Source organism: Carassius gibelio, chromosome A15 (genome assembly GCF_023724105.1).
Source record: "Carassius gibelio isolate Cgi1373 ecotype wild population from Czech Republic chromosome A15, carGib1.2-hapl.c, whole genome shotgun sequence".
NCBI lineage: Eukaryota > Metazoa > Chordata > Actinopteri > Cypriniformes > Cyprinidae > Carassius > Carassius gibelio.
The window spans coordinates 13726268-13832680 of record NC_068385.1 but is presented as its reverse complement, the minus strand read 5'-3'; the positions used below and the strand labels follow the sequence as shown (position 1 = coordinate 13832680).

Genomic DNA, 106413 nt, shown 5'->3' with positions numbered 1-106413 from the left:
CAGCAAAGGTGTATTAAATGAGGGAAATGATATGTGTACATGCACAATAGAGCACTGTTCTAATTTTTTCATGCTGAGGCCAACATGATGAGTTCTGATGTAGATGAGTTTGTTTCTTTATCTGACCGGATCTGGAGAATTTTAGCATTACATCACTTGTTCAACAATGGATCCTCTGCAGTGAATGGGTGCCGTCAGTATGAGAGTTCAGACAGCTGATAAAAACATTTCAATAATCCACAAGTAAAAGTCTACTGCATGATGGACTCCAGTCCATCAATTAATGTTTTGTGAAGCAAAAAAAAGCATAAGAAACAAAGACATAATTAATTCATTTAAATTGTCAATTTTGGCCAAAATGTGAATCCATAATAAATAATGCTTCCTCCAGTGATAAAGTCCATCCCCTGTCATCCTCTCACATCACCAACATATTTCTATAGAACTTTTTTGGACATTTTTTGCTTATAAATGATATTTGATCTGTGCATATTTCTTTCCTGATTCAAATGACACAAGTTTTATATTATGGATATAGGACTTGTTTCAAGTTAATAATGTCTTGATGGATTTATTACAAACATGCAGCTTTTTTGTGTCACAAGACATTAATTGATGGATCGAAGTTGTGTGGAATACTTGTGGATTCATGGGTTTTTATCAGCTGTTTATGATGCTACATTTCTACAATTCTCTAAATCTTTTCCAATAAGAAAACAAACTCATACATCTTCAATGGCCTGAGAGTAACAATAGTTTTAGCACATTTACATTTTGTTGTGAACTATTGAAGCTACAATGCATAAATAGAACAGCATTTTTTTCTGTGCTTTTGATTTATTGTTTTCTCGTCTACATGTTCAGATTTAGATGTACATTATGTCCAATGTAAAATCTGGGAACCTGATGGACAGCCTGTTAAGTAGCAACTGCAATTTCTGGGATGTCAAAGGTCAGTTGAACTTGTTTGATAATAAATACAAGATTTTACATTTAGGGCTAGTCGATTGGTTATATGGTTCCCAACAATCTGTTGCCGGAGATAAGAAAGCAAACACAGAGGGTAAAAGTGTATGAGAATGGAAAAAAAGCATGCATGGAGTAGGAGGAGCGGTCACTTAGTGCTCACATTCATAGCCACCTTACATGCCAAGGTTAGGGGTTAATGTGTTTCCATAGAAACTGAAACACTGGAGCCTTGAGATTGAGGAGAGATTTGCCTTCAATTTCTTTCTTTCTTTCTTTTTTACACAGACTAGATGAGAGGACAGATGACAGAAAGTGATACAGATCCAGAGGGACACATGATTGCTGAAACATAGCGACTAGATGAGGATTTTACATTGGAAAGCATGCAGTTATGATATTAATTTAAAATAAAATAATGTATTCATGCTGGTCTAGTTACAGTATCATTTGTGTGTTTTTCCTTATTCACGTATACACTATCATTCAAAAGTTTAGGATTGATTTTTTTATGTTTTTAAAGAAACTTCCTCTGCTCACCAAAGCTGCATTTATTTGCTCAAAAAAATAGTAAAAACGGCAATATCCAGAACTACCACAGTTTCAAATAACTGTTTTCTATTTTAATATGTTATAAAATATCATTTATTCCTGTGCTAGCAAAGCTGAATTTTCAGCATCATTACTGCAGTCTTTAGTGTCACATGATCCTTCAGAAATCATTCTGATATGATGATTTGAAACATCTGAAACATTAATAATGTTGAAAATAGGGGAAACCATTATACAATATTTTACACGATTCTTTGATAAATGGAAAGTTGAATTAACACTGGCTTCATGTTCAAGCTTCTTAAAAAACCTTTAGTGATGCAAGTTGAAGTTTATGTGAATGTGCAGTTATGAGACAAAGTGACTCCCAATGAGCACGCACACATATCACTGGATAGAGCAGTCAGGCAGGAATGCATACTAGCAACAGTACAGCGAGTTGATGACCTCTAACAATTCAATGGCTGTCTGTGTGAACGCCCCTTCAGCAAGTAATGCATGGAATCTATCATGGAATGTGGTGAACCCTGCTAAAAACTGTAGACCCTACTGTCAAACTATTATAATTTCAGTAGCATTTAGTTAATCTTTACATTCATAAACAGCAATAATAGTTTTATTAACTGAGAAATACTAATTTCTGTCAGTTAGGAGAAGTTATCATGATATATCAACATTTTGCCTGACTAGTGTATTGAGCTTGAGGAATATGTGTTGGCTTTTTGACAGACAGATGCCTGGAAAGATATGTCACATCAAACACAATATTGTGTTAAAATACTAATACAATTAAACTAGTTTTAGCTAATTCCTTCAACAACAACAACAAAAAAAGATTTTACATAGAAAGTGTAATAAACTTTATTGGCTGAGGAAGGGGGTTTGACATTTCGCCACAGCGAATAGGTTTATTATGATTATATTTAAGGTACAGTATTAGGTTTTGAGCAGGACTAATAATCACTAATAATAACATTTTATTTTATTGATTTAACTAAGCCAACATCTTACTGATGAAGGTGCAGACATCCAGAGTTTATAAGAGATGTAAAATTATAAGAGAGCTCCATCTGCTGGATATTGAAGGCAGTTGTAGATATGAATTTAAAACGGAATCAAAATGTATCAGGATATTGTAATATCAACGATAATTTTGAAACTGATACCTATAAAATTAAATCCAAAATTATTTACATTATTTTAATATAAAATAAATAAATACATTATTTAATATAAAAAATTGTGCTTTTGTGGCTGCTGTGTGTCACATGATGATATATCATTTTATATATTCATTTAAGAGCTGGATATTCTAATATACATATAGAGTTTAATATATATAAAATGAAATATATCATCTTATTTAATTTTAATGAGACATTCATTTGGATGTATATAACATTATTACGGCATCCTGATTAATTTGAAGTGATTTCTAATAATATTTGTGTAATAGTTTCTAATTTAAAAGTTGAAAAGGTGCAAATTCATCATTACCATTACTTGTCCTGAGTGTCTTTATCTCTTATTTGTTGGCTTACCTACACCTCCAAAAGGTAAGGTATCGATAGTGTAATGCATCAAGACATCATTAACAGTCACTCCTCCACTGCTGGTTTCAGTTAACATTAGCCTAAAAAGAAGAAGAAGAAAAAAACTTAACTTGGACACTGAAACTTAAATCTTTCTTTTATTTTGCCTTCCAAAAATCGTTAATAATAATAATACAAAGTTTTAACAGAGGAAAAAACAGAGCCAATAGGTTTCCTTGCCACGCTGCTCCCAGTGTAGAAGATTTGGTCGAAATGCTTCTTCAGCAGCTCCTGGGTCTCTGAAACCCTTCCTGACACCACTTGATACATCTCCTAAACACATGAACGGAGATGAAACAAATAAAAAAATTAGTTAAGCAGGTAAAATGAAAATTATATTTTAAGAATGACAATGTCCCAAGACATTCAGTCTAGACTGTGAGTCTAAAAGTTGAGCAGGTTATACAAACTAAGGAGAACAACTGTAAAAATGCCATTTTAATTCAGTGCAGCAGGCATATTTATAAACATGTACTACCTTCTGAAATATCTGTACGTTTATGACATTAGGCATTCTTATGAAATTTCTCTTTTGAAACCCTCCCCCAGCATATTCTAGGGATGCTGGTTTATGCTGGTCATGTGCTGGCAAAGGACCAGCATAAATCAGCATCACAGTGTCAAAACATTCCTAACCAGCATATGCTGTTATTTTCAGCAGGGTTACCTGAAAGATTTGCCTAGTCTCTTTTGATAGCTGAAGTCCAGGGGTGTAAAGTACTAGAGTAATTGCACATCATTTGTAAGTTTGGGAAAGATTTACTTTACTGGAATACAATTTTTCTAAAGTACATAGTTTGTAGGAAACTGTATTTACAACTCAAGTAAACCCACATGCTTTTAGGGGAATATGAATTGGCAAGATTGTGATGGTGCAAAGCTGCTGAATAAAAGACAGCTTTCGAATGTATGAAACAGACAGATTACAGTTCTGAAATCAAAGACTTAAACATAACTTCACACGATCAATCTGCGTCGGTGTCATTCATTGGTCTTCTTCTTTTGTGTTCAATGGCGGAGAACCGGAGATACTACATTGATGTACTACATTGCCACCTACTGGACTAAGTGTAATCAGCAGGTAGAAATATCAAATATCTTTTAAAACCGATTTGTTGCATTTCTACATATATCCTTTTTCAGCACTTAAAAAAATGTCTGATGCTGATGATCTCGAAGAATAAAAATAAATATTTTAATTGATTTATTATAAATTGAAGCCAAAGCTCTACATATTCCAATATATAATATTTACTAATATTAGTTAGACCTTCACTTTCCTTGTTATGTTTGAATCGTTGTTTCCATCAATCCATTGATGACTTCCACATATATCATCAGTTTGAACTCAAGCTGCTGTTACTGACATAGAATGTTGAGGCTCATTGTAAACAACAATTGATATCAGCAGTAAATCAGTTAGATATTTTTATTAATATTATAACATAATTGCACTAGAAACAGAGGAACCTGCTTATGCTGGATTATGTAGCGACGAAATGGCTATATTAACTACAAAAAAAAAAAGTAAAATTGTTTTTAGACATGGCATAAGTAACATCATGTTTATTATTTGGTTATTACCTTTATGTATTCACGTCTCAAGATACTTACCTGTACCATATTTTGATCTCAACTCAGTTTATTGAATCTTTAGACAAAATATGCAAACTTTTGTTTTTAGACATTTGTTGAGAATCATATTAGATCAGGCTTTGTGGCTCATATAGTACGATAGGAGAATTTGGATATCATTCATAGGAGTTAAAAAAAAAAAAACACGTCTATTTAATTGAGAGCCCCAAACAGTGCAAAAATATGGGATTTGTGGCAATTGCTGATGTTTACATTGAACTGGCAAAAAAGTTACATTAAATTCTGATAGCTTGTATTGTAAATCAGTGAGATTTTAATATCAGTATCATACTACTTACATAAAATGCATATAAATATAAGTTTCCCAGTCACTCTGTATCTCCAAAAAATATACTTAGTAAGATGATATTTAAATGTTTAGTTTTATTATGAAGTCTCTGCTGTTTTTATGGCAGGGGCAAAACAGAGAGATAAACTAAACAAATAAACCTTTCTCAAAGCCTGATTGTATTTGATATTCATAACATGATCTCTCTAAAATGAAAATGATGTGTGAATAATCAAGTAAACGGTGCTTCAGTACAATGTGGTTATCTAGAAATATTACTAAAATTATTTAAGTTATTCTTATCTTTACTTAATAAAAATAAGTAAAGATTTCATGGCAAAAATATGCATGCACACAACCTAAAGGAAGACATTTGATAGGCCTGTTACTTGATCAAAAAGTATAAATTATCAGTCAGACAACACAAGGCATGTAGATTGGGTAGAAAAGGTTTTTCAGCAAAGCTTTGATTTTGTTAGTAATTTATTTGGACTATGAAATGTGAGAATCAAATATGATACAGTACAGCCTTTATAGTATCAACGAGAGACTTGTTTATGAATTATTGCATTTAAGAGGTAGGCCAGAATTCCCATTAAATCACAAAAGGAATTCTTGACCACAACAGCCAATGGAAACTGACAGCCACAATCATGCTGTTCTCCAACACTGAGTGACCATAAAGTGACACTAGAAAAGGACCCACTCGTGTCACAAACCTCACCCCATTAATATTTTAGTTTGATGCCTCTCGTGCATATGTGAAAGGCATGTTGAGACATGAGTCACTCAGTATGTGGCATTTTAGCAATAACAGCAGTCATGTATGCTATTATTTACAGCATTGTCCTATACGGTATATATCTTGCAATCAAAACTTCTGAGGATGCTGCTCTACCAAAATTATTTACTCTGTATTTATGTCTTGTTTTCATATACAAATGACCTAATATCTTTTAAATGTATCTCGATTGAAGAATGTTTAGATATTTGAAATGAAAAACGACCAAAATACTAAAGATGCGTTTGCAAATACATCTTTGCAGTTTGTTTTACCACCAGAGGATGCCAGTGAGGCATTATTATTGACAAGAGTAAACAATCTCGTTTCTGTTTGCGTGTTCATACAGGCACCCGCCGCCAGGGGACGCACCAAGAGCTGTCATATTGTTTTTGTGCTATTAAAACTAAATTATGTAATCAATTATGTAATTGTCTTTATTTCTTTCGTAATTGCTTATTGAAACGGCATTGTGGTGGAAAATGTTAAATGGTCATTTTTGTAACGTTTTGCAGAGCTTATAAGGTTTGTGTTGTGAGCGGGACTATCTTTCGCGGAAGAGGGCGACGCACTCGCCCGCGCGGAGGAACACGTTATGATGCGCTTCTCCTGTGAGAGGTCTGTCATTGTAATGCAGCAAGCTGCGATAATGGTCAACTTCTCCGAACTAACTGAAGATAAACGTTAAATCCCCTTCACATAACGGATCGTACTTTTAACGTCTTTTCCTGCGTTTCTTAAAAGTGATCCACTGATGTTTTGCTGCAATGTCCCGCGAGATCGAAAGCAGGACAGAGGGCTGAACTGAAGAAATGGTGTACCCAGCCATCATATGGGCTTGAAGGAGAGTACCATATTTTTGCAGAAGGACAGATGACTATTGCATTAAACGCATCGGAACGGTGCTGGATCGCGTTCTTATTTTTTATGAGCCAACCTGCCATTAGATAAGCAGCACCGCGTGTCTATATAACACAGATGTAACGTAGAACACTTCTAGATATTATTTATTACGATTTACCTGCTGTGTTGTAATTGTAAATACTGCTGGGTCTTCTCTGGCTGTCGTTTTAGCCAAGCTCGCGATGGGAGACTCAATGACCCACCGCGCCGTTATTGAGTTAACGAGAAACAGTAGGAGAGAGGGTGTTTGCAACCTCTTTCTTTCCTTTCAGACTGAACTGACATCATGTGGCTTGGGAACGATATATGTTTGAGTTTGATTACTTGCTATTTCATCTAGCAATTTTGCGAAATGCCTTGTTAACTGAGCCTGAGAGCGACAGCGGAACTAGTTAGGTGCATCCTGCGCATCTAACGTTAGCTAATAAACTTCACACTTAGCCATTCCTTTGTTTTGATTCTGACTCCGCCTTGGTTTTAAGTCAAGCAGCTGTTAGAAAACTCTCAAGTGTGTTAAATCGCCTGATAATTTGGCGATGACAGGGTTTTCGGACAGACTGTCGTCTGGATTCACGAGAGTTTGATGAACTTGTCCCTGACAGCCTCTCCATCACAAGCTGTTGTGTATCACCGGACACCTGCCAAAAAATGGAGACCGTGGGAGACTTTGAATACAGCCGAAAAGACCTCGTCGGACACGGAGCCTTTGCGGTCGTTTTCAAGGGAAGACATAAAAAGGTAAATAATCACATGACTGGCTCGAGCCCCTGCGGCTGAGCATCATTATTCACTGCTAATCTGCGCCATGCATGTTAAATGCATCTAGTTTATCCTATTTGCATCCCAGTTAAACTAATTTACATGGATTAAACACATATTAATATGTCGATTTGTGTAGTGCATGCATTGTGCTTTTGCACATCTTACTTGAGATCTCTCGATCATAAATGTTCTTGATTAGAAAGCGTGGGTTGTTTTTATGTAACGTGTGGTAGAATAGGTCACATACTGCTGGAGTCATTCATTCATAAAACAGCCTCCGTGTATAAGCCGTCTGACGTCAATAGGACTGACCGGTCTACTTCTAGCTTTGGGTGGAGTTTTTTTTTTTAATTTATTATTATTATTATTATGACAAAAAACATATAGACAAAAGTCACAGTTTTATGTTAAATCTTATATTATTACTTGGTAAGTTTTACATACATAAATGCAAATGGTCTGAAAGGATACCCAACATCTACCATGAACATGAAGATTTACTATAACACAGAAAGGACTTTAAAACCGCAAAGCAAGAAGAACTATGGACATCGTCAAAGAATTAGATTTCTCTTCTTTATTTTAATTATACATGTATACCCCTTTCTGTTATGTATTTTTTTTCCTTTAATGTGTGATTCAAATGTTCTTTAATTTCATTGATATGAATGTAACCTTTAATGTTCTTCGTGTCTCGTGATGCTTTGGAATGATTTAGAATAGTATTTGTAATAGTATACTTTATCATTCTGAAAAAAAAAAGAAAAGAAAAAAAGATTTGGGTGGAGGGACAGGACAAACATTTTATTCTGGATGTTTGTGCATGATTTAGACACTTCCTAAATGCACAAAACACACTGGCTGGATGCTATTAATAAAAGGCAAGCTTCTTAAACATTATTGCATTAAACTAACTAGTATATTGATGTGAGTGTTAATTAAATTACTAGTCCAATAGTGATTAGAATCTTTTAATAATTTTAATTATCCTATCTAGCAAGTATTTTAATAGTAAAATGAACTCAAAACTATTGGGATGAGTGCTATGTCTTGTAAACAAGTGTCTTGAAATCACAAGCTGGAGTAGATACTGTTAACTGTGGGGATTTGATTCAGAGTCTTTGGTTTTAGAGAAGTCCAACAGATGTCAACAGAGAGAAGCTCTGTACAGTTTAAAAAAAAGGCTAACTGTTCAGTTCTGTTGAAACATAGTCTAATCAGATCAATGGCTAATATTGACCCATACCTCTATGGTCAATGATTTATTGTGCATCTGTAGATCATTACAGTTGGTTATCTCTGCATGCTGCATATACTGTTTTTTTTGTGTGTGGAAATGCTCAGTGTATGCACACAGTATGTAGTACAATATGTAGCAGGAGTAATCTGATACATATTTATGCTCACCTACCTCATCCAAAGGAGGTGACTCAATAATCCCACTTATTTTCAACCTACAAACATATTACTGTGTTCATCATCACACATGCTTATGATCGCTGATTGATGCATTTTATGATGTCAAACATGCAGAATGACACAAGACATACAAAGGGTATATATAGAAAAGAACCCCCCCCCCCTAAAAATAATCACATTTTGATGCTTTTCAGCCAGAAATGAAGACGTACACAGTTTTTAATTCAGCTGTAAATTAGCTGCATATATAGGACATTTTATGTTGTGCTTTCAGTCTCTCATTCCTTGATTAGATGTGATATTAAAAGCAGAGACTCTGAATGGTCATATTTAATAGCGTCAGTATAGAAGCCAACAATATTTTCTCTGGGTTGCCTTCACCACGCTTGGCTGAGTTGGTTTTCAGCGAGGCGAGATGAACGCAGCCGCTCTTGCATGCTGCTGCACTTGGTCACGGCACAGTGTGCCGCAGGAACATCTCCTATTAACCTACATTTGCATGAAAAGCATCGTTCTATTCATGGATTTCCACTTTGCGTTGGGGACTCAGTTTCTTTAAACTGGTGTGTGGCCCTAAGGAATCCCACCTTATACAAGTGCCTCTCCCAAAGGCTAAAATCCCCATTATACTCCAGGTCACAACTTCACAAATAGATGCAGAATGAATGCAGCATGCTTAAAAGAATGGCCTTTTGAAACATGTTAGTATGTCTTCAACCTACAGTAAGACTCCCACATACAGGGATAAACAGTCAGATATTTCAACTCAAATGCGCACCCCTCTGCCATCCCACCTAATGGTAATTGCTCTCTTTGTCTAATATTTGCAGAAGACTGATTGGGAGATCGCCATCAAGAGTATTAACAAAAAGAATCTCTCCAAATCTCAGATTCTGCTTGGCAAAGAAATCAAAATTTTAAAGGTGAGTTGTTACTTTTACGATTATTATTGAATATATTTGCAATATTTAAAGTTTTTATATTATGTATATTCATATTTATTTTATTATTATACTACTTGTTATAATGCCACAATATTTCTAGACAGCGTTTATGTTTTTGCTTTCAGGAACTCCAACATGAGAACATTGTGGCGCTCTATGATGTCCAGGTAATGGCGCTTTTACTCATCTATTGCTATATATATCTCTGAATGCTTGGTCCCCACTAACTCTGAGCAGAGATCCCTAGAGCTGTTAGTGCTGTGCTACTATCCACTAAGAGCTGTGAGGGCCGGCGGGACTGGCCCAGTTCTTACATAACACCACCACTCACATGACTAGTCACACGACCTATCCTAGACGAAGCCTCGCTGTACATTGCATGAGCCCAATTTGAGAATATCACACACATTTTTCTCTAATGCTTTAATGTTATTAGAGCGGATGTTAATTGTAATTATATAAATATTAATGCAAGCATAAATGCACATTAGAGGACAATGTCACTGGCCAGAAAGAAATAAGATCGTTTCTCAGCATCCTTAGGGCTGGACGTTGCATACTATGCGGGAAATGTCAGAAGTCAGCCCGTTTTGTTAGAAAGCTAATTAATCCATCAATACCCAGCCTTCCTACTTTTTGCATCCCACCAGCTGGCTAATATAGAGGGGAGGGTTTGCCTCCTCTGGAGTAGTGTGGGCTGTTTAAGCGCCATTTCATTGGCCCAACCCCTCGGCTGACAGAGCAGGCACTGTTCTGAAAGGACGTTGACGTCTATGGCAGGATCAAGGGCGAAAAGCTGTGGGTTTAATTGTAGCTGTTATGATTCAGTCACCTATACATCTTTGACATGTAATGCTTCCCAGTATAGTGAAGAGAGTCGTTAAATATCTTGCTCTTCCCACGTGTCCATCCCGACACAGACCTGCAGGACCCCTCATCTTTCGGTAAAGCATCAGTTTTTGTGCTGAACACTGCAAGATTTTTGGTCCACTCCAGGAAGACACTCGAGTAGAAGAGTGTTTTCATGTGTAATCTATCTCTTCTGCAATGGCAGATAGGTCTGAGTGCACTACAATCTGTTTACCTTCTCCTCACTGATCTTTTGTGGAGATACACTGTTTATCTCCATAGTAAGACTTTTTATATTTGTAGTGAGAAGTTCTAGCATTTTGTCTCAGCTGTGACAACACCAATGGCTGCCCCACTTGGCCCGAGGTGTGTTTTTCCTCCCTGTTTTGAAATGGAGAAGTAGGGGTCAGTGTTGACGTACTGTAGCTGTTTATCAGCTGTTTTTGGAAACTCACATGCAGTGTCGCTCATTCATTTAGGCGACCATAAATACATTTGTGCAGCACTGAGATCTGCTTCCTGCTCTCTCCTGCTTTCTAAATCATGCGGTCGGTTCATCTTCATTTACCCTGGAAGATTCAAGTCATTCCACCCCACCATATTTCAGCTGTTACTCTGCCAGGAAATGACACAGATATCTGAATCAAAAACTCACATGGGAGAGAGGCATTTAAATAGTTTTTAGATCAGAAATGATATGCGGCCAAGAGAACTACATACTCATATTGTTCTGAAATGCGTATACAATCCATATGGCAATGCAAGCACACATAGGAGCTTAAATAAATGCTGCAAGAATTCTGCTGCACGATCACAATTAAAAGTTGTATTTAATTATCAGTGTTTTTAAATGTTAAGTGAGCATTATATGATGCAATGATTTAAATCTCAGTATAAATATGCAATAATCATTATTTTACCTATATACACGTAGATGCATTTTAGGGCTGAAACGATATTGGGAAAAAATGATTGCGATATTTTATTTTTCTGTGATATATGTTGCGATATGAAATCTAATCTAATTTATTCTTAAAAACAAAAATGGGGTGAGCACACTTACATTCTCATTTTAAATGATTTAAACATCAGAGTATTATTTAAATTAGAGTAAATTATTTGTTTGTAACTTTAGGATATGGTTTGAATTGTTAATAGGGCTGTGCAAAAAAATCGAATGCGATTTTCATGCACCTCTCATCAGTAAAGACGCTCCTGTAATTAGAAGTATATCCCCAGCCTGTGCGTTCAGATCAGGGTTGCCAGGTTTTCACAACAAATCCTGCCCAGTTGCTTCTTAAAACTAGTCCAAAACTAGCCCAATCGCGTTTCCGGGAGGTTCCCGATAGAAATTGCTTCCCGGGGTTAAAATAAAAATTTTTGGGAAGGGTTTCCCTGGTAAAATTAGCATTTTAGGGGATAAATATCACGTTATTGGTATTGGGATTGCATCAAACCGCGGACATGAAAAACAACCGCAGACTTGGCAACACTGGTTCAGGTGGAGCGGCAGGTGGTGCGATTTGAACATCGATTTTGTGTAGATTGTCAGTGAATTACGGCTCTGTGTAGTAAATGCCAACCAGTGTTGCCAAGTCTGTGGTGGTTGTTTTTCATGTCCGCGGGTCACAGCGACCCCAATACAAATAACGTGATATTTAGCCCCTAAAATGCGAATTTTACCAAGGCAACCCTGCTAAAAAACTTATATTTTAACCCCGGGAAGCAATGTTTTATCAGGGAACCTTCTGGAAGCGGGATTGGGCTAGTTTTGAGAAGCAACTGGGCAGGATTTGTTGTGAAAACCTGGCAACCCTGATCTGAACACACGTGCTGGAGATATACTCCTAATTACAGGAGCGTCTTTACTGATGAGATGTACATGAAAATTGCTTTCGATTTTTTGCACAGCCCTAATTGTTAACATATTAACTAACATGAGCTTACCACGAGCAATACTTTTGTTACTATATTTATTAACCTTTGTTTATCTTAGTTTATAAAAACACAGCTGCTCTTTGTTTGGTAATGTTACTTTACAGTGCATTAACTATTTTAACAAATACTGTACAACTTTTGATTTCAACAATGATGGCTATATGTCTAAAAGTTGAAATGAAAAATGTTGTAGAGGTGCAGTTTAGTAATAGTAAATGTTAAATAATGTAGTTAAATAGTTTAATAAATAGAAAATTATTGTAAAGTGTTAAAGATTTTTTTATACACCAATTCATACGTCTCGTGAGTTCGGTGTTAGACAGGTCAGTTCTTTAAACCATTCATTAAATTGAATCAGTTTTAAGGAATCATTAGTTCGCGAATCAAACGTGTACGGCACGCGTTGTGTAATTATCTCTGCAGTTTAGGATATCGCACAAGATTTGACAACACAGAAAACATTTCATCACTGGATAGTGTTTTTTTTTTTGACACCATCGTGTCAATTGATTTTGATTAATATACCCGAGGGAGAGAGAGCAAGACAACGCTCGTGTTGTTTGAAGACGGTGAAGGTGAACGTGCGCGCACGGCCGAGGCTCTCTCGCTCTCTCTCTCTCTTTCTCTGCTCGTTCTTATATGCGCCTTGTTTAACTGACAGGACCTAAAAACACATGCAAATGATAAACTTTCACTCTATGATGGTTAAGCTGTGCAATTAATCTGCGAATCACATTCGTCAAGGACCGGGTAGCAGCTGGCCCATACAGTTAATGAATAACGGATCAAATATGACAGCCTACATCGCACATCCTGCGTTGTTACTATCGTGGATTCATACATCGCGATATCGATGCTTAATCAACACATCGTGCAGCCCTATTATCGACAATGTCGACAATAAAAAATTGTCGAGTAGTCATTTGATTTAATTTGACTAAATTTAGAGCCTGCAATAATGTAATTCAGCCCTCCTCGATGCAATTCAAGAGAAGAAGAGAAACAACGGTCAGCGCTGCTTCAGTGAAATGCACCCGAGCCGAACAACTTCTTCTAATACTTCTTAAACAATGTTACTGTTCAAACATATTTGACTGCTAGTGTATATTGTTAATAAGAAGGTAAATAAGAAGGTTTCTCTGTCATTTCGTTTTGTGTGTCAAATATATTTTTTTGTATAAATTAATTGAATAATAATTATAATTACATAATATTATTTCCCGAAGCTGAAGTGATTAGACTATCTTTTATTTATGTGTCATGTATAACAGTATTTTAAATAATTGCAAGAGCTGAATAATTAATCAAATTATATTGATTAATCAGTGAAATAATCGACTATTAGTTGATTAATCGTTCCGATAATTGTTAGATTAATCGATTATCAAAATAATTGTTTATTGCAGCCCTGATGCATCCATAGATAGATAGATACATGGTACTGATAGAGATATATAATGTAATGTTATTTATATATATATATATATATATATATATATATATATATATATATATATATATATATATATATATGTATATATAAAATTATCATTTCATAATATAATTCATTATGTGGGATGATGTGGGATTCATCATGTGGGAAAACAGAATAATTTTTTAGTTTATACTTTGTTATTATAACATTTTTGTATAATAGCTCCACTTATACTAAATACATTTCCAATTATACCAAAGTACTTAATTCCCCAGCGGCAGTTGCCGTTTACCTCAACGGGCACAGAGAGCAGTATACTACAGAAGAGCGTGACCTTTCTCCAGCACACTTCTCCTGATGGCAGCACGGAGCCCTGGGGAATACCAGTGGTGCTCCCTTCTGAGCCCAATTGCGCTACTGTGGACTGTTTACAATCCACTGTCATTAAAGATGTTAGGAGGAAATATATTGCTTTTTTTACCCAGCCAGTGGTGTCTAGTTAAAGCATAGCAACAGGGATCACTTCATATTTAAGCTGTGCTGAGAGATTTGACCCTCAGATCCCACTACACCAGATGGAGCATATGCAGTTCAGTAACGCACCAGGCCAGACCTGCAGGTCCGATAATGATTTCATCCCACATGATGAAGAAGTGTGAATGGAGGATGCTTGTGATTAATGCCAATGTCTGTGCCTACACATGATGCTAAAGTGTTGTTGAGCTTTTCCTCAATGGGGAACTGTACTGATGGAGCAGAGGATATCTCTGCAGCCATTTTAATTACAGGCTTGCAGCGAGAGCTGAGCAGCTCCAGTCAACCGCTATTCAGTGATGTCCCTGCTCTGACAGAGGGAGGCTGGAGACCTGCTGTAATAACAGGGTGGTGATTCTTCTTCTGCCTGACACGGGTGCGCTTGGGCTTGGCCTTTAAAGATGGGTGCCCGTGTGAAGGGCTGCACAGTTAATTAAAACAAAACCAAAATTGCGATATGACATTCTGCTATTATGAATCCCAAAGGCTACAATTTAAAGAAATATATGTTCTGCATGTTCCGGTGTTTTTAGTGCTTCAGAGCAGATCAGTTTGTAGTAAATGCTGCTCCACATGAGTTTATCTCTAAATGTGCTATAAGTGTATATTGCACTGCGGAATGCAACATACACCAACCAGTACTTTTAAACTGGTTGTTGTCAACAAAAGAGAAACTTTAAGGGCTGCATTTATTTTGTTAGACCAACATTTAAAAATGAATAAAAACAGCTATAAATGTTATTGTTATTATAATATTACACACAATTTATATTTAATATAATAACATATTATATAATAATGTACAGTTGTGCTGCAAAATATTTTTTCTTATTAAAGAGTTTTTCTTAAATATTCTGTGTTTTATTTTTTTTCAATAGTTTTTTTAAATTTTACTACAGTAATATTTCTTACATAGTTTTTTATTTTTTATGTTTTTTAGCTAAAGGTTTGCTGTGCTTATTTGTAGGGCTGCACATTTGAGCTAAATTAGTTTTAATATATATTAACATGACTATAAAATAAAAACAACAAGAACAACAACAGAAATTATTATTGTTATTATTTTATAGTCATATTGATAGAAAAAAAATTATTTAGGAAAATGTTAATATTAACTTTAAAAGTGCTGTTCAGATGTGCAAAAAGCATATGAATTTTAGGGAAAGGAAATTGATAACGAAATAAAAGGAATGTTTCTGGCTATTTGGAAACATAAAGTGGGAGGGGGCAGTGGGTGGAGTTATGAAGTTGGGTGGGAGGAGTCAGACTTGTTTATGAGTCACATATGTATGAGACAGTTGAATATGTCAAAACAAGTCTTGAACTTCCTGTTAGAGGACAGCGTGTCCCAGTGGAGGACGGATTGACTTGTTGTCTTCATTTTCTGAGAACGAGGGGAGGGATGAATTCAAATGAAGACAATGAGCAGTGAGTGTTGTGTGCAAGGAAAGAAAGAAATACAGCCTGGGAACATCTGGAACCTGTTAATGTTTTCCTCGAGAGCTCCTTACAGGAACTAATAACTGTTCAGCTCATAAGTTGTGTTCACAATGCAGAATAATCCTTTTTTTTCATTTAGTGATTAATCCATTAATTCATCTTATAGTGTAGTAGTGCGCTCTAAATGTCACCAACCCACCACATGTCAACAGGTGTAGGTGGTCTGTTTATTTACCAGCTCTTCATGGGCTGTAGACCCTAGAAAATATGTTTATTTGTGTCATTATCTCTTTCTTTATCTTAAAACAGTAAGGTTCATGACCTTGATAGTACGTTGTGCTGTTGTTCTTCAATGCCTGCTCCTTCTGATAAACATCCTCTAGTGTGTCATTCAGAGCTTCAGGGACATTGCTTTAAAAACATTCATCTAAAAATACAATCTATAGACACCTCAAGTATTCATTGCAGCCCTAGAATGTTGTGTTCCCTCATCATGTAGATTACTAGTAGAAACTGGTTGAGTTTCTACAAAAAACACATCAATCTCTCACAGTTGGTCGCACATGTGGCTTCTCAAATATTCCTAGAATTTAAAGCCATGCTTTGGCTGGTTTCCAACTTATGTAAGCCAGCATGTCTAGTTATGATGCAATATTCTCACTGCCTGGCTGGACCGTGCTGCCTTTTGACTTCATGTCATGTCTGTATTTTCCAGTGTTTTGAAGCTTGCGTTCGCTCTGGAGATTTGAATGGACCGCAGCTCTGGAATTTCATAGTTTGAGTTTGTTTTTCAGTGGTGCTTTGTTGTAGGGTTGACCTCAATCTGAAATTTGACTTTCATACGATTTCTGATTTAGTGTAAAAAAAAAAAAAAAAAAAAGGGGTTTGGTTAATAAATCAGATTAAATGTCACTGTCATTGGTTTGAGGTATTCAATACTGTTTAGTCTGAAACCAAATAATTTGTTGTTGTTGGTCACCCAATGATTTCAGTCTGTTGTCAGCTAAAGTTTTTCAGCATTGCTGAGAGTGGCTGGTTACTTCTCCATGGCTGATTATTCCCTCCATTTATGTATCCAGTTATGCTTCCCAGCTGCCTAATATGCTAACTAGCTCTAAATGATGGCCGTTCGGTAGGGATGCACGATAATATCGGCACAACATCGGTATCGGCCGATAAAAGCTTAAAATGACAATTATCGGTATCGGCCGATATTAATATTTCTGCCGATGAGCCAAACCGATATTCTCCAAGTGAAATAATTGACCTGTTTTTCAGATGTGGATGTCTGTCTACATTTGTAAAATAATAAATTGATGGTAGAATCAGTACAGAAGAGATACATGGATTTCTCTTCAGTAAAATTAAAGTTTAAATATATCAGTATATATTTGTATATATATCGATATCGGTATCGGCATCGGCCAAAATTATTTAGAAAATATCGGCATATCGAATATCGGCCAAAATCCAATATCGTGCATCCCTACCGTTCGGGTATTGTCCAGAGTTCAGTGTTTGTTTACTGACCCTTTTTATTTTTTTATCCTTGTTTACATGATAAATATAAATGATATTATTACCACTGCTTTGAAATCATGATATGCATATTGTTATGCAAGGGGCCAAGTTGAATCTCATTTCTTGCCAAGAAGCAAGGAAAAAATTGGCAGGAGATCAGGGCAACACTTGTTTTTCTTTTCCTGCCCACACTTGGTCAGCGGTTCCTTTTGCACCTCTCATCAAATGGCCCGTGTGTTTGTTTGTGCATATCATGCTCAGGGCCATTTGGCTTCAGATGAAGTCACAGATGAAGAGGTCAAGTTTAAGAAATGACTGATATGTGATGGCGAAGTTAATGATGTCCTTGAGTTGATCAACCCCTCCACCCTAGCCGGAGCTGCTCTATTTCCTTTCTCCTTCCCATCCCCCATCACTGCCAGCTCAAATCAACCCGTTATGCAAATAGACTGACATCCAGTGGCAGTGCCCCTAGTAGCCCCCGTACTACATTGATCTCAGAACCCATAAACGGATCTACAGTGGAACTGGGGAGATGGGGTTTCCTGGGATCAGATTACAAAGAAAAAGGAGGTATCTGTTTGCAGATTGCAGATCCAGCCAAGTCATGAGCCCGTGAGCAGCAAATAAATTTAGATTCAAGTTTACACAGACAAACACTTCTTTGTTTTCTTTGGAGTACCATGGATTAGGGATGCACCAATATTAAAATTGTGGCTGATACTGATAAGCCAATAATGATTTTTGCTATGTTAAACTTGAAAATGGATATTAATTTTGAGATTTGCAAGATTATGCTTATTTGTTGAAAATTATTAGTGTTATTATTAATAGTGATGCACCAAAATATTGTTTTACCAAAACCAAAAAGTTTCTGTAATTCAATTTGGGTAACTGAGCTGGTATTGTTCAGTGTGTCATGTTCTCAGGTGATATTTTAAACCAATAGAAGCGTAATAAAATGAGCCACCTCTCGTTATTTCAGCCAAGCCAATTTTTTTCCCATATTGCTACTCTAACAAAATGTTTAGTCACAGATGTTATGATGGCATATCTGTGTTGTGTGTAGGAAATAGACACTGATTTGTCTTTGCAGAAGAGCTGATTAAATGTCAGTAATTTTGGCTCTCCAAAAGTATTGCAAGATTTTTTATTTTGCTTTGCTGTTTTAGTCAAATATTTGTGAAATTAAGTGTATCACTAGAATAAGTTTAAGTGAGTTTTACATGATAGCAAAGGTAACCTAAATGTAAAAACAAGGGGAATTAGCAAAACAAAACAACAACAACAAAAAGATTAAAATGTACAATATAGACCAATAATAGATATGCTACTATCGTATTTTACGCACTATAAGTCGCACCTGAGTATAAGTCGCATCAGTCCAAAAATACGTCACGACGAAAAAAACATATATAAGTCGCACTGGACTATAAGTCGCATTTATTTAGAACCAAGAGAAAACATTACTTATGTGTTCTCTTGGTTAATTTCTCTCGGCTCATGTCAAATTAATTTTGATAAATAAGTCGCACCTAACTTTAAGTCGCAGGACCAGCCAAACTGAAAAAAAGTGTGACTTATAGTCCTGAAAATACGGCAATATACTGCCCATCCCTAACATAGTTCACAAGAAATGTGGACTACTAAAATAAAGTCAATTTTGATTTAATTTTATCTTTAAGAATCCTGTCATTTTTAAAACGTGTAAATGAGTAGTAGAGATATTGAATATTCAGTCATTTTGAATCAGTGGGTGAGGTAATGAGATATAGTGAGGATAAACGAGAGGTAATGTGGGCAAATGGAGGGTTGACCGCTATGACCAACTCTTCCCACACACACTCTCCACAGGCAACCACTTATGAGGAGCACATAAAATCGAGCAGTCCATCACAACTGCATTAATGGGCTGCCAACGTCAATTCACTGAAAGAATCATAAAACTTTCAGAGACGGTTGAAGGAAGCTCTTAAGATCGGTGGCTTGTCTTGTTTACTGTAAAAACCAACTTCCTCGAAAAAACCAAGGGCCTCGTGTTTTTTATTTGGCCAGTATTCAGAGTCTAATTCCTTAAGTATTGACACAGTAGCCCTAATAGCTGTTATGAGGCTAGTGTGTCTGAATGGTTTCAACAACATGAGGTTTGCATTCCGGGATTTGAAACGTGAGTCGTCTTCACTTATGCACGTGCCTGGATTTCCACATCCACCTGCTTGCTGGAGGATATGGCCGTTGATGGATGTTTGCTGTTATGGGCTGTTTCTGAGTAAAAGTATGTGTCTTGTCTTGTCTTTTTTTTTCAGGAAACGCCAAGTTCTGTATTTCTGGTTATGGAGGTGAGTATAAAAGCATGTACCCCCCCCCCCCCCAACTCTCTCTCTCTCTTGCTACCCGTTTTCACGTGCTCTTGTTTTTGTCATGAGGCCACAGTGCGCCTAATGTTTCATGGCTATTCTTTCTAGTATTGCCCAACACTGCTGGCTCTGAAGGAGAAACAAACACATGAAGAAGCCAAACTAAAAATATCCATTCAGGGAAAGCTGCTCTCAAAAACATTTCAAGAGCTTTAGTATTAACTATCTTTAGTGTGTAATATCAATCCAGCACTTCTGATGAATGTACCTTTTGATAATGTAGCCTGCTGGTTTTCTGAGTATTGTTTATTAGCACCTGTCTGTGTGGGTGAGGGTGTTTGCAGCTAGAGTTTGGCACAAACAGACCCTCAACACCGGAGCTAGTCACACTTAGTACACACTGATGTAATTTACTCTTGGTACATGCTCATATATCCAAGTTCTTAGAATTCCTGTAGATTAAACAGTAAAGCATGATGCTAGCAAGCTCATGGGTTCAGTTCCCAGGGAGTGAATGAACTGTATGCAATGTTAGTAGCTTTGGATAAGAGCATTTCCCAAATATATGTTAAAACTTAAAAACTTGCACTTATTTTTTTTTTTTTTTTTTTACAAGGCAACATTTCTCATTTCTATTTGGTTTAACATTATATACTAAAATAACTAAAGTTTAAATAATTTATTAAAGACTTCCTAGATATGCTTTGTGTGACTACACCACCCCGTCCTCCTCCTGCAGCCCAAATTTTTTTTTTTTTTCCCATATTGATTTTAAGGTTGAGTTTAATTTTCCTTGTTTGTTGGGGTTTTTCTTCTCTTCAAGTACTGCAATGGAGGAGACCTGGCAGACTATTTGCAAGGTAAGCAGCTTTTGAGGTAAACACATCATTTGGTCAGGAGTCTCAAGTTAAAAGCACATTTTAGGGAAGTCCGCCTATACATGGGTTCCTTTGCATATTAAATGGCGATAGTAGACAGTTTTTATGTCTTTGTCAGCGAGCCAGAGTTGAAGTGTTTGTCTCCAGGGCTCAATCTTAAAGCTCACTTCCCTCCAACACTCTCAGAGAGCCACTACTGCCTCTATTATCATATATATTTAAAGTTTTGCCCACATTACCATTGTGAATAAATGGTGAAGTCTGTTGTTTGGTCTTTACGAACAGTCTTTGTTCTGCCAAAGGAAACCATGTTTTCACTGAATGTGTAGAGGGCATAATAGAGATGACTCAGGTGCCGTTTACTTAGTGCATGTGATGTTGGCTGGACTGTTACCCCTTGTTATGTTCAGGTGGATTGTTATCTTTGTTTAACCATGATGGATGACACAGTACAGCACGTCTCGGCCTCTCACACTTCTTCTCCCTCTTTATAATTATGCAACCGTTTCCTTAGTTATGCAACCTCTCCACTAAGCCAGTCACTGTGTTTTGGGATCCGTACAAGATTCATTGTGATCATAATTGCTTTGTTTACAGAGCAGATTGGGTGAGATTGATCTTAACAGCTCAGTGGATTACACCAGTTTTGGGGGACCTGGAGCGACTTCACTCCATGTAAAACCCCTGAGAAGCTTCTGATTTGAACATGACTGTGATGGTCTTGGATTAGCTCAGTGTAGTGGACGTTCTTATCTAAAAGGAGAGTTCATCCAAAATTAATTCTGATATTGTTACTCACCCTCAAAGTGCTCAACAATAAGGATGGCCTGTTGGCCGGGGAAAGAATCTGTAAGAATAAGTTGAAAATGAATCCGTAATGTGTTGATGTGTATGTCGGTGTTTACTGTGTGGTTATAATTACTGTATGATTCATAGGTTTTATTGTAAATATTTTCTTTGTTAAGAAATTTTCTTTGTTATTGTTCATATTTTCTTTGTTAAGAAAACTACATTTGATGGAAATTTGTGTGTGGAGAATGTTTTGTATCTTTGTAAATGAATATCAAAATAAAGGTTTAAAAAAAGCTAAATTTAAAGAGGATCTGAATATGATATAATTAATTTAAATACATTAAATATTAAATTTATAAGTGTTTTGTTGGGCCACTGGAAATGTTGGCTGGAACTACTGGCCTAGCTGGATGTGGTGAAAAATCATGGAAATGATTACAAAATACAAGGTCAAGACTTTTCAATAGTCAATATTTCTTTGGTTTTAAGTGACTCGTTGCTGTAATTGGCTATAATGACTCATCTTATCCCTTTAAAGGTGTGGTCCCCTTAGCAAAATCTCAGCCATTTTAGCAGAAAAAGATCCCTTGCATGTAGTCAGTAGTCTAGTGATGTATGAAGCACAGCTGACAAAGAAATCACTTTCAATTCAAGCTGCTTTCTGTTGGTCTTTGCAGTAAATTTGTGACCATCTTACAAAAGATAGATTGGGAAATCTTTCATCCTCACACAAAATTTCCAATCAGGAAGAGAAAACTTGCCAAACAAAAAAGAAAAAGTGAAAATGTTTTGCTCTTCAAAACTAATGAATCTGAGGTTTCTCGCCAATTTAGCCTAACCTGTTTAGAAGCATTATGTTATGTAAGCAGTCATACCATTTGCACGAGTAAATTAAGTTTTTATACATTGTTTTAATGGATTTTATATCCATGTTACTCAGCAGTACAATGTCTTTGCTCTTCAGCCAAGGGCACTTTGCGAGAGGACACACTGAGGATCTTTCTACAGCAGATAGCAGCAGCCATGCGCATCCTCAACAGCAAGGGGATCATTCACAGAGACCTCAAACCTCAGAACATCCTGCTGTCCTACACGGGCCGCAAGAAGTCCAGCATCACCGGCATACGCATCAAGATAGGTAACACTCTCCCCAATGATTTATTGCTGATATCATGTGCTATGCATTATAATATATCTACATTAAAATTGAAATGGCAGTGCAAAAGACCACATTACAAATGGAAATATTAAATATCTCAGGGCGTTTGTAGTCCACTGTATATGTATCCAATCGTTCATATGTAATGGTCTATTTAATACCTTCATAAACGTTCCACCCTCTGATCTCTCACACAGCCGGTTCTTTGTTTTCATTGTCTCAGTCTGTGCAGAAATTATAAGTCATGAGTCTCGGACAGCAGAATGATGCTATTAATAACACCGGTGCTCTTTTTGTTCAACAGCTGATTTTGGTTTTGCAAGATATCTCCAGAGCAACATGATGGCGGCCACTTTATGTGGATCCCCAATGTACATGGTCAGTAGCCACAGGCTGAATTCTGTCTCACAGTCTCAGATTTGGGATATATAGCAGCCACGTGATAAGTTTCACAGCATAATGTCCTTATAATGTGTCATCTCCCACCACAGGCTCCAGAGGTGATCATGTCGCAGAACTATGATGCCAGAGCTGACATGTGGAGCATTGGGACTGTCATATATCAGTGCCTTGTGGGAAAGCCCCCTTTCCAGGTGAGGTTCATGACGTTGATGTTAAAGTCATTTAGCTTATGCTCTGATTTATGTAGTTACTGTAAGTTTTGATGATGTTTTTAAATGTCGTTATGTGACCAGGCTAACAGTCCACAGGACTTGAGGATGTTCTATGAGAAGAACAAGGCTTTGGTGCCAAAGTAAGAGCACAGACTAAATTCGTTTTTTTCATTATGTGTCATAATTCTCAAGACTTTCTGATAAAACCACAGTTGTCCCATAATGTGATTGAGGTGTTTTAGATACTGATACCTAAATAACAGTGCTGGCCAATATAATGCTCATGCAAACACTACTGTTCAAAAGTTTGGGGTCATTTGTTTGAAAGAAAATAATTCTTGTATTTGTGGAGGATGCATTAAATGGATTTACGGTTTCAAATAAATGCTGCTCCTTTCATTGAAGAGTCCTGAAAAAAATTATCTCAGTTTCCACAAAAATCAAGCAACACAGGCAGTTTCAATATTGATAATAATAATAAATCAGCATATCAGAATGATTTCTGAAGGATCGTGTGACACTGAAGACTGGAGTAATGATGCTGAAAATTTGGCTTTGCATCACAAGAATAAATTACATTTAAAAAAATATATATGTAATATATAATTTCTCAACATTACTGTTTTCACTGTATTTTTGATCAAATAAATGCAGCCTTGATGAGCATAAGAGATATATTTAAAAACTTTAAAAAAGTCTTAGCAGTAAATAGCTTAAATGGAATGAACAATTTCCATAAAAGTACATATTATTTTCTCAAAATGTACTGAAAAATTACTATAATATTGTCATATTTTATTATTAAGCCATTAATCTCGAAATGGCCAGTCACTGGGTGCTGTTTACTAAATAACTAATGCTTTCTGTTCACAGCATCCCGCGAGAGACGTCTCCTCAGCTGGCAGACCTGCTGCTGGGGCTGCTTCAGAGGAACCAGAAGGATCGTATGGATTTTGGTCAGTGTATTTCTGTAATGCATAATGGAAGGATTAGCACCTTGTTGTTGTATTTCCCTTATTGTAAACTCCTCTGTTTGCAGCCACTTTTTTCAGTCACCCTTTCTTGGAACCGACATCAACTATTAAAAAATGTAAGTAAGAGCATTTGATGAGCAAATTTGATGAGTAAGGTGTGGCTTGACACTGAAAAAGCTTTGGTTTTACCCAGCATGCCCTGTGCCAGTGCCTACATGCTCTGGTTTGGTCACAGACAGCACGTGTGGCAGCTCTCCTTCCTGTCGTTACGTCTCTCCGCCGGTAAGCCCCTTACATTGTCAATGCTGAATCCACAGTCACTTTCTGACCTGGGTGTGGTATGAGATGATTACGGTATTCAGAAGGGTAACGGTACTGACTCAGCTAAAGGTAATCCAGCGTTTACCTCACCTTTGTGTTCCAGTCCCTGCCAGACATGCAGACTCTCCCCGAGGATGTGTTGTCCTCTCCACCTCTCGGTCCACCCAACTACCTGCAGCTGTCCAAAGAGTCGGGCGGCAGCACCAGCAGCAAGAACTCTTCCTGTGACACTGACGACTTTGTGCTGGTGCCCCATCTCTCTGGAGAACAGTCATGTGAGTCATGATGTCACCAAACACATGCCACATGCCTAGGCAGACCACAGCTGATGTCTAAACTGACATCTAAAAATCAGTTAATAATCAGTGTCATTTTTGGTTTTTCTGTTAAAATATTAAAACATCCTTAGAATTAGATATACTTATTTGATACACAAAACAAAAAAAGTGTAATAAGCTGTTTTCATCTCTCTTTTTTTTTACTCTTTTAACCAGCTAATGTAATTAAAGATATTTTTTATGATTCACACTTTTTTTCTTTCATAAGTAAAGCAATATAATCCTTTTTACATGTGTGGGCATGGTTAATGTAAAATAATTGTAAACGTTTTTAAGCTGAAACAAAAAAACTATATTGTTTTAAAAACACCTAATTAAATGTATATTCTTTGAAATTTTTTTTTTTTTTTTTACAAATTTGAAATTTGTAAACATTTTTAAATAATAATATTTTAATATTAAGTATGATATTTTAAGAATGGTGTTGTATGCTTGCATATTTTACATTTATTAGAGAATATATTACTTTTAATGAATAAATTAATTTATTTTATCCCTATTTTAATCCCTTTTTTTAAATCTAGCAACATATAAAAATATTGAACAATACATGTAATTCAAGAAATATCCTTTTAATTTTGTAAAACTGTTTAGATATGTTTTTCTGGAGAACATGATTTCAGGGAATAAATCTTGAAATAGCTTTATTTTCCTTAATAAAATGGCTAATAATTCAAGCTTGTAATTTAAGATAATTTAATTTTGAGCCTTTTTATAAAAATGTTACACAATATAAAAATATAGAAACTATTGTATACAATTCAGTATACAAGATTCTCGTAGGTTTGTAAGATATTAAGTTTAGATCTTTTTACTGGAAGCCAAGCCAAAAAACACGAGTAAGAAACTGACAATTTGCGGTGTACCATTTTTACACGTCATAGCATGCTAAGCACTATAATTGAGCAGCTGTTGGAGCTGTTTGTGTTTGTTTTTTAGAGAGGCGTCAGCCGAGTCAGCATGACGAAAGCCTTCCAGCGCTGATTGCGCTCTCACGCACTGTGATTTGTTGGTCTATGTGTATTTATGTAGTTCTCACGGCTTTCTTTCTTTCTTTCTCTTCCCTTCAGATGACCTTCCAATGGGAGCAGCGGGCCGCAGGGCGTCCAGTGAATTCCTTCTCTGTGGAGGGTGAGTGTGACGTCGCTCAAGATAAAAACCTCAAGCTTTCAACCATGCATGTTTACTTGCATCGAGCTGTGCAAATGTTAGACAAGGATTTGACATTTATCAATCCAGAGATACACAGTTTACAGTCAAGTCTGAAATGCAGACAGAAATATTAACTCTGAGTAAATCATCTCGATCCAGTTCTGTCTGTTTGCAGCATGCAAATATGGAATTACAGATTAGTACACTGATCCGTTGGCTTAGATGGGATATTTTTGGTGGCTTCCACTGGCAAACTGTTTAATCATGGAGGTGAAGGCCAGGGTGGAATCGCCGTATGTCTGAGCGAGGGGTGAATCACACGACTGGCGAATGAGTCCTGTGGGAGCAAATGTGTGTGTTTGTGCTTCTACCCCTGAGAATAAACACCCTGACATCTGAATCTGTTTCCATACCCTTTATTTGTGAACCGACCTCTAATTTCATAAAGAGGTGTAGAATTCAATGTCCATTAGGTGTTTTAGGACTAGACGGTGTGAGGTTACAGTGACAGTTAAACATTTATATCATGTGCATCTTTTGTCTGTTACTCATGTAAAACGGAGGATGTTTTGTTTTTGTGAGAGTCGGTGCACTTCCTTCTGCTTTGTGGCTTTTCTGTTTCCCTCTTTTGTACAAGCAGAACTTGCTCCACCTTTTCTGTCTCCTCTTTCGTCTATTTATTCTTTTTCACACATACACTAAAAGACCAGAAGGTTGGACACACTTGACTAATTTGCAGAAAATAAAAGTATTATAAAAGTGTTATTAAATTATCGAATGATGAACTTCAAGTGAGCATTAATCTAAATGTAAAAAATAGGAGAAATTAATATGATGAATTTTATTTTATGAACTGTAATATTAACAATTAAACATTTTTTGATGGTCAATAAATACATATTTTTATATTTTTTTGCATAGTGTGCGGGATTTGTTTTTTTCTTTATGAAATTTAATTAAAAATATATGAATAGATCTCTGTTCAAAAGTTTTGGGTCAGTAATGTTTTGAAAATGCTCACCAAGGCTGCATGCCTTTGATAAAAAATACAGTAAAACTATTTTTACTATTCTTTTTTTATTACTGTGAAATATTACAATTTTAAATAACCATTTTCTACTCAAGAAACTTTTTTATTATCATTGCTGAAAACTATTTAATTCAATTAATTAAATTAATATTTATTATTTGATCAGTAAAAAGTTCAAAAACAACATTTATTTGAAATAGAAATCTTTTGTACAACATTATAATACATTATACAGTACACTTAAACCAACATTATAAAGGTCTTTAATTCAGTAAGGACAGACCAGGAGCAACAGTGAAACATTAAAAAAAGAAAAATAAATCTTGTAGCCTCGTCCATTATGTCCTGTTTGTTTTGTTGTGCCATGCTGAACTGACTCGGGGTCAAACAAAGACTCTCTCTTTGTGTGCAGTTGTCGTGCAGCCTGGTTAACCGCTCACGTGTCGCCCTCACTCACACTCCTCCCTCTCTCATTACAGAAACCAGGACTTTGGAGCTCACACCACAATGTGCGGCTTCCTTTTTTCACTTCATATCAGCCATTTGCCCCCCTCCCCATACATGACCCAGTCATGACATCTGTTAAAAAACATTGTGTCCCTGATAGAATAAGAATAAGCTGTTTGGTTTCCTTTGTCTGCGACTGGTGAAAGTAGGTGGACCCTGCACGTGCCACTGCCTGAAAGCACCGCCCATTTCTCCTCCCTGCCCCTTACTGATAGGTCAGGACTTTGTGTTTACGCTGTAGCTCCGCCCCATGTGGTTCAGCCATGCCCCTTTGAGCAGAAACAGCTTTTGCTAAACTTATCCGACAAAGCTAGAAGCTTCTCGCACTTTACATTTAGTGTTCGCATGTTGAACAAGACTTGATTTTTTTAACGGTTTTATAACACAAAAGGGCTTGGAAAAGCATTCTGACCTTATTTTTCGGGTTTCTCAGACCACCGCAGCCATCCTCTGGACAGACTCCAATGGTATCACCACGAAGCGAGACCAAGCCGATACCTGTGCCCACACAGGTACGAAACTACCAGCGTATCAAACAGAACCTGTCCAGCAGCCCAACAACAACACTTTATGGCTCTCCCAGGTAAGACATTCAACAACAGGAATAAATAACTCTGCCAACTGCTTTTAGACTGTGACGTGATTGCATCAGTTTTGTAAAATCATTTCACTTGTACATCTAACTAGAGAGAGTTGGCTAAGTGAATCGGTGGATTGTCTTTGGGAACAGGTGGGTTTAGGGTCTTCAGGCAGGTGGCTAGCAGACTCTGTTGTTAGCTCGGTCACTGTGCTGGTCAGGTAGCCCTGATTTATGACTAAAGATTGTCTTTCAGGTGACATTCGCTGAATTATTTAACATTTCTGAGCTTATCAAGCTTCGAGCTGTCAGTAAGATTATTTATGTGTTGTTTTGAAAGGTAGGAATATTGAGAATCTCCAGGAACTCCTTCCCTTAGAACTGTACATTCTACAAATAGTTTCACACACTGTACAGTGGTGTAAAAGTATCTGGACATTTAAAATATACATTTGAAAGTTTGGGGTTGGTGTTTTTAAAAAGAAGTCTCACCGTTTATTGGATCAAAATATGGTAAACACTGTAATATTGTGAGATATTCTTACAATTTAGAATGAGTTTTCTTATTAATATATTTAATAAAAAAAAGTGTTGCATAGTGCTTCACAGAAATCATTTTTATTTGATGCTCAAGAACCAATGTGTGTGCCCGTGAATAATTTTGTGGAAACCTTGATCATTTTTTTTCAGGATTCTTTAGTGAATAGATATTCAAAAGGAACAGAATTTATTTGAACTACAAATCTTTTGTAACAACATAAGTCTGCTGTCCATTGCAACCCATCCTTGCTGAATAAAATATTAATTAAAAAAACTTACTGTCCCCAACATTTTGAATATAATTGTATCATGCTAAATGGCATTTATTTTAAAGAAAGATAATACTGTTTAAAAAGAAAATTAAAAGTATACCTGCGGGGTCACGGTGTTGGGACACCAGTGTGAACACCCACTAAAATGACATCAAGACCAGATGAATGCATAACTGCTGGTTAAGAAAAGTGATGTTCATACTGAGGAAATCTTAAGGTTGTCCAAATACTATAGTTACATTTTTGGTTGTTTTCAATGGTCACAGGTCAGGCACAGTGCGGCGCTCCAACACAAGCCCCATGGGCTTCCCTAAAATGCTGTCTGGGTCACCTAGCCCTGCAGACACAGTTCAAACGGTGGGGCGACGTCTCTCTACAGGAAGTTCCCGGCCCTACTCCCCCTCTCCACTAGGTAAGAGTCTTTTTTTAAGTTTACTGAGAAACTGTATTTTCAAAGACTGACATGCCCATTTTATGTGCGTCTGTTTATTTCTGTATTTGTTCCCCAGTGGGCACTATTCCTGAGCAGCTCGGCCACTGCTGCTGTGGACATCCCCAGAGCCACGAGGCACGCAGTCGCAGCTCCTCAGGCGGTGAGTTAATACGGGAGAAATCGACAGCACTACTGTTTCCCCTTCAAAGTGGCACCATTATCATTCACACGAGCCGTGGCCACAGTCATTTCCTCCTGGTGGGTCACAGCATGTCTGCCTTATTTAACGCTCCAAGGTTACAGCTGCAGGTTATGGCTGAGAACTCAACAAGCGATCAGGGATAACAAACTGCGACCTGGGAGCCTCGTGCAAAACCTCTTCAAATCTATGAACTCTCAAACCTGGGAACTCAATGATCACGTCTAAACAGGAGACAAACTCATTGACCCTGCTGTTTTAGACTTGCAGTTCAATTAAGTTTTATGGTACAGATCTTACATACTGCAGTGTCACCTAGTGGTTGAATAATGAAGCGTGTGGTGTGCCATATCAATAATATGTTATGTTAAAGGGATAGTTCACCCCCCAAAAAAGTTTTGTCATCATCTACTGACCCTCGTGTAGATCTAAACCCATATTACTTAATGGTTAATCTTCAAAACACAAATCAAATTCTGTGAGTTTGTACTAAATGTGATGTGCTCTATGTACTGGATGTGCGCTGATTATTGTTTAGATCATTGTAAATAAAAGCCTGAATTAGATTTGTTTTTCATATAAAGTGATCATATCTCTTCACAAGATTAACAATTTGATTCATTTGGATTCGTTTTTTGGATAATTTCAAGGAATAGTTCACCCCAAAATTAAAATTTACTAAAAATATAGGTCATTTAAAATGTAGATGAGTTTCTTTCTTCGTTGGAGCAGATTTTGAGAAATTGAGGGTTAGTAATTTTCAGTTTTTGGGTGAACTATTGTTTTAAAGTTTTGTTAACTGGAATTTCATTGGGGGAACTGAAACCTCTTAGCTTTCATTAAGTCGATAAAATGTGTGTTTCAAAGATTAACCAACGGCTTATGTTTTTGGAACAACATCAGGGTGAGTCAATGAGAACCAAATTTTTTTTTAACTAAATGGACATTTTTATGTTATAGGTTCCCCTGTGCCATCCTCTCAATTACTGGGCACTCGTCTTCAGAGTGCGCCCACACTGACTGACATCTACCAGAACAAACAGAAGCTACACAAGCAGCTGTCTGACCCGGTTTACCCCACCGCCTCAGCCTACCCCTGCAGCCACTCCCCTCAGCTTGGTCGCCCCGGCAACCTAGGCACCTCCCCAACCAAGCACCTTGGCTCCTCCCCTCGCACCTCTGACTGGTTATCAAAGTCACCGTTGCCCACCATCATTGGCTCACCTACTAAGGTAAGCTGTAGGAGTTGTCAGGTAAAAAGTGTTTCTAGAGCTTTTGGCATTAATAATATAATTTCTTCTCATTTAGGTAACCGCTCCATTCAAAATCCCTAAAACTCAAGCCTCATGCAACCTTATGGCCCTGGCCTCTCAGCAGAGTATAGCTGACAGTCCCGCCCCAGTCAGGACGCTGATGGATGGGCGTGACCTGTGTGCACATCACTGCTCTGCGTATCCCAGCAGCCGACAGTCTGCACCAGAAGCCAGCAAGACTCCCTTTGGCAGGTTGGCAAACCTTTGTGCAGACAGTGCTTGATATAAGCAACAAAGTTTTAAATATTGTATATATAGTAATATGGATACACTACTGTTCAAAAGTTTTTTATAAACAATTAAAACTTGTATTCAGTAAGGATGCATTAAATTGATGCAGAAATAAGTTTATTTATATTGTTAGAAAATATTTCTGTTACAAATAAATGCTTCAGTTTCAACATTCATATAAAATGTTTCTCGAGCATCAAATCAAGTGTATTAGAATAATTTTTGAAGGATCACGTGACACTTAAGACTGAAGAGTGATGATTGTGAAAATTCAGCTCTGGCCTCACACGAATCAGTTAAAATATAATCAAATAGAAAACAGTTCCAATTAAGAACATTTAGTAGGAATAATAACATTCACAATCTTACTATTTTTTAATGCATTTTTGATCAGATAAACAGCTTTGTTGAGCATAAGAGAATTCTTTCAAAAACATTAAAAAATCTGTTGGACTTCTGAAAACTTCTGAACTGTGGTGTATAAAAGTAGTATCTTTGATATCATTTCCTGTTTTAGTTTTTTTTTTCTACTGCATGTTGGTCACACCACATGTGATTTGTCAAATTTTATGATAGATTTATATTTCAACATCATTTATTATTCATATTTTTAGAAAAGTAATACGATTTATTATTTTCTATTTTAAATCATTTTATTATTTTCGTAATTATTATTATATAAGGACAATTGACATTTATGACTTTATGCCCCACATAAGGGTATCATAAACCAGAAATAAAAAATATGATCATCATGCAAAAATACTGCATCATATCATGCACTAATGCCATTCTTTGCATTTTTCATGCACTGTATATTTAAATAAAAAAGGTATAATAAATAAAAAGATTTGGACATGAAGTAAGTGCCATGTCATCAACCTGTTTATTTCCTCAGGTCTGTAAGTGCTGGCAGACTGTCTGAGCAGCCGGTTCGGATCACTTTGGGAGGACAGCCGTTCCAGGGCAGCACAGACAGCCTCAACACAGAGAGACCCATGGACACAGGTAGCCCCCTTTCCTTATTTTGTTTGTCAGGTTTTCATACTAATATTATTGTATTTATACTTTATTTCTACCCCATTTGAGCTTCTCCTAAAAGCTTCTGTCTTGCATGAAGTGTTCTGATTGGCTGCCAGTGTTTGTTTGGGTTTTGTGACGCCTCTATGTGCATCCCTCCCCAGCCCCGGCTGTGACTTGTGGTTTGCCAGCAGGCGGGGCAAGTCCACGCACCGTTGTGTTCACTGTGGGCTCGCCCCCCAACAGCAGCACCCCACCCACCTGCAGCCATCTCGCGTCCCGCCCGCGCACCACCTCAGGTGAGGGGCTTTGTCTCATAAACCTGTCCCATACATCACTGCTTCAGCTGCCAAACTACATGTTTAGCTCCTGTGCCACTGTTTTAAAGACAATCTGATGTATTATGGTCAAGATCTGATGGCAGGTTCACACATACTTGCATATGCAGTCCATGTGCATTTACACATTTCACACAATGCGTTTGCAGTCAACTCTTGATATTATTAAATTATATATGCTATAATGCTCAACTCAAGAGTCGATACGATTCATGATTCGATTTTCTCATAATCATTTTTTTTTTTTGTGACAAATTATATATGAAAAGATGTCCTTTTATTATTGCTTGGACAAAATGCAGAACAATTCAGTTCAAACCCCAAATCAAATAAATAAAAAACAAAGAAAAGACATCTTCATATAAACAAACTACGGCTTTTGCCTGTGGTCTTTCCAATCAGAGGCAAACTCAGAATTTGAATCATGATCCAAACAAAGATTCTGCGTAAATGCTGCATGAGCTGTTTTGAATCTAAATTAGATTGTAGAATTTCGAAATGTGAAGCAAAAACAGAATGCCCTGACTTTAACTTTATGAAATTATGGTACATAAAACATTTGAACGAGACAAAAAGAGCAGATGGGCTGAAAGAGATGCAGATTCACTCTCTGACAGCAGGTGGTGCTTATGTAACAGCAGTGATGCAGCGTTTCCTCGGTTACCGCTGTAAACAAAGCAGCATTTCTTGACCCAATTGTTAAACGCTGTTTTATTATGCATTATACAGAGTCAAGATAAAAAGGCAATGCACATGGAACACACCGCATGCAGCGTGAACGCTTTAAACCATTAACATAGGTGCAGAAAAAAATATATGCGCTGCAAACAGAGTGAACCTGAAATTAAAGCTAATACAGACTGGCTGATTGTTTGTGTCTGTGTGTGTGCAGTAGGCTCCAACAGCTCGGCCGGCTCGCTGTGCTCCACCAGTGGCAAGGTTTACGCGGGCTCTCCCCCGGGCATGACCATTGGCAGCTCCCCAACAGGAGCGGATGCGGCTCCCAGCAGTCTCCGCTACGTCCCTTACGGCACTTCCCCACCCAGCTTGGATGGATTCATCACCTTTGAAGCTCCAGAACTGCCAGAGGAGACCCTGATGGAGGTGAGAAAGTGAACGCCGTTGGAACGTATAGAGTAGCTTTTCTTGGGAAACACTAACATGCGTATGTTTCTGTTTGGCAGCGTGAGCACACAGACACCTTGATGCACCTGAGGATGATGCTGTCCTTTACAGACTGTGTGCTGGAGATCGCTTCTCTATGGGCCGGAGGACCTGATCTGGGTGCGTCCGCAGCATCTCTCTATCCGCCCCATGACAGCGTGGTGGTGGATCAGATCAGTCAGCTCAGTAAGGAGTGGGGGTAAGAGCAGTGGGCACAAACGCAGGATCTTTAACTATATGAGATTTCATAGCATACAGTATTTAACGCTTTGGTCATGGTCTCACACAGGCAGGTGGAGCAGCTGGTGCTGTACATGAAAGCCGCACAGCTTCTGGCATCCTCACTGCACCTGGCAAAAGATCAGATCAAATCTGCCAAACTCAACCCATCCTCGGCCGTCAAACAAGGTAAGCTGCTAAAACAAGCGTGCATGTATGCTCGGTTTGTTACAGAGTTAGGCAAGTCAATATCTCGGGGGGTCTTGAACTGTTACAACACTGGAGCCTAAACATTAAGAACTACCAATTTAGAGTATACTATGAAATTAAGGAATAACATGTATCTTGTTTCTGAACGTCAGTGGTGAAGAGTCTGAACGAGCGCTACAAGAGCTGCATTTTCCTGTGCCGCCGCCTCACAGTCAAACTCAACCACTTCTTCTCGGACAAGCAGCGCTTTGTGGACGAGATCAACAGCGTAACAGCTGAGAAGCTCATTTATAACCATGCTGTAGAGATGGTGAGTGAGGATGGTCATGACGGCCTCACTTTGATTTGTTACGTGATTTAATGAGTGGTTAACATCGGTGTCATGTTTGCGCGACAGGTGCAGTCGGCTGCACTAGATGAGATGTTTCAGCAGACAGAAGACATCGCATATCGCTACAACAAAGCCTCCATGCTGCTGGAAGGCCTAACCAAGATCCTCCAGGACCCAGCTGATATAGAAAACGTCACCAAATGTGAGTGAACTTGAATGGTTTCGATTTTCGTTTCATTGCCAATGTTACTTTTGCTGGTGTGACCAATGTAGTCTGACTCCCTTGACTTTTTATCTAAATCAGTTTTATGGATTGATGTAAAGCTGAAAAAAAATACTTTTCTCTTTGTGTTTCTTTTGTACAGATAAGGCAAGTGTGGACCGGAGGATCTCAGCTTTGTGTTACTGCACCGTTACCCTGTATGAATAAAGATCTGTAAAATCTTGGCCGGTGCTCTCACTCCAGGGACCATCATCTTCTCAAACCACAGAGAAGACCAAACAAATCCCTCGTTTTTTTTTTTTTTTTTTTTGTAGCAAAGCACTTACAGTTCCTTTTGATTGCTTTCAATCACAAGCAACAGACCAAGTATTATAATTTTTGCAGATGACATTTTGAGAAGGATATGCACAAGTTTACTACCAAAGATGAAAACTAAACTAAACCGAGACTTTATAGTATGAAAAAAGATGTTGGACCTGCATTTGGATCCATCTTCTGTTTTTACAAGTCTTTCCCCCTTTTTTTGTATACAGTATATGAACTGAAGGGATTTTGGAGTGGGAATACTTGGAGGCCCAGCAAATGAACATCAATGCAAATCAGTTCATCTTGTTGTTTTATACCGCACTCTATTGCTGATTATTTATTGGTTTTAGAAAGAAATGCTAGTGTTATTGATAATAGTGTTGAAAGATGACACGGGGCAGATGTGGAGTCCAAAGCTGAGCTCAGTTTCTGGTACCACACACATAAACTGTCACATGGCTGAACTGAAAAAAAGCAAATGCACTTTATTGAGGCAGATCTGGAAGACGCTTGTCCTAGAGCATCCGGCGGAAGGTGGAGATCATGAGTCTTCATCCTTTTCCAAGATCAATGTGTCTTTATATCTGAAATCATTTGAGAATGAGTGTCTGGAAGGCCTGGGAGCTTCAGGTTGGACGTTGGCGTCAAATAAGAGCCTCGTGGTGAATCATCCATAATTGTCAAAATACTTGAGTAGTTACTTACCTTTTGATTCAGCCGTACCAAAACGTTTTTATGTTCATATTAATACTGTAGCTTTTTTAACTGACGTGCGTGAGTTGTAAATACTTGTACATTCTGCATGCGTGTTTTTATTTCGGAGTGAATGCGCGAGAGCACAGTGTGATTGAAGAAGGTGGAAGCTGCCGCCACCATCAACCGCCTCTCAACTCAAGAGCACAAGATTTCCTTGTTTTTAGGGTTTTTGGTTTATTTGTAGAGGCAATAAACGCTGACAACTTCCACAGATTCTTCAAGGCCTCACCGAAAGCTCAAGACCTCACTTTGCATGGCAGCTCTTGATGAACGCCCATGAATATCATGTGTACGATAATACACTGACTGTGTGCAGGATGTGGATGGGATAGAGCCACTGCAAGGCTCTGCTTTTTCCTGTTCATCCACATGACAGTGTTTACGTAACTGCACTTCCCAGGTATTGCAGTATCCAGTTTCTGGATACTGATGAACTGAAAGCATAATCTACTTTTACTTGTATGTTTTGAACACCTCGCTCCCTCTTTCCTGCATTCTGTCTCTTGTTTTTATTTTTTTTAAATGGCCCCTGATGAACTTGTACAAAAAGAGAAGGCTGATGTATTTTCTGTCGTAAAACCAAGCTTCTCTGTAGTGCTAGAATTTCCATATCCAGGCCTGAGGAGAAGTGTGTACAGATGAACTGTTAGAGAAAACTAGTACTGAGCACATGTACCCGTGGAACATTACAATGTATTTGCCCCTCGTTTAGCACCTTCCCTTTCTTAATAAACGCTTTCAACCAGCCTATCACAGCCCCGATACAACATGATCATGCCCGATGCAGCCTGAAGGCCCTGCTCCATTATTTTCCAGTGACAGATCTTGATGTTTTAAATGTTTTAATCAATACATCTCTTTTACCAAGGGCATCTGTGTTGTCTGAAACTGTAGAAAATGCAGTTTTTGTTTATTAAAATGATACATTTTATCCTGCTGTTGAGTCTCAGATTGCGTTTCATGAACGTTGCATACTGCTGTATTTGAAACGAAGGCAGTTTTAATGTGCAACAAAGGTGAGATTTACATTTATCAAAGCAACTTACAGTGCATTCAGGCTATACATTTTTTACCACTATATGTGTTCCCTGGGAACTAAACCCACAACCTTTTACACTGCTAACACAATGCTTTACCGCTGAGCCACAGGAACAGATATAACTAAACACTAAAAAAAACAAAAAAACAGAACAAAGCAACAAGTAACAGACACCTACACTAAACCAAACTACTAAAGTAACAGAATTTGGTTTTGCTGTGGTGACAATGAGTAATATAGCCTATTACTCTATATATTATGTAATAATAGCCTACACAGCTTATATTACATAAACACATACGTTCATTCTTTATGTTCAACTCCTGGCACACATTTGCTTTAAAATGTTAAGCAGCTCATTAAAGTCTTCTGGACATTTATTGTTCACAACATGGTACCTGTGGCTAAACTTCTTCAGGATCCCCTGCAAAGGTTCACCATTCTTTTGAACATGCTTTTCAATACTCCTGCCTCTTAACTCATCGCCCCAGAGTGTGTGACCACACTGTGTCCCTATGAACACCCAGATATTTCTCCATAGCATGTCCGTCCATAGCATGCAGAGACTCCAGCCCGGAGTGTCCACTACAGCAAGCCTCATGCCACCCACCCAGCCGAATTCTTTTTGGGGTCTCCCACTGAGCTCTTACCAGCATGTCTTCGACCCAGCAACACAAATCCCATCAGAGAACCACCCTTTGGATCGAGTAAAGACAGACAGGCCAATATATATGTATATATATAAACACACAGGGTGTCCTAAGTTTTGGTAACACAGTTAAAAAAATGGCAAACAAAACCGTTTTTATGTAATATTTAATAGCAAATAAACATTTTTCAAGCCTTATTATTTTATAATCTTTTCTTTCATATGCCGCTGGTCTTATGAATTGAAAAACAAAGTCAAAACACAAACTCATGAGAGGACTGTAACATGCGTATATATTTTCACTTTGCAACTGTGCGACTCGTATCACATTGTCTCCTGACCTGTAAGCATAAATAAATGCCATTTTCTTACCTCTGTTAAATTAGCTGACAACAGTAAGGGGTCATTTTCAGCACCACTGTATATAGTACATTCTCTATATTGCATCATATATAAAAATATATTTCTTTTGCAAAACATTCTTTCATATTGTTCAATGGCATGAGATCAAGAATCCACACACAGTCAGCATCAGCTCTCCTCCCGTCCTCGCATCCTTCCGACCACCTTTCCATTCACAGCATTTCAAAGATCAGTAGCAGCCACACTGAATAAAAGTAACGCCACACGCCGTTCTCTTACCACCACAGACTTTCACAACAAACGCCTGTGACTCCCTCAGGAAGTTGAGAAGGAAGTGGAGGAGAGAACAAAGCATGCACGGAAATGATGAGTGGAGGAAGGTGAATGGGATGAAAGTTGGTGGAAGAGGTAATGACAATAACAAAGTGTACTGTTGAACTCCTCAACAGCCCGCTAGGGGGCACCTCAAACCAGTTCATCATCAGGACATATACTTAAAAAACATGAAGAAGATCCAAAACAAAAATCAAGTGAAAAAGATTTTAATATTGAGGCATTCTTGATCAAGAGGAAGGCGCATTGTGATGAGAGTTTGGTTGCAAGTGCATAGACAGCCATCTGAGACGGAGCCACTTGGGTTAGTATCTGATGACGAACGCACACACAGAGGCAGAGGACCTCTTTAACACAGTGGAGTGTGAGAGGGCATTGTGTGCACTTCTCCCGGTGGCCAGCAGAGAGAGATGTTCATCCTGCATTACGGCCCAGAGTGAGCAGCATAGTGCGTAATGTGTCTTCAGCCCAAAGGCTTTGAGTCCTGCATTTTATCTCTGTCCACAGTCCGTCTTCAGAGTCCCGCTCGCTCATAGAACAACACATAGGCGTCACTACTGCGAACTTGGCTGGCGGACATTGGCGTGACTCTGGAAGAAGAAATCCACACTCATAATTTGTTGACAATCAAACCTGGGATTAAAAATCTATCTGTAAATATAGTTTAAACATTTCAAAAATGTAACATGAAAAAAAAAGAGGAATAAAAAAAAAATGAAAGAATCTGCATTTCTAGGGGCAAATAGTCAGGTGTTTACGAAGCTCAAGATGCTCTTTTGATCATTCTTAAATCATGTCAGAGAATACGAAGAAATACTGCTAACTTTCTATTCAACAAATTCAAATGTTGTTGCTTTTATTATAATTTGTAATAAATACTATTACATAGAATTAAAATGGTGAAATAATAACACCCAACTTGTTCAGCCAATTTAGTATAGAGTAGAGTGTGTGTGTGTGTGTGTGTGTTTGTGAGAGATTAGCAGTGTTGAAGATTGAGACTGAAGCATTTTTAAGGAAGCGTGGGTGGGAGGGAGGTGAAGGAGCATGAGTGAGGTAGGAGGTGGAGGAGGATAGCAATACAGGAAATTCACAGCAGCTAGCAGGTGGAGTGCAGCTCTGCTGACATGTTAACTGTCAGGATCACTTCCCTGAAAACTAATGTATGCTATGTACCCTTGGGAAATCTACTGGTACTCTATACAGTCATGCAAAAAAAAAAAAAAAAAGATAGAGAGGGAGGGGAAGTAAAGCAAATATCTACCTAGAGTCGTTATATGTGTACCATTCCCCATTTTTAGGATTGCAACAGTACGCTGTGTAGTGGCCTCCCATAGTTGTGCCTGAGTGATTGGACACTGCATACAAGTTATATACTGCACTACCTGAAACAGACAAACACATAGATAGTCAGGCTGGAACTAAATACAAGATATTGTAATTTATTGTGAAACCAAAATACCAATAATATCCCCTATTTTCTAACCAGGCCCAACGTACATCAGGACTCTTATTTTGAAAAAATATGTTTTATTACTTCAAGCTGGTCTTTCAAAAAGTTGAGGGAGATAAATATGGAGTTTTACAACATCACCACCCATTACAATGTAAACGCCATAAAGTAAACTTTTTCATAATTCATTAACAGTACATGACTAAGCAATCACTCGGTATAAATGCATGGTGTTATATGACTGTAAACTCTCCTGAAACTGTAAGCATGTAGAGCAATTATTCTCAACAATGACTGCGTCTCTATCCCCTAATTCAAAACCACCTAAAATTACATTAAAAACTTCTGCTGTACAATTGAATTTAATATATATATATTTTTATCTATTTCTAAAATTAAAACCATTATTTATTTAAAACAAAACACAGAGACCCTTTCTGCTACAGGATATGACATCACATTCTAGACCAGGGGTCTTCAACTAAAATTGCTTAAGGTCCAGTAATGAACCCTCCTCACCATCCAAGGTTCGGTTTTTGTCAGACTAGTGTATGTGCAGGATATCTGAGCTCACATTTTTATGACCTGCACAAATAAAATTAAAATGACAGTAAAAAGCATGATTTACAGTTCAGATTTGTGAACTATTTCACAAAAACAAAAAACCTTAACATTTCAGCCTTTAAACCATTTAAAAAAAAGAAACTGGAGTCGAAAGTATCAATTATTATATTTAAACAAATATTAACAATCATTACATTACTTTAAAAACAAACATATTTCCTTTACATTTTTACATTTTACATTTTTTATAATGCATTATTTTCTTGTTTATCCATCAGTTTACATTTACAACTCTGTGTGTTTCCTGCTTAAGAACATGGGTCGATTTTCACTTTGGTTCTGAACAAAAACAGCAAACATCTTATTGAATATGCACAGAAAATCAGTCTCTGCCAGCAGGTGGCGCTTTCGGAACAGCAGTAATATAACGGTCACCCCGGGAAAAGCGGTCACAGCTGACTTTGAAAAAAGTGCAGTTCTCATATTTATTTAATGAAAATCACAGCCGTTTGAATTTTTATCATCACATTAGCTGCATTGCGATTCTTGTCTTTCCATCCCCAAATTTAAGATCTGCTGAAATTAAAAGTTTCTTGTACCATTTAAGACTTTTTATAGCCTTAAATTTGAAACAACTAAATTTAATACTTTAAGAAATTCAACTTTCCATATTTTTGAGAATGCCATTGTTTTTGTATTTGCTGTCTTGGCGCCACTTTCTGCTCTCCTCACTGCACGCACAACCACACGTCTGAACGTACAATAGCAACAGTTAAAGGGATAGTTCAACTTCAGTTGCTGGTCCCCAATGACTATCAAGGTATGGGGAAAAAACACTATGCAAGTCAATGGGAACCAGCAACTGTAGGTGAACTATCCCTTTAACTTTAACCCTTGGCGCCGTAGGACCAAAACGCCTCCACTGAGCTGACCTTGATATAAATTTGATTTTATTAGAAAACAGCGCTTGGCATTTATTTCTTTCATTATGTCAAAATGTTTCGTGGTCCAGATTCGAACAGGAAAAATGTTAAAATCACTATGAAACTTAAGTAGTGACAGATCTTTTTTTCTGTACTGTGACATACTTGTTGATCGGATGAAGGTAGATTTGATTGTAAGAAAGGGGCAGTGTTTAAGTGGACTGAGTCTTGCTTTACCAGAGAGACATTTCACCAGAAGATCCAGTTATGGTATTTGAATTAAAAATCTAAGGTCAAACATTGTTTAAACAAAACATACACATGGATGAATCTTTCACAATAAGAGCTATTAGGTTTCATGCAGAGTACAGCTGCACATTCACTGTGGACTGCACTTTACTCACTGCTTCTGTCAGAGGCGAACTCCCTGAGGTCCAGGTCTTTCATTGGGAAGTTGACAAAAGTGGACAGTTTGCTGGTTCTGATGCGGGCTTCCGAGAAGCGCTTCAGATCTGAACAAGTCAAGCAGTTAAGGAGAAGAGACTTGGCACACAGCTGACCTTAGAGAGACCCGTCACTTCAGGCTTCAACCTAACCCATCAGCACATTCCTGCACACATAAACAGCCTCCCATTCGTAGCTGTGCTTACTGTCAACAAACGCACCAATCCCACAAGTGACATCAAGAGATTATTATACGGCATTAGAAAAGGATACGAAGAACTAGTATTTTAGGAAACTTCTGAACTGTGAATTTCTTTGTACATCGTCTTCTGGCTTTGCACCTGTAACATGTCTGGATGAAAGAAAACCAAGCAGAACAATTACATGTTTTGGTACATTTAAATTTCCACATGATTAAAATGCCAGGAATGAATTAAATGAATTACCGGCTTCTCGTCCCCATCCAGCACATCTTCTTTAGTAAACAACCGCATGCAGTCCATTAGGCTCACCTCTCCATAGCCCTTCTAGGCAGAGGAACACCATTAACACCCACTAATTTCTCCAAATGTCCAAAGTGTGCATTATAAAGCCTGCATGTACATGCATATGTCAATGAACTGACCTTGGCGATAGGCAAGGAAAGATCCCAGAAGGGATCGAACACAGTGGAACAATAGCCACATTCACTGCAGGTCAAAGAGCTCTTCAGCTGGCCTACAAACAGATCTGAGGACAGACAGAAGCACGACAGAATTATGCAACAACAAAATTACTTAAAACAAATTCAAAATAATACAAATAATAATAAAAATAATACTAAAATAACACAGGTGTAGTGTGTACTTACCAACGATTTTGCTGTCTTCTCTCTCTAAGTACTTAGCCCACATCTTTTTCCCTTTTTCCTCATCACTAAAGAAAAGTAACCAGACATATAAATCATGAAATCACACTCACAACATGCCATTTAAGGACGGCCCGCACTGAGGAAAATAAGGACACTACACTTACGGCAAGTGATCAAAGTCTTGCATGTTTCCCCGAGGCCGGACTGTGACCCTGTTCACTTCGTTGTGCAGGCCGTCCAGCAGGAAACGTAGAAACTCCTGAGCATCCTGTTGACTTGAGAGATAACATAAACATCTCAATACATAACATAACCACAGCCAGCTACTGATAATCAGGGAATTATATTTATGTATTGATCGATAACCTGAGTCGGAAAGAAAAGAACTGGAGGAAAAGATCCAATGCTGCTCTGTGATTTTGCTTTGGAACCTTCAGAAAACTTTAACTTGATTTTTTCTAAAAAACTGACTTTGCTGACTCTATCGACTTCAAACAGGTGTACAGTAGCATAGTATATTTTCATCCAGTTCCAATAATTCATATTTCATCATTCTGAAGGTCATTTAATGCAGAATGTGAACATAAAAATAATTAACTTTTGAAAATTAAATAAAATTTTATGCTCAATTAAATATTCAATTAAAACTACATGCTATTTAATATTTTCTGAATTTCAAATATGCGCTGTGAGTGGTGCAAGTCTGTGCGAAACCTGCTGCTATGATACTAGGATGGCCACTTTGAACAGAATAAAACTGTGTAGGCTGAGACTTACTTGTAACCCACAAATCTGGGTGCGTATCTCTGAATCTGTGTTTTGAACTCAGAGGGGCTGACAGCTTCACTGCTTGAAGAAGTCCACATTGTCTGGATCAGCTTGGCAAACTCTGAAGTCATGACAAAGAGAGGCTTTCAGTAAGGTTCGTAGTTTATCAGAGAGAAGCAGTGACCGCTGTGAAACCTGCCCAGCGCGCTCACCTTCCATGAGAGCAGTGTTTGTGCGGCTGTTGTTGTTGAGGTCTCTGCGGTGGGAGTTGTGAAGACAGTAGTCTCGCAGGCTCTGTGTGTTGCTAAGACACTGGAGGATGGAGTTCATAAAACACTGGCGAGGGAAAGAGACAAAGGAAGAGAAACATTTAGTTTATAAAATTTTATAAATTAATTTAATTCATTTAAATAAAAAGAATGTATAAATTACATGACATACTGATTATTTAATAAAATATACATTTTAATTTTCTAAGCCCCCAAATTAAATACTAAATAGACAAAACAGCAAAGAGCAGGATTAAATACAATTGTATTTTTTTACCAAATGTATTTAATCATTATAAATTTATTTAAAATGTATAAAAATGTATCTATAAAAAATGACACTGTGTGTATGCTTACTAAACAGAAATTAGAAAAGCAAAGGTAGAGAACAAGTGAAGCATTATAATCTAAAGTTTCATAGCAGCAGACTTGACGGAGATGTTTGAGAGTTTATTTTTGGACTATACACATACAGTTGCTTGGCAAGTTAAGTGAGTGCAAGAGTGAAGAGACATCATTGAAAAATTATTCTGCCAAATGGAAATAGACAGAGCAACGTGAAAGTGATATAAAAAACATTTGTGCTGCTTGCTGCTTAGTTGTGTCAGCCAGATTCTGTGAGATCTGACAGTTTTGATCTATTTCTAGCATACTGGATGTGCTGTATGCAGTCTATGTGTAATATATGACAAAAAATATGTGTGAATGAATACACTGGTCAACAGCGGAGACCTTACACACTTAACTGAAGGTATGTTGTATGATTTTTAATAGATTTGCCTGGTATGTGTGAATATGGGAATTACAGATATTACATTCTAGAGGACAAGTGTCATTACTGCATCATAAGCAGAACCACCACATCTCCCACTGTTGGAGAAACAGACAGACCAGTTTGAAAGTTTGAGCCAAAAATTGACATAAAAATCTTACTGAATACAAGTACACACTTCAACTATAAGAGCAACTAGTACATCCCATTAAAAACACTTACTGTATTTCCCAGATTACGAAGACCCACCAGGCCCTGGGCACTCTTTGAGTTCTGGAAAACAGAGAGGAGATGAAATGTTAGCACAGGTTATAGTCTAGCCTTTTCAATAGTAGCTCACACATATTTGATATTTTTGCCCTCATGCAAAACTGAATTTACTGCATTTTGAAATTCCAGCCATCATCATTAAATGTGACCGCACCTCAAGTTAAATCGTTCCAGGAAACGGAGATCTATGTTTTCATACAATCAGGTTTTTTTGGTAGAGGTGCTAGAGTGCTGAAGCAGACTGCTCAGTAATCTGACACTGTTGTTTTCTGTCACGCCAAAGCACGGGAGGAGAAACGTGATCCTCCTTGTGCTGGAACTCTGACGAACTTACCTGGAGCTGGCCAGGATGTTCACACTGAGCACATTTGTCCCGACCACCTCAGTAGCAAAGCAATCAATATTTGAGGAACATACAGTTCATGGCAGTATATATCATACCAGAAGTGTTTAACAAACTTATAAACTGGGTATTATCTCAATCCATGCTTCCATGGAAAATGCTTGCTGAACACCCATTTCATGGGAACAGGGCAGGCCACCAGTTTGTCCTACACTGCTGAGTAAAAAGCATCCATTGCATTTGGAAACAAAGATTAAGTGTTCAAGGTGAATGCATACCTTGACTCTAGGGGTCAAACTACTAAAAATCAAGTCAAGAAATTTGGTGTGATTCTGGAGACAGACCTTAGCTTCAGCAGTCATGTCAAAGAAAATAAAATAAATTAAAAATAAATTAAAAAAATCTAACAAAAATCACCTCAACAAAAATTGCAAGAATTAGATGTTTTGTATCCAGTCAATTCTTGGAGAAACTTGTCCATGCCTTTATCACCAGCAGGTGGACTATTCTAATGGTCTCCTCGCCAGGCCTTCCCAAAAAAAGATCATTAGACAGCTGCAGCTCATCCAGAATGCTGACTAAGAATTCTGACTAAAACCAGAAAATCTGAGCATATTACACCAGTCCTCAGGTCTATACACTGGCTACCAGTTACATTTAGGATTGATTTTAAAATACTTTTACTCATTTATAAATAATTCAGTGGCCTAAGACCTAAATATAATGCAGATAAGCTTGCTGAATATAAACCTAACAGAGCACTCAGATCATTAGGATCGAGTCAGAAATACCAAGGGTTCACACAAAATGGGGAGACCGCTTTCTGCTATTATGCTGTTCGCAGTTGGAATCACCTTCTAGATGAGATCAGATGTGCCAAAACATTAACCAAATTTAAATCTAGACTCAAAACTCATCTGTTTAGCTGTGCATTTATTGAATGAGCACTGTGCTATGTCCAAAATTTCCTATTTTTAACCGTTTTAAATTAATTTTAAATACATTTTTAAATCATTTTAAAAGTTTTTCAATTCCTTGTTTTAATGTTTTTAAATGATCATTGTATTTCCTTTTATGTAAAGCACTCTGAATTAAAACTGTTTATGAAATATGCTTTAAAAATAAACTTGCCTTGCCTAATATCAACGCTGCCAAAAATACCATCCTTTCACATGGGATGTCTGTTCATTGGCTGATTTGTCATCATCACGGCAACACTGATCCCGGCAGCCATCTCTGACAGCCAGGATTTTTACAGGCACTAAACCAAGACACCATTATAAAAATCTGCAAATACTAACATCATACTTCATACTGTATTAAAACTGAGAAATCAAAGTGAATGCCAGATTCAGAGGAAAACATGTCCTGCAAGTAGGTCTATTTTAGCTTCTTGTGATTCACTCTGAAGCAGATGTCCACTGCAGTGTGAAATGAGACAATGCTGTTGTTTCCAAAACAAGATTGTGGTTGTTTCTCAATATAGCGGTACATAACCAGCAGCTAATAACTTTCTAATAAGTATACAACATTCGCATCACTTGGTCTCAGGGTGAAAAGTGCCTTTGCAAACTCTGGAGAAACCTGTTAAAGGTTATGAACACCTGCCCAAATGATATGAGAGTCATATTGAGCATGATGAAAGTCCCTATTGAAATTACTCCAGCAAGGCAAAGCTCTCTGTGTGAAGAACTCAAATGCATACGTTTAACAGTTTTACGATTTTCATGTCTAACAAAGTACATAAAATAATGACTTGATATGGGTTTTTGCCATGTACGTTGTTGATACAGAAGGATTTTATGTGTCAAATCCTCCTCTACAATACTCTTTTTCCTCTAGTTTTCTGGTGGATGGAGAGTATGGAAGTGGGTCATAGTGTTCTGTTTGTCGTTTTCCCAATTACAGAGGTGAGGGAAGACTAATCCTGCTTTTATAACAGCTCGCTTTGAGAGGAAACTTTGGAGCAAATATCCAGATAAAACATCCAGACTGGTGGCCTTCAGTCATCAGTATACACTGACCAACATCAATACTAGTTAAAGAGCTGTGTTAGCTGGTTTAAACTGTGAGATGAACCCATCAGGTACTGTTTAGAGTTTATACCATGTGTTTATGTCAATTTTGTCTCTTTTCCTACACTCCCAGCTAAATAATTCCACACATCTTAGCTGTATGCTGGTTGACGTTTTCCTTGTAACTGTTTTAAAAAAAGACTACTGAACTCGGACATCGTTTGAAGAACTGAATTTCACATGAATACTCCGGCTCCTATGCCAATTTTTTTCCCACTATGGTTTCAGAGGAAAGAATCTGCATGACTTTAACAAGTGCTTGTGATATCGATGGGAGCACAGCATTCTGTCCCATGTACCAATGTATAAAACTAGCACAAAACACTTCATTTGGACTGTCCTGTTTCAGCAAACCAAGATAAAGGCACTACTGGTACTCCATGTCCTTCACAAGCACATTATACTTGTCACACCTCCAGCTCAAAAAGGAGTGACCAGGGGTAGTGACTCACGAAAAGTGCATGGAGAGAATCCGGTTTACACATTCTTAATATATGGTGCTGAGGTGCTAAATATATGGGTCATTTAATATGTAAGTGTCCTGATGAATTTCAAAGCACATTCTGTGACACTAAAACGAATCACGAGGTAGATAATGGAGGCTCAGCAGAAAAGCTGGCACACCAGGCCTTAGTCCTGACCCGGGTGGCACTGGGCGGGACTGAGAGCTCTGTCGGGTACAGGAGTGAGCTCTAATGGGATTTCTGCTCATTACGTAACAATGAACAGCCATTCTGGACTGCCTCATGCGTCATTCATCAGCTGCATGCAGGCTGCTGTTGATTTATGTTGCTCTGTTGGTTCACTTTAAAGAAATAATGAAGTATGCCGTTAAACCCAATGTAAGGTGCTCTCATCAAACCTAAACTTTTATAAAAGGATCAATTTATCCCAAAGTGGCACACTGGCACAGACATAATTTAGCAGTTGGTTTTTGGAATACTGCAAAAGAACTGAAACAGCAAATTAAAAAAAGATTAATTTTCATTACATAAGCAGTGATCTTTCAGAATACTGATCCCTTATAAAGACATAGGCTGATGATACACAGGGCAAATTTTTGTGCAATGTTACTGAGCAACTTTGGCTAATGTTGCCATTAATGGGCAACCAGATGATACACAGGGCCCACGACTGATCTTAAGTATCCAGATTGAAATTGGTTACCCATTCTCAATGAGAAAGTGCCCAAGCAACATTGCTCAAAAAAAGGTGCTTGGCAAAACTGCTCAAAAGGTTGCCTTGTGTATCATCAGTCTTAAGAAAGAACTTCCTTATACCGGTAAGTGTAAAATTAACATCACAGCATGAACTACTTTTTAAAGATTATTCACTGGGCCTCAATAATCCCATTCATGCTTTAAAATGTATCCCTTGAAATTAGCTACCATTTTACGGTACTAGCACTTATTTTTATTGCTACTAATCCAATGTTTTCACTAGTTTTTTAGACACTAATACTTCCTCCAATAGTAACTATGAATGTATTCAATTAGTCTGTAGTATTTGTTTATTGCATACTAGTACTTGCTTTGCTACTGTTTGATATCCCATTAGTCTTAAGTAGCTATTACATTGGTACTAGTAATATCTGTGGTTTAGGTATAAACAATTATGACTAGTATGTATTCTAATAGTTATTGGTTATCTATTTCTGAGTTATCGAATTCACTTTTACAAATATTAATAAAATGGACTAAGAATAGAATAGAAGCTATTCAAACTAGAATGAAACAGACGAATAAATAGAATATCTGCAAGAAGTGGATAGTTATAATACGAACTACAAACACAGAGTATGGCAAAATAAATGTGATTATTATTATTTTTATATAATAATATAATTGTTACTTGTATGTAATAAACAAGCAGTAGTGAAAATAGTAAAACAATAAAAACAGATACTAGTGGATTTAATGAATAAATGTTCAAATGAATCGTCGTAATAGGCTTATGAAGCGTATTCATACCTTGGCATGATTAATCAGAAGTCCAACGAATGTGGAGACCAGCATGGAGCCGGACACAGAGTTTTTCCTCCTCATGTCCTGTTTTAGAAGAGGGAACGCAGTCGCAGGTGGCTCCTCTGGTATTGTAACTGTATGTGAATGTCGCATGCTGGGCATAATCAATAAAATCCTTCTGTGGTGTATAAACACCAACTTTAAGAAACCGACACTATGGATGTTCTCTCATCGAATATTCCAGGATCCTTCAGGCAAACGTCTTGATCAGGAAACGATCTCTACAGCGGTGCTAGACAGCACTGGGTCGAATAAAAAAATACAAAAATCGCGCGCTGACCGACTCACAACCAAAGCACTTTTCACCAAACAATATACGAAGGAAGTTGCTCGCAAACGCAAAGAGAAATTCTCTCACCCGTCAAAGTAGACGAGCTCTCAAAGAAAATTGACGGCAGCAAACCGAAGCTGACAGAAAGGCAGCAGCACGCGGACCCATGTCTTTTCACTACTGACAGTCCCGCCCACAAGAACACTGCCACTGCCGCGCGCATCCGACGTCACCGAGGCCAGTGGGTTAAAAACCCGCTACAGTGACAGAGATTTATTTTACTATAATCGTGTGGCCTTCAAGGACTTATTACTCATTTTAAATTGACCACTTTCAAACAAACTTTAACAACTCTAATGGAACACCCTAAATCAGTTTCAACTTTCCTTTCATCTAAAATACACTGCAAAGTGTTGGTTGGCCTCTGAGTTTCCAGCCCAACCCTTTAAATGAAAGCTAAGAGGTCTTTAAAAAGTTAATATTCTTTTCACATAAACATATAAAATCAGTATTTCAAATGTCTGTTCTGTCCAACACACAGATGCTAACACACAGAAGTAGCGTCCGCCTGAGGAAGTAACCATAGCAACAGTGGAAGGTCCTGGAACACTTGACATCAGTATCACTGATAAAATATAAATAGGCCTTCTGTCATTATTTATTATCAGTAATATTCCTGATAGCAATATTTATGATCTTTAATTATAGATTAAATTTGGCACAAGATGAACCTCAACACTTACTTAAAACTTTCATCTTTACCAACAAGGTATAGTCGTACTTACATTTTGATTATATTGTTGGAAAATGTTAACTATATTATCAAATATAGCAGACTCAGCTGCAAGATTGTTTTTATCATTGCAAACTACATTATCACCTAGCTCTAATTTGCTAAATGTGACTACAAATTATTGAAATATTAAGGTATTATAAAGATTGACATTATACTTTTATAATGTGTATTGTTAAAAAGTGCAAAAAAAAAAAACACATTTGACTTGACTTACAGCTACAGTTCTTTGAGAGGAGAAAAACTTGTAATCAGATGGAAAATAGAACAACTGTCAACAGTGGTAAAATCAACAAAAAGTGGGACAACATGTCTAGTTTTTTGTCCTGAGCTCCATGTTCAACTCAGCTCAGCGTTCTCCCTCACTACAGTATTAGAGAGAAGCATTAAACTTTGCCTGTAAAAGTGACAGAGAAATTAGAACAGGGTATGAAACACACTTAACCCCACCAGACTGAGGCCGTTATGCTCTTATGAGATGGTAGGTCAAATGTCATCAGCTGCAACCCAGTTCTGGATATACTGGAAACACGTTATGTAGCATTTAAGTTACCTTAATGAGAGCAAAGTCACTTTTGAAGGACACAGTCCTGTATACTTTAGTCAAGGCAGACACGACATTGCATTTCAAGCAACTGAAAACAATGTTGAGAAAGATAGACTACAATACAAAAAAATCTATTTTCACGATGCAGAAAAGTTTTTCTTTCTGACTACGTCTTATTCATATCATATTTCACCAAAGTTGATTTAACTGTAAAGAAAGAAAACGACAGAATGGTGACCATGTTGATCCATGTTTATATAAAAAATAGGAAGTTGGGTGACCGGTTATTGAAATGACATTTCAGAGAATGAGAAGAATCACTCTGCCCCTTTCAGTTTTATGACTAAGATCAGTCTATGTACACAACAAACAGCAAATAAAAAAACACTTCCTCGACATGCTACGGAACACAACAAGGGTGAGAAGCTGAAGGAAACAGGATGGATTAATGCGTTTCTTGAAATGTGTAATTAGACACTTTGAATGAGTGCCAGAGATCCATCTTAGCTTTCAGCCAAACAAATTGATGTGCACCTGAACACCACTATAGGTGAATTTCATACAAAATGCAAGTGCTGAAATGTTTGAAGGCCCTTTAAAAATGCAGGTGACCTGTTCTAAAATGCTATGTAGACAGCAGCACAAATTTTGGATGCTCTAATAATAAATAAGTATGTGACAAGTGAGAAATTTAACACTGCAAATAACTTTAAACACAGGAAAACACCAGAGGGACACTTTGTACTCAGAAGATTTTAGTCTTCACTGGGTTTCCTCTTTAAGGACCTCATGTGAAGAGAATAAGAAGTCCTGAGCTCTCAGCGGTTTCTGAGATACACTGCCAACAGCTAAGTGCCAAAAAGTGGCCAAAATAGGAGGCGGATGTATCCAGTAGATCTGAGGCGAGCCTCATCAAAACAGACGTGAAACATTTTCAAAGGTTTTTGAAAAAGATTGTATTTAGGTTAATGTTCTGGATAGGTTACATAAAAAATCTTGGCTCAATGAGTACTAGAAGTAGTAGAAAACGTGACAGGAATTGTTTACTCCTGGACTATGGAAGTACAAAGTCCCTCTGTTTGAGACAGACTGGCATCATTAATAAAACTGCTGAATGGAAAGAGTAAGACTGTGGCAGGGAAACAGTGTTAATGATGGCCCAGCCATGCAAAGATCTCAGTAACACTAACCTACCATCGGATGGGAAACCACAATAGTTTAATGGTAGTCAGAGACGGGGCCAACTGTATCAAATTAAATTCCTCAATTAGAACAGATTTTTTTTGAGGTAGTAGAAAATAACTATAATTTACATTTGAATGCACGCAGAACTACAGTGAATTAAAATTCCGAGAAATTCCAAGAAAAAAAAAAAAAACTTTTTAAATGTTTTCTGAATGCCTTTTTTGTTGTTGTTGTTGTTAGAAAAAACTACAAAATATTTGTATTTGAGTAAAAACTCCACTTCCTGTCATTCTCATTAACTGACTAATAAACTGAAAAAGAACCAACTGTTAAATCTAAGATCTGAAAAAGCAAAACAGAGTTTACACTAATGTTCGCTATAGCACCCCTTGTGGTAACACTGTGAATGCACCTATTTAAAATGGACTCCTTTCCTATATTTTATAATTCACAGCAGCAAAAAAAAATAAAAAAATAAATAAAAATACTCTGCTTCATTACAACAGTAATAAAACTCCAATCTGGAAATCTTGAACCCTTTAGGGTAGCGCTGAAAGAATTATAGTGCATATCTTATTCTTGCATTCATCCACAGTAGCCTGGTTTAGCACAGCATGAATGGCCTTGGTATATGGAGCATTAGTGTGATAAATAAAATGAGTTGACAAAAGCACTCAGACTTGCACTCATTGAGCTGATTAGTTTCTGAAATTCTCAGGTGTAAACTAATGTAGTCTAGACTAATCATTTTAAAGTCAGACAGACCTTACTGCTCAGCGCTGCTCATTTAGCTTGGGCTCCCTAAATAGATTAATTAATAACATAAACAGCGATTAATTTAAAAGAATAGCCACAGACTGTATTCCACAGAGGGTTTTTTTTTCTTCTTTGCCTAAAACATATTATTCTGAAGTTTTATAAGATCTATTATCATAGATCAAAGAGATTTTACAAATTACAGCTGAGATTTTTTCACTCTACATTATTTCTGCATTCTGCAGGACTTGGGGGGAAAACCTAATTAAGATACAAACTGTTAGTGCGATAAAAAAGCTCCAGGTTTGCTGTGCTTGTTTATGGGGTTTCAAAATGTTGTGATTATATTTCAGTAAGACAGTAATGATAATAATTATTATTAGTAGTAGTAGTATTACTAAATAAAAATATTAAACAAAATTAAATAATGTAATATTTCACTGTACAAATCTTAAGTAAATATAACGATGATGATGATAATTTTATTTGTTTTATTTAACTGTAAAAATCAATAATAACTCTTACTTCTGTCTTTATTCATTCTCAAACGTTACATTTTCAGGCTTTTATTTTGGGGAAACTGCAGTATACCAACAAGGCCATGTTTCACAGTTTAATTAATTACAGAAATTTTTCAGTAACTAGTATGAAATAATTTTTGGTTTGACTGTACATTGCGGTTACTGATAATTACACAAAGCCATATGTCCCTATCTAGTTGTAGGGTTTTTATGTTAGCATGCTATATATGTAACCAAATCAGTAATTTTATCTGCAACTGCCTAAGATGAGTTCACTTATAATCACAAGAGACACTTGAAACAGTTGAATATTTCACATTCCTTACACCTCTTTGGACAAACTCTCTGAGCCGAAGGGCTCTTGTGTGACACTTGAGAAAGGAGAGCGATGCAAATATGAGGATTGGTGAAAAACAAACTTAGCAGAAGTGTGTTATGTAAATATATATGTGTGCTGTCCTACGAGAAATCATGAATGGTCTTACCACAGACTCTCTGACTGGTGAGGTGGAGCGACAGCTGGAGGAGAATCGGCTGCTGTTGCTCTTCAGACTGCTGCTTCCAAGACTGTCCGGTGTGGAGCTCCGTGAGAAGCCATAGCTGGAGCGTAGCTGGCCGTAAGTGTCAGAAACGTCAGTGCCACGGCTCTGGTAGGACTTCTTCAGGCCACTGCCGCTGGATGTATCGCTCAGGCCCAGAGCTGATAGACTGTGCGTCAAATCACTCTGACTCACTGATTTCCTGCGACTGAGGGAGATGCTGGAGGACACAGATGAGGTGGAGAGGTAGCTGGTGGGGGCCGGAGAGTAGCTGTAGCTGCTGTATCCCGAGCCTCCATTGAGGCCCGAGCCGTAGCCCTTTGCCGGTGTGCGGCTCAGGCTCTCGCTGCGCCGGCCACCCAGCAAATCAGTGCGAGGGATAGGCCGACCCCGGTCCAGCTCGGACGAAGAGCTGTAGTTGCTTGAGCGGCTGGCGCTTGAGCTCAGGTAGCTTGAGGAATAGCCTGAGGAGGAGCTCTTATAGGGCAGCTTTTCCCGATCATAGGAGCCCAGCGATGGAGTCAGGGAGGAGCCATATGAGCTGTAGTGACTGGTATAAGAAGAGCCAGTATAGCGCTTCGCCGTAGAGGAGACACGAGACATGCTGGGAGCTCAGCTGGGCGTGAGGCGATTTCAGGCTGCATGGAATCTGTGAATGAAAGGAGAAAAAGTGCCATTTAGTGATATTACAATTCTGGCCAATACAGATAAACCAGTAATTATTTTCTATTTAAAGTTGGCATGAAATGAAAATCTGTTTAGTGTATGTAATCTGTTTAGTGTATGTTGTTGATCTCACTGTGAACAATTCGCCCATGCATGCTTCATTTTGTACTTTTTTTGACCTTGTAGTTTTCAATCAAAATGTCATAACTGGATCTTCCAGTGAAATGACAGACTTCACTGGTGACATTTGATTGACTTCTCCAAATATTTAATCCACTTAAATTTTACAAATGACTGCAAACTTGCCTACATACAACAACCAGTAGATTGAACCAAGTCCCGCCTAAAAAAATGTTTCATTTTATTTTTGATAATCAATTTTACTCTGATATGTCACAATACATTAAATATCTGTTAAATATCAGATATAAAAATTCTACACAATTGTGTCTAGATTAATAAAACGGAAACACAAATTAACTCTTAATTGTTTTGAATACTAAACTAAAATAAATGAATATTGTGCATTCATAGCTGCTATGTATAAATATAAATTATTTTTATGTGCATTCTATGTGAAAGTGAGAAAAAAACTTTGTCAAAGTGACCCCAACTGATGAAATGAATAAGATTAATCATTTTAGGTCATATCTACCAACATTTCAAAACACCTCAAAATCCCACACACTCAGGTCAGCGGTTTCATTAAGTGTGTATCTCAGCCATAGGGAAAGAAATTCCCTCTTCAGTTGGGCAATTCCAGTCAAAAAGTTTAGGGCATAAACACCGGTTATGAATTTTAAGGTCTGTTGTGTTTCGTGCATGTGACTCTTGTCCGAACACAGCACACACACTGCAAAGGCGCATATTACGCAACCTACGGGGGCTTCGCTGCAAGCACGGGACTCTGAATGAAGAACACACTGAACAAAATGAGTGCCATTGTTTTAAGAGAGGCCTGGATTGGTGATACAGCCCGAGCGCAGCACTGAGGACCCCGCTGTTTGAATGACACAACAGAGACCCAGATCCTGGCCATGTGTTTACGTGGCACAGTTTGTTTTTTTGGAGAGACGGGCTCTTGTTCACAAGGCAGTGCAGCATCTGAATAAATAAAAGTATCTGGTGTTGTTGATCCGTGCTGAGTTCAGTGTGATGGCTCTTATTTCTTTAATCTGTCTCTCTGTGCACTCTCTCTCTTTCTCCCTCTCTTAGTGCAGCATTCACAGATGCATCAATATTTCAACACGTAGATCTAGGGTAGGCAGCACATTGGAGGCAGTCCAAAGAACATGGCAGACCAACACTAACATGCTTTCACCAGATGAGAACTCTTAACTGCTTTCACACGGTGTTCACTCTCTTTGCCCACAAGCCAAAATAACCCTACCATATGGCATTACGAAAGATCCTTAATATTCAAACTGCTGTATTACCAATAAATAAATAAATAAAAAGTTTAAAAAAAGCGGTAGTAGAAGACATTTAGTTTGTGTTGAACTTCATTAACAGATGAGGGGGAAACTGATTACAGGGGTTAAAGGTGCTGTATGTAGGAATGGCACCGAGTGGTTGAACTAGGTATTGCAGTCCAAATTTAAAATATTGGAGAGGGTTTTTTTTCACCTGGCCCCTCCTCCTCAGACTTGACACAGGTTTCCAGACTGAAGACACCAACAGGAATGAGCGCACTTGACGATGAATGAAATGAAATGATGAATGAATGTGTTTTCCGCCAACTGGCAACCCGGGGTCTCAAAATACAATTGGGTAAACTGGCAGTGGGCATGTTCCACAAACCAACACAGAGACCGATATTCTGGCCCAGTACGCACAAAATTGTACGTCATTCAATAAATATAAAAACACTTCATCTATTTAGCCAAATCATAGAAGCAGGCTCTGTTGTCTATAGTCATCTTCTGTGAAAAATATAATTTACTACTAATAAAGAAACTTCTATTTTTAGTAGAATGAGACTGGAGTTTTGACTTTGTGTGTGTGTGTCTGTGTTTTCTTAAATTTTAGTATTACAATACTAACATTTCTCAAAGGCAGCATGATCGAGCGTGAAGGAAGTCAATAGGGCTTAAGTCAGTGGTCCGGGTCTAAGCTGTGGCATGTGACAGGTGTGGACTTATCAAAGCAGACGTGGTTCAGCCCTGTGATGCCTGGCAGACATCCACACTTGCATTAATGCTGATAGACGTGCTGTCATTACGTGCACACCACCACATTCGTGCTACTTAACATTCACATTTAACACGTCAGTTCACCTACTTTTAGCTCTTCAGCATCTGGAAAGCTATGAAAGCCCGTTTTCACCTTAGAGTAAAAAAAAATGAAAAGATAATTGTAACTTTTTTTTCTAACAGTTGTGACTTAATGTCTTACAATGTGACTTTAAATGTAAATGTTAGCCTCACAGTTACATTTTGACTTTTACTCTGGTGCAAAGATATTCCTCCATAGAAAGCAAGCTGCACTAAGAATTGCAAAAAAGCATCAAAATGTCAAAAAATATACTGAACACTGTTTTGCAGTGATATGTGCTGTATAACTTTAAATATCAGAACGGGTCTCCAGGAAGCCACCGTGATATTGCACCTAAATACCGTACTGTCCTAAAAGAATCTGAAACTTGTGCAGGTGTTTGTGTAAGCAACACAAACAATATGCTGTAGACTTGAGGCAAAGTCTTGGGTACAGCTATATTTACCCTGAAATGTGAGCAGATAAGAGCTCAGTAGCCAAACTGAGGCCTCAGCCCCCCTTCTGTGACCAAAAGCAATCTGGCAAGACTCTCAACAATACTCAGGCCTACCAAACCAAACACAAAATCTACCTTTTATAACCGCAGACAGCTATGTTATGCGAATCACACTTGCACTGGTCTGGCATGAATTTGCAAAGCTTATTTATTCTGGAAAAACCACATCAGAGCAAATTTTAAAGGTTGCAGGTCATTCCAGGTTTTTAAATCATTTACAGTGAGCGTAGACAACCTTAATAAGGAATGTTGAACACTGATTTTGTAACAGACTGACATTAGGGCCACTGTTTATGAAAAGGAGACAATGAATTGAAAACATGGGAATTAACATGAGCAACTAAAATTGCAAATCTTTGGAGCTTTTTTTTTTTTTAATATGAATCCAATAACTTGCAGTGGATTAACACACCATAATAATCTCCAGAGGCAAACTGCAACCCTGTATGTTTGTAAGTGCCACGGCTCTTTCTTTCTCGATATCATGTGTGCAAAGTGCACTAGCAGGTGGGTGTTAGGTTCAGGGGTACCTACTGTAAGTAGAGCCGTTCTCGGTTCTAGTGGACGGAAAAACAGAGATGCTGGTTCATTATACCTCACATACACCGTTCACTGCTCAAACCTAAAAAGACAACAAGAAGGGGGGTTAGGGGAATATTTGGTGAAGGCAGAATTTATATAATATAGCTTAATTAAAAAAATTATTATTTTAAAAATGATCATGAAAAATAAAATCAGATATGACAGCACATGCCTAGGTTAATAAAGAGGTATATGAGAGCATCTTTTAAAACTACGCTTACAAATGATCAGTATTCCTACGTGCATCAGTTTAAATGTCAGACTTCCATTACAATCCAGGTCCTGGTTACGCTGAATGGCTAACAATAGTGAACATAACAACTGATGACTTTGAGAATGTCACGCGCTCTCCCACACAGACCTCACAGCATTGGAAAGCAGTCAAAACAGCTTTAAGTTAAAGAAAAGAGCGAGTCATTTGGAGAAGAGTCTCACCAGTAGCATTTTCCATGGACAGCGTGTTGCTTTGGAGGCTGTAGCTCCAGAGTGAGAAAACCAGGGAAGGATTGCATGAGCAGAGTGATCCAGAATGCTAGAGATCTTATTACTGGGCTGGTAAATATAGCAATTGCCTATGACCTCCCTGGGTCATTCAACACTGCTGCATTCCAATTTGTACTTAAAGGAATCGCATTAAGAGTTTTATGGGCAGGACTGGTTTTACAATATGATTATAAATAATTATGTACAGTTAAAATGTATTTATATAAATACATTAAATATTTCGATTTTTTATTTATTGATAGAGTTATTTTTGTTTTGTTTTTAATATTTTTAATTAAAATTCTTTAAAATAATACTTCAATAATTTTTAACAAATGTACTTCTATATTTATATAATTAACTAAATTTTATATAAAATGTTTTATATTTATGTAGTAGTTGTACTAACATTTTGTAACAGACTTGCATTAGGGCCACATAAATAAATAAATAAATAAATAAATATAAATACAATAAAAATTGTACATGCAATATATTTAATAATTAAAATATTAAATTAAGAAGCTGCTTCTTAAAATATATTAATACTTCAATTAGGTACAGCAATGTAATATAAAAAAAATTACGGCTAGTTTAGCTGGCCTTAATATCCAAACAATAGAGGAACAGATATATATTATAACTACATGGCAATGGTAAATAAGCCAGTCAGGATAAATATGGGAGGGTAACAGTTAAGTTATTATCAGACAGTTTAATAATTCAGTAATTATGGGAGATTGTAACTTACATAAGTAACCATCCACACCCACATGACTTACTTTAATACTATTAAAACAAACAGATAGGTTTGATAACTTATGTAACAAAATTATGCAGACTACTTGTAAGTTTTGAGAAAAAAAATACCTCTGAGAATGTGGCTTTGAACAAGTCTGACATTAATTTAATAAGGGAGACAGGGGGTTGTAAGGATTGTAATGCCATCTGTTTAACCTCCATATATGTGTAAAATATTACCTATAATTATAAGACCTATAATCTCATACTGTAATTGTGGCAAATGCCAGAATATTTACCGTTCCATTTTGTTTGACTTTGTTCAAATTATTACACGTCAATGTTTTTGTTACTGCTAACTCATCTTGAAGGTGGGGTAAAGTTGTAACAACACAACGTGACACTAATAGACACATTTTCTGAATAAAGTAGTACATTTATAAACTACTTTAATCAGAAGTAGACAAATAATGGAAAACCAAGGTTTAAGATAAAAAAGCGGGGTAACAAAATGTTACACACTGCCCAGTCCCCCGTACGTCAGAATCGTGTCACGTGATTAGGAGCGCGCTGATGGATGCAGTATCGTACAGCACTACATCACTAAACTTCACCAAGTGATAAGCAAAGCATAACCCGAACACTTTGTATGAATGTCAAGTTTATATTAGTATCATCTTGAAAAAAGAGAGACTGTATCAGACTTACATACAATTACACGATACTTTACAGTAATTTAAAACAAAAAGGCTTTGTATTCATATGACTGTTACATTCAATCTGAAGGACTGGGTCTGAAGAATTAAATACCTAACACGCGATTTACCGCTGCAGAACAATGTAATTTCATACATTTGAACAAGACCACTCGTCGGTCCATGTTATGTAATTTGTGAAACATCTGGAAGTTTCCAAATCGTGATAAAATGTGCAGCGCGAGCATTCATGGCATACTCACCGTAGTGAGCGAGACCATCCCATAGGGTCCATCCTCCGCTCCTTCCGGGAAGAGCCCACCGCGAGCGAGACCTCCACCCCAGACACTTTGGACTCTTTGCAGCCGATACACGATAGTTCTCTGGTGCTCTTCAAGACAGTATAAATAACAACTGAGTCATTTTTGGTTGTTTCTGTATATTCCAATTCCAAGCTCTTGACTTCCAAAAAAAAAAAAAAAAACGGTCGGCTCACTTTAACAGTGACGTCGGCGAGTTTCTTTCATTTAATTGGTTAATCCTGCTCTCGAACGTCATCACAATGCCACCGCCCACAATGTCACCCTGGCGACGGGAATAAACACTTTTGAGATTAATAGCAGCTATTGATGCGATTTAAAGAGATGGTTTATATTAACAAACAAATATATAAATAAAATAAAATATTAAATACAAATAAATACACATTTTGTAGAATTTACCCTCATGTACCAAACCTGTATAACGTTCTTTTTCGAGCAGAGAAAAAAGGTAATGTTAGGCAGTATGATATATGGTAATGAACATAAATAAATATTTTCAAAACAATGCTAAACAGAAATACCCTCAACAAAGTGTGGCTCTAAAAATGTTGGGAAAATAAATAAGCAAAACTATTAACCGTTTTAATAAATTGAAATACATCTGAAATAAAATACTATATAATTTTATGAATTTATATCTTAAATTATATATAAATTATATGATATGAATTTATATGAACTTTAAAAAATGTATTGAAATTAAAGTATTAAAATTACTTTTATTTTAAAAAATGGAATAAATAATGATGAGACCAATATGAAGTTACTAAAACTTTAACTAAAATTGAAATAAATAAAATAACTGAAAATAAATGCTATTTCAAAAGATTAATATCATTACCTTCAAGGTCATAGCACTGCAATATTAATAATGCATTCATATAGAAAAAATATATTTTGCACGTTTTGCACAGCTTGTCCGTGAACAATGGCTCTGTGTATGTGTATGTGTGTATGTGTGTATATATATATATATATATAAAAAATATATATATATGCAAAAAGTATACTCTAATGTCAATAGAATGTCTTGTGTGGGCAAAGAACATCAAATATTGATACTCTAAAAGTGAATTCTCTGGAGAAAAAACAAACAAACAATGTTTCATTCTGCTTTAATGTTTGATTAAGGGCTGCAGATAAAGGCATAAAGAGTGTTAAAGGCATAGCGGATGCTAGAATGCTGCTATATGATATCCATCATTGTTCTTCCCCTGACCAAACAACACTTCAATTATTTTTACTATAGGAGCTTTTTAAAAATTTTTACACTTCACTTCCATTTTAGTTATACACATATCAGTCATGAAATCTCTATCTACTCATTTCACTTTTCGGTTATAAAATGATCAAGAAGCAGATTACAAATTCTTAATTACAACTTAATTAAAGCAACATGGTTTAAATCACGTTTTACTGATGAGAAACCTGAAATGTTTAATGAGAAATGCTTCTAGCCTTCAACATTCAACATGTACTACTAACCCAAGCATTTGTGAGTGTCAATGCATGGCACTCTGTCAGTTACGCCCAAAGGATCTCAGTGCTTTTCCATTCAGTCCATTTTTCAAGTTATACTATCATGTTTTACATGAAAATAGAAATGCAACAAACTGTTTCACCAATTTCAGTTGCTAAACATGGGGTTTTGTTGAATTAAGTATGACAAGGAAATGAGGTTCATGCACTGATTTGATCAATGTACCAGGTATAAATAAATAATTTGACAGTTTGGATCCTATAAGATAACAGTCTTGCATTGCACATTTCAACATATTTTAGTCAAGCTGCAGTGATTTAAAAAAAATTAAATCACACAGAAATGAAAACTTCATTTATACTTACCCTCATGTCATATCAAATCTGTATGTTTTTCTTTCTTCTATAGAACACAAAATAATTTGTTCTAAAGAATGTTGGTAACCAAACTGTTTTTGTAACCGACTTTCATTTTGGAATGAAAAAAAGTGTCTGCTAAATGCATACATTTAATACAATTTTTAATTTCATAAAATAAAAGATTTGGAAGAAATTTGCATCACAGCAACTGCTTACTAATGGATCTTCATAATGACAGTTTAAACAGCTGATAAAACATTACAATAATCTACAAGTAATCCACATGACTCAAGACATCCATTCCCTGTTGTCCTCTCACATTAAAATATAGTTCAGAACTGTTTTGGACTCTTTTCACTTATAAATGGTGCTTGAAAAATAATCTTGCCTGAATCAGGAGAAACATGCACATATCTCCTGATACAGAAGAGATGACTTTTTCACTGGAGAAGGCAATTTCTTCTTTAGGATGAATCTGTTTGTTACAAACAGGCAGCTAATTACTTGTGGATTATTGTGATATTGTGATATTCTGTCACTTAACAGATCTCATTATTTTGAGAGTAAAATATCCAAATCAACACACTCTGTAATCTGGATACCAGTGAAATGAGGATAAGCACTTTTCCAAGCGGATGCTTTGTATTGGAGGTACAATTTTGAGGGGCCTACTTACAAACCAGCAGAGAAAGTACCAACAAATTTTTTTTTAAAAGGAAAAAAAAAGAAAATTTTAAATCCACAATTAAACAGCACATGCATCCATGTACGTACTCAGCAATTCATTTTCTGGATTCTTCAATCAGTTTATAAAAATGAACTGGACATTTAAAAACATTTATGAATAAGATGTTCCACAAATCTTTCCTCATGTGAATCTAGCACTGCCCATACAATATATAAGGCCTGAGAGTCTTTTGCATGTAATTAATGGCTGACAGCATACAACACAGATCAGCAGGCAATGGATATCCACGGTTTCTTCTTTAAGACATCAGTGCAGTGCAACATTTTCTTTCAGCTGTGAGTGATTGTCTTAAACTCTGCACATCCTGGGCTGCCAGAGCCCTCCGCTGTGCTTAATTTTTTGAAGAAACAGGTGTTTGAAAATACAGGGGTGCTTGTGAAGTCTAAAAACAAAAAGTTAATCCTTAACAACAGCAACAAAACCAAAGGAGCACACAAGTCATGGTGTTTCTTAGCGACATGACACGTTATGTGCCGACTGAATACTACTGAAGCTCCAGCAAATCTTAGGAGTTTTTCCCTGAAAAGACAATCCCACTCACTCTATGGAGCTTAGATGGTGCTAGTTGATTTGGTTATTTAAATATAGCTTTTTGTGATCCTGGAGAAAGACAGTTATTTTGTTTTGGGAACTACCAGGATCTCATCCCCGTCTTGAATGCTGTAGGAGTGCAAGGCCCGTGTGCTGTACTTCAACTCATCAGGGCCGAAGGCAGAATCCTTGTCGATGTAGTAAATGCGCATATTGCTGGAGGAGAGCTGCACAACAGTCCTCAGCTGCTTCTTCAGCTCTCCGACAGTCTGGTCCAGACGGATGCTCAACTGCTGTACTTTGTCTTCATAGCGCACCTCAACCTTGGCGTGGCAACGTGGTCTCAGGTCAATCTCAGCCAGAGGAGCCAGTTTCCCATATTTGGTTACCAAGCAGTGATATCTCCAAAGCAAAATGCAAAAACTATATTCAGCCTTGAACTACATGATCAAACCAAAAATAATCCCTAAAGAAAACCAAAAATACTATAAAGCAAGCACTTTCAGCTACACTAAAAAACAAAACAAAATAAACAACGGCTTTGAATCACTTTTTTCAGTTTGAAATTTCACAAATAATTACAAAGAAACCGCAAGTAACAAATTGAAGTAAATGTCAAATTTTATAAGACTGAAATTGAATTTACTTGTAAAACGTAACCCGATAATATTTATTTTATTCACACCTACAAAAATAGTGTTTTACAGTGTATGCAAGCTCAATTGCATATTTGATGATATTAAGAAATGTGCATTGTGCAATAAAGAAATAATCCAAGTAAAGTTTAATTATAATTTTATATCAGTAAGTCTTAAGTGATCTATAGTGTCTATAAATATGTTTCTAGATCATTTTTATGATGAATGTGTTCAAAAGAAAGCTGGACAGTCACAAGATAATGGAACGAAATGCATGATAATGCAAGATAAAGTTTTAAAACAACTTTATGTATAAGCAGATCAACAGTTTAAAAAAAACAGCTGCCTTATAGTCAGGTGTTGTCACCATTTCTAAACAAGCTTATAATTAGGCATTATACCCAACAGTGTTCTACAACGTAATGTTATATATTTCAAAATATATATAATAAATATAATGCAATAAAAAATGAAGACGGCTGTCTTTTCTCAGTGGACTAGTGTTTGGAATCTATGTAATTTCTCATTGTGGTGGTGATATTTTGCGATAACTCATTTAACTGATTCATTTGATCAAAAGAAAATTCGTAAGATCATTTTGATCAAAGTAATTTCAAACTTTGTGAGGCAGACAGAGAAATTCTGTGATCAAATACAATCAACTTGTTAACACACTCCACAGGGCCAATGCATTTACTTATAACTTTCATTTTGTGTGCCCCTAATCTATACCAGGTGTGTCCGTTGTTGTCTAGCATTGCAAATCCATTTGTCCTTTGTCTACATGTTTCAAGCCGCATAAGAGCTTCAAATACATCAGAGATGTAAAATAAAACCAGTTTACTGTTGAGGATTTGCTGAAACACATTACGCCACGGCACGCCACATTGCATCAAGTACAGACAGAATCTCTGATTTTGATGGGTTCTATTGTTTGTAGTTGCGTTGTATCGCTCACATCCAGTGTAGACACAGTGTGAGTCCAAGAACTATTCAATAAGGTTCTAAACTACACTACAGTGTACAGCCTATACTACAGTGTTCATGCCTAAAGATACCTGTGAGGCAGCTCTTCCTCTGAATGATCCAAGTGATAACGGATGAAGAATCTCTCAGCATCTTCTCTCTCACAATCTGTTACGACACTCCCATTCAGAGAGTTCACTGACGGCAGGCTGCAGGAAGGAGCAATGAGATCATCTCATTGACATCTCTACATTATTACAATCAGTTTCATCCAAAAATAAATATTTGGTCATTATTTACTCATCATGTCATTCCAAACCTGTATGACTTTCTTTCCTCTGTGGAATGTAAAAGAAGATATTTCGTCCATACAGTGAAAGGCAGTGGTCACCAAAACTGTTTGGCTACCAACATTTGGAATGACAAAAGGGCGAGAAAATAATGAAAGAATTTTCATCCCTGTAAGACACATTTTACTTACTGGGCTATCATTAGACTGCGACGCTCCATGCTCGTGAAAGCCTGAAGTAGAGGAATGCCTTGCAACCTCACTTCTTCCAGTTTGGGCAGAAAGTTTAGCTTCTCAATGTCCTCCCATCTATTAAGTCCTGAATCACACAAAGTTATCAGAAAAACTGTTTATTATTGTGTTTATGTAATTACACTGTACTAAAATAGTTATAATTAGACAATTACACACATGCTATAATTATATAGACTCTTTCACAAGCATTATGCAAATCTTTCACCTGCGTTATGCAAATTGATGCTTCGAAGGTTAGGGAAGAGCCGCTGAAGGATTTCACCCGAGTCTTGAATGGAGTTTAGGTTGTTGTTGGCCATGACCAGAGTGTCCAGTGCAGGGAACATGGAGCCGAATTTCCGTACTTCACTCCACTCCTGGAGACTATTATCTGTGATGTGGAGCAGACGCAGTGTGGGGCAGGGCATGGTGGCCGGTGTCACAGTGGTGTACTCATTAAGGCACAGGAACAGCTCCTCTAGTCTGGACAAAACAGATCGATATTAGTGGAGAGCTGTCATACCACAGACACCTTCATAAAATCTGATGGTTCAATTTAAAGCATGAAAAGAACTGTTCATTGGACATAATGTTACCTGAAAGCCATTGAATGAATTCTCTCAAACATCATTTATAGTTCAATAAAGTAACATGGTAAAGTGGATGATCCCATGAGAATCAATATTAAGATGAAAATAATGAAAATAAACAATAACAAGACATGTGCAGCATTGCATGTACACAGCCATTAAAATACTTTCTATGTGAAAAAAAAGATATAAAATCAAAACCATAATGTCTCAAAAAGTCAAACTAACCGTAGTAATCAATACCAAAAATGTACACCACCGATAATTGTCAAAAAATGTCAAAACTACAAAAACAGTTTGTGTGACTCACTCAGGCATCTCTCGTGTGAATGTGTGCACTGTGTCCCAGGACACCTGGGTATTGTTAAGAACGAGGCGGCGGATGCTAGAGAAGGTCTTTGCGCAGTCTGGCTCCAAGACTGCATCACTCAGCTGATTAGAGCTGAGGTTCAGGAACTCCAGGTTAGGGATGTTAGAAACAATCTTGCTGATCTAGATCAGATTAAAGAGTTAAGATACATATGTTATATATATAGAAATTTATAACACACACAGAGCCATTGTTCACGGACAAGCTGCGCAAAACATGTGCAAAATATGATCGTCAGTGCTTGTCAGTGAACAACGGCTCTGTGTAGTTAATGCTGCTCCATGTGAACGCGTGCTGAACCGGCTTTACTGACAAGATGTGCAATAAATATCACATGAGATTTACCGTGCAGCCCTACTAACTAACTCACCTCAAGCCAGTCTTGGAGCTTGTTGTGGGACAGATCAAGTTCAACTACATGAGTACAGAAGGCAGCAATCTCTCCCTCTTCTCCTGCATGACTGATTCCAGAGCCATTCAAAACCAGAATGCTGGGCAGGTTCAGACGGTCTGAAGGCAGAATGACCACATAACTAATGAATAATGAAACACAGCAACAGGATACAGCTTCTAAAGCAAACACGAAAATCAGCAAGGAACCTTACATGACTTGTTTTTAACTAATCCAAGCCTCACCTTTCATAGGTGATCCCTGCTGTCTAGACGGCACAACCACGACCCCCAAGCCTGGACCCCGACGGCAAGGGAAGTTTTCTGGGCTGTACTTCTCACTGATCGCTTGCATGAAGGTGCGGCCTTCAATCTCAGAAGCTTCCATTGCACCAGCTCACACCACAACTGCTGATTCACATTTACCAAAAACAATTTATAAAGACAAAGTGTGCAACTATTCAATATTAAAAAGTTGCTAGATTGATTTGTAGAGATAAACAAGTAATCTGTAGGCCAATTTCCCAAAATTGTGATTTCAAATGGTGTTTAAGGAGTCCTACATTTCAGCTTCTAGCGCATTAAATGAGTTTGTTCAATACTTTACCATCCAAAGACCAAATGATCTGATATTTGAAGAGGCTTACTGACCTTGACATGTGCTCTATAAATCGCTTCCTCATTGCACCACATGACTTTCAGTCTTTTTATTATTCTTACATAATACTGGTTTGGTGTGCTCTTACACAATTGGTCAGTAGCTTTTTTTCCCTCATGATAAAGCATGGCTAAGACCGCTTCACCAAACAGTTCTGTGTATCAGTGTGCAACATCAAAACTATTCCATGTTTTATATACTTAAGCAAAATTTAAGGGATAGTTCACACAAAAATGAAAATTGTCCCATGATATACTTACTCTCAAGTCACTGTATATGTTTATGACCTTCTTTCAGACAAATAGAGTTGGAGTCCAGGCTTGTCCAAGCTTTATATTGGCAGTGAATGGTGGAATGAATGATAATTTTTGGGTAATCAATCCCTTTTAAAAATCAGTAATATTTTTTTATGGATTATGAGTGACCCCTGCTGTTAGGTTGTGTCATTAATCCTTAATTTTAAGGCCATGTCCTCCCCCCACACCCTCAAAGAAACTCTTCTCATGCAGAAGATCTGATTCCTTGATGTGTGTGCGCGTACAAGCCCACAATTTCTGAAGTGCGGAGGGAATATTAATATATTTATTAAGTTTTCTGTTTCAGGTGTGGCACTGTATGTCCATCATTTTACACTGTTAAGCGAATAAATGACACAGTGGATGAGAACAGTTCTTTGTTTTGATTTAAGGTCCACAAGATGAGGCATGTTACATCAGAACATTCTCTTGCCATTTACTGTTGTTGTAAGGACCTTTTTTTTTTTTAAGCTGAAGAACAACATTTAAAAAACTTATTTTGTTAAAAAAAAAACGTATTTTAACATATGGTTTTAATACCAAACTTATTTAACATACCTCATTCCTTACACACACTCACACGCGCTTTTATGTAATAAATTATGGGATCTTAATGTTATATATAAGAATGTCAAAAGATGTTTTAGGAATATTAAAACATATACACATATATATATTAATTAAGTGTGCCTGTCATGCCATGACCCATGTGTAAGACAACCTCAAGCAGTTCAATTAAACATATAATGAGAAGCTGCAGTCCTCTGGGCTCAAAGTTCCAATTTTAAACAGAACTGGCCTAGATTTAACCATCTGCTGACTATATCAGTCATGCTCTTTGCTAACATGAAACCACCAGCTATACTGAGAACAGCAATACTAGCTTATTACAAAAATAAGTAAATCCACTAATGAATTAATATTTTGCATGTTTTTCCTACATTAACTGATGAGAAGCATTAGTTTAAAAGGCTAAGTCTCACCTGCTGTGCGATTTGTTCTCACTGGTCCACAGTCACAGCTGTGCCATAAAATAACGTCTACTTTTACTTCAAAAGTAATTTGTCTTTTGAGTGTCAGGGCTCAAACAAATTAAATGTGGCTGCAAAACAGCAAAGAGACTGGGCTTTCCTCAGCGTAGTCAGTTTTCAGAGATGACAGCACTGTGTAGAAAGAAGACACCAGGTAAGCACGAAGGACAGACAACCAATTCAACTTCAGCTGTAAACTACACTAATCTGCCTCAACAAAGCCAACACACTCAATATGCATATGAAAAACCTTAATGTAGTTACAACTCAAGGCAGGTTTACCGGGTTTAAGGAAAACACATGAAAAAGAGACCAACACCACGTAAACATTCCTTAGACAGCTGTGCATTTAACAGTACTAAAAAAAACAATAGCTGCCTTGTTAAACAAAAAGTTGACAAGACAATTAAGATCAAGATCAAGTCTTTACATTTGCAGTATGTTCCACATTTAATACAGACTAAGAAACACCCATTAAGTACAAATGAAAACATGCACAAATAGTACACACACACATACACAAAAACACACACTGCAAATTTACCCAAAACGGTCCACAACCACATAATATAAAAGAGTCTATACAACATTCGTACATTTTCAAACAAGGAGCCATTTACAAACCATATCAAAATAACGTAATGATAAAGAGTTAAAGGTGGTGCGACCTTCGTTTGTGATTTGATCAAATAACAGAACATTTTAAAAAGACACTGGTGCTGAATCAATGTCAGATGACTTTATCTTGGGCTACAGCACGAGTATAACGTTAACAGTTAACGTTACATATATTAAATCAGACAGCACCAGTCACCAAAACACACGACTAAATTTTAAATGACTCGGAACGAGATTGCATCTTTGTAAGTCAACAAACACCTGAGAATGATCATAGTTAGGCTAATATTTAGCTAGCTAGAGCAGAAAACGTCCCTTCATCATCATGAAGTATCTTACATTGAAGGAGCAGCGTCTCCTAACCTTCAGATTAAGACGTCATCTCATTTATAGCCTTTGATCGCCAAACAGTTCCGTGCAGATCTTGTTATTGTTGATAAATCAGTCACGCTGACCCTATTGTCGCGGAAGTGGCGTCACTCCAGCTGGGTGCTCTCGATTGGCCAGTTCAGTCAGCGCAGACTGCGCACTGTCTGAGTTTAAAGTTCACGTTACTCTAGCGATATTATATAATAGGCTGTGTATATGAGCACATTAATTAATATTCCTTTTGTATTATTATTGAGAGATGTGAAAATAATCTAAAAGAACACAGATGTGCCCCTTTTACAGGATGTAAGGATGACTTTTTCACAATGATAATTTTATCTACTCTTTTCATGTGGTAATAGAGATACAGACTTGCACACTTTCCCGTCTCGATCATCACTGCGGGAAATGTCACCATAAAAGATCTGTCAAGAGAGACAATAAATTATTCAGTTATTATCTATAGTAATCAACATTGTTCTTCAATAGAAACTCGTGGCCCTGACGTTTGTCTATTGACACAGACAAGAAGGAAAGAGAACAGAATGAGACGTTTCCGACAGCGGATTACATTCAGATCCATGATGACCAGTGATCATCCAGGTCTGGACATGAATTGGACCTTATAAAGGGTCCCTCTCTTGTAAAGGCACTCTCATACTAAAAACATCCTTCAAAAACATTTGTATTGATAATCTGAAAATCCGTGTAGTTAATACAGTTTCAATATATATATATATATATATTTATTAATTGTTTTTATAAATGTGATGTATGCTGTTTCTTACCACTAGGTGATGACCTGTATTCAAGTATCCTGTGGAGTCAGAGAACAGAACATTATTAGAATAAAAAACACTGTCGGTGGTGTGAACCATAGGCTGCGTCGCAAAATATATTTACTATGCACTTGCACTATGTACTGAAGCATGTAGTGTATGAATTATATAAGGTTATTTAGTCATTTATAATTGGAGTCTGATAGACCCATAGACAGTAAAAGAAAGGATAGACCCTACTCCTTCGTTACGTAAATACAGCTGCCAGTTGAGTGTCCAACATTCCACACTTCATTTGTTGGCTATTTAAATGCATCATCCGGTTGTTTAAAGTGGACTTTTTCTTTTTGGAATTTTCAGTGTGAAAGCACACAATATTTATGCTACAAAACGTCATAGAATGGTGCATAAGTTTGCGATTTGGGATACAGCAATAGATTGTTGCCTTGTCCAAATACCCACACTTGCGGTCTTTGCATTTGACTGCTTATATGATTTCCTGTATTTGGCCCAAGTGTTCAAGTGAAGACCACATCTTTTCATCACCTGATGGGACACACTTTATTTTCTGGTGCTTCTAATTAAGTGAAGAAAAGCAGTTGCAAATTATATGCTAAATAAATATAGGCTACTCACCTTTGCACCAATAAAATATGTAGAACTTTGTTGTACTACCAAACTATATGTAATATTTAATTATTAATAATATTTAACTTACATTGGAAAGGTTTCCGTGAAACCTAACATTTATTTCCACAACATGATGCATGAGGGGATACACTTAAGGATACAGGGCGAAGTTGTGGCCTCATGGTTAGAGAGTTTGACTCCTAACCCTAGGGTTGTTGGTTCGAGTCTCGGGCTGGCAATACCATGACTTAAACAAGGCACTGAACCTCGAACTGCTCCCTGGGCGCTGTGGCATAAATGGCTGCCCACTGCTCCGGGTGTGTGTTCACTGCTGTGTGTGTGCACTTTGGATGGGTTAAATGCAGAGCATGAATTCTGAGTATAGGTCACCATACTTGGCTGTATGGCGCTTCACTAAGCCTTGAATAAGGCTCTGGAGTATAGGAAGCCTTTTTAGCAGTTAAATGGTTAGTTCACCCAGATAGCAAATTTATGTAATTAATAACTTACCTTCATGTTGTTTCAAACCCGTAAGACGGGTATTTTAGATTTAGTCCGAGAGCTCCCAGTCCCTCCATTGAGGCTGTGTGTACAGTATACTTTCCATGTCCAGAAAGGTAAGAAAAACATCATCAAAGTAGTCCATGTGACAACAGAGGGTCGGTTAGAATTTTTTGAAGCATCAAAAATACATTTTAGGCCAAAAATAGCAAAAACGACGACTTTATACAGCATTGTCTTCTCTTCCGTGTCTGTTGTGAGAGAGAGTTCAAAACAAAGCAGTCTGGATATCCGGTTCGCGAATGAATCATTCATTGTAATGGTCAATAAAGGCAGAAAACCGTAAACCTGCTCATTTGAATTTATTTATTATATATCTAGACATAATAAAAATCAATGGAATTATACCAAAAAAAAACCATAACACACACATGAAAAATGGAAGCTACAAATAAATGCATGATGGACCAGAACAATGCCTCATAATCAGATGCAGTCAAAAAAGGTAAAGGCTGATTTTAAAAAGATTAAAATTTAATTACTGTAATCTGGCAGTTTATAATAAAGTTTATAATAAAATGTATAATTAAGTTTATCTGGCATTGATGACATTTATTAAAAGATTACATTATGTTGTGTGTATGAATTCAGGTTCACTTGTGTCATTATGGCATTTGAAAAATAAATGTAATTTGCAGCTTTTTATCTCATTCTTTTTTCTCAAAATTGCGAGATATAAACAATGCAAGTTATAAATTGTATAATTGTAAGATTAAAGTTGCTATTTCTTTATCAATTATTTATTGTTTTAGTGGCAGAAACAAGCTTCCATAGGAAATAGCCCACAGTGTGGGAGTATTGTACTGTATTATAGCAAGAGATCCATGAAGATGAGTACCTGCTGTGTTCAGTGATGAGCGCCAAATTATTATTTTGTAAATAAAAGTGTAAATATCAATTTGATTCTATTTACAAGTTCAAATAGCATATTTTCTTAGTGATAGATGATATTTACATTAAGTGTAAATAGCAAAGGATCCTACTGTTATAATCATGAGCCACGTCCAAAAGTTAAAGGGGGAGGTGTTGCTTCAATTTATAATAATTTTTTCAGGATTTCTCAGAGGGCAGGCTTCAAAGTATAACTCGTTTGAAGTAATGGTGCTTCATATAACATTATCCAGAGAAACAAATGTAATGATAAATCCCCTGTGATGTTTGTACTGGCTACTGTATACAGGCCACCAGGGCACTACACCAGGATTTTACATCGTTAGTGCTGGCTACAGATAAAGTTTTAATAGTTGGTGATTTTAATATCCATTTTAATAATGGAAATGATGCATTGGGATCAGCTTTTATAGACATTCTGAACTCTATTGGGGTTAGACAACACGTCTCAGGACCTACTCATTGTCATAATCATACTCTAGATTTAATACGGTCACATTGAATTGATGTTGATGGTGGTGAAATTATGCAGCCAAGTGATGACAGCTCAGATCATTATTTAGTTTTGTGCAAACTTCATATAGCTAAAACTGTAAATTCTACTTCTAGTTACAAGTATGGTAGAACCATCACTTCTACCACAAAAGACTGCTTTGTAAGTAATCTTCCTGATGTATCTGAATTACGGGTCTCTGTGAGTCCCTCTTATTTTGAGTTCAGTTCTTTCCAGGCTTCCTCTTTCTCAGGATGATCAGGAGTTTAACTTACTCTGCCCTGTCAGGGCTTTAAGAGCCTTCATTGACCGCTCCGCCTCTTTTTGACAGTGGGAACAGCTCTTTGTGTGCTTCGAGGCCTGCACCAAGGGTCATTCGGTCTTGAAGCCAAGGCTAGATGGATATCCAGATGGATAGTGGATGCGATAGACTTTGCTTACTTGTCCTCCAGGCTCCAATGTCCGATAGGTGTTAAAGCACACTCCCTCCACAAAGGGCAAGGCCTCCTCATGATCTAGTGGCGTGTCTATCGCAGAAATCTGTGCGGCAGCCGGCTGGGCTTTGTCTTACACATTTGTCAGGTTCTACAACCTGGATATTCCTGCGCTACAAATGCATCCGTGTCCCTGGGGTTAGCTTTGTCCCCTACACATTCTCGGGCCCCTTGGCGCCTGAACTGTATAGGAGGTCAACAAGATGATGTAGTGTATTTTCGTCTGCCATGGATCTGAGGAATCGCACTGTCTCGGGGTTTTGTTTCCAGAAGAAAGATTTTATTCTCAAGAGAAAATAAAACCGAGGAAAGCTCTGCAGAACAGTCTCTCGAGTCTGTGTCGGTTCTCTATTTTATACAGTGCTTCTGAAGGCGTGCCCATGTTCAATACATTTCATACTTATGGTTCTGTTTATCAACTCTTTTACCTGTTATGGCTGTCTACAGCTTGCTTTTCGGATGTAGAATTTATTTTATGTGAAACGAGGAGGCCTAATAATATATTTTGTCTTATGTCAAAACAGGACATGCAACTTTACTATATGCTGTATTTTGGTAATGTCTGCACCAAGGAGGTCTGATCATATATTTCGTCTAATGTCCAAATAGGGTGTGCAGCTGCACCATATATTATACCCCTGCACTCTCTTCACATTCCATTCTCATGCAGGCCTCTAAATACAGTCAAATGCATGATTATAACAGTAGAATAACTTGATACATAAATGGCTAGATTCACATTGATTATGCCTGATTAGTTTACATATTGACCAATAAAAATCTTCCACAATGACTGGTGTAATTACATCCTCCAATGGTCTGGGATATTTTACGTATTTGCTACAAGACCTTCTTAGTGCTCTAGGTGAATACCCAGTCATCCTTCCTGATAGCATGGTGTGATTGAATTGTCCCCATAGCGTCTCAGTCTAACGACTAACGACGCAGTATGAGTGTAGTATCAAAAGGAAACGTACTCTGTTACTAACCATAGGCTCGCGCGACAGGGGCCATTGGTTAGTTTTTATAAAACTCCACAAACCAATGGTCATGTAGTTTCATTGCATGATTGAAAAAGGCTTCAGAAATCAGAGAAAAATGACTTTTCCCGGTAGTGTCTCAGCCTAACGGCTTACAAGGCGTTACCAGTGTAGCATCTAAGGGAACCGAGGTTATAGTAACCAAGTAAGATTAGCTCCAACTCTGATCAAACTCACCTACCTGAGATTTTCTAATGATCCTGAAGACATTGATTAGCATGCTCAGGTGTGTTTGATTAGGGTTAGAGCTAAACTCTACAGGAAAATGGATCTCCTGGGCCAGATTTGAGGATCCCTGCCCTTTGGTCTCATGAACTTAGGGCAGGGACAAATTTGTGCAGGTGCCATTGTAAGTCCATAAAAGATTGCAAGTGAACATGTGTTCCATTTGGGACAGGGCCTTAATCTGGCATAAAGGATCCAAGAATGAAAATGACCCCATTAATTTAAATGAATGAAAGGCAATCAGCAATATGCATTCACAAACAACTTTTTATTTGAATGTTTCGATATGTGTTGGCATAAATGATTTTATTTAAATGTTGCATTTATACAACATGGCACTGAGTTGTTAGAAAATGTGTGGTGACATCATTGCTTAATGACGTCAGGAACCGATGAACTTTTTGAACCAGTTCAATGAGACTAACTGTCCGAAAAGAAGAGGTTTGGGGAAAAGAATAGGAATTTGCAACACTAGGAGCAATATGGCAGTGGATAACAGGCTTATCAGATTAAGGTACTGGATCAATGGTGTTGCTGAGCCTGAAGACGGAGGACAACAGAGGAAGGTCGGAGAGGATTCGTCAGTTAAGTTTCTACAGGTAAATAGTCATAGGTAGATGATGGGAATTGTAATGCTTGACTATCATTGAGCTTGTGACCGTGACCCAGGAAAAGCACAAGGTTTAACATTCTTTATCATATATTCTTGTGTTCTTCTGTTGTTTTCCTTATTACTTGACAGTGATGGGATGTGTAAAGTTTCTATGGAAGGAAGCCCATTTCCAACACTGAATAAAAATAAAAAAGGTAAATCCGATTTTTTTTTTAAATCTAACAATTATGACCTTTTTTCCTTCTCAGAACTGTGATGTAACTGAGCTATTGTGAATCAATGAATTCAGCATTAATTTTTTCAACACTTTTATGAAACACATGTTGTGATTTGATAAGCCAAGATATAAAAAGACATGACCATAAAGTCAGATTTAGGGTTGTGTTCAAATTTGTGTTGATGGAATGAAAATAATGGTGCCCAGGATAAAGAATAAACATCATAATATTAAATATTTGAGTGTTTAAACATCTTTTTTCCAAGCTGAACTAGGAGCTGATGTGCTTCAGATCTGCCGCTTCATTGACAGTGGAAGGAGTATTCAGTCTCTGACTGATCACCTGAAGAAAAAGAAGAATGTTAACATTTATACAACAAGGGAAACTTGCAAATGGAGAAAAAAAAAATCTACATTACATGATAAAAACATTCAACACTGGCATATAAAATCTTACTTGTTTGGTAGTAATCATACACTTTCACCACAGCTGGCTTGAGATTCTTCACTGGAAGAACCTGTTTCATTTGTATTTGGTAACTCATTGGAATATTTTTTGGGATCTGTGGGAGGAAACAGTCTCCTCAGTCATGACATTATGGATAAAATGTTTATGAATTGACCTACATAAAATATGAACGTTGCTGTTCTCTCACCTCTTTCAAATACACAATGACATGATCATCTTTAGCATCGACCCGCTCCACAAGTGTTGCATACCCTGCAGAAGAAGTTCTGAGCTGTGTGGAAGAAGTGCTGGTTAATCTTTAAATACTGACCTCTATATATTTTACAAATTTGTGATGAAACACTCAAATTCACCATTGATGTATCAGCTGTGAATCCAGACAAGAGTTTAAGATCCACAATGACCATGTTAGTACTTTTCTGTAGACCATCATATCTGGAAAAAGCAAATGGAAAGGAGCGTTTCTTAAATGCCTCATATAATAACTAAATGAATAGTGAAAATTATGCTTATATATATATATATATATATATATATATATATATTAGGCTGCCCTCTAATAGCGGACTAATCATTAGTCAACTTGACAACTGCTCTTGACTAGTTAACACTTTTTTGTATGTGAATGCTGTTTTAAATATTATGACAAGTTTAGTACAAAGCTTTGTTTACAAAAGAAATAAGGTTAGCAATTAAATGTTAAATCACAACCATGGAAACATTTGGATTCACGCCAAATGAGAGAGGTACATGAGACCATACATTAAAGCCATTTTTCAGCTTTGAATTGCTTTTGCGATCTGGTCACACTATTGTCTACAAATTGAACAATATTCCATGAGTTACTCCAGAGTTATGATTTATAGCTTTAATGTCTTGTATATGTGGAAAACAACATTTTCTCTTCACATCTTTCACAACAATTGTTATTTGCTTTCGTACATTGGTAGAAGACATGTAGATAATAGACAAGAGATAGTTTCTGTCCTGTCAAACATTAAATTAATTTTAACAGGTGCGATTAGTTGACAATTGCTTAAATGAACGACTAGTAGTCAACTAGGAAAATCTTTAGCTGATGGCAGCCTTCATATATATATATATATATATATATATATATATATATATATATATATATATATATATATATATATATATATATATATATATATATATATTATTTACACACATGGAAAGTATGTGTTCTTACTTGACAGTGAATTTCAAGATGAATTTTTGTCCCAATGTTTTGCAGTCTCCCTCAATCTTAGCATCAATGCTCAATGTTTTATTTTCAGTAGGAGTGGGAATGTTGTAGAACTGAGCCACCTGAGAAAGACAACACAAACAAAAACACATTTATAATCCATCTCACAGCAAAAGAACCACAAAATGCTAAGAGGAAGTGGATCAGTGAAGCTGAACACACTACAGACCTGCACAGACACACAGGTTGAGCCCTTGACTTCAATGCTGTATTTGGCTGGAACGTTCTGCAGCTGCCTCTCCTGATACAGTAACTTGTTGTCCTGATTGATATCAAAGAGGTGAGTGTCTCCTGCTGACTGTACAGTCACTGTGCTGAAGCCGTCAGAGCTGAACACTTTAGTGGCGTACAAAGACAGAGCCTGAAGAGCCACCACTGTGTCCTGAGAAATAAATGTGTTCAGTAATGTGACATTCACCTGTTATTCAGCAATCACGTGTCTGATTTGAGAAGTTTGAGTCACCTGTGTGGAGGAGAATCCTCCATAGGCATTCTGCTGCTTCACGAGCCAGCTGACAATCCTGTTAGCAAAGCCCAGATCAGCTGTAGTGAGTGAATCTGCAGAGAGAACAGCTAGCAGCACATATGAGCTGATCTCCACTGCCAGAGAGTCATCAGAGTCATCAGCAGATGCAGACTGAGACCAGTGGAGATGAGACCCTTTAGGACACATGGACAAAAGAGACAACAGTAACTCAATGAGCATGACAAAAACAATAGTGCAGTCATAAAAGATAACAGAAAGTCACTGGAAACAGATGTCTTACCCTCTGAAATAGCAACATCCTCCAGTTTCTTAAAAAGCTGCAGTCGAGTGTCTGTGTCTCTAGCCAGACTGAAAGTGTACGCGAGCAGAGCAGTGGTGTAAGTGCTTTTGACATTCTCAATGACGGACCTCAAGCAAGACAAACCTTTAGTGACGACAGGATCCTGAGACAAAAATCAGAGAAACAGCTGATGTGAGTTTCATTTTTCTATGAGTCTATAGTGTGTTTCCTGTAGATGAACTTACTGTGACTGGAGTTTCCAGTTCAAGTAATGATGCAGTAATGTAGGCAGTCATGGTCACATTATCATTCACTCCACCCTGAAATGAAGGAGAAATAGAAATAAATAAAAAAAGTAACACACTCAAAACTGTTAGAGGAAAGTTAATCTACATGCTAAATGTTAATATTAACATTAAAGCTTAAATATATATTAAAAAAATACATTTACACTTTTACAGGTAGATAGATAGAGAGACAGACCTTCATTCTGTTGTGGAACAGTCTTCCCTGTTGAATAAAACAGCCGTCTGAATCCCGTCTGCTTATTAACCATTGCTTTGCACTCTGAATAATTTGTGGATCAATAAATATGTATTTCTGTGCTTTGCCAAAAGACCTCAGGACAAAAGCAGTCAACCTGGTGGTTTGGAAGATTTACTTTAAAAATTAAATCAGATGTTTAAATGAAAAATAAAAAAAATCTCTCAAAACAAATTATTTGAACAGATATAATTTTTCTTTTTTTTGTTTTTACTATGTTATTTAGATTACTAACAAAACTTACTTAACAAAAGAGTGTAAAAATATTTACCATGTATTTCCAACACCATGTCCAAATGTGCTGTATGCACCATCATAATGCTTGTAGTTCAGTTGTCTCTGGTATCCTGTTTAGTGTAATAATGGTTCACTTTAACAGTTTGTTCGGGGTGACACAATGTGTCTGACTATTCAGCTTAAATGAATGACATTCAGGTGTGTTGAAAAATGAGCAGTTTGTTATCAGTCTCAGTGTTTTCTTGACATGATTGGTTTCTCTCACCGTTCTTAAGGAAGCCGGTGGCTCTCTCTCGGATGGCTGAAGTGAGCTGCTCCGTGTTTTCCAGATACTGCAGAATGTAAATATTGGGAGAAAGAATAGCCATGTTTTGTTCTCCACAGCCGTACGGCATCCGTAATAATCCGTTAAGATTTCTCAATGCACGACCCAATATGTCTCCTACAAACCAAACACAAATATAACAAAAAATTGTTCCAAACAAAAATCTTCATTTTCTGATTGAATATGTACTAATTTCTGTACTCATTTACTAATTTCTGCTTGTGTATGTAAATGTTACCAATGACTGAAACAGAGGATCTGGCTGATCCCTCTATCACATCTTTAGGAAGAGTCAGATTCACTTCCTCTGAGAGACTGTCACCTGTGAACCAGAGAGACAGAAACACACATCAATGATCAGCACAGTAATGCTATAAAAGAACATTCTAAAGTCATCTGTGAAGTCCCATTAATAATAAAAAAGATCACAGGCAGAAATTTCGATTCAAGCACATTGTAAAAAGAAGAAAAAAATAGACAAGTTTGCAATTTGGCACAACTAGTTGTCATATGAAAGGTTATATTATCATAAAGTTTGTGTTTAGAAATTATTAGTCTAATTAGTCTTTACAGAACAAACATAACAAAAAATGACATTAATCTAAATTCTTTGAGCAACTTTTGGGGAGTTTAAAACTTGCTTTGGACCCCTAAAAATTAAACACAAGCCAAAGGATTCCACCATTATCGGTGCTTATAGACCAAAATATATTAAATATTTGCAGACAAACCCTTTGGACAGAGTAACCAGCTGTAGGTCTCTGTCTTTTCAGTTCCTTCAGCCTGCAGCATAAAACAATTACATTAGCACATCAAACTGAAGTAAGCAGCTTTAGGATCATGGATAAATGATGTCTGAGAGCCGTTTGACGAGTGCTGACCTGCACAAGCAGACTTCGTGTGACTGTGTCAATGCGTCCTCTCTCTGGCACGCTCACAATCTCATTGTCACACACGGTCTGGGACGCCTCTGCCTCTGCACTGACTGTAATATTCATGATTCCTACAACACAAGACATGTACGTGAAGATATAAGACACAAACACTGAGAAACAATGATTCAGATGGGAAACTCACCAAGAACAGAAGGAGTGAGGATCCATTTAAAGGTTTTTCTTCCATTAGCACACAGACAGGATGAATCCTGATCATCGGCGGAGGCTTTGAGAGTGTAGTCTGATGAAGGAGCTGGAGTCACTTTAACCTGTCAATCAAACACATGATTAGTGGCATATTTGATGTGATTGGATGGGACTGGGTCTGAAGTCTCACCATGATGCACTTAGAAAGATAGTTGAAGACTGTGGCCTTCAGCTCAAAGATCTCCCCGCGGATGATGGAGTAAGGCAGAGAGAGCTCCAGGAAGAAGGGCTGGAAAACTGTCAGCTGAGCAGGAGGAGCCAGACCCAGACCTTCGGAGGACAGACAGAAAGCCTCCGTCTCCCAAGAGGTGATGGTGTCAGGAACCGTGACAGGAACCTGAGCTGATCCAGAGTCCCTGTTGTGGAATTACAACAAAAGGTCTATTTGATTCTGACTCTGCCTTTAAGCATACATTTTTTCTGTTATATATAACATTCAGCACAGAAAAAAAACACTTTTTTTTGTCATCTTGACGAGGGAATATGATGTATTAAAGATATGTTTCAAATATGATGTCAAATGTACTGATTATGTTTTACAGACCCCACTTCAGCAAGTTCCCAGATCCATGTTTCTGGAAAAACTGTCCGAATCGTCACTTCTGGGGAATCTGGACGAAAATGACCGCCGCCTAGTGAAGACATTACTGCCACTGACATTGCAATAGGATGATGATACATCTCTGAAAAAAAGTGTTATTTATAGTAAATGTGGAAATATGTGCATTGACACATCCAAATGATCATGTTGTGAGTAAAACAGCGAATGGAAGACAGATCATCATTATAATACAAAGCTTTTTTTTATATACAAATTCATTTTAGGGTTTCTTGGCACAGTGTTTTACTTCCAGTTCATTTTGATTAGTAATTGTAGTTTTTAGGGCTGGCAAAGTTTTTTTTTTTCAAAAATAATAACGATTTAAAATAAAAAAATTGAAAAACGAATTACCCCAGAAAATGTTTGCCTTTTCCGACTACACCACTCTAGTTGTAGATGTGAATTTCAAATTGAATATATTTTATGTATGAAATACATTTCAAAACAAACACCAAACATATTACAGTATAAATTATAATAATGGTACATGTACCAATACCATAAATCAGGCCTCTGTATGACAGACACTGAGGGACTCGCACAGCCAAATTTGTTGCCATCTTCAATCCGACTCTCTGTCAAACGGTAATAAAATTGCACAATTAATTGTCAAAAAAGGGGTTTTTATGGATTTACTTATGAATAAACAGAATATACCGAATCAATATATCCCAGTCATTATTTACTGCACTGTCACTCATGTAATACACCTACCTTTAAAGATTCATAGGTGTTGTCTGTTGGCAGAGCTCGACGGGGTCTCACATGCAGACACTCTCGCTCATCTTCAAGACTGTAAGGATAATCTGACACCGATTGCACTGGCAGCAGGTTGAAGATCTGTGATGAGACCACATTCACACTGATTTCTAAAATTTTAACACTAAATAATTCATATATACCCCGCCCCCTTTCACGAATAAAGTGGGAAATAATGAAGATGAATGTTCAATCTCCTGAGATCGGGATGTCATCATAAATACTGATGGATCACAGTTTCTGAGGATGGTCTGTTCTCACACCTTTTCAGTATTCAGACGTTTTCCGGACTCCATGATCAGGACGCTCTGATCTACAGCACTGAGGCCACACAGTGAACCAGGCTGAGCTGAGAGCTGGAGAGTGCTTTTCTCTCCAGGAACTGCTTTAGCAGGAGAAAACTGTAGCGAAACCTGTAATGAGAGTAAATATATTTTATTTTAGGACTGAGCCAGAAATACATCTCAATACATATCTCAATACATACCTTGTTACTGAAACATTTTTCAACATCAAATGTTGTGCTATGAGCAGCCACATTTTCACTGGGCAGAACACAGTAGGCCAGAATCTGCACTGCAGGAGCCAGATCTGCACCAACAGACAGTTTGAACGACACTGTGCCACTTGCTGCTCCATTAGAAGACTTCACTTCAACCTTCTCAGATCCATGATGAACGATGACTCCTCTGGACAAGACCTGAAATAGACAGATGACACTTCCATGACAAACTGACCAGTGCAGCCAGTTAATGCTGTTAACAAACAATGAAGGCATCAGTGGACTAATGTACATTCTGCACATGTTCTCACCATATAGACAATGTCAGTTTTGAAGTCTTCAGCAGTCTCTCCAATAAAAAAATACTTGATGGTCGTTGTCAACTCAGCATCACACTTTAATGGTTGCTCAATATTCTCTATAATCAGTGCACTTAATGTTGGGGTGTATGGAGTGGCAGGCTGGAAAAGCTGAACAGTTTTTCTATCCATAGAGATGTAAGGTGTTTTGTAACTATCATAACGAAGCTCTGGATACACACTTGCCTGAAAAACACACAACAACAATTACTCAAGCAACTGAACTCTTCAGCGAACATAAAAAAGAACTAGGTTAATAAAGTGATAATACTATCAGATTAATATCCCATTCAGGAAGACTGGATGTATTAAGAGAGAAGCTGGCGAAACCATCGCTGTCTGTTGTGAGATTTAGGAGCAGATTTGAGGACCAAGTTTCACCCTCAAAAAGATAAACCACTTTGTTTTGAATTGGTGCATCTTTGAAATTTGAGAGTTTGATCTGTTGAAAAGAAGAGATTTAAGGAACAAATGATGGAATAATTATGCACAAATCAGTGTTATTAAATTGAGACAAACTGATTTTAGACCTACTTTTCCTTCAATAACTGATCCATGTTCATATGTTTTGGGCAGGTCAGTGAGTGTAACTTTGCCAATTTCATAAGTGACGGACACAGATTTATATTTTTTCATGGTGATCTCTGTAAATTGTTAAAAGAGCAAATTATTATTTATTCAAACAAAATAAAAATAAAACATGAAAAAAATGAAAATCAAGAAATGTAGGTAACAGGGATCTGACCAAATCCAACAACTCACCTGTTCCTTCTTCTGTAACCATTGCTTCAACTTCAAGAGAATTCTCCAGATTATAGTTTAGTGTGGAGTTGAAAAAGACTGATGCATCTAAGGTATGGGTGGCACAGCCTGTCTTTTTTATCTAATGGTAGTAAATGAACAAACATTAAAGAGTAGTTTACTTGGCTAAAGAGAAGACATATGTACCATTACTTTATTTGCATTTTAACTCACATACCTCAGTGGTTTCCTCTAAACATACTGGATTGCTATCGATGGTAAGAAAATAGGTCAGAAAGTTACGGCACACTTTCACCCATGATTTACCAGGTACAGGCTGCCCATAAGTGTATCTGTGAAAAAGGTACAAGCAACAGATATACAGCCCAGGGCTGAGTTAAGAAACTAATATATTAGGTTGGGGGTTATAGTAAGTAAAAATGGAAGAAAACACTGCTCTCTTAATGCAGGAAATAAAATAGACCACTCACTTTCCGCAAACCTCAATTAACAGTTCGTCTTCATCAACACTGACTTCATCTGGGCTTTGTACAGTAACTTCAAACTTAGGCAAAACTAGGCAGAAAGGCAGAAATTAGACTTATTAGTAATCAAATTAGAAATGAATATACAAAGATATCACTCATAAAAGTAATCGCACACAATATTATAAATCGTTTGTTTTTATGACTTACCATATTTTTTCACCTCAAAATCATGTGAGATCATCCTTTCACCAATATAAACCCTGAGTCTGTACACACCTTGACGAGCCTCTGGGTTTAATTCATAAGAACGCTGCAAAATCCACCTTGATGAAGAAACATTTGTCCACTGACCAATTCTGTTATTCTGACTGTCCTGTTTAATCGCAAAGACACAGTTCAGATATTTAGCTCAAGTCAGCTACACATATCCTCACCATTAATAAATTAATGTAGCCTATAATTACTGAAAATACAATAACTGCAATTTTAACAGAATTTCAGCAGCGTTAACAGGATTTCAAAAGTGTACTTGTTATGACTGTACAGAAGAAGGATTTGTGTTCTTACCTCAAGCACGATTGAACCATACTGCAAAAGAGCAAATAATAATAATTCAATGACTAAGGATATTAAAATGATTTAGCTGGAAATGTGTTGTTTATTAATAATGCATTCAACAATGCAAAAGAAAATGAGGGAGATAAAAATTCAAGACAAAACACATCTGACCTGCTGATCAAGTGGTGCAAATTTTGTATCCACGGTAACAACTCTGAAGTTCACTATGAAAACAGAAATGTGTATTATAAACTCTGCTTTTAACGTGTTAATCTTTTATGTAGTCCGACCGTCATTATAGCATAAAAATAAACCAGAACTATTTAACAAATAGGCCTACTTACTGAGAAGAATCAAATTTAAGAGCACATAAGGCTGGAGGACATGCAAGAATCTATTTGCATCAGTTGTAACCACATTAGTGATAGTCACTAAAGTAATATCAAAGATGACTACGTAAATGAAACTGTAAAGTCTTATCACATTAGACGACAAGAGTTCAGTGGAGGAGAAAGTTCATCATTTAGATCTAAATAACTAAGAGGGACTGGATCTAAATCCTTCAGATGACAGACAGCTCATATTGTCAAGGGAAACAGGCTGGATTCAGTTGCGGATTACACTTTATTAACTTTATTATCTTTATTAACCCTCTTGAGTCTAAGGGTATTTTTGGGGCCTGGAGAAGTTTTGTCATGCCCTGACATTTGTGCTTTTTTTCAGTTTCTTATAAATATCTAAATAGGTAAAGTCTAATCTCACTGTAATCAGAACAAACTGGGCTATAATAATAATAATTGTGAAATGCATGAATGTGCATTGTATTTTTGAGAAAAAAAAATGTTATGCGTGGTTAGTGAAAAACTAAAAATGTTAAATCAATTGAATAAGGCAAAAAAAACATAAAGAACATTGGTTTCTGGGACTTTTGAGAACTGTAGCTTGTAGCCTAGAATTTTTCTTTCTAAATTATTTATTTTATTTATTTAAAGAAACAGAGACAGCGTACAATAAACATTAACCTCAAAGGGAGAGATGCATAGTACCAGGTTTTAGCTCAAGAGCTAATTTTCACCCGTAGTCCCTGGGCAGGCTGATGTTAAAGGGGGGGGGGGGGGGGGGGGGGTGAAATGCTATTTCATGCATACTGAGTTTTTTACACTGTTAAAGAGTTGGTTTCCCATGCTAAACATGGACAAAGTTTCAAAAACTAAGTTGTACGTTTGAAGGAGTATTTTTGTTCCCAAAATACTCCTTCCGGTTTGTCACAAGTTTCGGAAAGTTTTTTTCGAGTATGGCTCTGTGTGACGTTAGATGGAGCGGAATTTCCTTATATGGGTCCTAAGGCACTTCTGCCGGAAGAGCGAGCGCTCCCGTATAGCGAGGCTGAGCAGCCATTCACTGATCAGAGCGATTCACTGATCAGAGCGAGAGCGTCGCGAAAAGTCACAAAAGAAGTGTGTTTTTGGTTGCCAGGGCAAGACAACCCTGCACAGATTACCAAAAAAAAAAAAACAGCATTAAGGGACCAGTGGACGGAGTTTATTCTTACAGAGCATCAACGGAGTTTTGCAAGTGTTTTTGTTTGTTCCCTGCATTTCGAAGATGCCCAGTTTGACGACGGATTTGCGTATTGTTTATTTCTTAAGGATGATGCAGTCCCAAGGAAAAAGGGTCACGATCGTGTGTTGGAACCGCAGGCGGTGAGTAAAACTGCTTCAAATATCTCTGCCTCCTTGTTAGTGCGTCCCCTCCCATGCCAGAGACCCGGGTTCGAGCCCCGCTCGGAGCAAGACGTTGCTGCTGCTGCTCTCGTTCAGTTTCAGCCTCTGGATCTGATTCTGGATCATAAATAAACGGCTGAATCTGACTGCAAGCCATGGTTTGTTTTGGATGATGGGTTTTCCCTCACGGTAATGTCACAGCTTCCACATCCTCTCAACGCAAAAGCCTATTTGCGCTCGTGATTCTTTAGCTCCGCCCACACGTCACGCCTCCAGCCAGTTGTGTTTTTCCGGGAAAAATCGGTACAGACTATCTTTCTCTTATGAATATAATAAAACTAAAGACTTTTTGGATTTATGAAGGATGCAGTACTACTCTATATGTACTCAAGATTAACAGGATATTGAGTGAAAATGAGCATTTCACCCCCCTTTAAGCTACAATATATAAACATACATGAGTAATAAGATTTACACTTGCCAAAAAAATAAATAAAATAAAAATTGTACAAAAGTTCATGTTCACACCTTTCATATACTTAGACCTTAGAACACACACTTACACACATACACATATCTGATCACATTTCGGGACAAATTTGATTTGATAAAAGCCATTTCTTTGCTTGGCGTGTGAAGGTGTAAAAATTTGTGCTTTTTTTTCAGCTCTGTAGGCAACATATTCCACTGACGAGCGGCCACACAAGAAAAAGCAGAGTTTCCAAATACTGTCCTGCGTTTCGGGATCCTGCATTCACCTCGCACTGTAGATCTTGTGGCTCGAGCTGTTATTTCAGAGCCCAAAGATATGAATTATTTTAGTGGAGGAGCAGCGTTGTCATGAAGTATCTTATACATCAAACACAGATTGGTGTGAATTATCAGATTTTCAAAGCTGAGAAACTGGTATTTTACAAGAATATGACAGTGATGGAATCGTCTGCTTTTCTTATCGTGAATCTTTAGAGCGCTTTTATATAATGACTCAAGTGGCTTGAGTGCAGTTTTAGTAGCCTGTGACCAACTTGTCATACAATATCGAAAATGAGGAACAATCATGGCATTTAGATAGGCCCCTGAGGCCTCGATTGTAAAGGAATTTCGAATGTATCTGAACTGTGCCATATTAAATTTTATTGTTTTTGTTAACTTTTTTATATGCTTTTTAAAGCCTAAATTTGGTTCCAATATGACACCTAAATATTTTACCTGTTCTTGATTTAAAATGATTTGTCCATCAATTAAAATATTAGGGTAAATTTGTATTTTAAACGATTTGTGAAAAACATAGAAACAGTCTTATCTAAATTTAGAGTGAGGCATGAGTTTTTCAGCCACAAAGAAACTTTCTTCATCTCTTTAGTCAGTTTGTGAGCGACTTCTTCAGCAGTTTTACCATGTGCATATAGCACCGTATCGTCAGCATACATAATAATTTTACTCTTACACAAAATGGAACCTTGTGGCATGCTACAAGGTCTTAATGGTGATTTTTTATTGTAAACCGCAACACATTGTTGTCTGTCATTAAGGTAAGATTGAATCCATGTTATTGTATTTGTATTAAGAGAAAAATCAGATAGTTTGCTAATGAGAATCTGATGATTAACTGTATTGAAGGCCTTTTTCAAGTCCAGAAAGACCGCCCCTACCACACCTCCACCATCAAGACTGGATTTGATGTCTTCTAGCAGGTAGCAGCACGCAGACTCTGTGGAGTATCTTTTCCTGAACCGAAACTGGCAAGGATGTAATGCATCAGTGTGGTTAAGATGCTCTACTAGCTGTTCTGCCACCACCTTCTCAAAGATCTTGCAGATGGCTGGTAGAATGCTAATAGGTCTATAGTTTGAGACACAGAGCTTGTCTTCTGACTTGAAAATCGGCTTGACTACTGCTTTTTTTGCGCCAAAGGAAATTTGTTTTCATTTATGGATTGATTCACAGCTATTGTTAGTGGAGAAGTTAAAATAGTTTTGTGTTCTTTTAAAAGTGATGTATCAAGTCCGAATATATCCTTTGCTTTACTATTTTTTAAATCTGACATTATTTTGAAAATTTTGTCTTCATCTATATTCTGCAACCTAAAGTAAGATGCACTACCATCCCCATGATCATCTCTGCAGCAGTTCACTTCAGGGAAAGTCTCCGCCAGGTCTAATACAGAATCCAAGAAATAATCTTTGTAGTGTTTAGCTAAAATAGAGCTCTCATTTTGAACAATTCCATTGATTTTGAGCTGTAAATGCTCCTGATTTATTTTTTGCCTTCCCAATAGTTTGCCCATGCTTCTCCACAGATTTTTACAATTACCATTGGCCTCTTTGATTAAGTTAAGGAAAAAATTTGCTTTTGCTTTTCAAAGCAGCATGGTAACTTTATTTCTAAGAGATTTATAAATATAATAATCAGTGGTTAATTTAGATTTAAGAGAAACCTTGAGAGCTTTATCTCTCTGTTTCATTGTATCCCAAAGGAATTCATCAAACCACGGGAGACTCTTTTTCTGTGATTTTCTATGTTTGAGCTGTGTATGTTTATCAACTTTATTCTTTATAGCAGTTATAATATTGTTAAATGTATGTACCCAGCTATCAATTTAAATGTCAATTTCATTTAAATCATTTTTAAGGTGTTCTTGATTTCTTTTAGGAATATGAGTAATTTTGCATTGTTTATTTGAATGTTCTTTGTTCATGTTTCTTGATTTATTTAATTTCCTGGATATTAGAACAAAATTATGATCGGATAGTCCAGTTATTAGGTTGTATGTTTTAACTATCCTGTCTGGTTTATTGGTGAATATTAAATCTATCAAAGTTTGAGACTTTTTTGTTATTCTAGTAGGCTTTTTTGTGTCATTTGTATTGAGTTTGCAATATCTTTTAGGTGTTTCCTCTTGCCTTTATCAAGCCAATTTACGTTGAGGTCACCCATGAGCAATATTTCCTTTCGTTCATATGTTTTTAAAATTTTTGTTAAACCAGTATAGAAATCACTTGTTGCATTTGGTGGTCTATAAACACAAAGTACAATAAATGACATTTGAGGCGATAGTTTGATTGTAACACCAACACACTCTATAGTTTGATCTGGAATGTCTATTTGGTGACTGTCAATACTGTCTTTTACGTAAATCAAAACCCCGCCCCCTTTCCCCTTTCCCCTGTCCAGTCTGTATACTTTATATCCCGGAATCATAAATGCCGATACAGGAGTTGTAGCTGTAATCCAAGTTTTAAGACACAGGTAATGTAGATTTGATCCCAACAGTAGATGTTCCAACTGTTCAGTTTTAGACATTACGCTACGTATGTTGATATGTCCTCCGAATATTCCTTTCAGCTTTGTCAATGGGTTCCATAGGACCGATGCATGGTTTACGGTCCGAAATAGTTTAATCTGGCTTTGTTTAGAGACAACTATAGTCTGCATAGCGTTTAATTTACCACTTTCATTTGCTGGCTTAAACGCGTGTAGTGACATACATTTACCTTGTTGCAGTGTGTTGATAAACGTAGATGCACGTGGGTGCGCACTGTTAGCAATGTTACCTGATATCATCTGCGCTGTATTTAAAGCATGCGGGGTGTGAGTCAGAGTGCTCTCCGCCACCTGCAGTGGTTGTTGTAGATCCATCGGCCCTGGATTCACTTGAATATCCCCGCATAAAAGTAGAATAATGCAGAGAAAAGTTGTACGACCCCGGTAGACTGTTGTTGGAGCCATACTCCGTGCCCTCGACTTGAGTTGCTTATTTGGAGCATTCGCACGCCCATCAACAAGAACTTTGGAGAAGATGACATACTGGCTCCATGAGTCGAGGGGTGTAGCAGGCCTAGCTGTACTACTTGCTTGTGAGATTGATCATTCAATGGCAGCAGTCCAACTCCCACACATTTGCATAGTGATGATCGTCGTCAAGTAGAGCGATGCAATAAGCACATTTAACGCCTTGGCTTTGATTGGCTTTAATGGCCAATATATCCAGGTTTTTGGGACAGATCTTAGATCGGGCGGTTTTTCAGATGTCTTTAGAAAAAGAAGAGCATCAGCATCAGCACCTGCCAAGCTGCTACCTGCTGCCGCCATTTTAGTAAAAAAAAATCTTATGTGAATTATGTGAAAATCATCTTGTTTACTCACTTACAGAAAACAATATATTTATTTACATTTTCTAAGACACTTTTTGTTGTTAAAAATCATATGCGAGTAGGCGTCAACTATCATGAATATCATTGTGATTTACACCTGAGAAGACAAAGGCCTGCATAATGAGCTGCATAATGAGCCTTTAAGTCAGCTTCTGTCACTGAGAGGGAAGAGTTACAAGAAAGAATGTGAGGACAAAATAAATGTATATAATTTTATGTTTGTAGTTTATTTAGAATATATTTAATTATCCCAAAACATAATTTAATATCCACTTGGAGGAGCAGTTAAACTGTTTATTAGGAACAATCAAAGCTGACTTTCAAAAAAATATTTTGCATCATTACTCCAGTCACACAATCCTTCAGAAATCCTTTTAACAATCTTATTTTCTACAAAAAACACGTATTGTTATTATTATTATCATTATTATTATTATTAATGTTGAAAAGAACTGAGAATATTTTTCAGGTTTTTACGTGTTTAAATGAAGATCAACGCAGACAAAGGCTGCAGACAGCACACCTTGTTAGTGATCTTTATTTTACAAGTGCACAAAGTTTTGTTGTTATGTCTGAATACAAAAAAGTAGACCCTTTACAGATTTGATTGATGTATTGCTCTTATCTGTACGATTAAAACTGAAAGTGTAATTTGAGTTCTTTTCGGGGTTATCAGGAGAAAATGACTCATAACGCGTTTACGCGTTAATAGACTCCAGAGGGTTAAGCAGAAGAGACAGAGCAGATAAATGAGTGTTCCACAGTCAGTTCGCATGGATGAGGAATGCCGTCACCCGATCAAGATAGGAAGAGGGCAGCGGCGACTGACATTAGCCATAACAACGGCCGGAGAGGTGAGACCGGTGGGTCGGATTGCTAAACTGAGCGACTGCTTGCTCGACAGCCGAGAGTGGGGTAATGATGAGAGCTCGAAGACTTCTTAGGAAACTGCGTTCACGTGAAAGGAGGTAAAGGTTAACAGATACGAGCACTGGAGCCTGATGACAAGACATGACACGACACGACACAACACAACAAGGTGAGTACACTGACAAACTAGAAGATCTGAGCTATTGGTACGAGTAACAACAGTCTGACAACAGACAGAGAAACACAGGGAACTATAAAGGGAAGATATTTAGAGGTAATGTGGACCAGGTGGCAAACAACCTTGATTACAAGCAGAAAAACAAGGAGGGCTGGGAATCAACCCTTGGCGAGCTGTCAAATCATCCAAATTCACAATACTCACACACAAAAAACTCCAAAAAACCACAAACTCAAAAGGCAGGTGATTAGCCCAGAGACCAGACAGTACCCCCCCTCCCAGGAGTGCCGCCCGGCGCTCCAGGAAGGGGCCTACCTCGTCGCTGATGGAAGTCCTCGATCAACAAGTGGTTCATAATGTTCCGGGATGGCACCCAGCACCTCTCCTCTGGACCATAACCCTACCAGTCCACAAGATACTGAAACCCCCTGCCACGGCGCCATCCTCCTGACTTTCTCCCAGGTGCGACAGCAGTGCTAGACGAAAGCCAGGGTGGATGGAATCACTTCATCGGGTTCCTGTGATGGGAACAGAGATGGGTTATAACCAACAGCACACTCAAAGGGAGACATACTTGAAGCGGCCAAAGGAAGGGTGTTATGAGCATATTCTACCCAGGAGAGCTTTTGGCACTTAAATTGTTGGATGTCAGAGAGCGGAGCATTCTTCCTAGATCCTGGTTGGCACGCTAGCACAGCCCATTGGTCTGGGGATGGAAACTTGAAGACAGACTCGCAGAGGCCCCAATCTGTCTCCAAAATTCCCTCCAGAACCGGGAGACGAACTGGGGGATCCCTATCTGAAACCACATCCACCGGCAATCCATGGAGATGGAAGACGTGATCCACAACCAGTTGCGCAGTCTCCTGGGTAGAGGGCAGTTTGGTCAGGGGAATGAAATGAACTGCTTTGGAAAAGCGATCCACCATTGTGAGAATCACAGTGTTACCCTTCGACGGGGGAGCCCAGAAACAAAATCAAGGGCAATGTGTGACCAAGGGTGGGAAGGGATAGGGACAGGATTGAGCAGACCATCAGGAAGGTGATTCACATGCTTACACTGGGCACATGTGGTGCAAGCCAAAATGAACTGTCTAACATCAGTGGCCATAGCAGGCCACCAGAAGCATTGTCGGATGGCAAACAATGTTCTCCGAATACCTGGATGGCAGACCAACCTGGATGCGAGACCCCACTGAAGGACCTCAGAGCGCAGCTCAGCCGGCACCGGCAACCTGCCCGCCGGGCACTCTCCCGGCACTTGCACCCTCGACCGGCCTCCTCAACTGACCACCACCCTTCAGGAAGGATGCCTTCGGCCGCAAGCTCCCCCTCTTGGGCCCGAACAGACGAGAGAGAGCATCGGGTTTGACATTATTTGAATCCCGGCAGGTAGGAGAGGGTGAAGTTGAATCTGGCAAAGAAGAGCGCCCAGCAAGCTCAGTGTCTTGGCCGAACGGATGTATTCAAGGTTCTTGTGATCCGTCCAAACCAAGAAGGGCAGCGCCAACCCCTCCAACCAGTGACGCCAGTCACCCAAGGCCAATCTCACCGCCAACAGCTCTCTATTGCCAATATCATAGTTACGTTCTGCAGGACTGAGACGACGAGAAAAGAATACACTTGGGTGCACCATCCCATCACGGAGGGAATGCTGAGATAGAACTGTGCCAAACCCCAACGTCCAAAGCATCAACCTCGACAATGAACTGGGCCTTAGGATCTGGAACCAACAGAATTGGTGCAGAGACAAAACAGGACTTTAAAAATGTCAAAGGCTACCTGAGCCTCCTGGTTCCATCTGAAGGACACCTTGGTGGAGGTTAAGGCCGTAAGCAGTGCAGCGATCTGACCAAAATTCCCGATGTATCGCCGGTAAAAGTTGGCAAAACCCAGGAAACGCTGCAGAGCCTTACAGGAATCAGGGACCGGCCACTGGGTGATTGCTTCTATCTTAGTGGGATCAGGTTTAATCCCACTCGTAGAGATGATGTGGCCAAGGAACTCAGTGTGACTCAGTGTGGAATTCGCACTCTGCCTTGACAAACAACTGGTTTTCTAACAACCGCTGGAGGACCCATCTGATGCGCTGGAGGCAGTGGTGGACGAAGTACACAAATCTTTTTAATAATCCTACTGCTGAAAATACTTGGGATTTTTTTTCCAAAATAACCACTATATGGAGTCAAGGTATATTTTTGTTGTTGATATGGACTACGTTGACGAGAGTAATGTTCACTGTGAAGTTTACACTGTGATTTACCTGAGAGAAAGCAGAGTTGACCATCTGATTTTCACCAGTTAAAAAAAAAGTATTTTAAAGTTTGTTGTTTTACAGAACATCACAGTTACATATGACATGATAATAAGGCCTGAAGTTAGGAAGAACATTTTAAGGAAAATATAATTATATTTTTATAATGATTTTTTCCTTCTTAAATCTTGTCTGTGGTGTAAAAACACCCCTGGCCAAACAGGGTGCATATCTTCCCCTCTTTGATAATTACTGTAGTTACCATGTTCTGAACATCACATCCTTACTTTTGTCACTACATGTAATCTATATGTATATATATAGGTGGTTGAATAAAAATATTTGGACATTATAAAAATTACCTCTAGTTAGCACCAGCAAGCTTGTTAGCTAGACAGTTAGCATCAGCTAACAATATTTACTTATTTTCAGTATGGTTATGAATAAACATTCATGTCTGTCTACTCATCTAGTTAATCCAAACAATATAACGTTACTGTTGATAAACAATATAAAAATAGACGTCACATAGGACATGGTAGCATTTTAATAAAACTGTTAATATTACAGCAGCGGGGAATTTGAACATGCACAAGTTATTTTATTTAATCTCTGTTAGTTTAATGGTTTTTTTATTTATTTATTTTTTACCTTAAACACAGAGACACTGATTGATGTGTCTGCATCGTCTGCACTCGAGCATTTCAGTGGGCTTAAACAGATCAATCTTTACAGCGGATTTAGTTCCCAAACAACTGACAATTTTGACCTAAATATGATTTTCAGTTACAATAATTAATCCTAAATTTCGACATTAATAACTTACTTTTAGCAACATCAGCTGCACGCACGCTCACTTGATTTCCCGGTTCTTACTTCTGTAGACTCGCACTAAATGGTTCATTTGAATCAGTGAGTGGTCGACTCCAGAACAGCTGCAATTGGATAATTCTAATTCGTAAACGAATCGTTTGGTGCGATTTGCGATCCAATTTAAAAGATTATTTTGAAAAGACTCAGTTTGTTCATGATGAATCAGACACCGCTTCTGCGTGTCAGAGCACGTGATATATTATAGGGAGTAACGATATGTTTTATGAAATGTAGTGAAGTTAAAAGTAAGATCTTATGCTTTGGAATGTAGTGTAGTAAAAGTAAAAGTTACTCAAAATAAAACTACTCCAGTAAAAGTACAGATACTTGAAAAATTTACTTAAGTACAGTAACGAAGTAAAGCTACTCCGTTACTGTCCACCACTGGCTGGGTGTGTAATTGGAAAGAGGGGGAGAAAATCAAGATATCATCCAAATACACAAAGACAAATTGATTAATCATGTCACCCAACACACTGTTGACGAGTCCCTGGAAAACGGCTGGAGCTGGTAAGGCCAAACAGAAGAACCAAATACTCGTATATACTTGTCCGTGGCCTATCTTTCAGGACACGAAAGGCAATATAGGCGACCCTTAGGCAATGGCACAGTCGTAAGGGCGATGCAGAGGTAGCGAGATGGCCCGGGCATAACCGAAGACTACCCGAAGAGCATAGTACTCCGCTGGGACACAAGTCAGTTCAGAGGAATCTGCCTGTGAAATACAAGAAACAGAGACAGGAGGAAAAGCAGCACCCAAACACGACACATGACAAGACTGACTCCAGGCTAAAACTGAATTACTAACCCAGTCAATGTGAGGGTTGTGCTTATGCAACCACGGATGTCCCAGTATTAGTGGAGCCTTAGGGGAATCGATAATATACAGTTCAATCTGCTCACAATGGTTGCCAGCGATGTGAAGGCTAACACTGGGCGTGACATGGGTGATGGTGGTAAGGGGACTGCCCGCTAATGACCATTCTGACACGGGAATAGCCAGAGGAATAAGCAGAATGTTCCAACTGTGAGCAGAAGCAGCATCAAGGAAGTTCCCCTCAGCCCCCGAATCCACAAGGGCGAGACCAGCGTGTGAACCCCCCTGAAAGGAGAGTTGAAACGGCAGAAGAGTGACTGCTGCTGGAGAGCTTGAACCGTGAAAAGTGGCTTTTAACGGGCAATGAAAGGGATAGTGGCCTCCCTTGCCACAATATAGACACACCCCCAAAGACAAACGCTCCTGCTTCTGTTGCGGCGTAAGCCGGAGACGACCCAGTTGCATGGGTTCCTCTTCCGAGAGCTCAAGGCTGGTTGCACTGGCCGAAGAGGACTCCAAGTGGCGCCACGGAGCGGCGGGGGCTGAGACGTCCCTCCACACGGAGTGCAAGAGTTATCAGGTTATCTAGCTCCCGCGGAAACTCTATGGCAGCAGGTTTGTCGGCAATGGCAACCCCTCGAGAAAACATGGACGCAGCGCACTCTCATTCCTGCCACACGCCACGGAACTGGAACTGTATGGCATAATCTGTGACTGAGTTCTTCCTCTTTGGCAGCCGCGAAAACTGAGCCATGCCTCATCACCCTGAGCTGAGCGATCAAACAACTTGGCCATCTCTTGACTGAAATCTGCAAAGGTGGCACAACAAGGAGCCCGCGATCTACACATGGCGATTCCCCATTCGCGGCCACGCGCCGAAAGAAGTGTGAGGACATAAGCCACCTTGGCCCCTTCATTTGCGTAACTTCGGGCCGCAGAGAAAACACCAGCGGTACAATGGGAGAGAAAGGCTTGACAGGCATTTGGATCGCCATCATTGACCGGCGGATTGTTGGCATGTGGTTCGGGATCCTGGGACATACATGGGCAAAGAACGGAACCCCGGCTCGTCGCCTCCCGCTGAAGGCTCTTCACCCGTGTGAGGAACTCAGTGACTCGAGCATTAAGAGCATCCACATCTTGTGCAGTGGTCTTGAGCAAGAGGTGGCATGCTGACCCAATAAAACTCCCTGCTGTACGAGAGCCGAGCGAAGTGGATCAGATCCCACTGAATCCATGCTCTGGTCAGAGTGTTCTGTCAAGGGAAATAGGCTGGATTCAGTAGCGGATTACACAGCGCCTTTATTAAGCAGAAGAGACAGAGCAGATAAATGATCGTTCCACAGTCAGCTCGCACGGATGAGGAATGCTGTCACCCGATCGAGACAGAAAGAGGGCAGCGGCGACTGATATCAGCCGTAACTAAGGCTGGACAGGTGAACCCGGTGGGTCGGATCACTAAACTGAGACCAGGGTAATGATGAGAGCTGGAGGACTTCTTAGAAAACCGAGTTCACGTGAAAGGAGGTAGAGGTTAACAGCTACGAGCACTGGAGCCTGATGACAAGACACGACATGACTACAGTAGGTGAGTACCACAACCACAAACCCAACCACAAACCCAAAAGGCAGGTGATTAGCCCAGAGACCCGACACATATCTGTGGCTCTGTAAGTTACGGATTCCACACATAAAAACCAAAAACACATGCTACACATGCGTATGTGCAGCACAAAGCTGCACTGTATGCCGTGACAACTAGTCTTTCAATTCGGTAGCGTTCACCCTGAAGGACTTAATTGAAAAAGTGAGTTTAGTTGTAGAATGCGGTTCTCACTCACATAAATAATCGAATGTAGGCTATGTGTGAACTTAACCGTATTAAGGACTCAAATATACAGTATAGTACTGACAAATTCTGCAGTAATGTGATTGCGCCTTTGAGCCAAACCTGTGACTTAAGCTGGCTGTTTTTCGTTTATATGTGTTTTTTTGCTGTCATTTTACAAAAAAAAATTTGACACTTTGCCCCATTGATCCATTAGAATCAGGTATTTCAGACAGCTATGAAAGATGTTTTGCATGTCCAAGTATCTCTATATCCTATAAAAAGAGAAAATATAGTGATTTATATCATCATGTTTCGGTAATTACATGATTTAGGCTGAATATAGGTTTAGATGAGGGGATTTCTTTGGCCATTCTTGTGTTAAAGCAGTTAGCAGTGAACCCTTCGTCCTTATCTGCTCCGGTTTTCTGTTTACAAATCCAGTGAACTGTTTACTTAATTACCATCTGTTGGTTTTTGCAACTTTACCCATGTTTGATCTATGATTCTATCAGTTCATTTCATGATAACATGCTTTATTTATATGTGCTATCAGCTGTGATCAGGGTTTAGATGTCAATGACACCGGCATTATTTACTGAGGTTTACCTTTGAAACATTCACAGCTCACCTGTCTGTCCTGGATTATAGATGGGTTTATCAGTCTGGATAAAGGTCAGAGGATTGTAAGGCTTAAACATGACTTTTCTCTCTTCAGTCATCTTGAAAGCATCTCCGTGAAGTTCTACCTTCATTCTCTGCACTGATTCTGCTTCTACAAGAGGAGCCTGATGAGAAGAAATATGCTGTATTCACAACCTCTGCAAACGTTATCAAAAATAAAAAATAAAAAAAACCCTAGATGCAATATGACACAAACTATAAATATTCATTACAATATGCTAATGACAGATCCTGAAGTTAAAGCAGTTGTGAAACTCTTCCTCAGCTTTCTCCTGTAGCAGTAAAGTGCTATTTTCACCATGAACCAGATAAATGTTCATGACAAGACTTTCATTGGGCTTGAGAAGACTTGCACACAGTTTGGCCTCAGATCCAGACTCGATAACTGCAGGAAACGTGACCATGAAATATCTATTGAAAGATAATAATTACACAATATTGCGCAAGGCATTAGATACAAACATTCCTTATACATGCTTTAACTTGTCTGTCAAACAGCAAACATTTCTCTTGCAGCCAAGATAAGTTTAATAAATACAGGATAAATCACAACTTAACCTGCACAATGATTAGGTATTCTAATCATTTATCAGACCTAGAAAAAAATATATATATTCTAGTTGTCCCTCAAAAGTACAGTGGCATCAAAAAAATTTCAATTTCCATTTTAAAAGATTTTAATGCTCAAGATAAATATTTAAGTATTTGCACTATTTAAATGTTTATTATTATCTTTTGAATATTCTGTTCTCGTTATACAAAACGGCCACCAAATACTCATGTCAGTTCTAATAAAAAATAAAAAATATTTAAATTTTAAAAATATTAAGATCTTGCTATTAAAACAGAATATCTTCCTACAGTATATTTAACAGAAATCATTAAAAACTTACGGCCCTGATGTTTGTCCATTCACACAGACAATGAGGAAAGAGACCTGAAGGAGCCATTTCCAACAGCGGCTAACATTCAGATCCATGATGACCAGTGACCGTGAGATTAACTGGACTGTCTCTTATAAACGGACTCTCGTTCTAAAGGAGGTCCTTTAAAAAAAGTTGTATTGATCATCTGATTAATGATTCAACCATGTAAGCAATGCAGTTTGAAAAACTTGTGATAATGTGCATTGGTTGGTTTGTCCAAACATTAATTTGTAACAATGAGTTAAATAAAGAACAAGCATCAAAATATTACAAGCAATCTCAGGTAAAGAGATACAGAAGCTGTACTCTTGCACAAAATAAACATAAAAAAAACACATTCAGTTATTTATGAATGTCCATCACAATCTAATTCTGAGTTGAACAATTTAAATTTTGAATATTGGAATGTCCAAGCATGTAAACGTGTTTTTTTCTTTTCTTTTTTTTTTTTTTTTGCAGTTAAAAATTAAAAGAGATGTTGAAGCATTATATTCTTAAGTCAATGGCATGCAAGAACTCAACTGAAATCTTTAAAGTGCAAAGTAAGTGTACACATGTGATCTTCTGAAAACATACTTAGTACAAGGAAGTCTACAGTCAAGAATACAATACTAATGTTGAAAGTGCTGAGTTGTCAGTAACCATTTTCTTTTGGATGAAACGGAAAAGAACCAAGAGTATGTAATCTTCTAATTGTTGATGGGATGGAGTTCCATACCCTTGCAGCTTTGACTGAAAATACAGACTGACTGAATTTACATCTTTTGAGAGGAATAATACAGTCCCCTCTTTCCCCACACCATGTAGATCGGTGAGCAGTTGTTCTAATATTCACTGTTTAAGTTGTCAAGTCAGGCTGTGTATAGTCTTAAACAGTAGACAAGTACATAATTGATCAAGTTATCCCAGCTTAGCAAATTATATATTTTTTATATGGAACAATGATGAAACTGTACTGAATTTCTGATCAAGAGTTTTTAGTGATTGTTTATACAAAGATTCTAGTGGTTTCAGAGTACTAGATTGCGACAAATTAGTTAAACAGAAGCAGTAGCTAATATGGGAAATAATCAATGCACATACATCAAAGCGGCCTCAGACGACATATAATCACGTATAAATCTAAAAATTGATAGACTAAATCTGTCCCGGTTACAGACCTTTTTAACCTGTGCCTTAAATGAAAGTTTGGAATCAATCAGAACACCATACTTATATAATCTTTCCCCTGATACAAAAACATCTGGCACTACCCTTATAACTATTAAAAAAGTGAAAAAAGTGAGTGAAGTGACATTCAGCCAAGTATGGTGACCCATACTCAGAATTTGTTCTCTGCATTTAACCCATCCGAAATGCACACACACAGAGCAGTGAACACACACACACACACACTGTGAGCACACACCCGGAGCAGTGGGCAGCCATTTATGCTGCGGCGCCCAGGGAGCAGTTGGGGGTTCGATGCCTTGCTCAAGGGCACCTAAGTCATGGTATTGAAGGTGGAGAGAGCTGTACATGCACTCCCCCCACCCACAATTCCGTCCGGCCCGAGACTAGAACCCACAACCCTTCGATTGGGAGTCCAACCCTCTAACCATTAGGCCACGACTTCCCCAATTACATTTGGTAAAGAACATACTCACTGTTGTAGAGATGTTTTACTATAAACAGCATTGTTCTAGCCAAGCTGTGACATGAACCAGGGAATGTGTAAGTTCATTGCAACTTGGGACACACCATTTCCTTGTATATAAATAACAGTGTCATCTGCATACATTTGAATGTAAGTGTTAGGACAGACGGATGGAAGATTATTGATGTACAATGTAAAAAGTAAAGGACACAAACTGCTTTGGATGAAAAGCACAAGAACTATTATTCAAATAATTAGTAATTTGTGCAGCCATCAATTTTATTATTATTATTATTATTTATTTTTTTTGTCATAAGAATCATATTTCCTTCTGAATAAATTGAATCTCTTACTAGATCATTTTCTGGCCACTAAAATCAAATTGTGGTGAGAAAGGCCTGTTAACATATTAAAAGTTTTTTAATTTCTCTCTGCTCGGTTTTTTAAAAAATGTAATCCATTTGGGACCTTGTTGAATTAGTTATTCTTGTAGGCCCATTAATCATTTGCTTCAAATTGAAGTGATCAGTTATCTGTTTGAGATTCTTTCTATCTGTTTTATCTTCCCAATTAATATTTAAATCTCCATAATAATATCTTCTTTGTTGAAATCACACTGTTTTAGTAGCTGCTTCAAGTTTTAATAAAAACTAATATTTGAAGATGGTGGATGATAAATAACAGTTACTACAAAGATGATAGTATAAGATTCAGACCAATACATTCCAAATCTATGCAATTTGCCCAAGTGATTTCATTACACTGGATGCCATTTATTTCACATAAATCATAACTCCACCTCCCTTAGAACCAACTCTATCTTTCCTATACAGTTTAAAACCAGCTACTAATGCTGCAGACAGAGAATTATCATGAAGCCATGTCTCAGATAAACAAAGAAAATCTAAATTCGAGTCTAAGAGGCTTGTCTTTAGGATTCCAAATTGTTCTTGATTGATTTACTTCGAAAAAACGCCCTTTTCCTATTATTATTTAAAATACCTTGATTTACAGATTTCATTTTTACAATTCTCATAGACTTTTCAACATGCAAAGCTTTAATAAAGCTTTATGCTTAAAACTTCAAAGCCACGTACCACACGGAGATAGCCAACTACTACACTACTATATAGAAAAAGATACTTTCAGAAGCACTTGATTCTGCAAACGATCTGGTCCAAACGCAGGATTTATGTAAGGAAACGGTTATTATTTGTATTGTCTGGCACGCCAAATCATGCTCACCTGCTTGCTTTTCTATTTAACAGTGTTTTGTGAACATATATATACTTTATTAACAGGTAATTGTGACATTTTACAATAAAGTTCGATTAGTTAATGTTGGTTTATGTATTGAAGTCTATTATTATTGTAAAGTGCCACCTAAAAGAATGTATTTCGAGCGTTCAGTTAAAAAAAAATATTAACAGCAACTGCGAGGGAGGTTAGTGAGCATAACCAGACAGTAACGTAGCGCCACCAAAAGTGCGTACCTGTAGGATAGCTGGATCCGACATGGAATCCACAAGGCCGCTGTTACAATATATTCAGTTCCTGAAATATTTGGTTCCACTGGGTGGTGCTTTATGGCAAGCCGTTGTAACATTTAAGCTATAAACTGAACTAGTATCTAATTTAACGTTACTAGTACTTATTAATTAGATACTAGTACTTATTCAGTAGATACTAGTACTTATTTATTAGGTACTAATATTTATTCATTAGATACAGTACTTTTGATTAAATACTAGTACTTATTTATTAAAGGGTTAGTTCACCCAAAAATCAATATTATGTTATTTATAACTCACCCTCATGTCGTTCAAAACCCGTGAGACCTCCGTTCATCTTCGGAACACAGTTTAAGATATTTTAGATTTAGTCCGAGAGCTCTCAGTCCCTCCATTGAAACTGTGTGCATGGTATACTGTCCATTAGGGCTGTAACGATACACCAAACCCACAATTTGGTTCGTATGTATCACAATTTTTAACCCACGGTATAATACAAACCTCGATATGGGGTGGGGTGGGTGGGGGTGTTGGGGGTCTTTGACAAAACAATTCAAAATATATTTTGAGGAAAAAAATATATATTTTTAGTAACCCTCTTGAGTCTAAGGGTATTTTTGGGGCCTGGAGATGGTTTTGTCATGCCCTAACATTTGTGCTTTTTTCAGTTTCTTATAAATATCTAAATGGGTAAAGTCTAATCTCACTGTAATCAGAACAAACGGGGATATAATAATATGTGAAATGCATGTATGTACATGATTGTGTTTTTGAGAAAAAAAAAATATTATGCGTGGTTAGTGAAAAACTAAAAATTTTAAAACACTTGAATAAGGCAAAAAAAAAAAAAAAAAAAACACAAAGAACAATGGTTCCCGGGATTTTTGAGAACTGGAGCTTGTAGTCTAGAATTTTTCTTTCTAAATTATGTGAAAATCATCTTGTTTACTCACTCACAGAAAACAATATATTGATTTCAATTTTCTAAGACACTTTTTGTTGATAAAAGTCCTATGTGAGTAGGCGTCAACTATCATGAATATCATTGTGATTTACACCTGAGAAGAAAAAAGGCCCACATAATGAGCTGCATAATGAGCAATTCAGTCAGCTGTGCCACTCAGAGGGAAGGGTTACAAGAAATAATGTAACCCTTACATTCTTATTATTATCATTATTATTATTATTATTATTATTATTATTATTATTATTATTAATGTTGAAAAGAGCTGAGAATATTTTTCAGGTTTTTTAGGGGGGATAAATTAAAAGAACACAATTTTTTGTTATATTTGTTACAGTTACATTTATTTGTTACATTTATATTATTTACATCAAGCTTTTGAATGATATAGTATTGCATATTGTTATTGAAACTTAATAATATTTCCCTTAATTATACATTTAGTCAGGAATTATAGTTTGGAAAGTCTAGGTAAAATGTTTACACGTTATGTGAAAACTAGTACAAGTATATAAATAAATATAAAGAGACTTACTCTTTACTTACTCATGATCTCTGCTGAATAGAGGACTTCATTCTTTTTTTCTGAGGAAATCCATTTCTCAAATCCTCAACCACATCACATCTTTTTGGGGTGATTTATGTCTTATTCCTCTCATCGCGAAACAAACAGTAAAATAAAAACACTTCAAGAACAGTCTGGCTGCTTTTCTTCTGTGTGGGCGTATTCAAGCTGAGCGCTTCAGTTTGAATCTGAATAGCGCGTTCGGCGCGGGGGCGTGGTCAGATTAGATATAACGAACGGAGCTGTTTTCGGCAGCACTTGTTTAGTTTAAAAGTAGACATGTCAAGCTTTCTATTGAGAATGAGAAGTTGTCGTCATAGCACAAAGCCCCTCCCTCGATATCACGGTCTCCGCCATGTTGGAATCCTAATCAGAATGAGCTTTATTGACAGATATGTTTACACATACGAGGAATTTGTTTTCGTGACAGAAGCTCCGCAGTACAACAGAATGAAAGCGACAGCGAATGATACCGGCAGCGAAACAGGATTGTTTAAATGTGTTGTTAAGAGGAGGTTCTCGCAATTCTGCACTGTTTTACCATGCCTGGAAGTTACTGCTGCGTTAAAAACTGCTGCAGTACCTCACACGATACATATGGAAAACATAGGAACAATGAAATACCGTTTTTTTAGGTTACACCAAGCGCAAAACAGCGGTATTTGGAGAAGCTCTCAAGCGGCACAGAGACCTGGACCATTTACCTCCATGCACACATATGGACATTGGGAATTATATTGTTTTTGGTTTAAGTTACTACACAATGCAGGAGTTTAAAAGCCACAAGTGTTTGGAAAGTTACGAGGCTTTCTGCTGTGGCTGGGTCCATTTACAGCAGGTGATGAAAACAGTGTTGTACTGGCCAAAGTAAGTTTATTCACATGCGTTTTAGTGTGTTGTAATTACATTGCATTTAGAATTAACTGCGACTGAACACTAGATTGTAACGAGATGTTCAATGTATACGAACGTTTCCAACATGTTTTGATGTAGGCTAAAGCTGTGTATGTTTAGTTATAATTTGATTTTAACCCAATGACACATACTGTGCCAGGTTTTTTTTGTTGGGGGCTGCAAAGTGGACAAACCAGTTCTGGGTTAGCTAGGGTAGTTAAATGTGTGATTGCGAGATGTAAATGTCCGGGTTAGATTAAGCCATTAACAGCGTGAATGCAAATTGACTTACATTGTAAACAATATAATTCCCAATGTCCATATGAGGTATGTGCACTGAGGTAAATTGTTCAGGTCTCTGTGCCGCTGCTGCCTGAGAGCTTCTCCAAACACCGCTGTTTTGCGCTTGGTGTGAGCTTGTTCCTGCAAGCTCCACTTTCTTTCGCCTTATGTTTTTGCATTGCTTTACTTTCTTCCTTTTCTTTCTCGTATTCGTAGATCCGTCTCGGTCTGTTCCGCCGACAAAATAAATGCGCAAAAATGAAAGCGCTCTGAAATGTTTAGTCGCGCCTCTGTGAAGTTCTGAAGGCATTGCCCCTGGCAACAGATAGCGTATCCTTCCATCAGGGACGACCGGCTCAGACCCCTCCCAGATCAACCCAAATCAGCACGTGACTTCTCATTCTCAATAGATATCTCTCTCATGTCTCTTCCTTTAGTATTCACGGAGTTACAGTTCATTTTAATGACGTGTTTGTACATGACGATCAGCGCTGACAAAGGCTGCAGACAACACACCTTGTTTGTTATCTTTATTTTATAAGTGCACAAAGTTTTGTTGTTATTATATCTGTATCCAAAAAAAAGTAGACCCTTTACAGATACGATTAATGTATTGCTCTTATATGTACGATTAAAACTGAAAGTGTAATTTAAGTTCTTTTTGGGGTTATCAGGAGAAAATTACTCAACGCGTATCCGCGTTAAACAACTCCTTCAAACGTATTTTATAATGTTAACTTCAAATAATACTTTTAGTAATTTAAAAATGTGGTAGCATTGGATCTGGACAGGAAGGATAACTCTAGGAGGGGTGTGTCGCGATTCTGCCTTCTCACATCGCGATACAGGTTCGTGGACCTGCATATGGCGATTTCGATTTTTTTTGTGTTTTTTCATTTTAAAAAAGTTGATGCTTGAAATAAAGCTTTTTTTTTTTGGGATGTTGATGATGATGATTATGATTGCATTGTTAATTATTTTAATTATAGGCCTATAATAAATAGTTTTGAAAGACCTTTTTAAAAAAAAATTAGATGAGGAGTAAGCTAGTCTAATCTTTACCTTGCAGCACATCACTTTTGCGCTGATGCGCTATGAAATTATTGTGGGGCCAAATAATTGTTATATTAATTTAAGAATAAAAGTAGGCTAACTTAATATGAATAGGCCTAATAATCAGAAGAATGTAACATGCCTACATTAATTGAAAAGGCCAAATTAGATATAACTAAATCGTATAAAATAGTTTTATTCAGAAATGTAATGTTTGTGATTTATATTTTTGTATTATTATTATTTAAATTGTTATTTAAATGGTCTAAAAATAAGGAAACAGGTGCAGTTAAGCGTATGTATATAGGCCTATATTAAAAAAATAGGCTAATCTTTGTGAAGATGACTGGCAACAGCTGGTCTTAAATTCTTTAGAAAACTGGACACCAAACGACTTTGAATGCTGACTAAAAACACTGACAGGGCTCAAATGACATTCATAATCGACCTGACAGTAGTGTTTCCTGGCTTTAGAGAACGAACCGGTTCTGCTCATCAGTGCAAGGTTTTTTTTTTTTTTAAGAATTATGAATTGATTCTTTTTTCCAAAGTTTTCTAACACAGCTGCAAATTACAATCCAACTGAATGGTAGTGTTGGGTCATTCTTGAACGATTTGTTAATTTTTTACGAATCTTTAACAGAACGAGTCGTCTACGGGAGTGATTGGTTCAGGCGTACAAGCGCAACATTTTATAGATTCTGTACTGGAATAAGTCTAGTTCACCTGTTTCAGTCAATGCAGTCTGAGCTGGTAAGAGAATTGATTAGTTCCTCTCATGAGTCTTTCAGGATTTCGAGTTGTTCCTTAATCATGTGACAGATCCATAAGCGTAACCAATGCAGTCTGAGCCGGAAGGAGAATCGATTAGTTGAGATTGCTTGAGCACCTGCCCCTTTGCCCTTTGGTGCCCAAAGTGCCCTTTTGTCAAAGGAAAATTTTTGACGTAACGTTTCCTTTTGTGAATGCCTGCTCATACCCAATCTAAATATTAGTAAAATTTTGAATAATAATTTAGCTGTCAATAAGATGGCCAACATGATGACCTTTGACCTGACGACGACGGCCTTCTCATCCGACCGGGAGGATTCGTCACTCAGCACGCGC

At 37.6% G+C, this 106413-nt stretch overlaps 4 protein-coding genes and 1 long non-coding RNA gene across 19 annotated transcripts; 1 reads left to right on the top strand and 4 right to left on the bottom strand.

Moving 5' to 3' along the window:
- Nucleotides 1-3195: 3195 nt before the first annotated feature.
- LOC128028626 (uncharacterized) lies at nucleotides 3196-4120 on the bottom strand. The gene is made up of 2 exons (XR_008187181.1): nucleotides 3778-4120; nucleotides 3196-3383 (listed from the first exon to the last, which is right to left on the bottom strand). It is a non-coding gene; the product is annotated as an uncharacterized LOC128028626 (long non-coding RNA).
- A 2288-nt stretch (nucleotides 4121-6408) lies between these two features.
- LOC128029265 (serine/threonine-protein kinase ULK2) lies at nucleotides 6409-36745 on the top strand. Of its 2 annotated transcripts, none has more exons than XM_052616924.1 (27): nucleotides 6409-7456; nucleotides 9730-9822; nucleotides 9969-10010; nucleotides 19867-19899; nucleotides 20741-20777; nucleotides 22552-22725; nucleotides 23051-23124; nucleotides 23238-23339; nucleotides 23442-23500; nucleotides 24234-24316; nucleotides 24400-24450; nucleotides 24528-24616; nucleotides 24759-24930; nucleotides 26064-26124; nucleotides 28116-28265; nucleotides 29338-29483; nucleotides 29581-29664; nucleotides 30664-30935; nucleotides 31012-31208; nucleotides 32146-32255; nucleotides 32432-32566; nucleotides 33498-33709; nucleotides 33790-33968; nucleotides 34059-34177; nucleotides 34351-34508; nucleotides 34596-34731; nucleotides 34895-36745. In XM_052616924.1, the coding sequence occupies exons 1-27, from the start codon at nucleotides 7367-7369 to the stop codon at nucleotides 34957-34959; spliced, it is 3123 nt and encodes a 1040-aa protein (XP_052472884.1). In that variant the 5' UTR covers nucleotides 6409-7366; the 3' UTR covers nucleotides 34960-36745. The 2 variants fall into 2 exon arrangements, with proteins under 2 accessions (XP_052472884.1, XP_052472886.1); XM_052616926.1 differs by having other exon boundaries at nucleotides 6432-7456; nucleotides 33501-33709.
- A 907-nt stretch (nucleotides 36746-37652) lies between these two features.
- Nucleotides 37653-59931, bottom strand: LOC128029266 (ubiquitin carboxyl-terminal hydrolase 2). 10 transcript variants are annotated; one of them, XM_052616930.1, is made up of 15 exons: nucleotides 59766-59931; nucleotides 57536-57623; nucleotides 56512-56556; nucleotides 53512-54214; nucleotides 44464-44514; nucleotides 43413-43536; nucleotides 43210-43321; nucleotides 42597-42707; nucleotides 42433-42497; nucleotides 42208-42311; nucleotides 42029-42109; nucleotides 41856-41934; nucleotides 41543-41650; nucleotides 39463-39583; nucleotides 37653-38788 (listed from the first exon to the last, which is right to left on the bottom strand). In XM_052616930.1, the coding sequence occupies exons 4-15, from the start codon at nucleotides 54166-54168 to the stop codon at nucleotides 38713-38715; spliced, it is 1689 nt and encodes a 562-aa protein (XP_052472890.1). In that variant the 5' UTR covers nucleotides 54169-54214; nucleotides 56512-56556; nucleotides 57536-57623; nucleotides 59766-59931; the 3' UTR covers nucleotides 37653-38712. The 10 variants fall into 10 exon arrangements, with proteins under 10 accessions (XP_052472890.1, XP_052472888.1, XP_052472887.1 ...); XM_052616928.1 differs by lacking the exon at nucleotides 59766-59931 and adding an exon at nucleotides 58019-58138; XM_052616927.1 differs by lacking the exon at nucleotides 56512-56556.
- Nucleotides 59932-60924: 993 nt separating this feature from the next.
- On the bottom strand, nucleotides 60925-69541 carry LOC128029263 (tubulin-specific chaperone cofactor E-like protein). Of its 5 annotated transcripts, none has more exons than XM_052616921.1 (9): nucleotides 69387-69541; nucleotides 68358-68537; nucleotides 66667-66828; nucleotides 66401-66540; nucleotides 65971-66152; nucleotides 65297-65553; nucleotides 65029-65155; nucleotides 64640-64756; nucleotides 60925-63345 (listed from the first exon to the last, which is right to left on the bottom strand). In XM_052616921.1, the coding sequence occupies exons 3-9, from the start codon at nucleotides 66806-66808 to the stop codon at nucleotides 63027-63029; spliced, it is 1284 nt and encodes a 427-aa protein (XP_052472881.1). In that variant the 5' UTR covers nucleotides 66809-66828; nucleotides 68358-68537; nucleotides 69387-69541; the 3' UTR covers nucleotides 60925-63026. The 5 variants fall into 5 exon arrangements, with proteins under 5 accessions (XP_052472881.1, XP_052472879.1, XP_052472880.1 ...); XM_052616919.1 differs by having other exon boundaries at nucleotides 66667-66831; nucleotides 69363-69523; XM_052616920.1 differs by having other exon boundaries at nucleotides 69363-69523.
- A 5213-nt stretch (nucleotides 69542-74754) lies between these two features.
- Nucleotides 74755-98533, bottom strand: LOC128029256 (alpha-2-macroglobulin). Its single transcript, XM_052616915.1, has 34 exons — nucleotides 98369-98533; nucleotides 97688-97886; nucleotides 97423-97579; nucleotides 84265-84317; nucleotides 84103-84123; nucleotides 83743-83908; nucleotides 83539-83623; nucleotides 83286-83400; nucleotides 83069-83189; nucleotides 82841-82950; nucleotides 82578-82748; nucleotides 82259-82492; nucleotides 81933-82145; nucleotides 81709-81858; nucleotides 81401-81526; nucleotides 81180-81261; nucleotides 80630-80768; nucleotides 80216-80441; nucleotides 80021-80147; nucleotides 79825-79946; nucleotides 79675-79726; nucleotides 79182-79265; nucleotides 78884-79060; nucleotides 78653-78728; nucleotides 78322-78478; nucleotides 78084-78158; nucleotides 77839-78001; nucleotides 77535-77731; nucleotides 77241-77453; nucleotides 77015-77133; nucleotides 76158-76239; nucleotides 75992-76075; nucleotides 75793-75898; nucleotides 74755-75678 (listed from the first exon to the last, which is right to left on the bottom strand). The coding sequence occupies exons 3-34, from the start codon at nucleotides 97544-97546 to the stop codon at nucleotides 75638-75640; spliced, it is 4011 nt and encodes a 1336-aa protein (XP_052472875.1). The 5' UTR covers nucleotides 97547-97579; nucleotides 97688-97886; nucleotides 98369-98533; the 3' UTR covers nucleotides 74755-75637.
- Nucleotides 98534-106413: the final 7880 nt, after the last annotated feature.

Coding starts and splice junctions, on each gene's coding strand:
- LOC128029265 (XM_052616924.1), top strand. CDS start 7,367: ATGGAGACCGTGGGAGACTTTGAATACAGCCGAAAAGACCTCGTCGGA. Junction 26,125..28,115: donor GAATTCCTTCTCTGTGGAGG/GTGAGTGTGACG, acceptor CGGGTTTCTCAG/ACCACCGCAGCCATCCTCTG. Junction 34,509..34,595: donor ATAACCATGCTGTAGAGATG/GTGAGTGAGGAT, acceptor TTTGCGCGACAG/GTGCAGTCGGCTGCACTAGA.
- LOC128029263 (XM_052616921.1), bottom strand. CDS start 66,808: ATGGAAGCTTCTGAGATTGAAGGCCGCACCTTCATGCAAGCGATCAGT. Junction 65,554..65,970: donor TTCACACGAGAGATGCCTGA/GTGAGTCACACA, acceptor TGTTTTGTCCAG/ACTAGAGGAGCTGTTCCTGT. Junction 63,346..64,639: donor GAGGAAGAGCTGCCTCACAG/GTATCTTTAGGC, acceptor TTTGCTTTGGAG/ATATCACTGCTTGGTAACCA.
- LOC128029256 (XM_052616915.1), bottom strand. CDS start 97,546: ATGAAGGTAGAACTTCACGGAGATGCTTTCAAGATGACTGAAGAGAGA. Junction 82,749..82,840: donor GATCAGTTATTGAAGGAAAA/GTAGGTCTAAAA, acceptor TCTTTTCAACAG/ATCAAACTCTCAAATTTCAA. Junction 78,729..78,883: donor CACCGGCTTCCTTAAGAACG/GTGAGAGAAACC, acceptor TACACTAAACAG/GATACCAGAGACAACTGAAC.
- LOC128029266 (XM_052616930.1), bottom strand. CDS start 54,168: ATGTCTCGTGTCTCCTCTACGGCGAAGCGCTATACTGGCTCTTCTTAT. Junction 41,935..42,028: donor TGGATGGGGACGAGAAGCCG/GTAATTCATTTA, acceptor TCTTTCATCCAG/ACATGTTACAGGTGCAAAGC. Junction 41,651..41,855: donor TCCTAAAATACTAGTTCTTC/GTATCCTTTTCT, acceptor TGACTTGTTCAG/ATCTGAAGCGCTTCTCGGAA.